Raw genomic sequence first — 144,179 nt, forward strand, 5'->3', positions numbered from 1 at the left:
TAAGTCCTTCAGCTTGCTTTTTGCCCTTAATTCATCTGGGAGATTTTTCTTGTCTTTTCAAACAACTCTATCTTTAAATTCGTAATGTCTCTGTAGTATGCAAAGGAACCCTACTTAAGCATAGCTGTTCAAAGGCGGAGGAGACTGCTTGGTGGGAGGGAGAGGAGGTAGGAGGCATCATTATGCTCTTAAATATGTATATATGAAATTTGCTCATCTTCTATAAATTCAAAAAACATGCTAACTTTGCTGTCCACGGAGGAAGCAAGTAGAACCAAGTTAGTTCTTGGAAAGGGGAGTTGAAATCAGAGGATTGGTTGGGCTGTGGGGGCCTTTGAAGACCACACCTACCCTGAGATCCTATGATTCACTGGCTGGGTGAGACGCTATCTCTTTTTCCTCTCTTTGATGTAAGGTTGCTTGGTTACTTAATGGTGGTTAACCAAGTTGTGTGGAAAAATCATGATTAGGCCAGTGATGCTATATTGATGACCAGTTTGATAATCTAATGGAAAATTAGCTCCGTATGATGCCACACAACTTTGTGAACTTCCATTCCACTTCCTGGATCATACTCTTGGATGCTTGTGGTCAGAGCAAGACACCCTCCTCCTAGGGACTGGGGGTTGGCTGATTCCTCAGCTGTTAGTGGAGCAGCGTCCATGGGATGGTAGGCAGAAGAATGACCTTCCAAAGATGTCCACATTCTAATTATCAGGACCTGTGAAAATGCTAGTATATTGCATGGCAAAGGAGAATTAAGGTAACAGTTGGAATTAAGCTTGCTAACTAGGTGACTTAAAGAGATTAGCTTGGGCTCCCCAGCTGGGCCCAACATAGCCACCTGGGTCTTTAAATATGGAAAATATGGAAGAGGAAGGAAGATGAAGCTGTTTCAGAGTAGTGCAGGATGATAAAGACTTGACCTGCCATTGTTGCCTTTGAAGATGGAAGGTATGGCTTCCGGCCATGGGAGCGGTCAGCCTCTAGAAGTGGGATAAGGCAAGCAAATGGACCTTCCTTTCAGTCTCCAGAAAGGAATGCAGTTCTACCGAGATCTTGGTTTTTACCCACTGAGACCCATTTAGAACAAATGGCCTTCAGAAGTGTAAGATTGCATTTACGTCATGGAGCCACTAAGTCTGAGGTCATTTGTCACAGCAGCAACCAGAATCTAATACAGCAGATAAAGAACTTGTGGATTCTAGCAACGATATACATTTTGTGGCAAAGAAAGAGGGTTTTTCAGTTTGCAAGATATACAAGAATAGTGGTGGAAAGCACAATTTACTAGGTGTGTGACCATGAGTAAGTCAATTCATTTCCGTAAGGCTCAGCTACCTTATAAGCAAAACAGGGCATCGGTTACACCTGGCTCAACGGTTTGTGACTTGGCTGCATGCTAGCATCACCTGGAGGCCTTTTCTATGCAGCAGTGGATGGGCCCCTTCAAAGACCAGCGAAAAATAAATCAATGGGGGTGGGTCCCACATCTGTGACCGGGAAAGAACCACCCCCCCCCCCCCCCCGATGATTCCAGGTGTTAGAGCCGAGAACCACTGAGCTGGCCTAGGTTGCAGGGAGGGGTTAAACCAATCACCATAATCACGCGAAGGAGCTTCTACAAATCCTGACGCCCAGGTCATATCTCAGACCAATGAAATGAGGCTTTCTGGGAACGAGACTCAGGCGTCAATATTTTCTGCAGCTCCTAGGTACTACTTGTCTTAGAAGTCTCTTATGAAATGAAGTGTGATAATGTGTAATCAAGGTTGACAATTTCTGGTGTAGACACAGTGAATAAGAAGCACTTGTCATAGAAGGGTTCGCTCACAATTATATTATTGCTTTTTTCATTCTTTTGTGGAGCAATATAGCAATTGTGGTGGATCGTAGGAGCTCTGAAATCAGCCAGCCCTGGCTGGGGTTGCTGAGTCACTCTGACACTTTGGTTGTAAGACCTGAGCAGGTATTTCTCTCTGAGCCTTAGCTTTATTGTCTATAAAGTGGAGATAAAAATATATTCCTTACAGTGATTGGACAAGAGAATATCTGTAACATTGTGTGTTGGGGCAGGAAAGCAGCAGGTACCGAAAGTGCTTCTGGCAGTAATTACTGTGTTTATGAGGGATCTGGAGTTGGGTGGCATCTTGGTTTCACTTCTTCAGCCAAGTCAGTTGACCTCTCTGTTAAAAGGAAATTCCTTAGACCAATTAAATTTAGTCAAGTTTATTTAAACAAAACAAAAACAATTCACGAATCAGGCAGCTTTCAGGACCAGAGCAGGTTCTGAGGACTTGGAACAATGTGATCCGACAGCATTTATAGAAAAGCACAGTGAAGTGTAGGAACAACTTAACTGATTGCAAACCAGGTAATCAACCAATTGGTTACAGCTTAACCAGCTAATTATTTACAGCATAATCCGTTAACTGGCCACAGTAAACCACAACCAGCCATACCTCAGCAATGACGATTAAACCTGATTCTGGCTTGGTCATTTGAGTACAATGAAGAACGCTCACCCCGGGGCCAGCGCTGTGGTGCAGCGGGTTAACACCCTGGCCTGAAGCGCCGGCATCCCATATGGGCTCTGGTTCAAGACCCGGCTGCTCCACTTCCATGGCCTGGGAAAGCAGTAGAAGATGGCCCAAGTCCTTGGGCCCCTGCACCCACGTGGGAGACCCAGAAGAAGCTCCTGGCTTCAGATCAGCATAGCTCTGGCCATTGCAGCCATCTGGGGAGTGAACCATCAGATGGAAGACCTCTCTCTCTCTCTGCCGCTCCTCTCTCTGTGTAACTCTTTCAAATAAATAAATAAATCTTTAAAAAAAAATGCTCAGTCCAAATCCATGGCCAAGATAAGCATCAGTTTCCTCCTCTGTGAGATGGGCACCCCTTGTGTGTGATAATGTGCACAAAACCCCACAGTGTATGCATTGAATAGACTGCAACTTGAATGACTGATGACACTGGAGAGGTTCATATACCTGCAGTGGTTTCTCTGTCAAACACACCTCAGATTAAAGCTGGCTTGAGAGCCCGGTCACATCTTGCTGAAGGATGTGACTGTTTGGTCTGAATGGTGTTTATGTGCATTTTAAACCTAGTCTCCATTTCTTTAAAATTGGAGACATGCACAGAAATACCTGGATGTCCAATTTCCCTTGAAATATGGGGAGATCAGGCAGTCCCTGTTCCCAAATCCACAGGGCCTATTTTGGAAAGCTCAATAGTAGCATTTAGATGACATCAGCCCTCCGTCAGACTCAATGTCCCTTTTTATCAGAGGAAAAATTTTACAACACCATCTTTACCATCTTGAAATGAATTTCACAGATAATATAATCTATATATATATACACATAACTTCAAAAAATCAATATAATGTCCTACCAGTATTGTAATAGAGAATAAAGTGAAAGTAGTCTATAATAAGATAGCATATATTTCAATATGCAAATGATTGTCTATGACTGTCCCATAAAACATAATGATATAGCCAGATAATTGCTTCTATATATAATCACTGTGACTGCCGTAGCTACGAAAGCAAATTTGTACAGATGTGTTGTGTCACCTACAAAAAATCCTATGCAGAGCGCTGCCATCAATGACCTGGTTTTCTGAAACAGTGCACAACTTTTACTAAAGTTCTTAACAAAGAAAAACCCTTGCTCAATGTACCAGTAGTTCCATTACTTTGAAATCCAATGTTTACTTAAACCATGGAAATCAAATTTTTCTTATATGTACAAATAGTGTTGGGTTCAGATGATTATAAGAAATTTATTTTTCATGGATACCAGTGTTTGGCAGGACATGCGTGTGAGTGCATTGGCCTAGGGACAATCGAAGCACCTCCCACAGTTTCCCAGATCTCCCCCTAGGGGCAGCACTGTCCCCATGGCAAGGGTTTTTATGGAACTTCCTTGTGGAAACTGTTTAACCAGATCTTATATTTCCACTTACCAGGTGCTTGTAGTAGGATGTTGCTTTTTTTTTTTTTTATGGTGTTTTGAATTATTTTTGTAATGGTGAAGGAATGTCTCTGGGTGAGAACTATTTCACTTAAGTAGTCAACTAAGGGAGTTCAGGTTTATCATCCCCAGCAAGTAAATCCATAAAAATATGGGATCTGGCAAAAATAATTATTTACTCAGAAATTATTTTACAGTCATGATAGCATTGACTGTTCTTATTGAGTACCTAGGATGTGCCAAGAATTGTGCCAATTGCTTTCTAAGTACGTTCTTAAAATCAACACATTTTCTTAGCTTAGGTACTGCAAGGATTAGTCACACACACACACACACACACACATACACACAGATGTGATTTGATACAGCTGTATAGGGAGTCCCATGCGGAGAACCAAGGCAGAGAAGGGAAAAGACACAAACATTAAATTTTTTAGATGCAGATGTGAAAGACAGATAGTAATTTATGAGGTACAATGTGAAAACTCAATGTTCCTATATGATGTGCAATGATCAGATCAGGAGAACTGGTGCACTTGTCACCTCAGACATACATCTTTCTTTTTTGGTGGGAACATTCAAAATCCTTCCTTCTAAGTATTTTGAAATACACAATTAACCATAGTTACCAAACTGCACTATAGAACATTAAAAGTTTTTCCTCCTATCCTGCTGCACTCTTGTACCATTAATTATCCTCTTCCTACACCCGCCCCTCACCCCTACACACCTTGCCACCCTCTAGTGACCACGACTCTGCTTCCTACTTCCATGAGATCAGCCTTCTCGCTTCCAAATATAACAGAGAACATGCAGTGCTTGTCTTTCTGTGCCTGACTTATCTTCTCTTCAAACCATATCCTCAGTGTCATACTTGTTGCTGCAAATGACAGAATTTCATTCTTTTTTTATAGCTGAATAATATTTTATCATGTGTATATACCACATTTTCTTTTTCCATTAAGATGTGAATGGGTACCTAGGTTGATTCCAAATTTTGGCTATTGTGAATAGTATTGCAATAAACATGTGAGTGCAGATGTCTCTTTAACATAATGATTTCAACTCCTTTGGATATATACCCAGTAGTAGGATTGCTGAGTCATATGGCAGTTTATATTTAGATTTTTGAGGCATCTCCCTACTATTTTCCATAATGGTTGTACTAATTTATATACCAACCAACAGTTTATAAAAATTCCCCTTTCCCTCCTTGCCGGCATTTGTTACTTTTTCTTCTTGATAATAGTGACTCTAACTGGGGTGAGATGGATCCCACTGTGGTTGTGATTTGCATTTCCCTGAGGATTAATGATGTTGGGCATTTATTCATATGCTTGTTGGCCGTTTGAGAAATGAATAATGAGGTCATTTAGGATTTTTTGACTTTACAGTGGTGCCAGAATGATGCACATTTAATAGAAACATACTTGGAATTTTGAACTGGGACCTATTCCCAGGCTAGCTATCTGCATTACAATGCCCTCTCGTGACGTTGGGCAGCAGCTGTAGCTTCCAGTCAGTCCCACCATCATGAGGGTGGACAACTGATGCTCTCCCGTGGGCTCTGTTGCCAGGCTGGGATGTTCCTCTCCACCCTTGCCCCGTAGCACGCTCCTCCTTACACTCTGTTCCAGCCACCGGAGAAGTCTCTCCAACCTCCCCACTGGATCAGTTCCTCCTAGTATTGGCCCTCTGAATACCAGTACCATACTCAGGCACATGTTACAACCAAGATTCAATGTGTGTAAGATTCTTAGACGAATACCCACATCTGATCTGTCTGGTCCATCACTTTATTCCCAGCACCTACTGCAGTGTCCAGCATAGTTACCATGTGATGAAGGTCTGCGTGGTAGAAACCTTGATTCTCGATTTCTCTGTGTCTGTAAGCACACATGTATGTGAGCATATGACATACAGGAGGTGGGACTCTTCCTACCTCCCCGGCAGCAAGAGCACAAAACCAGGTATCCCATGGTAACCTGAGCCCAGCACTGGGAAGTGAACGGTCTAGGTTCCAATTTTGTCTCTGCACTTAAGAGCCGTGTGGTATTGGAAAAGTCACTTCATACCCAGAGACTGCATTATCCTCATCTGCAGAATGGGTTGATGATGCCTCCTGCACAGTATCTTCGTGAGATGAAGACACACGAATGTTTATGGAGCATTAGCCAGGTGCTCATCTCACAATAAGCCTGTGAAGACAATAGAATTGACAATGTTGTCCTATTTGACAGATGATGAAATTGAGGCCCAAGGTTAGACAGTGAGGCATGGAGCCAGAATTTAAGGCTGTCTGGCTCCAGAGGCTGTGTATTTAATTGCTGTGGTAAATGGTCAGGTGGCATCGACATGTTTTGGCCTGGTTCAGGGAAGCACTTAGCACAGTGCCTGGCACGTAGAATACACACTAAATGGGGTGTAACCTTCTTATTATCTCTGTGGCCAAAACATGGGGCCAGTGAGGCCTTCTCTGGCACTGATTCATGGCCTGGCTCAATCAGGGAGAAGGAGAGGGACTCAGGAGTGAACCTCGGCCTTGGAGATGCTTGGCATACTTCTGGAAGCTTCTCAGTCCCATGCATTTCGACAGACATCTTTATCACCAACACAGAAAGGGGCCCCTTTGTGCCAGGGGATTAGAGCTCGGAGACTGACGTTCCAGCCATCTCCAGGGGTGACCTGAAGCAGGGAAATTTAACCCTTTCCCCAATGGCACTTCTGAAATGTTTTTTTCATTGTTCACCATTGCAGCAGACGCTTATTGTGCAGCCACTGCATGCGTAGCACAGTGCTAGGAAGGAACACTGCCCTGCCCTCCAGGAGAGTACAGTCATACAAGGCACGCTTGGGATCCCAGCAAACCTGGTTTGAGTCCCAGATCTATTACTTGCCAGCTAAACGCCTTCAGATGCATCATCACCTAACTTCAAAAAGCCTCGGCGTCCTCAGTTGTAAAGTAGAGATAATGCTAATCCCCCTTCAAAGGCTTGTTATGAGCTAATGAGTATAAAGTGCTCAATACGGAAAGAACGGGATTGTTAAATACTTGTTAGCAGTTAAAATAGTGGTGATGATGCTGACAAGTGGTGGTGATGGTGATGGTGATGGTGAGGATGTGGCAAATATACCATGTTAAGTCCCAGTTGCTGAATACCAGGTTTGTATATAGTTACGTGGATTCAGGAAGACGCAGGTTCAAAAGTGAGCAACGCCATGGTTTCACCTGATAGCTCTGGATCAGACCCTCAGCCTCTCTGAGTCTTTAGGTCTACCATGTGTTGGGGTTTCAAATGATGAGCCGAAACACAGACATCTTCGTCCAAAGAGGGCCGCTGCATAGCTCCAGCCGGTACTTTTAATTATTTAGCCTAGGGTCCAACTAGTAACATAAGAATTAGGAATGTACAGCTGGATGAATCATCGTGAGAAGAATAACAAACAGGCACAAGCAAGGGAGGTAAGCGTCATGTGACATATTTATGGTGGGAAGTGAAAGTTCAAGCTGCTACTGGCGGTCGTGTTGCTCCTGGCTCATCTTCTATGTCCTTGGAGTATGATGAGGAGTTTTCCTAAAAGCAATAGCTAATAATAACCCAAGCCTTCTGCCTCCTGCAGCTGCATCTCATTTAGGAAGATATACCTTCACAAGGCCTGCTTAGGCAGAAGCAGGACCACAGCCATGGCCAATAAATAGTAGGAGGCTGTGGCCTCACTGTGAACACTTAGGTGGTATCTGCTACCGCCACGTATAAATTGGTGATGATTGTCTACCCCACACTCACTGAGCTGTTTCACATCCAGTTGATGATGTGGGAGAGCCCTCGGTAGTAGGGCTGATACTCAGTAGACGTCTGCTTTGGTTTGAGTTTGATTTGTCTCCACCAAAGCTCATATCGAGGGGCTGTGATACTGTTGGGAGATGGGACCTGGTGAGAGGTGTTAGGGTTCTGGGAGCAGAAGCCTCATGGCTGGAGTGGAGTTTTTCTTGCAGGGTTGGCTCAGCGACTGGGAGAACTCAACCCCCTTTTTTTTCTTCTGTATTGAAGTGCCTGCTTGTCCCTTCACCTTCCGCCATGAGCTGAACAGTGCCTGGCCCTCACTAGAAACTCAGCAGATGCGCCTCCCACCTGGTCTTGAACTTCCCAGCCTGCAGAACCATGAGCTAAAGCTACCTCCTTGTTAGATAAATTTACCCAGCATCGGGTTCTCTGTTACAGCAGATGGCGCTCATTAAGTGTGGTGCTTTTCCTCCTCTCCCTTTCTTCCTTCTAGAACCCCTCATTACTCTAAGGGAGCAGCCCGCTCTCAGAACTGCGCCCTGAAATGTCACTGCCGTGGCCTCGGGGCTCTGTTATCCGCAGAAGGGAAACCCCCCCAGCCTCTGGGGAAAAGCCGTCTGGGGCAGCTCACAGCAGAGCACACGCGTCCAAGCCCTGGCTACAGAGCGCGGAGCCGGGAAAGGCCTGGACGAAGGCAGAGACTCAGCTCTCCCCCACCACTGGCGCCCAGGTAGCCCTTCAGACCTGGAGGGACCTCTTTCTCTGCAGCCTCTCTCTCTTCTTCATGGTTTCATGGTAGAAGATGGCATGAGCCTGGACATCTTCAACGTAGACAGCCAGCAAGGTGCGACGCGCTCCTCTAGATCTGTTTCGTGGGAGGGAGTGTCTGGTCCAGTTTGAGGGAGGTATCCTTCGCTGTCTGGTCACCATTGACCGGGGACATGGGATGGGGTGGGGTTCAGATAGTATGAAAATGACTGCCGGAGGTTTAACTGGGTTGTGGAGCCAGAGGTGTTCCTATGCAAGGAAGCTGTGCACCAGGCAAATTGCTTCCTATAGCTTGGCTAGGATTTCTTGCACACTTCTCCTGAGCCAGGCTCTGTGTGTGCTATTATTATGTAATCCTCTCATTGTCCTCTGGGTAAGGAAAAGACTGCAGATTGGTGCCTCCTCACGCGGGGCACAAAAATGTTAGGGAAAGCGGTGCAGAACAGAGAGGAAGCAGGGTACGAGTCTACAACCAGACCGAATTTATTCAGAGAGAATAAATCCGCAGAGGGGACCAGCTGCCAGTGTGAACACTGTTGGAACATGAGGCAGGAGGCCCCGATCCCAGGGCCCAGGCTTTCTTATATCTTACGTGGGCTCGGGGTGGGAGTGGAGGTGGGGGTAGGGAACAGCAGGCGAAGGTGAATTCTTTCATATGATTTTTCAAGTGGCCGCCAGGCCTCAGAACCTGGGGAACAATGTGAGGATGGAGTGTAAAGACAGTAGGGTGACGGTAGGGTGTGAGACCAAATTGAGATTCAGAGACAAGAGATAAATCGCGATATTATCTCTCTTTTGAGCAATGAGCAATGGCTTAGGCTTATGTCTTGGTTCCGTCACTCTGAACAAGGTTTTGCCTTTATCTGCAAACCAGGGCTCAGGGCAATAATGCAATGAGCCCCAATTTGCCCAAGTGGACGTGGCAGAGCCTTCACCCAGCCTCCCGTCTGGCTGTAGCTGCCCCATGGAGCTGCTTCCACATGAATGTGTTCTTGGTGTTTGAATCTTGGAGGACACGAGGCTCCAAGGCTTGGTGGAACTCCGATTGCCTGGTGATGACTGCTATAAAGTTAGGGCACCTGAGTTTTGAGCACTTAGCATTAGCTATGCTGGTCATACCCCACATTCCATAACTGTGTGGAGAAATGCAATTTGTAGCATCCCAGGTGGAAAATTTCTGATTCTCTCTGACTGTGGATGCCAAGGAGAATTGGTCTCTATCCTGGTGGAAACATAAACATCAATTCTGAGAATGGAGGGAGGAAAACGAGGCTGGCTGTTTGGCATCGTGAAATTAACCAGGACTCTCCCTGTTGCTGCCTTCTTGGGTTCTGTCCACAGGTTTCTGAGACACTTTTTTTTAATTCTCTTGTCATTTCATTTGACCTGGAAAAGAATATAGATTGCTAGGTGCTTGGGCTGTAGAATTTCCACACAGAGAGAACTGACCTGAAGGGAGATGATGTGGCTGTTTGCTCAGCGACCACTCAGTTCCATGGCAGTTGATGGACAGACCCAGGGCAGTGGCTGGCACACAGCAGGTGCTCCGTACCCATTCGTCTTCTTCCTTTCCGAGCCTGCTGAGTTTGGGAGGTTATTTGTTGCTACTGCCAGCCAGTAGAGGGCGCAACGAATGCTACGGCTGCTAACTGGTAAGAGGCCGTTCTAGGAAGAAGGAAGCAGTACAGTGTAATGAGATGTTATGCTGTGTAGTGTATTGATATTCATCCAGCAGTCATACAGCGCAAACCCGTTGGATATCTGATCCCGGGCTAGAAGCTAGTAGGGATGTGATGACTATGTTAGTCTCTAAACTCCGGGTATAGTAAAGCCGAATCTTCCGTTCGCAACGTTAAGGGGTTACAGATGCTCCAGAGGTATAGCTACCGCTTGTCAAGCGCTCAGTGTGTGCCAAGCATTGTGCTAAACCCTTTTCACCTGTTATCTCACTTAATCTGCTCAGCAGTCCCAGTAAGTAGGCAGGCATTTTACAGGAGAGGAAATCGAGGCTTAGAAATAGAGACGAAGTATATGCATTTTTGAATGGCACAACGGGGATTTAAACCCAGGTCTGAATGACTTCAAAGCACATGTGTTTCACTTCTGTCAACAAGCAGTCGGCAACAGGGGCGCTCAGGAGTGATCGAGTGACTCTTCCTTATCTCGATTCTTCAAGTACCTCTGGGTGTTGGGTATTTAACTAGGTGCCTCTCGGCAAGGACATTTAGGATGCTGTGAGTGACCTCAGGTTCCTAAGACCATATGTGAAGCAGAGCAACAGGGACGTTACCCTCTCCCCACACACACACCTACTTTAGGGTCCTTAGAGTAAAAGGAACAAGGATGGATGCTCCAGGTGGGAGAAATGCAGTCCTATACATTCCTCCCTAATGAACAAAATCTGCTGCACTCCCGTCCCTGACATTTGCACATGAATTAGATATTGAAGAGCTTGAATAATGCTTCACATTCATCAGGATATTAGTTATTTATCTGTTTATTTATGCCAACCTTATTTCTCAAAATATTCAAGGTGGCTTGCAAGGGTGCATGAAAAACAGCAGAATAGAGTAAATGAAAATTAAGATAAATACCATGGAGGAGGGAAGCAATCCAGAAAAATCAGATGGATTCAGGAAAGAGATGACACGAATTACAGGGAAATAGGACTGTTGCACCCTCTAAGCTTCCTGCAGCCGGTGCAAAGTGGGAAACATGTCATTGAAAGAATGCGTGGAATTCCTAAGTCACTCAGGAGACACATCTGCTGTTGATGTTTAAGATCAGAATGGTGATTTTTTTTCTCCTGGAACCTTTGAGAAGACACTGTATAAATTAGGAACATTATCCTCAATGATGTTGTAAATAGTAAGCGTGGATTTCATTTGCTGTTTCATTTGACTATCCAGCAAAGTGCAGCTCTGAAGAACAAGATGTCCTCAGGAGAAGACATGATATGATAGATAGGATAAGATGCAAATAATCTGTCCCGTGATGTTACAGGATGCTATTAAGATTACATCACTAGGCCGGCACTGTGGCTCACTAGGCTAATCCTCCGCCTTGCGGCGCTGGCACACCGGGTTCTAGTCCGGGTCGGGGCGCCGGATTCTGTCCCGGTTGCCCCTCTTCCAGGCCAGCTCTCTGCTGTGGCCAGGGAGGGCAGTGAAGGATGGCCCAAGTCCTTGGGCCCTGCACCCCATGGGAGACCAGGAGAAGCACCTGGCTCCTGCCATCGGATCAGCGCGGTGCGCTGGCCGCAGCGGCGGCGGCCATTGGAGGGTGAACCAACAGCAAAAGGAAGACCTTTCTCTCTGTCTCTCTCTCTCACTGTCCACTCTGCCTGTCAAAAAAAAAAAAAAAAAAAAGATTACATCACTAGAAATATAGAGAAGAGCTAAGGAGATTATTATAATGATGAAGCTTACACAAGTAGTAAACATCTAGGTTAAGTTTCAAAAGTGGGTTTAATCTTGAATAGCAGTCCCAATCAATTAGTAGCGACTTATTTCAATCAATGGGATGGGAAGAAACATTTGAGGTTGTGACTGGGGTGCAGGTGTGCTGTAATTGATTAGTTATGTCTACTCTGGGCAAGTAGTATTATTCATACTAAGTGTTTGCTGTCCCAGGATTGGACAGTTGTTAATGATACTAGCTTGGAAGATGGCCGTAGGTCACATTATTCACAGTAGCCCCTTGCTTTGTGAAGTGTTGTTCCCAATTGATCTCATGCAGATAGGTATGTCTTATTTTGGTGTATGTCCCAAAGTAGCCAAATGTAATGTTTCATTAAGTGCTAGAAGGGAGTCAATAAATCCATCCTTGTATCTGCATCTTATTTTGCCTTCAGCTGTCTGGGAACACCAGGAAATACCAGGCCACTGAACTTCTTTCTGTCACAACACAAAGCTGGGAGAAGGGTGATCAGCAGAGTGCTTTGGGCAAGGGAGGTGGCTTGGAAGAGAATGTGTTTTTGGAACTTTGATGCCTCCAAATTGGGAGGTATTCCTCATTCTCCAAGGTCTCCAGAGTTCTCCAACATTGCAGATGACCAGGATTGTGTGTTCAGCACCCTGGCTTTCTCAAATTGGCTCCCACATCAACAGCTAGGAGGCAAAACCACGGTACCCAAGTACCAAAGGCCATCCTAATGGGCTGTCATTTATTTTACACATTTATTCTATCATTAATTAGTTCAATGAACATTTCCTGAGCATCTGTCATGTGTCAGCATATTTACAGATATTGAAAATATGAACATAAATAACTTTTCTACTCTCAAGATTTTAGAGCCCAATGGAGCACGCACACACACACACACACAGAGAGAATTTCCAGTGTAGAATGGCAGGTTCTATAGTAAGGATATGTTTAAGATACAAATGAGATCATGATGAAAATAGTAACAGTTACTGAATAATGCTTATTGTATACCAGATACAGTATGTGGTGCTTCCATGCATTATCCTATTATAATAAAAAATAAGACTGAGAATAGGAGAGAGAGGCGGAAGAGGGGTGGGAATGTGGGTGGGAAGAATTACTATCTTCCTAAAATTGTAATTGTGAAATAGATGCAAATAAATAAATAAACAATCTATGGTAGGTAGTCACTATTATTGTCCTTATTCCCCAGACAAGACAATGGAAACTTATGAGTAGAGGTATGCAAGGTGTCAAGTAGAAGAGCCCAGAGTTGAAGACAGCCGTCTTTAGACACAGTGGTGGGACAAGCATGGGGTAACTGCTACAGGCGCTCCTGTTCACAAAGGGAGAATATGAGGCACACTGGTGCATAGCAATTCTGACATCCAGCTGTGCACAGAACGGCAGTTCCTTGGTTTAGTCCCAAGGAGGAGGAATAGTTCTCCATGGCTTTTGGCTCCACCTTCTCGAATCGTCTGAAGAGTTCTTCCTCTTCAGGAAAAGGTCACGTGTGTCCACATGTGTAGTTGTCTCAGCCTGCCTCCTGTGTTGTAGAGTGTGGTGGTCTCAGGGTCTCTTTTCATTTTGGACTCTCTCTGTCCCTTTCCATTGAAGATCTCAGTGTTTCTTCAAATACAGTTCTCCTAGAAACTTCACGTGTCTTCCAGGAACCTCATCCAGTTTAACCTGCTGGCCTATGTGCATTAACCACTATGCCACACTGAAAAGGGAACAAGTTCACTTGGAAGGATGAACGTGTTAGGCAGGAAGCCGCAGAGAAAAATGAGATGCAAGCTGTCTTTCTGAGCTGTCTGGAGTAGCTGCAGCCATTTTATAATCATGAGGGAGATAGAAAATTACAGAGGAGCTGGTTCAAAAATTCTTACGTGGTTATACCAGTGAAACAACCCTGAAGCCATCTCCTCTTGCACTTATTTTTCATGAAAGAAACCAGCCACCCAGTCAGCCAGCCAACCTGTTTTTTTTTTTTTTTTTTTTTAAGCCCAAACAGGATACAAGCTGAAAGTATATTGACTATTCATACTGTACTACTTTTTTGGTCTTGGCACGCCCTGGCTGCTTGGATGTCTCGTGCCCAGATAATATCTGTTTGCTCTCCAAGACTCAGATCTGTGGTGGAATGAGAAGGCCATGCCAAGATGGCTGCTGGCAAGTGAGCATCAGTTACTCACGAATGGCTTTGAATCCCACCTGGCAACGGAGCCTGCCTGGCAACAGGCTGTGATTGGATGGCTTTGGAAACTGCCTGGCAACAGGCTGTGATTGGTTGGGGCATAGACAGCCCCTTGACCGGATTGGCTGGTCTTGGCTATATAAGCTGTTGTACTAACAAATAAACAAGTCTGCGGGCTGCTTGCCTCAAGCCCGCTTTCACTTGACTCCTGGGGTCTGTGTGGTGACTCTGCGCCTCTTGCCCCCACCACGATCCTCCTCTCAGAAATGAATCCACTGCAACATTGTTGAGAAATCAACTGCAACATCGATCCACCTTCTTTATGACCCGTCTGTCTTTTCTAACCCTGAGCAGGCCAGGGGCACTTTCTGTGGTCTTCCACTGCTCTTTCGCTCACCTGACTTACAGTACTTAACATTTAGCACCTCAGATCCTTTCTGTAGACAGCCAGGGAGCGGAGTCCTTGTAGAGCATTATAATAGGGATGGCCCATCTGTGGCATCTCCTCTGAGCTGTAGACAGGGCCATGTACTTTTCACTTCTGTTCCCAAGTCCATCGTGCGGCACACGAGAGAATCTTAGTGTGTTCACCATCAGAACCAAGACATAAGCATTCTCTCTCGTGGCCCAGGACACCTGGACAAAAAGCAGGATCTGGGCCCCCGGTGGCTGAACCAATGTCACTGTCTACTCCTGGGCTCGTAATGTGGTAAGAACACTCATTTGCCTGCCGTTTCTCACAGTCGGGAATATTCCAGAAATATGTTGTTTTACTTTCTTATACGTGATTAATAAATATGCAATATAAAAACAATTTAAAAAACTAGAAGTGTGCAGAAGGGCAACTAGATGAAATGTGACTGAAGCTGAGACAAAGACCTGGTCTCGCCAGCTGTAGCCGTCCAGCCATAACTCACGGCAGGAGCTGTGGGCGTACGCTCAACGGTCAGAAGGAGGACCCTGGGGACAGATGGATGGGGTCCACACCTGGGAAGTGGCTTCTGTTTTCTCTTCTCTGCTATTTCCTCCCCTCAGATGGGGACTCTGGCAGTACTCAACTCATAGGATTGTGCGAAATAATTATATCTTATTTATCTGAAAGGCAAGGGGAGACAGAGGGAGAAGGAGAGAAAGTTCATTTACTGGTTCATTTCCCAAATTCCTGTAACAGATGGGGCTGGGCCAGAGCAAAGTTGGAAACTGAGTCCTGGCCTCCCACATGGGTGGCAGGGACCCAACTACTTGATCCATCACCAGCTGCCTCCCAGGGTGTGCGTTAGCAGGAAGCTGGGGTCAGGTTTAGAGGCAGGATTCAAGCCCAGGCACTCTGATATAGGATGTGGGCATCTCAAGTGGTATCTTTACCTACCCCAGGGTAGAAGAATTAAATGAGTTGATTCATATGATATCCCTGGCCTATAGGCTGGGTGCAGTGAATATTGGCTCTGAATTGTTGTCTGTCTAATAGTGAGATCAGTGCTCTAGGGCAATCCTTTAAAAAATTAATTATATAAAGGGAACAAATTTCATGTATTTCATATGTACAGTTTTAAGAGCATAGTGATACCTTCCACCCTACTCTCCCTCCTTCTCTCCCTCCCTTCCACCCTCCCTCTTTCTTCCTTTCTTATTTTTCTTTTATTTAGGAAAGTCTCTTAATTGAAGCTTTCTTTTGGGAGATGCTGTGTACCATGGTCCTCTCTCAGGGATTCACAGCATTCATAAAGGCTCTAGGAAATCCTGGAGTAAACTTTTCCCTTATATTTAAAAAAAAAAAAAAAAGAGAGAGAGAAAGAGAGGCAGAGAGAGAGAAAGAGAGAGGTCTTCCATCTGCGGGTTCACTCCCTAATTGGCCACAATGGTCAGAGCTGCGCCAATCCAAAGCCAGGAGCCAGGAGCTTCCTCCAGGTCTCCAGCGCATGTGTAGGGGCCTAAGGACTTGGGCCATCTTCCACTGCTTTCCCAGGCCATAGCAGAGAGCTGGATCAGAAGTGGAGCATCCAGGTCTTGAACAGACACCCTTATGGGATGCCGACACTGCAGGCAGCGGCTTTACCTGCTATGCCACAGTGCCAGCCCCTCTCCTATCTTTTTTTTTTTTTTTGACAGGCAGAGTGGACAGTGAGAGAGAGAGACAGAGAGAAAGGTCTTCCTTTTGCTGTTGGTTCACCCTCCAGTGGCCACCGCGGCTGGCGTGCTGCGGCCGGCGCACTGTGCTGATCCGATGGCAGGAGCCAGGTGCTTCTCCTGGTCTCCCATGGGGTGCAGGGCCCAAGTACTCAGGCCATCCTCCACTGCCTTCCCTGGCCACAGCAGAGAGCTGGCCTGGAAGAGGGGCAACCGGGACAGAATTGGGCACCCCGACCGGGACTAGAACCCAGTGTGCCAGCGCCGCTAGGTGGAGGATTAGCCTCGTGAGCCGCGGCGCCGGCCTTCCCCTATCTTTTTAAACACATAACCCATTAGAAGCTCGAAGGAACAGTGCTTTGGAAGATGCTCTAGATCCTTGCTACTCAAAATAGGATCAGCACAACCTCGGCGCTTGCTAGGAGTCTCAGCCCTATCCAGTACCTACAGAATCAGAATTTATCTGATTCTGATCAGACTCTCCAGAGGATGTGTGTGCATATAACAGTCTGACAACCACTGGACGAGGAAACACTGGTAAGTGGGGGATTCATGAGTCATGTGAGCCAGAGACTCAATTCTCAAGGGGCTCTGAGATCTCACACACCTGAAACCAGTAGGGCAGAATGGTAAAAAGTAGGGAGGGTGTGCCAGATTGTTCTAGTGCAATCTGTGAACACGGCTATGGGAGAAAGCTTGCAAGAGCCAAGGAAGGCTTTCTTGGGGAGGTAAGGCTGAAGCCGAGAGTCAGGAGGGGTTGGTGCGAAAGGACAGGGCAGGCACTGTGAGTATGAACAGGAGCACAAGGAAAGACCCTTCTGGTACAGTCAGACCCACAGGCCTTGAGACACCCACACTGACATCACCTCCTTTGAGACAAGGCCTCTGCTCAGGTCTTTCAACCAGTCAGCTAACCCAGGATCATCCTAGGTAAACTCTTTGGGTCTGGGAGGCCCTTCAACCAGGTCCAAGAGTTCCCGAGCCGCCATTTTGGCCGTGTGCAGTAAACCTTTTGGTGCCAAGACACCAAAGCCACTCTCTGTAAGACTCTGCCTGTTGGCCGGCGCCGTGGCTCACTAGGCTAATCCTCCGCCTTGCGGCGCCGGCACACCGCGTTCTAGTCCCGGTTGGGGCGCTGGATTCTGTCCCGGTTGCCCCTCTTCCAGGCCAGCTCTCTGCTGTGGCCAGGGAAGGCAGTGGAGGATGGCCCAGGTGCTTGGGCCCTGCACCCCATGGGAGACCAGGAGAAGCACCTGGCTCTTGGCATCTGATCAGCATGGTGCACCGGCCACGGTGGCCATTGGAGTGTGAACCAACGGCAAAGGAAGACCTTTCTCTCTGTCTCTTCTCTCTCACTATCCACTCTGCCTGTCCAAAAAAAAAAAAAAAAAAAAAAAAGACTCTGCCTGTTATAAGTACTAATGTATGGGTTGCATTATAATAACGCTTACCATTTATTGAGACCTACTATGTGCTGGCATTTTGTATGTATTTTCTCTTATATCCACAACAGCTTTGCTGATTGTCTTCATTCATGAGTGTAGTTGACCCCAGGGACACCCTTCAAATCTGTCAGATCCCCTGGCCAATGCTGAAGAAGACAAGACCAAGTCCCTGCCTTTGGGGCATCCCTAGCTGTTTCTATTGGCAACACGGAGGTCTTCAAGAGTCTCCAGGGCACTGTCCCCTTATGAAACTTGAATCCCCTGAAGGGACTGATTTTTTTTCCCAGTGCCTCTTATAGTTTATGATTTCATCCCTACTCTATTCTAGGCAAAATAAATACATACTTAAATAAATAAAATCAGAATGCCAGGGACATTGTGTGAAGCTGCCTAAAGGTCATTAATTTGCATCAGTTTGTTAGGAACTGGAATCCCTTTAAAAGGATTATTTGCAAGAGCTGTTTTCATTAGCATGCTGGGTTTAGGTTTCTGTTATAGTACGCCCTGGTGGGTGAGTTAGAAGGAGAGGTTATTGTCTTTGGGAGAATGCATTAAGCAGGGTACTGGTGCAGACAAAGTTGGATTAATATGCAGGTAATCAGGGCAGTGGTGCAGTTTCCAGAAAGGCTGAAACATCTCTGGAAGTAAAGTGAGATGGAAAATTGTGCTGGTCAGATTGTCTCTTAGGAAGATTCTAGGACGTGGTTGGATGATTGTTTGGTTAAGCTGATGAGGATTGCCACAACAACAATTATCTGCTAAGTACGTGGCGTCCTGTTATTCTGCTGGACCTGGCCTGGTAGGCTGGGAGAGCTGGGGCTGGAACTGAGTTCCCTGGGCAATTGAGGAGAGGCTCTAGTGATTTAGACAGGACATCCCATAAGCCTGTTGGGTTAGCTCATTCACTTATATATTCATAGTGTTCATCAATCTCTCAGTAATGGGCTCAACACGTGTTTACCCAGCTCCTCCCTGGTGCCATGTACTAGTCCAGATGACTGGGACACAGCAGTGACCAAAGACACAAGCTTGTGTCCCTCATGATCATTCTGGTTGGGGTCGGGTAGGCAATAAACAAATTAACAGGACGGTCGCAGGGATGCCCAGTGGTCTAGTAGTTGGTCTTTCATGGAGACTGTTCAAACAGGGATGGAGGTAAGTCCCTGGGCCAATTAAGCCTTCTCTCTTAGGAATGTAAACTAGAGAATGGGCAAAGTCAGTCAGTTTATAGCTGTGGGAGAAAATAAATCTGTCTTTCTCATGCCTAGTCTACCATGACCCACTAAAATAATGACTTCTACTCTATTGGAAATACTGGGGAAGGCGTTGGGCTGCCCCTTCCTCTCTCTCTTACTATACTCAATGGCGGTAAACAGTTGATCTATTTATTGGTGAAGCTGGGGTCAAACCCTGAGCATGGGGGCGCTCAGTGTATTCGGGTTCTGGTTTCCAAGTTGTCTACTATAAGGAACATCCCTCCTGGGCCATAAGGTAACCTACTGTCTACCTCCTGTCCAGGTCTGTCCTTGCTCAGCAGGTGGGGGCAAGCTGTCACGGGAGTCTCCCATACTCTGCCCAACTAAGTGCCAAGATCTAGACTTGGAGGGAGGGAGTGGAGTTCTTGCCAGTTGCCACCACGTCTATATTGTGTTCTCCAGCCCATCTTTGCCTTCTCTGAAGCTGATGTCTACATCCCGATTTGACTCTTAGGACTATTTCTTAATCAGTTCAGAGTGCCCAAGGGGAAGGGTTTCAATGATTGAAGGCCCAGAGACCTCAATGAAACCAGCAGTTCTAAGGGGCGAGGGTAGGGGTGGGGGAACGAGGAGAGAGACAGTGAGCAGATGAGTTGTGCTAGCATATACCCTCAGAGGGAAAGAACACAGACATTCTGTAACTCAAGGGGTGACAAGAAAACCCACCCACAAGAGCCTGCTCTCCGATTCTGAGTCACCTGCATGTCTCCCTTAAGTTCCTGTGTTGGTGAGGTCTGGCTGTTCTTCAGGAACTTGGAGAGCCTGTCCCTAATCCACTGTCACAGCCTTGCAACAAGCGTCCTTGCTCAATTTATCTTATGTAAGTTCTCGGCAACTCCAAGACCCTAATGAACATGGAATGAAAAAGCTTTCCTTCATTCCCAGGGATTCAGTATCCTTCAACCAGCAAGCATTTTTTTTTTTTTGGAAGTCCTAATATGCTGGGTCCCTTTTTAGGCCTTGGGAATAATCACTAATATTTTAGTGTTTTATTTATACCAGGCACGTTTCCAAGCTCATTTTAGCTAATCTCATCCTCCTAGCACAATTCCCTAAGTAAAATTATTCCTGTTTACAGAGTAGGAAGCTGAGGCACAGAGCACTTCAGTAACAGGCTCAAGCTCTCACAGCTTTTGGGGGTTGTGGCTCTAAATTTGGGTTCCTCTAGAAGCAGCAGCTGAGACACAGGTTTGAGTCCAAGCAGGGGAGGGAGGTAAGAAAGGGAAGGCAGCTATTCCATGGGCACCTGGAGCTTAATCTCACTGGGAGAAATTCTACAATCCAAGTAGAACACATGCTTCGGAAATATCCTACCTGAGAGATGGGGGAATTGGGGATTTAGCCAGTCACTTCCATCAGATGTTGGTTAGCACGGCTTCTGGTTGGGGGGCCAGGTGTTGGCCATATGGGTAGCAAAGCAGGCTCCATCGTAAGGTAAAGAATTACAGGTGCCGACTGTTGAAAGAGGTAAAGGTGTGTGGGGGGTGATTATGGATGGTGCCCTGGGAGCAAATGCTACAGATGAATCTAGAATTTTAAACCCAGGTAGCCTGGCAGCAGCTACTCTGCCACATGGATAATGTCCTGTGCCTTCTTCAAGGAGCTCACCACGGGCAGGGCAGGCAGGGAGGGAGGGAGGGACCCCATCCCCTTCCTAGAAGATGGTGTGTGTAGACCATGGGGTGGAAAGAGCTGGATTCTGCTAGGGCTGGGGCTCTAGGATGCTTCTCTGAGAAGGTGATTGTGAGTCTGGGTTTTGAAGGATGAGTAGGGCAGGTTGGGAAGTGGGGAAGGTGTAGGGCGACAGACTCCAGCGCAGCAGGGAGGTGTGGAGAGTGTGGCGATGTCTGGGGAGCAGGGATGGATGGAGTTGGGGAGAACAGAGAATGAGGGTGAAGGGCAGGTTAACCCGGGCTGGAGGCAGCAGCAGCAGCAGGAGCACTAGGTGGATTACTGGTAATTCTCTGTGTCAGGATTTCCAATGGTTGAGGGTACTTCACAAAGCTCACGGAAAATTGAAGTTAAAAGATAAGTTTATTTTGGTGCAAAAAAATTTTGAAATCCATGTAACTTTTTTTTTTTTTTAACAGGCAGAGTTAGACAGTGAGAGAGACAGAGAGAAAGGTCTTCCTTTTGCTGTTTGTTCACCCCCCAAATGGCCACCACGGCCGGCGCACTGCACCAATTCAAAGCCAGGAGCCAGGTGCTTCTCCTGGTCTCCCATGGGGTGCAGGGCCCAAGCACTAGGGCCATCCTCCACTGCACTCCCTGGCCACAGCAGAGAGCTGGACTGGAAGAGGGGCAACCGGGACTAGAACCCAGGGTGCTGGCGCCGCAGGCGGAGGGCCGCAGGCGGAGGATTAACCTAGTGAGCCACGCGCCGGCCCATGTAGCTTTTTCATAAAGCACATTTTCCATGAACTTTTGGAAGACCCCTTGTGTACAACATCTCTTAGTCCTCCCAGCAATGCCCAGCCACAGGTTATCCTTTAGTTCCCATTCTGCAGGTGAGGGAGTCGAGGCTCTGCAGGTCATGTGATGTTCTGACGTCACGCAGCTAGCAAGCGACGCTGCCACAACTTGAACCTAGACAGGCTGCCTCTGAGCTCGTGTTCTTGCACCTAACCAACGTGATGCTCTCTTGAAGGGCCTTGCAGTTCATGGCAAAGATCTGAGCTTGAGTTTTCAGAGCAGGGGATTGTTGCAAGTGACTATCCAGAGTTGGAGTTGGCAGGACGTCATGACCAAGGGAACGTGCCCGGAGGACGGTCGAGCCTAAGGTTTGCAGACATTTGCAGCACGGGGGAAGGAAAGGGGTGTGAGGTTTAGAATAAAACTGGCTTTTTATTTATCTATTTACTTTTTATTTATTTATTTATTTTACAGGCAGAGTGGACAGTGAGAGAGAGAGAGAGACAGAGAGAAAGGTCTTCCTTTGCCATTGGTTCACCCTCCAATGGCTGCCGCGGCCGGCGCACCGCGCTGATCCAATGGCAGGAGCCAGGTACTTATCCTGGTCTCCCATGGGGTGCAGGGCCCAAGCACTTGGGCCATCCTCCACTGCACTCCCTGGCCACAGCAGAGGGCTGGCCTGGAAGAGGGGCAACCGGGACAGAATCCAGCGCCTCAACCGGGACTGGAACCTGGTGTGCTGGCGCCGCAGGCGGAGGATTAGCCTAGTGAGCCGCGGCGCCGGCCCATGTAGCTTTTTCATAAAGCACATTTTCCATGAACTTTTGGAAGACCCCTTGTGTACAACATCTCTTAATCCTCCCAGCAACGCCCAGCTGCAGGTTATCCTTTAGTTCCCATTCTGCAGGTGAGGGAGTCGAGGCTCTGCAGGTCATGTGATGTTCTGACGTCACGCAGCTAGCAAGCGACGCTGCCACAACTTGAACCTAGACAGGCTGCCTCTGAGCTCGTGTTCTTGCACCTAACCAACGTGATGCTCTCTTGAAGGGCCTTGCAGTTCATGGCAAAGATCTGAGCTTGAGTTTTCAGAGCAGGGGATTGTTGCAAGTGACTATCCAGAGTTGGAGTTGGCAGGACGTCATGACCAAGGGAACGTGCCCGGAGGACGGTCGAGCCTAAGGTTTGCAGACATTTGCAGCACGGGGGAAGGAAAGGGGTGTGAGGTTTAGAATAAAACTGGCTTTTTATTTATCTATTTACTTTTTATTTATTTATTTATTTTACAGGCAGAGTGGACAGTGAGAGAGAGAGAGAGACAGAGAGAAAGGTCTTCCTTTGCCATTGGTTCACCCTCCAATGGCTGCCGCGGCCGGCGCACCGCGCTGATCCAATGGCAGGAGCCAGGTACTTATCCTGGTCTCCCATGGGGTGCAGGGCCCAAGCACTTGGGCCATCCTCCACTGCACTCCCTGGCCACAGCAGAGGGCTGGCCTGGAAGAGGGGCAACCGGGACAGAATCCAGCGCCTCAACCGGGACTGGAACCTGGTGTGCTGGCGCCGCAGGCGGAGGATTAGCCTAGTGAGCCGCGGCGCCGGCCCATGTAGCTTTTTCATAAAGCACATTTTCCATGAACTTTTGGAAGACCCCTTGTGTACAACATCTCTTAATCCTCCCAGCAACGCCCAGCTGCAGGTTATCCTTTAGTTCCCATTCTGCAGGTGAGGGAGTCGAGGCTCTGCAGGTCATGTGATGTTCTGACGTCACGCAGCTAGCAAGCGACGCTGCCACAACTTGAACCTAGACAGGCTGCCTCTGAGCTCGTGTTCTTGCACCTAACCAACGTGATGCTCTCTTGAAGGGCCTTGCAGTTCATGGCAAAGATCTGAGCTTGAGTTTTCAGAGCAGGGGATTGTTGCAAGTGACTATCCAGAGTTGGAGTTGGCAGGACGTCATGACCAAGGGAACGTGCCCGGAGGACGGTCGAGCCTAAGGTTTGCAGACATTTGCAGCACGGGGGAAGGAAAGGGGTGTGAGGTTTAGAATAAAACTGGCTTTTTATTTATTTATTTACTTTTTATTTATTTATTTATTTTACAGGCAGAGTGGACAGTGAGAGAGAGAGAGAGACAGAGAGAAAGGTCTTCCTTTGCCGTTGGTTCACCCTCCAATGGCTGCCGCGGCCGGCGCACCGCGCTGATCCAATGGCAGGAGCCAGGTACTTATCCTGGTCTCCCATGGGGTGCAGGGCCCAAGTACTTGGGCCATCCTCCACTGCACTCCCTGGCCACAGCAGAGAGCTGGCCTGGAAGAGGGGCAACTGGGACAGAATCCAGCGCCCCAACCGGGACTAGGATCCCGTGTGCCGGCGCTGCAAGGTGGAGGATTAGCCTAGTGAGCCGTGGCACCGGCCAAGACTGGCTTTTTAAGAGAAAGTACTGTCTCAGCCCATTTTTGAGGCCCTGGCTGGGGGCTAGTCGGGTCTCTTGACCAGCTGACTAAGACCCTACCCTAGGCAATTCACAAATCTTGCCGTCATATTCCGGGCCAGGCACCAGACAAGTAGGGACAGCTCTTGACCCTGGAGCCTGAGAATTTTTGCAGATTAGCTAAGCCACCGGGAGCGGATGAAATTCAGTTCATCCCCACCCCCCTGCCCGTACCCCCAGTGCCCTGCTGTCCTCTCCCCAGGTGCATCCCCTTATGTGGCCCTGCATGGCAGCCTTCTCCCTCCAGGAGTAAGAGTTGTGCCTCTCTGCTACCCAAGTATCTCTGTATTGTATGTTGCTACCAGAAGAACCTCTGAATCTTACACAATGCTACCTGGGCTTGAATCTGTGGGTGCACTGCCACTGAATCATTCATTGAATGAACCTGGGAAAGTTGTCACCCTCCCTGACCCCACCAGTCTCAGGTAGGTTCTTCCCCCAATTCATCCACGAAGAAGGGTCAGTCGTCCATGCAGATGGAATCTGTGGCCCGCACCCATCACGTCCTCCTCTAGTTTCCACAGGGTCCGTCTCTTTGGGCGTTAGAGTGCAGGGTGGAGGCAGAAAGGTTTGGGGCTTGATGAGGGTAAGCGAATCGCCCAGTGATTTGGAAATCTCAGATTAAAAATAGTAAATGTGGATGCACTAGGAACACCCAGGTCAGGTCCCTGCCCTTGTAAACATGAGCAAACGAGATCGTGGGGTGTGTGTGGTGAGGGGAGAGGTGTGTGAGTCCCAGGAGCTCAGGGACACCCTCGGATACACATGAGTCATTTGTGCCGCACCTCTCTGGCATCTGCCCAACCATTTCCTCTTGGTCTGCAAATTCCAGACCACCACCAAGCGAGCCTGTTCAACTCCAGGGATGTTTATGCTACAGGGCAGGGCTACAGTACCTCTAGATGACTGTTGGTGGGCTGGGGGAGCTGCCAATCACAGCATGGAGCCCCCTCCCACCCACCAGCTCAGTGTCCTTCCCCCACACAAGCTGTAGAGGAAGAGCCCCATGAGACCATCGGAATGAAAAACACCGGTCTGTTTCCCACAACGGGGGGGCGGACGTGGATGCGTCCGGAATCAACTGTTCCGCAACCTGTGTGTCCAGAATCTCGTATCTAAATGATGTTCCTCAAAATCTAATAAATGAGGTTTAATAGAATGCACTCAGGCGGCACTGATGAAATCTGTCGTGGAGAATATTAGGATTTCCTTGTGTCCCTGGAACCGCCTCAGAACCGGCTGCTTGTTTCTCTGCCTCCCTCTTTCTCTCCCATTTTTAGCTTCGCTTTAGAGTCCAGCAAAGCCCCTGGGGCCCCTCCCCTCCCCCTCCTCCATTTCCCACGGTGGGTGGGGAGGGGCTGGATGCCTTGCTCTACCCCTTACCAGGAGGAAGGTTTCAGATGGGAGATTGCCGTGTTCACTTGGTCCTGTGCACCTGGAACGCCACAGCAGCACTGCTTCCCCAGGGAAGGATGTTGGCCCTTCAGCTTCCGTGAACAACCCGTCGCTGGTGGTGGAAACCAGGGTCGCAGGAATTGCTAAAGTCATTTGAACCGCGGAGGGCCACCTGCTCTGTGCTAGGCCCTAGCAGCTAACAGCTGTTGCGGGGTGCTTACTCCTCGGGACAGCTCTATGGAGAGGCTTACTCACCATGATCAATCACTGAAAAGGAACTGGGGCTCAGGTTTAGTAGCTTGCTCAAGTCACATGGCATCAAGGGGGTGGAAATAGGATTTGAACTCATGTCTGTTTGGATTTAAGGGCCATAGCCATAGCTTCTTTATGACACTGCTTTCTGCTGTCTCATTTTGCAGGTAGGGAAAATGAGGCTCAGGAGAGTGAGCGATGAGTCGTGGTTAAGAGTCTGGGTTCTTGGGGCTGGCGTCGTGGCTCACTTGGTCAATTCTCCGCCTGCGGCACCGGCGTCCCATATGGGCGTCGGGTTCTAGTCCCAGTTGCTCCTCTTCCAGTCCAGCTCTCTGCTGTGGCCCGGGAGGGCAGTGGAGGATGGCCCAAGTGCTTGGGCCCTGCACCTGCATGGGAGACCAGGAGGAAGCACCTGGCTCCTGGCTTCGGATCGGCGCAGCGCTGACTGTGGCAGCCATTTGGGGAGTGAACCCGTGGAAGGAAGACCTTTCTCAATGTCTCTCTCTCTCTCTCTCTCTCACTGTCTGTAACTCTACCTGTCAAATAAAGAAATAAAAAAAATCTTTAAAAAAGTCTGGGTTCGGCCGGCGCCGCGGCTCACTAGGCTAATCCTCCGCCTGCAGCGCCGACACACCGGGTTCTAGTCCCAGTCGGGGCGCTGGATTCTGTCCCAGTTGCCCCTCTTCCAGGCCAGCTCTCTGCTGTGGCCAGGGAGTGCAGTGGAGGATGGCCCAAGTGCTTGGGCCCTGCACCCCATGGGAGACCAGGAGAAGTACCTGGCTCCTGCCATCAGATCAGCGTGGTGCGCCGGCCGCGGCGGCCACTGGAGGGTGAACCAACGGCAAAGGAAGACCTTTCTCTCTGTCTCTCTCTCTCTCACTGTCCACTCTGCCTGTCAAAAAAAAAAAAAAAAAAAAAAAAAAGAAAAAAAGAAAAAAAAAGAAAAAAAGAAAAATAAAGTCTGGGTTCTAGAGGTCAAATCCATTGGTTGTATCACTTTGGAAAATTGCTTGTCCTCTGGGGGCCTCAGTTTCTGCATGTATGAAAGGGGTGGGGCAGTAGAAGTAACGTACTTGGTGTTCGTGTGTCAAGAAGTGAGCGCTCACTAAATGTTAACTGAAAAAGAAACAGCTGGCTCAAGGTGAGTTAGAACTGCGGGTGGCCGCCAGTGGCTGGACACCTGACCGCCTTGGCAGTGGTTTCATTGGCCCTTGCGACAGGAGGCTTGCTGTCAGCTGCTCGAAATTTCGTCTGCAAGACGTCCCTAGCGACCCAGGCCCTTTCTTTCTGTTTTCCACGTCGTGGTCGCACGGTGGCTGTTTCTGCACCTGCAGCAACCCCCGTTTCCTCTTGAGGCCTTGTCTCTTCGTTTTTTTTGTTTTGTTTTTTGTTTGTGTGGTTTTTTTTGTTCGTTTTGACAGGCAGAGTGGATAGTGAGAGAGAGAGACAGAGAGAAAGGTCTTTCTTTTGCCGCTGGTTCACCCTCCAATGGCTGCCACGGCTGGCGTGCTGCGGCCGGCGCACCGCACTGATCCGAAGGCAGGAGCCAGGTGCTTCTCCTGGTCTTCCATGGGGTGCAGGGCCCAAGCACTTGGGCCATCCTCCACTGCCTTCCCGGGCCACAGCAGAGAGCTGGCCTGGAAGAGGGGCAACCGGGAAAGAATTTGGCGCCCTGACCCGGACTAGAACCCGGTGTGCCGGCGCCGCTAGGTGGAGGATTAGCTGCAGCGCTGGCCCGTCTCTTCTTTTGAAAGGTGCTCTCCCTTAGAGACCCGTGTGTCCTCACTACCTGCCAGAGCCTTCTGGTTTCTGTAGAGGAGGAAAGCAAGGGGAAGGCGGAGAAAGGCTGCGGGGCGTGCTTTTGCAGCGTCCGCAGGCGGGCTAAGTGTACGTCTGAATTGAGATGGAGCCCAGCTCCTACCATGGCCAGAATCTGGGGCTTTACCACATCTCCAGCCTTCCTGTTACTGTCTTTGATGTGAGTGAGTGCACACGGGGAAGAGGTGACTGTCCCATTGTCACTGGGACACCAGCTGGAGCTAGATCCGGTTTTCCCATTTCCAGTCCAGCCTTTCCATCGTGCCAAGTGATCTTGTCAATAAGGATTTTATGTTTACATAAATTGAAAGCCTGTGGTTCTAAACCCCAGACCTTATCATCAAAGAAATAGGCCAGAGGATGTGACAGGGGCTGGAGGACAAAGTCATCTCAGGGGCAGAACCAGCCTCGGGCAAAAACATTCGGTACCTCTGCTCTGCCTTCCTGTTTTCCACACCCAGGGCCCTTTGATGACTCCTTAATGCTTTGAGCTATCCCTCACCTCCAGCCCCCAACCCTAGGGCCCCAGTGACCAGATCAAGGTCATCCCGTGTCTTCATTCTGTGGACACTGCCTGCTGCTCTTAAAGAAATACTGTCACAGGTGATCCCCACGCTGACACCCCCCCCTGCGGGCATCAGTGCCATCGAGTGGATCAATCGATGAGCTCATTTAATGAGTGAACTTTGGAAATACAGATGATGGGTGCTCCTCTGAACAAGCATTTAACAGGAGCCTTCCCAAGATAATTCTTCCACCCAAGGATGAGTCTACTTGGAGGTGGGAGTGGGTTCTGACTCAATGACAGGTGCCTGAGTGGGGGTATTTTTTCCTAAGGCTTCTCAGGTCCTACTGTCTCTTAGTTGTCTCTGCTGCTTTGCTATTTTTATGGGTGAGAGACTGGGACAGGATGTGTAGGGCCTGCACCCAAGGGCACATGATCTAAAACATAGGGATAGAGCTAGAGATCATGCCTGGGATAATGTCCAAGGCTGTGTGGTGGAACCTGGGAGATACTCATGGAGGCAGCCAGACTTAGTGCATAGGTGGGCTTAAGGGTTGAGGTGTAGATTGATGAGGGTGTATATCCCAGAATAGCAGTATAGCTTTTCCTCTCTCTCTCTCTCTAACTCTGCCTTTCAGATAAATAAAATAAAATCTTTAAAAAAAAGAAAAAGGGTTCCTGACTATGCTGTAGTGGAGATTGGGTATCTGGCAGAGACTGAGCAGATAGATCAACAGGTCTACGTCCTTGTCTTGGTTATGCAGGAAGGTCAGATGTCCCAACTTCCTTTGCAATGAAGCTGACGCGTGTGACTGGATGTTAGCCAATGAAACCTCTTTGAAAGTTCCTCATGTTCTTCCTCTCCTCTTCTCTGCAGTCGCTGTGGGAGTCGTACACTGAAGATGACAGCATCACATGATGCAAGCAGCCTGGATCCCCGGGTCATCCCCTGGAGGAGAGCCAAGGAAGAGAGAGAGCAGGAGACCTTGGAGGAGACCAAGGAGAGACCAGGAAGGCCTCCTGGTCTGCATCCCATCGTGAGGTCAGTGAGAAATGAAACTGATTGAGGCCTCTGAGATTGGGGGTTGGTTTGCCACTGCAGCTACCAACGCCTTCCTGTGTCACACAGGATCTGTGACTCCAGAAACCTCACTTCCTTGTATCCAGTTTTATCTGCCAGTTTGTACTGGAGCCTTTAGTGGGAGAAAGCCTGCCAGCAGCCCGAGTGACTGCTATTCAGACATAACTGGCATGCGCTGGAGTTAGATGGGTAATGATAAGACTGTAGAGTGACCAAGGGATTTAGTCAAATGAGTTTGCTGGTCGGGGGCAGGGGGAATCAGTAATCACAGGGACTCAGTCCAGGATCAAGTCCTGGAGGTTGGAAGAAAAGAGAATGTTCTGGAAAAACTGTGTGTCTCTTCCTTTTATTATCCTGAACTTAGTACTGGTGGAAAACGAGGATGTGGCAACAGTATGGTCCGGAGCACCAGTGTTGCTTCTTCTGAGGCGCGTGGTGGTGGAAGATTGTGCACAGCCGTGGAGCGGGCAGTGGCAACTGGGGGAGCTCTGCGTTCCACAGCTGGAACGCAGAGCTGTGTCGTAAACACAACAGCTTCCAGGACTGCCCAATATGTCATTCCCTAGGCACTCTGCAGCTCCTGGATTGAGACGAGAGCCTTGAAAGAGATCAGGTTCTGCCAGTGATGCAAATAGGAAGGGGCTGTGGAGATAGAGAGTGGGGTCTGCCCCCGTCTTGGGATTGCATTTGTGCACGCCAGCTGCAGAGCGCTGGCAGCGCTCAGGGTACCGTCCACACCAGGCAGCATATCCGAAAATGCAAAGTTAACACAGAGCAGCCTGGGCAGAGTAACGCCAGGGGGATTTATAGCAAAGGAAACATCAGGACACTCGCAGACTCATCCTTGTTGCCTGAGGACACAGTGAGATGGATGGTGGCTCTAAAATGTTGCAACAATGCCCAGCTGGTAGGGGCCTCAACTCTTCTTTCTTGCTCCAAACCGTTTGTCTTGGCAGACCTGGCTGTCAGCTCCCTTCCCCTGCCATCTCTCGGTAGGAAATCACAACCCGCATCCAGCACAGGCCTTCTTCCTCGCACCAATGTTTTAGCTGCTCAGAATGAGAACACAAAAGGGGGAAATGTAATTTAAAAAAAAACGCATGGCTGTAACTGATTTATTAATAGTCCATAATGCTGGTAATGGGCAATCTATAAGTCTGTTCTTAAGAATTTATAGGGCAAATATTCTAGAACCATATTAAAGACACCACTCATAAATGCCTGCAAGCCTCAATCTATTAACTGAGGTTGTGGGAGAGTATTATCATCTGTAGGAAAACAAACAGAGATCCAGCCCCCAGCTCTGAATCCCTCAGATGCTCCTGAAAGTGCACAGTAAGTAAGCAAATGGGATGACACGCCGGAGGCAGCCGTGTCCTGTGCATAGCAAGCAGCCTTGGCTTTGTTAATCCATGTGCGTGCGTTTCAGAAAGTGCCTGAGCTTGAAGTAACACAAGGGGGTGGGGTGGGGTGGGGGAGCAGGGTCAGAAGTCTTGTCTGGGTGTGGGCAGAGGCTGTGAGTTAGGCAAGGCATTAGGGACTTCTTGGTTCTTGGTTTGTTAATGCTTAAAATAATTCTGACTATAAAAGTAAAATATGTTCCCTATGGGATATTTGACAAATATGGGTAAATGTTTAAAAATAGGACATATACAACCCATCATTCAAATTGCCATAGGCAACCTCTTTTTTTTTTTTTAAGATTTTATGTATTTATTTGAGAGGTTGAGTTACAGAGAAAGGCAGAGAGAGAGAGAGAAGTCTTCCATCTGGTGGTTCATTCACCAGATGGCCGCAATGTCCAGAGCTGAGCCAATCTGAAGTCAGGAACCAGGAGCTTCCTCCAGGTCTCCCACCCAGGGGCAGGAGCCCAAGGACTTGGGCCTTTTTCCACTGCTTTCCCAGGCTATAGCAGAGAGCTGGATTGGAAGAGGAGCAGCCAGGACATGAACCAGCACCCTCATGGGATTCAAGCACCCCAGGCCAAGGCTTAGCCCACTACACCACAGCACTGGCCCCTGGCAACCTCCTTTAAGTCACTGATTCTTTCAGTGTGATGGGTGGGCCAGTCTACCAGAGTTCCATTAGGGATAAGAGCTGGGAACCTCATTAAAAAGAGGAGTCCCATGGGCCGGTGCTGTGGTGTAGTGGGTAAAGCCACTGCCTGCAGTGCCAGCATCCCATATGAGCGCTGGTTTGAGTCCCGGCCACTCCACTTCCGATCCAGCTCTCTGCCATGGCCTGGGAAAGCAGTGGAAGATGGGTCAAGTGCTTGGGCCCTGCACCCATGTGGGAGACCCAGAAGCTCCTGGCTTTGGAACAGCTCAGCTCCTGCTGTTGTGGCCATCTGGGGAGTGAACCAGCTGATGGAAGACCCCCCCTGTCTCCCCCCTTCCCCTCCCTCTCCCTTTCTCTCTCCCCCTCCCTCTCCTTCCCTTTCTGTGTAACTCTGACTTTCAAATAAATAAATAAATCTTTAAAAATAAATAAATAAAAACAAGAGTCTCATGCCGTGCCCAGATCCACTGAATCAGAACATCTGGAAGTGGGGCTCTGGTGTCCATATTTCCAGCCAACTCTGTCATCCTGAGTGAGCCACTCTGAAGCTCCAGAACTGTGTGTGTTTAAAGTCGTCGTAACCTCAGTACTGGTTCCCAAACGCCAGTTCTCAAAATCCCTTGGGTGTGACTTTGTACCCATCAGCCAGTCTCTCCCTGTGTGCCTTTCTCCCCGCCATGGTCCCTCATCTGGTAACCCCCATTCTGCTCGCCACTGACACGGGCTCAGCATTTTCAGATTCAGTCTATGAGTGAAATCCTGCAGGATTTGTCTCTCTGGACTTGGCTTATTTCACTTAACATTATGAACTCCGGGTCTATCTGTTGCTGTCACAGCCAGACAGGAGGACTAAGTCCAGGTGTGCTATTACTACACAGAAGCGTGATGGTCGTTAACGTTTTACATCATTCAAAAGAGCTAGAAGAGATGCTGAGTGCTCTCATCACAAAGAAACGATAGTGTTTGAGATGATAGCTAAGCTACGTTGATCGTTGCATGATGTATACATGTGATATAAATGTGATATAAATCACACTACCCCTCTGAAGATGTGTAATTATTATCCATCGGTTGACAGCAACAACAAACACCAGAAAACCAAACTAGCTGGGGACAGCCTTACTCACAATAGCCAAAGGGAGAAAATGGCCCAGATATCCATCACGGGATGCATGGGTTGACGATTGCAGGACATTTATACAACACAGTATTGCCCAGTCTTCACGCATGCTACAACATGGAGGGATCCTGAAAACATGAAGTGAAAGAAGACAGATACGTTATATTATACGATTCAATTTATATGAAATAATCAGAATAGGCAAATCCATAGAGACAGAAAGCAGATTAGTGCTTGCTGGGGCCTCGAGGGAGAGGAGAGTGAGGTACAGATGATGAAAGCAGGAGGTAGACGAAGTCGGTGGCACACAATACTGTGGATGTACCAACTGCCATTGAATTGTATTGCCTTGAAGTGGTCGATTTTATAGTGTGCAAATTTTATCTCGGTAAAATTAAATATTTAAAATATTAATTAAAAAATCACTTGGAGAAACTAAAAATTAAAAAAAAAAATACAACTTCCGATTTCCTGGCTGTCTCCTAGAAGACTCTGCTTCAGTGTCTCTGAGGCAGAGCCTGGTACACATTGTAGCACAAATCCTACGCAGCTACTTAGGCCAGGCCAGGCTTGGTGCCTGTCTCTGAGCTGGAATTGAAGCCGCAAGGTCCTGGGAGGAAGACAGGACTTGTCAGAAATTCACACCTTCATGCAAAATCATAGGCTCCCTTTTTGCTGCCCATACCTGGCACCCAGGTCTCTGCTACCTGTGCTGTTGTCCTCCTCATGATGAAACCTTAACTCCCATGCGACGTATTTGGAGGTGGGGTTGCTGGGGAGGTAATTAGGTGTAGATGGGGACCCTTGCTGAGATTAGTGTCCTTGGAAGAAGAGGGAGAGACCAGAAACCTCCCTCCACCATGCAGAAATACCGTGAGAAGGAAGCCAGGGAGAGAGCCCTTCCTAAGAACCAGGCCTTGGCCTTGAGCTGGGACTTCCAGTCTGCAGCACTGCGCAAAACGAATGGGACTGAAGCAGACTGAGCCTCCTATGGGTTGAGATCCTCGTAGACAGAGAGATGAGAACTGTGCTAGCTCCCTCAGCCTCTAAGTGCTGAGATCCTAGTAGATAGAGATGAGAACTGTGCTAGTTCCCTCAGCCTCTAAGTGCTGAGATCCTCATAGACAGAGAGATGAGAACTGTGCTAGTTCCCTCAGCCTCCAGAGCTGAATTTCACGTCGGGGGTTACTATCCAGCGCCCAGAGAGCACCAGCGTAGCAACCGTGCTGGTCCTCAGGCCCTGTCCCTCCTGGGCAGTGACCTTTCTGCTCCTGTGAGTCCCACCTCTGGCAACTCTGGGAACTCCTCAGTCTGCACTCACATGTGTGTGCACAGCCGATGGCTGAGTCATTCCTGCTTCCCTCTCAGAGACCCCCTCCTTTGTTGATTTCCTCGGGACTCCGAGCAGCAGAGGCCGGGGCAGGCCCTTGTCCATCTGTTGCCTTTGCAGAGCTGAGCACAGCCTCGGCCATGGCTTGGAGGAGCAGGGGTTCAGGAGGGCATCAGGCCTCTGGGGGAGTCAGGGGCTGCCAAGGGCAGGACCGGGAGAGGGAAGGGGCCTTCCTGGGCCGTGTGTGTGTGTGTGTGTGTTCATGTGTGCGTGTGCTTGTGAGTATACATATGTGTGTGCATGTGAGTATCTATGTGTGCAGGTGTAAGAGGGACAGAGACTGGATTCCCACAGCCCAAACTGATTCTTCCTCTTCCTAGCTCCTTGCTTTCTTACTCACCTGATTTATTCATTTATTTGCCTCCTTTCAAACATTACAGCTCTTTCTAAAGAAAAATTCAGTTACAAAAAGATGGAACCCAAGTTCATTAACCTAAACCAAATTGGTAACAACTTGTGAGCTTTCACTTTTGTGCTCTTTTTGTTGTCTGCCTCTTAAAAGATCAACCAGACATTGTTACATCAAATTTTTTTCTAGCAGGAACACTCACTGACTCCTGGTGCTTATTTTCTTACAGCTGTTTACTGAGTGCCTACCAGGTGCCAGTGTTGGGGTGTAGCTGGGAGCAAAGAGGCAGACGTCCCCGCCCTCCTGGTAGAGGCCAGAGTCCTTGCTGTGACTCACAGGAGATGTGACTCACAGGTGGTGTTCACCGCGCCCCCCACCACGTTGCTTCCCTGCCACCATTTCCTACTGTGTCCCCTTACGCACTCTCTGTTGTTCTCTGAACAGTGTTCTCTGAACAAGGCAATGAGGCAAAGTTCTGCCCCCTCTGCCCGCCCTGGGCTGAAGGCATTTATCAGTCCCTGCACCTCAAATGCTCTTCCCTTAGACATCACAGAGTCGCCCCCGTTCCTTTCCATTCTTTTCTCTGTAGCAGGGCCTTCCCTGGCCACCCAAATTCCTCCATCCATCCAAATATTTCCTGTTTTCTCCTGCTTGAAAGTGTTCCCCTCAGCAGGTATCACGAGCAATCTAAATGTCTTACGTCTTTTTCTTTTGAAGGACAAAAGAGAGGGAGTTGTTGGGGGTGATATCTCCCATCCACTGGCTGACTCTCCTCAAACAGCTGGGCCTAGACCAGGCTGGAGCCAGGAGCCAGGAGCCAGGAGCCAGGAGCCAGGAGCCAGGAGCTCAGTCAGGGCCTCCCATGTGGGTGGCAGAGAACCAAGCACGTGGGTGAAATGCTGCCTCCCGGAGCGTGCGCTTGGAGGAAGCGAGACCCAGGACTGTAACTCAGTCCAATATGGAGCGGGCATCCTAACCAATGCACCAAATGTCTGCTCCTGTTTTTCTTTCTTGCTATGTTCAGTAGACTATAAGCTCCATGGAGGTTTTTATCTGTTTTGCTTATTGCTGTACCTCCTGTGTTCAGAACTAGGGCATACTAGTTGCTCAAAAAGATTTGTTAATCTAATTGAATAAAAAAAATTAAAATGTTATGTTTCCTAAACGGATGGGCATTAAATATTATCTTGTTTTAATTTTCATTTCCTTGACTGTAGGTAAAGCTAAGCATCTTATCCTAAAGTTACTAGCCTTCTGTGTTTTCCCTCTTGTGAAATACCGATTTTCCTCATGAACGGCTTTTGCTTTATTTTTATAATTCATAGAAATTGTTTATATACTCCTGCTTTTAACCCTTTATGGGTTCTGTGCATTGCAAGTCATTTTTCTGATCCGTGCCTTGTTTTTTAAATTTATGGTTTACTTTTATTTATTTATTTATTTATTTATTTAAATTTGACAGATAGAGTTAGACAGTAAGAGAGACAGAGAGAAAGGTCTTCCTTCTGTTGGTTCACTTCCCAAATGGCCGCCACGGCCGGTGCTGCGCCGATCTGAAGCCAGGAGCCAGGTACTTCCTCCTGGTCTCCCATGCGGGTGCAGGTACCCAAGCACCTGGGCCATCCTCCTGGGCCACAGCAGAGAGCTAGACTGGAAGAGGAGCAACTGGGACTAGAACCTGGTGCCTATATGGGATGCCGGCACCGGAGGCAGAGGATTAACCAATGGAGCCACAGTGCCGGCCCCTTCACCAAGTGAGTCATGGTGCCGGGCCCTTCGGTTTACTTTTATTTAATGGCTTATGTTGCTATGTGGAAATTTAAAATATGTGCCATGGAGCTTACAAGCAGAAAAAAAGTTGTGTATAACAAATGTGCATTACGATGCATATTTATGCATAGTTATAGGAGGACATTCATGCTATGAAGAAAAATAGAGGGAAGAGGTTGGGGAGGATATAATTTCAAAGAGTGAGCAGGGAAGGACTTGCTGAGAGTGACATTTGGGCAGACATAAGGTACACATATTTGTTAGCATTGCTTCAGTTGCAAGTTGCACAAATCCTCCTGATCCTGTTAGTTTGAAAGGGCATTTACTGGCAGCAGGATGTTGGAGGGTCCATGGACTCCCAGGGTGGGAGTTTGAGACTTGAAAAGGTTGAAAGGAAAAACTGGAAAGCTACCTGGGACCCCGGCAGTCTTTGCCTCTCCACATTTCTGCGCACCTGCTTTATCTTTCTTGACAAATGCAATTTCTCTGCAGCTTAGTCCATGTGGAGTACCAAAGATGGTGGCCATTCGTGTCCATGCATGACAGCTCTCATGACACAAGGAGACAGATTTTCATGGTTCCAAGTCTATGTTCCCAGCGAATGGGATCTAATTGGCTCAGCTTGGATGAGGTGTTCATCCCTGGTCCAATCAGAAGCAGGAATGGTTGCTTTACACAAACATGGCTGCCTGCTGTAGTGGATTATGGGTAGGGTGGTTACAAGACCCTTTTTAAACATAGAGCATGTGTGTATACATGGGCAAAACTCACACATATGTATACACACAGTGAGCTTCTCGTTTGCTATTCTAAATGCTTGATCTGGGGTTTCCACCTTGGCTTCATAATCAGTGAAATCATTTTGCTTTTATTAAAGAGGTAATTGGAAATGCTTTAGCAAAATTGAAAAGAAAGGAATATTCCCATATCCCCTTGAAACACACTCATTCTTTTTTTTATTTTAATAGATTTTTCCATCTGCTGGCTTATTCCCCATGAGCCAGTTCCAAAAGCCTGGGACTTCAGCCGGGTTTCCCATGTGGGTGGCAGGGACCTAAGTATTTGGGCCATCTTCCGCTGCCTTCCCAGGTGCATTAGCAGGAAATGGAGATCAGCACTCAAACTCCTGCTCCGACATGGGATGCCAGCGTTGCAGATGGTGCCTTAACCTGCAGCACCACTATGAACGCTGGCCCCCAAACACACCGCTTTTCAGTCGTCTTTTTCATTATTCTAAGATTTTTTTTTATTTGAAAGACAAAGATGAAATCCTGCATTTTATAACTTTTCATGATGCCAGTTGGAGCAGCCAGTCTTAGATTTTCCTGCTGCCTGAAAGTTATCCAGTGTCTGTTTTTACTTCTCAGCTCTGCTGGCAGCCCTGGGGGGAAGGATTCCATGCACATCTATTTGGAATGGCCAGTCAGGGTCCAGGAGCCATCGCCATCCTCTCTCTCCTCTTCAGTTCTGGCTCACAAAGAAACTAGAGACACAAAGTGGGGAACTGAAGAATGCACTCAGTTCCTGTGCCCGGGCAGCTGGGAGTTTTAGGTGAGAGACTAATCACGCCACCGAGTCTGTGATTGTAAGTGGAGATAATGTTGTGATAGAAAGAAGCACCCAGCCGGGAAAATGCGCAGTAGGGACTTGGGACGAGATGGGGGAGCTAAACAGGCAGTGACATCAGAGCTGACGGATAGAGGTAGAGAATTCACTGGGTGAGGGAGGGACCGAGGGTGTGAGGACAGCGGCTATGTCGGGGGCCTGTGGCAGGAAGTCAGAGGCACTGGGAGGAAGGGCCTGTGGCAGGAAGTCAGAGGCACTGGGAGGAAGTCCGCGTGGCTGGTGGGCAAGGCGTGACGGGGCAGGTGGTACAGGAAGGCAGGCCAGGAGGAGCCCACGCGTGACCTTCTGAGCCATGAAGATGTTGGTCTTTATCTGACAAACAACCTAAGGCCAGATAGGACTTCGGGTTGGGGGTGTGGGGCGGCCACATGATCCTGTGTGTGATGTGAAAATGTTCTCTGCTAAGGGTGGGAGTGGAAGCAGAGTGAATTTAGCTTTGCTGCTTTCTCTGGCCCTAGTCCTGAAGTCCCGAAGGTTCTTGAGCAGAGAATCCCACCTCTCTGAGAGCCTCCAAGCCCCCTCTGTGAGACGGCAATGATGTCGTTTTCAGGATGATTTCCTGGAGAGGGTGGATTTTCCCCTCGGATGACCGCTCCTCAAGCCTGAGGACTCCACGCCTTGCCCCACCACGTGGTGGAACTGGTTACCACTGCCGAGCCAGGCCTGTCCCAGGCCCTCCATCCTGAGTCCTGCGAGGGGGTCATCTGCCTCCATTTAAAGATGTAGAATACAGACTCCAGCGAGTTCCAGTCATTCCTGCAAGGTCACACAGCAAAGCGAGAATGCCCACCTGGGTCTGATGAGGATGAAGCAGGGGGCTTTCTTTTTCTCCAGACTGGAATAACCCGTTCCTTTTATTCACTACCTCTCAAGATGAAGCGCAATCTCTTCAGAGAAAGCTTAGCGTTGCAAAACCGAGTGTCCCGGAACGAAACAGTAGAAAATACATTTCAAAAGAACATAACAAGGTTTTTAAAAAATGTGTCTCTCTTCATTGTTTTTCTTTCTTCCTCATTATGAAAGCAATTCATGTTCACTGTGGAAATTTGAAAAATACAGAAAAGGATAAAGAAGAAAATAAAAATCACCCTAATCTTATTACACAAAGAAAATTGCTGTTAACATTTGTTTTATATCTTTCCAGTCTTTCTCATATGCCTAAATGTACTCACACACACACACACACACGCACCACACGTTTTAACATCAGTGGGATTGTCCTGCTAAATTGCTTCTCAGAAAGGTTGAATTAATTTAAATCTCCCACAATAGTGTTTGAGAGTGCTTCCCTCATCCTACCCAGTGTAGTTCCCAGCATAGTTTGGTTTGTTGTTGAGTTGTCTTGTGGTTTTTTTTTTTTTTTTTTTTTTTTTAATTTATTTGACAGAGTTAGAGAAAGAGAGACAGAGAGAAAGGTCTTCCTTCTGTTGGTTCACCCCCCAAATGGCCGCTATGGTCAGAGCTACACCGATCTGAAGCCAGGAGCCAGGTGCTTCCTCCTGGTCTCCCATGCAGATACAGGGCCCAAGAACTTTGGGCCATCCTCCACTGCCTTCCCGGGCCACAGCAGAGAGCTGGACTGGAAGAGGAGCAACCGGGACAGAATCCGGCGCCCCAACCGGGACTAGAACCCGGGCACCACAGGTGGAGGATTAGCCTATTGAGCCGTGGCGCCAGTGTCTTCCATATCTATTACAATTTCTTTTTAAGAAGTTGATTCTCTGACTTTCTAATTTAATTTATCATTTAGGGAAGAGCAAAATAGATTTTTTCCTTGGCCAATTATCATATTTTTAATGATAAAAAGCATAGATCTAAGGCTTAATCCTGTCACTCTAGAGTATTCACAAACTGAATAATATGTTGTCTCTAACATAGTGTCTGTCCCTCAAATGAAATTGCCCATTAGAGCCACCTATGTTTTCTTTTATAAAAACCAATGCCTGGGCTCAGCAATTCACCAATTAAACTGGATTTTTCTTTGGTCTGCTGGGGTTTGAATCTAAGCCATCAGCATTTTTTAATGTCCCTGAGTGAGCGTGAGGGGCAGAAAGGGCCCAGGATGCTACACTGGCTCCATTCTTTCCATAAGGATCTTCATAGGGATTGTAGTCAACAGGACTCAGTAGCAATAATGCCAACCCCAACCACCACTCTTTCTACTGAACACACTAAGTAGGTATCCATTCTTGGAGCAGAAGATAGGGTGTGGTAGAGCCAGGCAGATTTGGAGGATGGGGATGGGGCATAGGCATGGTTTTCAGAAAGGAAGAGAGCGGAGGATGTAGAAGGAAGAGGAAGCAGAGTTTGACCAGTTGCCCAAGGTCACTCAGCAGCTTGTAGACGGAGCCACACATCCTGATTTTAAGGAATAGGGAGAAAGATTTCCTGGGCATCATGTCATCTGTCCTCAAAGGGTGCTCGAGGGGCATCCTTCCTCCCAGGATCTCGTTTACATTCTAAGCAACTGACAATGTTGGACAAGTGAGAGGTCCTTTCTCATTTTTCTTCTATACTGGGGAATCTCATGCAAACAGATAAAACCAAATATGTTGTTTTAGGTTACTTGTGTTTAGGACTGCCCAAGGCATCATTGCTTTCTGATGAGACGGGTACTTGAAGGTTAATTATAAACTATCCTGTTACAATTTTTAAAAAATTTTTATTTGTTTATATCTTTACTTATTTGGAAGGCAGAGAGAGAAAGAGGGAGAAGGAGCACCCATTTGCTGATTCACTCCCTAATACCTACAATAGCCAGGGTTGAGTCAGGCCAAAGCCAGGAGCCTGGAACTCGATCTATGTGGGTTGCAGAGACCCAAATTCTTGGGCCATCACCGGCTGCCTCCCAGGGTGCACGTCAGCGGGAAGTGGATGTGGAGTTGAGCTGCACTATAAACCCATGCTCTCTAATGGGATGTGGGCATCCCAAGTGGTGACTTAACCCACTGCCTCCAAATGCCTGCTCCTATTCTGTTAGATGTTTAAAGGATCTAAAAGCCACAGCCACGTTGGCAGCAACCGTGGTGGACTTCCTGAGGTCCTGTAGAGTCCCACGCACAGTGTCCTGGCACTTGGGTACGGAGTTAGAACTTGTTTGGGTGCACGCAACTGTGATGAGACAATTCAGCCTTCCCAACAGCTCCACGAAGAAAAGTACCAGCCTTATTCCCATTTTACAGAGAAAGAACCTGAAGCACACCGTCTCCATGCTGAGAAATGGTGACGTGGAAATGGTGACAAAGGATGGAACGACTGCCTGTCTCTCTCCCGGCCCAGCCGGCAGCAGGTCCTCCAGTTGCATATCCATTGCCACCTTGCTCCCTCCCCCCTCACCTTCCTCCCCTACCCCACCCTCTACTCGTCAAAACATCTTCCTCATCAGAGAGTGACACTGTTTTCAGTGAGGCTCTCGGCGTGTAATTACTAATCAGATGTAGGCAATCAAGCTGCATTTCCACCCCCCCATCTTCCTCCCCTCCTTCCCTCAAGGGACACCTTTCTGGGGGGAAGGTGACTCTTTAAGGAATTCAGATTAACATCAACAACAGGGGTGGGCAGGGGGAGAGGATGAAGAAAGGCATCAAACTCGTCCGCAAATTGCAAATGACAAGGCATCTTCTGCTGCTGGTTTGCTCTCTGCTATTTTAAGGGGCCTCATTTAGCATAATATTTGCATCGTTTGTGTCTTACCCGGTAATTAGGAGCAGAGACAAATTCTTCTTGTTCCCAGACTGAGGGCACTGGGGTGGAGAAGAAAGGAAGCTTGGGAGCCGGCGCCCAGGCAGGAAAGCGCCCTGCAGCCCCCGCCCCGCCCCTTGTGAGGCGTCCCCCGAGCACCAGACATTCTGGACTGGGGTCACTGCTCAGTGTTCAGGCTTTGGGGAGCCTGTTACCCTTGGAAACTCTCAGCAGAGCGCTGCGTTTACGGAACCGATGGCAACTTGAAGTCTGCACCATTGGCATCGCTTTTTTTTATTATTTTATTTTATTATTTTTTTTGACAGGCAGAGTGGACAGTGAGAGAGAGACAGAGAGAAAGGTCTTCCTTTTGCCGTTGGTTCACCCTCCAATGGCCGCCGTGGCTGGCACACTGTGCTGATCCGATGGCAGGAGCCAGGTACTTATGCTGGTCTCCCATGGGGTGCAGGGCCCAAGCACCTGGGCCATCCTCCACTGCACTCCCTGGCCACAGCAGAGAGCTGGCCTGGAAGAGGGGCAACCGGGACTAGAACCCGAGGTGCTGGCACCGCAGGCGGAGGATTAGCCTAGTGAGCCACGGCGCCAGCCTCATTGGCATCGCTTTTGCTTCCCCAACATGCATTCAGCCTTCTCGAGGTCCCCAGAATCTTAGTCACCTTTGGAGGAAACCAACGGTTCTTCGCTCTCTTCCCATTTTAGGGCTGTCCAAGGGATGTTTCTGTGTTGATGGGAAGGTTGTTCAATCCAAAGAAGGCTAAGAGCTGCCTGAACGAAGCACCCACCAGGTCTGGGGTGGTCCACCTCCTCCTCCCCGCCCCCAGTTCCTCCACCAGCCTGACAGAGCCCCCTCCCCTCCTTCCTTCACTTATCTTTGCCTCCTGCAGTACTGGGTCACAGGATGCATATATTTAGTAAAAGGCCATTAATTATCCTTCATTCAAAGGCCCCTCGCCCCTGGCCTCCCTGCTAAGAGCCCCCTTGACACATGGCCCGGGGATGACCAGGCCTTCTCAGCTCCCTCCCCAGAGGACGACTTCTGACTCAGCAGCTTACGCTGATGAAAGCAAGGCACAGCCCTGTGAAGCCGACTCGGGGCCAAGGGCTTAGGACACGGCTGCCTCTTCCGTGACATCCTCGCAGGTGTCCAGGCAGAATCCCGGGGTCTGTCAGAGGCTCACCACGTGTCTCTGACCACCAGGTTCTCACACCTGACTTGAAATTCTTGTGCTCACTCAGTATCCTTTGAGAAAACGTGACTCCCTTTGAATGGTCCGCCGTTCGATGTTTAAAGTTCTAACAAAGCGTAGGCTTTGGAGTTGGGCAAAAGTGTTGTGCAAGACCTTGGACGAGCCGTTCCACCTTTTTATGCCTCTGTTTTCTCCATTTCACGTGGGAGTAGCGTGGCAGACACTGTTGGCATAGGTCCCCATCTAACAGCCCTGCTTCACTGCTTTTCCCCATGCCCACCTCTCACCACAGAGGTTGGAAACCCAGTCATGTTCCCAGCTCCTTACAGTCAAGGGTCATCAAACGATGACATTTTGCCCAAAGAGAGGAAAGTGAAGTTATCTTAGAGGATTCTGGAACTATTTTTCTCCAATATAGAAGAGAGAAATACCTAGGAGAAAACTCTTGCTACCTTTCCTTTATTCTGTAGGCTTGTGATGTCTGGACTCATGGTAGCTTTCATGTCATCTTGAGGCAAAACACCTGTGAATGAAAGACTATTACTGTGAGGATGATGGAACAGAAGGATATAAGAACCTGGATTCCTTTTTTTTTTAAATTTATTTTTTATTTTTATTTTTATTTGACAGAGTTAGTGAGAGAGAGAAACAGAAAGGTCTTCCTTCCATTGGTTCACTCCCCAAATGGCCACTACAGCTGGTGCTGCACCGATCTGAAGCCAGGAGCTAGGAACTTCCTCCTGGTCTCTCAAGAGGGAGCAGGGGCCCAAACACTTGAGCCATCCTCCACTGCCCTCCTGGGCCACAGCAGAGAGCTGGACTGGAAGAGGGGCAACCGGGACTAGAACTGGCACCCATATGGGATGCCGATGCCGCAGGCGGAGGATTAACCAAGTGAGCCACGGCACCTGCCCCCCTGGATTCCTTTTTAAAAAACTTATTTCAGGCCGGCACCACAGCTCACTAGGCTAATCCTCCGCCTGTGGCGCCGGTACCCCTGGGTTCTAGTCCTGGTTGCTCCTCTTCCAGTCTAGCTCTCTGCTGTGGCCTGGGAGGGCAGTGGAGGATGGCCCAAGTGCTTGGGCCCTGCACCCCATGGGAGACCAGGAGAAGCACCTGGCTTCTGGCTTCAGATCGGCGCAGTGCACCTGCCATAGCAGCCATTTGGGGGGAGGGGGGTGTGAACCAATGGAAGGAAGACCTTTCTCTTTGTCTCTCTCTCTTTCTCTCTCACTGTCTAACTCTGCCTGTCAAAAATAAAAAATAAAAAAAAGATACTTATTGCACAGTCAGGGTTGTTGAGGAAGGAATAGAGCTGAGAGAGAGAGCTTCCATCTGCTGGTTCATTCCCCAGATGAATGCAACAGCCAAGGCTGGGCTAGGCCTAAGCCAGGAGCCGGGATCTTTATCTGGATCTCCCATGTAGGTGACAGGGGCCCAAACACTTGGACCATCCTCTGCTTTTGTTGGGCTATTAGCAGGGAGCTGGATGAGAAGTGGAGCAGGTGGGACATGAACAGGTGCCCATGTGGAGTGCCAGTGTACCCACTAGGCTACAGTGTAAGCCCTAAGAACCTGGATTTTTGATGTAATCATTGAAGTTCTTAACTAATAGTGGAGTACCCAATTTCCTTGCTAATATTTTCGTTATAGCTTAAGCCATTGATGAAGTTTCTTGTTATTGGCAGCTGCAAACATTTTTAAATGCTCTGTTAAACCCAGGCTCACAGGTTATTACAAGGAATAAGATAATGCATGAGGAATTGTCTGCATAGTCCTAAGAACATAATGAGCATGCAATAGAAGCAGCATTTATTATTGGCATGAATAGTTTTGCCCAGACATTATCCACAGGTTGAGATTTGAGGAAGCATTGGAAAATTTATGTGTAAAATTTGACCCTAGCCAAGACACTCTGTCAAAAAAAAAAATGACCTAAATGAAAGATCTCCGTGAGTGAGATCCCAGTGGAAAGAACAGGTCTTCAAAGAAGGAGGTACCTTTCTCTGAAGGGAGGAGAGAACTTCCACTTTGACTATGACCTTGTCTAAACAAGATAAGAGTCGGAGAACTCAGAGGGCTTCCATAGCCTTGGAAACTCATGACTGGAACATAGGGAGATTACTGATGCCATAAACAGGAGTGTCAATTTGTAAAGTCAACAACAGGAGTCACTGTGCACTTACTCCTCATGTAGGATCTCTGTCCTTAATGTGCTGTACATTAAGATTTAAGGCTATAACTAGTACTCAAACAGTATTTTTCACTTTGTGTTTCTATGTGGCTGCAAACTGTTGAAATCTTTACTTAATATATACTAAACGGATCTTCTGTATATAAACAGAATTGAAAATGAATCTTGATGTGAATGGAAGGGGAGAGGGAGTGGGAAAGGGGAGGGTTGCGGGTGGGAGGGACGTTATGGGGGGGAAGCCATTGTAATCCATAAGCTGTACTTTGGAAATTTATATTCATTAAATAAAAGTTAAAAAAAAATTGGCCCTATTCTGCCCTCCCTCCCTACCTGAATAGCTGTTGGAATGCCATACTGTTAGCACCAGGAGGGAATCTTTGATCTTAGAGTCAGCTTAAACCCTCCCGTTTTATAGACCAGGAAATTGGCCCTCAGAGTGGGGAAGAGACTCTTCAAAGTTAGAGTAACAGGTTAGTGTCAAAGCCAGGCCCAGAGCTTACCATCTTGGATTTAGAAGCCAGAGTTCTTCGTGGAGCACTCAGTTGCCTTCCACTCCCATTCCAACAACTCAAAGTTAGGGTAGTTCACCCTCTCTGTGCTTCAGACGTCTGAAAAAATGTTGCAGAGATTAAACTGGATACTGTGTTTAGAGTTCTTTCTATAGTAGTTGTGACGATTGGAGCACAGTGTTTTACTGGAGAGATGATCCCAAGAACTACAAAGGAAAGGATAAAGGCCAATAAAGGGTCATTATTGAATAAGTGGCCACTGCAGGTGGCTCCAGCTCTGTGTCCCTGGGGGCTTCTGGGAGGTACTGTAGGATTACCCTCAGGATTATCTTGCCCAAGGGGGAAAGAAGCTGGAGTATTTAACCTCCAACTCCAATGCATTGTTGGCTAAGTGCTGCCACTGGGCACCAACTCCCCAGACTTCCAGTATGTCCTGAGTGAGCAGGGGAAGCCCACAGGTGGACATTTGCATGCCTATGATAGAATGATCTCATTCCTGGAGCACTGAGTACCAAGGAGACACAGATAGACTGGTCTGAGTTCAAAGCCATGTTATTTATTTTAATTTTTTTTTGACAGGCAGAGTGGACAGTGAGAGAGAGAGACAGAGAGAAAGGTCTTCCTTTTCTGTTGGTTCACCCCACAATGGCCACTGTGGCCGGTGCACTGCGCTAATCCAAAGCCAGGAGCCAGGTGCTTCTCCTGGTCTCCCATGGGGTGCAGGGCCCAAGCACTTGGGCCATCCTCCCCTGCCTTCCCGAGCCACAGCAGAGAGCTGGCCTGGAAGAGGGGCAACCAGGACAGAATCCGGCACCCTGACCGGGACTAGAACCTGGGGTGCTGCTGCCACAGGCAGAGGATTAGCCTAGTGAGCTGCGGCACCAGCCTAAAGCCATGTTATTACCAGTTACATTTTTTTTTTTTTAGAGCAAATCATGTGCCCTGGCTACTCAGTGTTGACAGTGGGCTCATGGATATCACCAGGGAGCTTTTAGAAATGCACATTTTTAGGCCTCATCTCAGGTTTTTGGGCCCCATCCAAGATGCATGGATTATCTGTTGCTATGTAACAAATTACCCTGAACCTTGGCATCTAACCAACATCTACTGTCTTGGCCACAGTCAGCTTTCTTTCATTGACAGGCATGGGAACTGCTGATTCGTAGTTAAAGAGAAGGCAGATTTGGAGCCTGGCAGACTGGGAAGAAGGCACAGAGATAAAGAAGTGAGTATCTGTTCCTCCCCTGACCAATGCCCGCCTCCACGTGTAGTCTAATTGTTCAATGAAGAAAGCATTCAAGATCAAAAGTCAATGCTGTGTAGTTCAAGCAAGTGGTTTTGGAGGTTTTGGACTCAAGTAGGACTTCATGGAGATGAAGTAGGAGCTTGATTAGTCTCTCCACTCTGTCAGAGGCTTCAGTACCCAAGGTTCTGGTCTGGTGGATCCAACCAAGGGGCAAGGGTGATAGAGCTATGGGCAACTATGAGGCCCATCTTTCTTCTCTCCGCACTTTGTCCAGTCAGTGGCACAGCACCTGTTCAGCACATTGAGACTCCAAGTGCTCACTATACTTACAGGACTGTTTTAAGTTCACTAAGTATATTAAGTCAATTAGTTCCCACAGTAACTACATGCAGTAGGAATCTATTATTATCCCTATATTGTATTTGAGGAAACCATAGCACAGAGTGGTAAAGTAAGTTGCCCAAGGTCACGCAACTAGGAAGTAGTAGAGTCAGGAAGTGAGTGGGACCTTGGATGTACTTACAGGGTGCCAGGACTGACAGTCAGGCTTCCTACCTGTAGACTGTCAAGAATCTGAGTTTCTGCTACAGGCATGTTTATCTTACAGTGATTTTCATACCTTTACTCCTTCCAGCTATCTTTATTTAGTAAAACACATTTTTGGACTCTGCTGATTTATCATTCATTTATTTAGCAAATATTTATTTATTCACTCTTACTATATGCCAGACACCATTTAAGAGGTGAGGGACACAGCAGGGAATGGAATAGATGAAAATATCTTTTTGTGGTACTTGCATACTTGTGAGGATGGAGAGATAATAGAAGACAAGTGTTACAGCAACAATTCAGTCAAGATCATGGTGATTGACAGTACGTGTTGCAACTTTAAATAAGGATGTCAGAAGGTGAGGGGATGAGACCTGTGGATTCCTGGGAAAAGAACACTCCAGTCACAGGGAACAGCCAGTGCAAAGCAAATGGTCAAAGCATGCTGTGTGTTTTGAAGGAGAAGCAAGCAAGGGAGTGTGTCTGGAATGGATTATGTAAGGAGGAGTAGGAAGTGATGTTATCAGAGAGATGGTTGTTTTATTTTTTATTTTTTTTATTTTTTACAGGCAGAGTGGACAGTGAGAGAGAGAGACAGAGAGAAAGGTCTTCCTTTGCCATTGGTTCACCCTCCAATGGCCGCTGCGGCCGGCGCACCACGCTGATCTGATGGCAGGAGCCAGGTACTTATCCTGGTCTCCCATGGGGTGCAGGGCCCAAGCACTTGGGCCATCCTCCACTGCACTCCCTGGCCAAAGCAGAGAGCTGGCCTTGAAGAGGGGCAACCGGGACAGAATCCGGCGCCCCGACCAGGACTAGAACCCGGTGTGCCGGCGCCGCAAGGCGGAGGATTAGCCTAGTGAGACGCGGCGCTGGCCTAGAGATGGTTGTGGCTAAACAGTGCCATTAGCTATTCCTCTGAGCGACATGGGAAACCTGCGGAGGGTTCTCAAGAGCGACCTGATTTGATCTCTATTTCTTTTTTTTCTTTTCAGCTTTTATTTAATAAATATAAATTTCCAAAGTACAACTTTTGAATTATAGCAGATTTTCCCCCCATAACCTCCCTCCCACCCGCAACCATCCCATCTCCCACTCCCTCTCCCATCCCGTTCTTCATCATGATTCATTTTCAATTTTCTTTATATACAGAAGATCAACTTAGTATATACTAAGTAAAGATTTCAACAGACTGCACGCACAAAGACACTCAAAGTATAGAGTACTGTTTGAGTAGTAGTTTTACCATTAATTCTCATAGTACAACATGTTAAGGGCAGAGGTCCTACATGGGGAGCAGGTGCACAGTGACTCCTGTTGTTTGTTTAACAATTGACACTCTTATTTATGATGTAAGTAATCACCCGAGGCTCTTGTCGTGAGCTGCCAAGGCTATGTAAGCCTCTTGAGTTCACCAACTCCAGTCTTATTTAGACAAGGCCATATTCAAAGTGGAAGTTCTCTCCTTCCTTCAGAGAAAGGTACTGCCTTCTTTGATGGCCTGTTCTTTCTGCTGGGATCTCACTCACCTCTGTGAGTGATATCTTTCATTTTGCTCCAGTGTTGTAATGAGAATGGGCTGTAGAAAGGCGAGTATAGAATCAGAGACCAGTGAGGAGGCTGCAGTAACATTGCAGGTAAAAGATGGCAGGAGTTTGGCCCAGGTGAGAGGTGGTGAGCAGAAGCCAGATTCTGGATGCAGACTAAGGATTTATTTAATCTGTCTTTTGCAGCTGTCCAGGTTGGGGTAGTTTTGTGGTTGGGATCCTTTGGCACTGAAGGCAGCTTCTAGGACCTCTGGCATCTCCACAGAGTGGCACACTTCAGACGTCGGCACCAGGAATTATGGCTGGCAATGTCTTTAGTCTCTCCGACAGGGATATCAATGGAAGCTTTTTATCTTAATTAAGTTACATAGGGCACCATCATCCATCCGTCTTCCTCGATTAACTTGGGGGAGAATATGAGGGTGATGGTGGAAAGGAAGATAGTCACAGCTGATAAATATGGATCAGAACAGACTGGTTGGAGTCTCTGAGGACTCATCAGGAAGGAGCAGGTGGGGGAGAGAGAATTTGTCAAAGATGTTTCAGTGAAGAGAGTTCAGGCTGTCTTGGGGTGGGGAATTGAATCATTGCAACAGGCTGAACTGTGCCTCCCGTTTCAGTGGGAGAATGCCACCTGCCTTCTGTAGACTTGGGGCATTGCTTGTGCTCCCACACTGGTCAGAGCGTGAAATCCTGGAAACTCTACGTATGTCTGCAGTTGAAGTGGCTTGTGTGGGCTGCACAGCTGGGTCTGAGGCAATAGTGTGTCATCTTGGTTATGTGTTAGATTCATCAGTGGAGAGACAGAAAGAAGGGAGGAAAGAATGAGGAAGGAAGGGAAGGAGAAAAGGAAGGTGAAGGGAGGAATGAATTAATTAATAATTTAGACTTTTATCTCAGATTTACAAAATTGCAATCTGTGGCCCAGCCTGGGAAAAGGGCAGTGGGGCTCTGTCCAAGGTGCTGAATCCTCCAGGCACTTTCTTCCTTTGATGCCTACATTCTTCTTCCTACATTCAAATTGCAACCAATATTTCTTGAACACCTCTCACGCCTTACCACACCTCACTCAGGCCCTGTTATGACTTCCAATTCAACATGAACAAAACAGACAAAAACATCTGCATCTTAAAAGCTTAATGAGTGGAGCTGGTGAGGGTGGGGGCACTGGTAAGTGATCCGTTGGAAGGGGAAAAGTACTTTGGGGAAAAGTAAAGCAGAGAAGTGGAACAGATAGGGGAGTTTCGTTGCAGCTATACATAGGGTGGTCAGCTAAGACGTTGGTGAGATGACTGCATCTGAATAAACATTTGAAAGAAGTGAGGGAGTGGGGCTGGTGCTGTGGCTCCCTTGGTTAATCCTCTGCCTGTGGCGCCAGCATCCCATATGGGCACCGGGTTCTAGGCCTGGTTGCTCCTCTTCCAGTCTAGTTCTCTGCTGTGGCCCGGAAAGGCAGTGGAGTATGGCCCAAGTGCTTGGGCGCCTGCACCCGCATGGGAGACCAGGAGGAAGCACCTGGCTCCTGGCTTCAGATCGGTGTAGCTCTGGCTATAGCGGACATTTGGGGGGTGAACCAACAGAAGGAAGACCTTTCTCTCTGTCTCTCTCTCTCTTTCACTGTCTAACTCTATATGTCAAAAAAAGGCGAGGGAGTGAGCTATTCAGGTTTGCTTATATTTTCATACAAGCCACAGGATGTTACTCACGTGTGTCATGAAATCTATGCTTTTTCCTATATCAGTGATTTTGCTCCTTCTGCAGTCCTCTTACCCCAGTTCCCATCACTACATGTTCAAACACTATGATTTTCTAAAAGACTCTCTGTAAATATCACCTTCCCCAGGAAGCCTACCTTGATTGCCCTTTGACAGGAAGCGATATACCTTCCCCATTAGCTTGCATAGCACTTGACTTTTTATTTTCTATTGTGTTATTATTGTGGTTTAGATCTCCAGCTTGGTTCCTCCATCAGTCTGGCATTCCACAAGAGTAGAAACTGCACTTCCATAGCTAAGATCATGGTGTCTGGAATCAGACACTGAAACCCCAGTTCCTGCACTTGCTAATTGTGAAACATTTCACAAGTCACTTTACTGCTGTGGATCTGTTATATGGAGGTAATAATACCACCCAGCTTCACAGGTTGTTGAGACAGCTAAACATGGGTGGAAGTAGGGCATTTAGCAAGGTTCCTGGGAAGTGGTCAGCATTCAGGAAGTGACAGCCACATTATACTTACTACTTCTCCCTGTGTCTATCCCAGGTTCTGCAGTGTAGTTTTAATCATGCAAATGGATGAATGATAGCATCTTTTTGTAAACTTTTCTTAAAAAGTGATTCTAAAGAAACAAGCAAGGGAGCTTATTAAGATGCAGGTTCTTGAACCCCCTGGTTCATCCCTCCTGGACTCAAAGGACGGGGACTCAGGAATCTGGATTTTCAGCAATCCCCAAGGTGATTGAGGTCCATGCTCCTGGTTGAGAACCACTGAATGTAAATTCAGTGTAGAGGTGGACAAGGCTGGAAATGGACTTCCTGGGCTTTCATCCTGTGTGGCCTTTGGTGGGCTACTTAACTGGACCCTGGTTTTCCTTTGAAAAATATGTCATGATAATAATAGTAGTTATGGCATAGAGATGTTTTAAGATATATCTGCATCTATGTCTTTGGGATTAAGTATATATGTATTTCTGTGATTTTATAAATATGTATGTAGATGCATGCATGAGGGCACTTAAAGTGTGTGGAAATGGAATTAGATGGTAAGTTTATTTTGGTGCAAAAGATTTTGAAATCCATGTGTGGGTCTTCAAAATGTGTATGGAAAATGCATGATAGAAAGTATGCATGGTTTTCAAAAACTTTTTGTACTTAAATAAATTTTTCTTTAAATTTTTTTATTGTCATTTTATTTGAAAGAGAGACAGCGATAGAGATACATAGGTCTTCCATCACTGGTTCACTCCCCCAAATGATCATGACAGTCAGGGATGAATGAGGCCGAAGCCAGGAGCCTGGAACTCCATTTGGATCTCCCACATGGGTGGCAAGTAGCGCGTCTTAGTTATCATTTTCTGTTTGTAAGCAACCTCTGTGAACAGTCTGTCTACATGAATTTGACCAGAGGGCTCCTGTGCTTGCCTCAGAGGCCTCCTTACTTTGCTGTGTGTGCACAGCTGTTCTGAAGACAGGAACCTCAGCCAGAAAGAGAATGAACCCCAGATGAGCCTCAAGCACTAGCCCTGCTGCTGCGACTGCTGGTAGGAAAATTGCGTCCTCTCTGCTCTTTAAAGAATTCCTCTGGCAGCTGCATACCCAGCTGTTCCACCTCCTCCCTGCAGGCTGAGAGCAGGCGGGTGCTACCAAGAGTTCAGGAAACTGTGCTGTCACCGACTCATGCAACTGAGTCTCCCCTTACCTTAGTATCTCTTTCTCCTTCTAGTGTCTTCCTTTCTCCCCAAGGAAGTTTGGGGTGAGAGGCGTGTCTTAGTTCTAGCTACCTCTAGAGGAAGCACTTGATTGGGAGAATCGCCAGAAAGGTAGAAGGGAATAGAAAGGAAAGAATCTGAGTGGCTGCTGGGGGGCAGCAAGGTGACCCCAGAAATGTGCTCTTGTTGCATGACTTTGGGAAAGTCGGATGACTTCTCAGATCTTTACCTCAAGAACATCGAAGTGCAGTAGAGTTAGCCCCATCTATGTAGGCTGGAATCCTGGCTCCACCCACACCAGCAGTGTGGCCCTGGACAAGTCTCGTTTCTTCTTTCCATCTTTATTTTTCTCTAAAGAAAGTGGTGTATGGGAATTTTCGTCATCTGTGCTCAGCAGGTTTATTTCAATGGATGTCAAAACATAGGCTAAGATGTGAAATGCAGAGATGAGTGAAGTCTCATCCATTCCCTCTCATCTTTCTCAACTCAGGGCAGCTCCATGTGGGAGCAGAGAATGTGAGAAGACTCCCCAGAGAGGGGTGTCTCTGCTGTGGGGGCTGCTTGCAGAATGATGAGGTTTTAACGTGCAGTTCACTCCATGAATTAACAGCTCTGGGCGCTGGCAGAAGAGAAGAGCCTGCCTTTCATTCATCAATGTAATGCTCCCATTTTGGAGGGTGTTGGCAGCAGTTTAATGCAGTGGTTGAGCACAGAAAGTCTGATTCCCAATCCTCACTCTGTGACTTGGTGACCTGAGCTCCAGCTTTTTAATACCTTAAAATGGGTACAGATCCTCTTGACCTCTCAGCATTGTGAAGGATTAGAGAGGATAAAGTGTTCACGGGGTATTTTGCCCAGTGCCTGGTCCCTAATCAGTGCTCATTGGACGAAGGCTTGTTCTGATTTGTTTCCTTGTTTTTCCAGGGTGAGGGGAGGGCAGCCTTCTCAGGTTTGCTGAGGGATCCTGCGGCCACTGAGGCGCAAGGTGCACCAGCATCACTGTGTTGGGAGAGCCTCGGATTTGGGAGTCACCATGGGTAGGGCCAGTGCTGTGTGAGTTCAGATGTGCACCTTCCCTCTCTGAAGGTTCATTTTCTCATCTGTGAATTGGGAATAAGTGACTTTAATCTGTCTGCCTCACAAGATCGTCATGGGCTCAGCTGTGAATTCATGAGAAAATTTGAAATTGTCATATATGAAGGCCCTTTTGAAAGTTTGTGGAAAATGGAATTGAAAGTAGGTTTTTGTGTGCAGGATTTTTTTTAAAAAATCATGCCGTTTTTATAATATGCATCTTCTATAAACTCTTTTTTTTAATTAATTTATTTATTTGAAAGGCAGAGTTAGGGAGAGAGAGAGAGACAAGGGAAGAGGGGGTGGGGAGGGAGGGAGGGAGAGAGAATCCTCTATCCACTGGTTCATTCCCCAGTTGGCTGCAACAGCCAGAAATGGGCCAGTTTGAAACCAGGAGAAGGAGCTTCTTCCAGGTCTGCCAAGTGGGTGCAGGGGCTAAACACTTGGGCCATCCTCCACTGCTTTCCCAGGCACATTAGCAGGGAGCTGGATCAGAAGTGGAGCAGCCAGGACTTGAACTGGCACCCATATGGGATGCTGATGTCACATGCGGTGGCTTTACCCGCTAGACCGCAACACTAGCCCTCTCCATAAACTTTTTAAAGAGCCTTCTATACATGGATTTCAAAAATATTTTGCACCAAAATACATTTATATTTTAATTCTATTTTCCACGAACTTTTTTGGCGTGCCCTCGTAGCTAATAGGATGGAGCAGCTGTGTGTGGGAGTACACAGCATCTCCCTGCCATAAGCTTTCTACTCTTCACCATTCTAAAGCTCATTGTGCACCAGGCAGACCAAGCCTGATGGAACTTGGCTTTCAAACCATGAACGTGGGTAGGGGACTGCTGTGGCCACCAAGCTCCATTCCCTCTGATGACATCACTCAGCAGAGCCAAACACTGAAAGTTCCTTAAGGCTCCTCCCGCTGGTCGTCTACCTGAGTAGTTGAGCCAAGACAGTCCAGCTTCTTGAGGATGTATTAAACTGCCCCAACTCCCCATTCCACCTCCCATGCTCAGGGCTCCATGAGGAAAGAGAAAGCTGGGAACTTGAAGAAAATGTACCAAAGGGCAAGGAAGTTTGGGAGCACTGATGAGGAGTGTTGAGGCACCCAGAGACTAGCAGTGGTTGGGAGCTGTTACCACCCCTAGGCATGAATATGCAAGGAGAGGAATGGGCTATCCAGGACCAGGTGAGGGGCCGTGCCCAGAAAGGTGACTGCAGGAGCTGTCATCTTAGAAGGACTTAGCCACAGATAGAACTGCAACAGTGAGGCAAGGGAGATTAGTGGGGAGTGGGTAGAATCCCTTTGAACTCTTTCTTCCAAGGTTTCAGTCACTCCTGGTGACTCCCACTGGACAGACCCACAGAGAAGTTGAGGGACCAGGGACCTGCTGATGCCACTCACACAGCTCAGCCTCCAAGAGCCTCAGGCAGTGCTATAAACAGCACAGGTGGATCTCGTTGAGTGAGGAGCACAAGCCCACTCCCAAACACCCCTTCTCACTTGCCCTGTTGGGCCTCCAGACTCTCACTCTGGTGAAAGGCATGTTTTCCTCTTTTCTGGAGTCATTTTCAGAGCAGTGTTGTCTCCCTCAGGGACTCCCTTTCGGTACCAGGATTTCCACCAAGATCCCCTGAGAAAGACCAGAATGTCAAAGGCAAAATGCAAGCTACAGGCCGGCGCCGTGGCTCAATAGGCTAATCTACCGCCTTGCGGCGACGGCACACCGGGTTCTAGTCCCGGTCGGGGCACTGGATTCTGTCCCGGTTGCTCCTCTTCCAGGCCAGCTCTCTGCTGTGGCCAGGGAGTGCAGTGGAGGATGGCCCAAGTCCTTGGGCCCTGCACCCCATGGGAGACCAGGAGAAGCACCTGGCTCCTGGCTTCGGATCAGCGCGATGCGCTGGCCGCAGCGTGCCGGCCGCAGTGGCCATTGGAGGGTGAACCAACGGCAAAAGGAAGACCTTTCTCTCGGTCTCTCTCTCTCACTGTCCACTCTGCCTGTCAAAAAAAAAAAAAAAAAATGCAGGCTACAGCCTGCATCACCAGCTGTAGGCTGGGCAGTGGGCACCAGGAAGGCAAGCCGGTCAACAAACACGTTAAGTCCAGCTCTTCCAGAACTGACCTTGCCTTCTTCCCATTGTAGCTTGAGGGGCATTAAATATTCTTGGCTATAGCCTCGTGGTTCAGAACAAGGCTTTGGTACTGACAAGACCTGGCCCTTCCAAACCCTGACTGTGTAAACATGGGCATGGTGCTGGCCTGCCTGAGCTCCGGTTCTCTCAGCCATAGAAGAGGAATAAATCTACCTCGTAGAGTTGTTACCAGGATTCAGTGAGACGCTGAAATCAGAGAATCTGGTCACCCAGCAGACTGTCGGGAAGTGAGAGCTGGAATACTGCACTCTTGCTGGCGTATGACCTTGTCTCACGGGGCTCACGTGGCTGGGGCACAGCCCCTTCTCGGCTCCCACTTCAGCACCCTTGCTTCCACTGGATGCACGTGGCTGGCCCAGTGCCCCCTGGGAAGGGCTGCTTGTCTGGCTTTGCCTGCAGAGCTCTGGGCAGGAGAGGCTGGGAGAATGCAAATGTGGCCTTATCTGAGTGTTTGCAGCTGCTCCCTTCCTTGAGTCCATCCCCGTGAACGAGGGCGAGCTCTGGGCCCCCAGGATGCCGCCGGCTTTTTCTGGCCCTGCTGAGTCTATTCTTTGAGCAACAGCAGTAATATCCAGCCATATGCTGGGCTTTTCCATTTACACACTGCTTTGATTTTCCTCCCCTCATTGTAGCCTCACAATGACCCTGAATGCTGACTGCAGACCGCACGGTGCAGAGAAGGAAAGCCAAGGTCAGAAAGGTCAAGAGGCTTGCCCAAGGTCATGTGGCTAATTTTTGGAGTGGGGATTAGAACCCATACAGTTTAACAGCAGGATTTAAAGTTCACTGTGTTAGGGAGGCTGCTTCTGGCCGCAAGTAATAGAAACCCATGATTTAATGCACTAAAGAAAGACATTCACAAAGTGAGAGGCCGTCTGCAGGTCCTTTGGTTCTGTGGCGAGTTAATCAGCATTTCAGCGATGTCATCTGGGCTCACATTCTTTCTGGCTGTGAGCTTGTGGCAATTGTCCTCCATCTGGCTCCTCTCAAGGTCACAAAATGACTGCTGTGGTTCCAGGTGTCACATGGGTATGCAATAGCCAGGGAGGGTGAGAGGCCGCCTCCTGACCATGTCTCTTTAAGAGGAAGGAAACATTTCTCAGAAGCCATTGTTCAGGGGCTTGTGTTGCGGCACACAGGTTTAAACTGCTGCTTGTAGTGCTGGCATCCCAGTGTTGGAGTGCCAGTTCGAGTCCCAGCTGCTCTGCGTCCAATCCAGCTTCGTGCTTATGTACCAGGGAAGGCAGCAGATGGTGGCCCAGGTACTTGGCCCCCTGTATCCCATATGGGAGACTAGAATTGAGTTTCTGGCTGCTGGCCTCAGACTGACCTAGACCTGGCTATTACAGGCATTTGGGGGATAGAAGTGGAGAGAAGATCTCTCTTTCCTGTCCCTCTCATTTCTCTTCCTTCTCCACCCGCCCCATGTTTGCTCTTTCAAATAAATAAATCTTGAAAAAATAACCATTTGTCATTTCCCATTCTGGATCCAACACTGCCTGAGACCATTGGATCTTTTTTTTTAAAAAGATTTATTTTATCTATTTGAAATACAGAGTTACAGAGAGAAGTAGAGACAGAGAGAGAGAGAGGTCTTCCATCCGCTGGTTTCCTCCCCAGATGGCTGCAACGGTTGGAGCTGCGCCGATCTGAAGCCAGGAGCCTGGAGCTTCTTCCAGGTCTCCCACATGGGTGCAAGGGCCCAAAGACTTGAGCCATCTTCCACTGCTGTCCCAGGCCATAGCAGAGAGCTGGATTGAAACAGGAGCAGCCGGGACTAGAACCGGCGCCCATATGGGATGCCGGTGCTTCAGGCCAGGGCTTTAACCCACTGGGCCACAGCGCCAATCCCGAGACCATTGGATCTTACCTCTGAGTCAAGAAGGAGAAGGAGAAGTGACCATGACAGGCAACAAACTACCCTCTACTTCCCCCTCCATACGTGTGATGCGTGTTAATCCTGAGCCTGTGACACCCTCTGTCTGTGCCCATTTTAGTTGCAAAGAAGGTTTCATGTTGTTTAGGATTCTTCTGGGTGTCAGGATGCAGGCATTGTGGTCTTAGATGTCTTTCCCGGGAGTGTAACCGGGGTGAGAAACGCCCCCTCTCTGGAGGGTGCATACTGGCGTGGGTGGGCTCTCTCCCTCTGGGTCAGACAGCGCTGGTTCCCAGTGTCAGCTGTGTGGCTCTGAGCAGCCCTTCATGCATCCTCACTGCAGGGGGTCTGACGATGCCCCATGTCCCTAGACTGCAGAGAAAGCAGCACAAGGACACCCTGCCCAGTACCCAGTGCCTGATGGGTACTTAACGGAGACCAGCAAGGATTGCTCCAGGTGTTAAGTTTCCTCATGCTGAGAATTAGGGAGTTTGTACAATGTCCCTTTGAGTCCACTGACCTATGAGTCCTATCTGGACTGAGGAGCCCTCAGGTGTCTGTGTCCATCCCTGTGGCCAGCCTAGACCTCATGGGCCCCTCTGGAGGAGAGAAGGCTGCTGCTGTCTCCTTTGGCTGCAGAGGGAAGCTTCCCAGGCAGCCATAATGTTCAGCCCCGTTTCTCTGCTTAGCTCCTCCAAAGTCAATGTGCCGTAGCTGACATTTCCTTAGGCCTTGTCAGTGCTGTCTGAAGCTGACCCTGGAGAGGCCCAGAGACGGCAGTGTTCCCTGGGGAGCATGAGGAGGCTGGTGGCATTTCCCTTCCCCTCAGGAGGTTGGGGACAACAAGTAACACCTCCAGGGGCAGGGCCTCCCTGGAGAGCGGCTCACGCAGCTGTCATCCTGTGGCTGATACAGGAGCGGCAGAGTGGGGAGAGCTGGTTGTCAGAAGATTTCGGCATCTCTGATCCAGGCTGCGAGTGTCCCTGGCACGTCAGCGCCATGCGGTCAGGAGGCAGAGGTCTGGTTGGGTCCAGCTCTGCCCTCTGGCCCGGGGTGATCCCAGGTGAATCTCATCATTGCTCAGCCTCCGTGTTCCCAGCTGATGAAAGTCGCACTGTGTAGGTGCTGTCTGGGTTCAGATCACAGCCTCACCACAAACGTGTGACCTTTGACCTTCGACTTGAGCAATCTGGGCTGCTTCTTTAAAGCTGAGCTCTGAACCCAGGGCCCTTTCCCAACTTCCCATTCTTTAGATTCTATACATCTACAAAGCCTCCTTTTGCCATGCATGGCGACGTGTGCAGAGATTCTGGGTGTTAGTACGTGGACTCTTTGCGGTGGGGGTCTTTACTGTTCCTATCACAATAGTGCTTGGTTCCATTTACATAGAGCTCAAAACAGGCCTAACTGTTGGATCATGGGAGGGACTGACCTTGGCGGGTTTTGTGGTAGGGGCGGATCTGATGCTGATCTGAAACGGGCACTGGTTACGCTGGTGTGTGTTCATTTAACTTTTGTGACCTTTTCTCGGTAATGTGTGTTAAATGGTCGCTACCTAGTCAGGAGGTTATGAGGAGTTAAATATGGCGTGATGTGTTACACGCTCATTATTATAACAAGGAACCGAATTACCAACTGCACAGCTTATTCTTTCGGCAAACACTTCATCGTGACAAAAATATTCCACAAACAAATGGGGTTCATTTTTCTCAATCTGAGGTTTTCATGAATTCATCATTAAGGAAACTTTAAGGGAAACAAAGAAATTCTCTTTCCATTAAAATTGTTTTGTTTGTTGTGTGTTTATATAGGAACAAAACAAGGCTGATGAGAAACAGCTGATGAGCATGTGTTTTTTTTTTTTTAAAAAAAAGGTTATGTAATAGGGGTGGGCATTAGAACAACGGTGGAGACACTGCTTAGGAAGCCTGCATCCCCCGTGGGAGTGCCGAGTTCAAGTCCTGACCCAGCTTCTGGTTCCAGCTCCCTGCTCATGTGCATCCCGGGAGACAGCAGGCGATGGTTCAAGTGCTTGGGTCCCTGCCCCCCATGTTGGTGACTCAGATTGAGTTCTGGGCTCCCTCCTGGCCTTGCCTGACACAGCCCTGGCTTTTGGGGCCATTTGGGGGAGTGAATCAGTATATGGAAGATCTCTCTCTCTGACTCTCTGAAATAGTTTTTTTTTTTTTAATTTTAAAAGTTACATGATAAAAGAGAAAAGGAGAAAAAATTAAATAGGATGATGCATGTGACAGTGAAATAGTCCAGGTCCTTCAGGTATTTAGCAAAAATCTATAAATGTTGACACTTGAGCAGTGAAGAATTAGGGCCCATTTGCAAGTACTTCCGTGTGACAAGCACTTCACCAAATCACCTATGACATTTTTAATCTTCAGAACAACCCTCCAGGGGAGGTATTTGCGTATGCTGATTCTACAGGGGGTGCTGGGGCTTTGAAGAGGTGGTGAGACTTACTCAGGATCTTTCAGCCAGAAGCTACAGTACTGTCTGAACTTTGGTCTCATTTCAAAGCCACATGTGGCCGGCGCCGCGGCTCAATAGGCTAATCCTCCACCTAGTGGCGCCGGCACACCGGGTTCTAGTCCTGGTCAGGGTGCCGGATTCTGTCCCGGTTGCCCCTCTTCCAGGCCAGCTCTCTGCTGTGGCCAGGGAGGGCAGTGGAGAATGGCCCAGGTCCTTGGGCCCTGCACCCCATGGGAGACCAGGATAAGTACCTGGCTCCTGCCATCGGATCAGCGTGGTGCGCCGGCTGCGGCAGCCATTGGAGGGTGAACCAACGGCAAAGGAAGACCTTTCTTTCTGTCTCTCTCCTCTCTCTCTCTCGCTGTCCACTCTGCCTGTAAAAAAAAAACAAAAAAAAAACACACACACACAAAAACAAACAAACAAACAAAAAAAAAAAACAAGAAGCCTCACAGCTGGTGCAGCCTGCAGGACTCCTGCCCTGCATCTCCTACACCAGGCCTCCACTGCAAAGTAGAAGCGTTGGTCATTGACCTAGAATACACATTCCTCCCTTCGAAGCCCAGGCAAGCCCTCTCCTTCCTCAGTCTCTCTGGTTTGTCAAGATTGGGGGCCTCTCTGGCTGTCTAGGTAGTAAATTCCGAGTCTTGCAGGAGCTTTTTGCGCGGGGCATCCATATTCCTTCTGGGGCTCAGCTGACTGTTCTGTATCTGTGAAAAATCTGATGTTTGGCTTCTTGTTTGTGCTTGACAAGCAGCGCTGACTCTGGTACTGAAGTCAGTGTGGGCTCCTGAGGGGTAGGGGTCAGGTGCGGGGAAGAAACTTCCTCTGACTACAGCTTTTGGAAAGGAGACAATAGCACTTGTTCCTACAGTGAGAGCTGAGCCTTCCCGAAATGCCAGGGACTGTGAGTGTAGCTTGAACATCAGATTCTTTTTTTTTTTAATATTTATTTACTTATTTGAAAGTCAGAGTTACACAAGGAGAAGGAGAGGCAGAGAGAGAGAGAGAGAGAGAGAGAGGTCTTCCATCTGCTGGCTAACCACCCAACTGGCCACAATGGCCAGAGCTGTGCCAATCTGAAGCCAGGAGCTTCTTCTGGGTCTCCTACATGGGTGCAGGAGCCCAAGGACTTGGGCCATCCTCTACTGCTTTCCCGGGTACATCAATGGGGAGCTGGATCAGGAGTGGAGCAGCTGGGACTCGAACCAGCGCCCCTATGGGATTCCAGGACTGGAGGCAGCGGCCTTACCTGCTGTGCCACAGCGCCGGCCCCGAACATCAGATTTTTAAAAGCTTCCCGAGAGATTCTAATGCAAGGGCAGGATTGAGAACTGTGGGTCTGGGAGAATGGCACAGACTGGGGAAATGAGGTCACAGGTGGGTGGTGCCATGGAATAATGTCTGAGGACGGTAATGTTCTAACTGACCCAACTTTTCATCCTTCCCCTACTCCCATCTCTCCTTTGTTCATCACCATCACCATCACCATCATAGGTATCTTCAATGCCACTTTTATAGCAACAGCCATCTACTTAGCACATACTATGTCCCCTGTACCTTGTAGAGCTTATCTTATGTTTTCAAATTTTATTTATTTGAGAGTCACACTCATAAGAGAGAGACACTGGACAGAACTGGTCTGGGCTGGAGCTAGGAGACAGGAACTCAATCCAGCTCTCCCATGTGACTGACAGAAATCCAATTACTTTCGCTGGCTTCCAGGGGCTGCAGTAGCAGGAAGCTGGAGTCAGCAGTCAGAGCCAAGTCTCAAACCCAGGTGCTCTGATGTGAGACGTGAGTGTTCTAACTGGCATTTTAACCATTAAGTTAAATGCTTGCCTCCATGTCTATTTTATCTTTAAAAAAACTGAAGGCTTAGCAGCTATTAGCATTCCTATTTTGCAGAAGAAAATAATGAGACCTCAGGGAGATTTAGGAACATGTCCAAGATCACACAGCTTGTGGAGACAGGTTGGGGATTCAGACTTAGTCTTTCCTTACTGCTTCTCTTCTTCCCTGCCTTCCTGCCCGCCCCACCCACTTCTCCCCTTTCTCTTTCTCCCTCTTTGCCCCTCCTCTTCTTGTTCTCTTTTTTCTTTCACATTTCCTTCCTTCCAATTTCCTTTCCTCTTGCCACTTCTCTTTCCTCTTGTCCTTTCTTGCCATCTCTCTTTCCTGCGTTCCTGTGAACTAGGAAAGTTCACGGGAAATGCAATGCTATAGGAGAACAGGCTCATACTTCAGCCTCCACCTCTGTGGCAGGAGCACACATTGGTTTATTCATTCATTGACTCAAGTTTTTTTTTTTTTTTTAATTAAACCATTTAGTCTTTTCCAGACACTATTCTGCATGCTAGGGCTGTGGCAATGAAGAAAACAGACAAAATCTCTGCTCTCATGGACCTTATTTTCCAGTGAACCTGCTCATGGGAATGATGTGTATCATATTTCAAGAGCTGCCATGGCCGGCGCCGCGGCTCACTAGGCTAATCCTCCGCCTGCAGCACTGGCACACCGGGTTCTAGTCCCGGTCGGGGCGCCGGATTCTGTCCCGGTTGCCCCTCTTCCAGGCCAGCTCTCTGCTGTGGCCAGGGAGTGCAGTGGAGGATGGCCCAAGTGTTTGGGCCCTGCACCGCATGGGAGACCAGGAGAAGCACCTGGCTCCTGCCATCGGATCAGCACGGTGCGCCGGCTGCGGCAGCCATTGGAGGGTGAACCAACGGCAAAGGAAGACCTTTCTCTCAGTCTCTCTCTCTCACTGTCCACTCTGCCTGTCAAAAAAAAAAAAAAAAAAAAAAAAAGCTGCCACAAGGCTGTGTGGCAGTGAAGACGAGGCATGCAGAGTAAACTAAAGATGCTCGGAGGAAGAAAACCTGGGGGCAGGATTGTTGGGGCAGGGGGCGGGGTCAGGCTGTGGAACGATCTCTGTGTGTGCTGTGTGGCCACACATTCTTTTCTGTTCTCAACATCGTGAACTGGAGTCACGACTGCCACTGGGGAGGCCTGCGGCTGTCACACTCGAGGTTTCTAATTCTTTGAGGCCCAGTCTTTCAGGAACGCTTTCTGGTAGCCCAGAGAATTTTTATGGAAGACCCTGGACTTATCGGATTACTTGAGCTTTCATCACACTTGCAGGTGGAAGCACCGAGGGAGACCCAGAAAGCATGCACCTGTGCCTGTTTGTGCAGTTCATAGGCATGAGTGTTAGGTGTGTAGTATGACAACGTGAGACACATGTGTGTGACTATGTGAGTGGTCCTATACTGTGTGTGTCTCTGCATGGGAACACATTAGATGTGTAGGTGTGTATGTATGTGGTTATGTGTGTGTACTTTATGTCTATATTGCTGATCTGTATATGAGAGTATCTGTGGGTACTTGATGTAATTGAAGATGATGTGTGTGTCTGGGTGTTTATATGGATCTGTTGTGGGTGTCGTTGGGTAAGTTTATGGGATGGAGCATGTGTACCTATAGGTGCATGGGAACAAAAATATACATGCATGTGAGAAAGTTTCTCCTTTTCGTATGTGTACATGTGAGTTAGCTTCTGCCACAGTGATGCTGTGAAACCAGCCACCCCAGAACCCAGTGCTTCATAACACCTGGCTTCTATTCCTGGGATTGGAAATGTTTTCTGTACAGGGTCAAATGGTATATGCTTTAGGCTTTGTTGGCCATACCATACCTCATGCAACAGCTCTGTTTTACCTTGGTAGGGTGAAAGCACTGTAGATACTCATGAATGATGGCCATGACTGTATTCAATTAAACCTCTATTTATAAAAATAGGCATAGGTCATAGGTCAACCTGCATGCTCATAGGTCAACCATGGTATGGCTGATATGGGCTGGGCTCAGCTGGGTGGCTTTACCATGGGCTGTGGTCCAGCTGGGCTGAGCTACAGGCTGAATGTGAAGTTTGTATCTGCTCCGTGATCATCCCTGGTGGATCCCTGACTGAAGAAGCATGTGTCCTCAGGGCAGATCACTCTTGATCACTCTCAGAGAGAACAGTCCAAAGCAAACAAGCACATCGAAGCCCTCCTTGTCTCAGATCCCACTAGTCAAAGCTCGTCATGTGGCCAAGTCCACCATCAGTGGGTGGGGAAGTAAGTAAAGTCCGTGCTGAGAATACAAGGGGTGGGGATGTGGGGGTTCCATAGGAGCAGCACAAGCAGCTGTGGAGTTTGTGGTTCCAGATCCTGCCACCTGTGTGAGACTATGTGTGCACAACAGAGTTGTGTACAAGAGGGTGCTCTGTGCATTTGCTGTTCTCAAAGGATGCATTTGTGGCTACACTGGGAGAGGGGATCTGAAGAGGACATTTAAGATATGGCATAGGCATGACAGAGTGTGAATGATGTGGACAAATGCATGTCTGGGTGTTTATCTGGGTGCATATGCATGGCTGTGAATATCTCTGGGTGCCTTTTGGCAGGTGTGTGTTTTGGTCTGTGAGCCCCAGAGACGCATCTGGGCCTAGATCCATGGCTTCCATTGTGTCTCTGTGTTCATAGAGCCATATGTATGTTGGGGTGTGTAGAGGGCAGGGGTACATACAGGAGCACCCGCATGCTGCTCGGGAGTGGGCCTACCCATGTTGGTTGAGGGAGTCCAGAGAGAGGGGGTGGGAGTGAGGGATGGCACACGCTCCCTTTCCTCTGGCACAGTCTCAAAACCACTCCAGTCTCCCTGCATGAGTTCTTTGTAGCTGAGATTAATTTTCTTATTTAGCATTTATGTGGCACTTTGGATCTGCAAAGTGCTTTACAATCAATTTCATTAGTTGTGCTTGTGCATTATATATAGCAGCAACCTCAGCTGTACCCAGAGGCTCTCCCCAGAGATGTGAACCAAACAAGGCAGCCTTTACTCTCTTCTCAGGGTCTGCTCTTTTGTGCAGGGAGAAGTGTTGAAGTAACTGGTGGTGTTAGGGATGCTTGGAGGCACCCGTGTGTACCTGTCCCCAAAGACTTTGCCTTGTTCAGTGAGAAACTGAACAGGCCAGACCATTACATGCCTGACCTGGTGGGTGAGGAGACAGGTTAAAAAATGTCTTCCAGTCTTAGGCACTTGTTTCTTGTATTTGTCCTGTCTTAAATGCTTGTAATGTGGTCAATATTATGTGTTAGTATGTCTTCTTCCCAAAGCAGACCATGGGATAAAGACTTAGGTGCAAATAATTTATTAGGGAGACTTCAGGAAGCATATGTGAAGGAGTGGAAAAGTGAGTTGAAGAAGGAAGAAACCCTGATTAATACATGTTTGAGTGGATACAGCTGTGGGCAACTGGAGCCGAATTCTGCTGAGAGCCATGCTTCAGAACCCTCTCCCTAAAGAATGGAGCAACTGGCTGCTATGGTTTGAACATGATTGGGCTCCTGAAATCATGGAGGACTTTAAACCCCAGCCTCATGGTACTGAGAGGGTAGAAAAATCACCCAGTGCTGGTCTTTGTGATGTGGACCTATTGGGTGGTCCTCAGGCCCCTGGAGGCCTGCCCTTGGAAGGTGGTTGTTGTGAGTGGATTGGTTATAGAAGCTGAGTTGGGTCTGGCCACTGCTTCCTGGCTCACCCTGTGAACCTTTCTCTGCCCATTTCCATCATTGCCCTCTGCCACCCTCATCAAATGTCAAACCAATGGGGCCACCCAATCACGGACTTGAATGTCCAAAAACTGTGACCTTTTCTCTTTGTGAAGTTAGTGTGCTCAGGTATTTCATGGTAGCAGAGAAAAGCTAACACCCTAATTATTTACCTGTCCACTCTCATGTCAGATTGGTTGGGATTTCTCCCCCATGATGTGAACTCACCAACACATTGGATTAAGACTTTCTGAAGCCAAGCAAGGTCTTATGGAGTTGGAGAAAGTCCTCAGGTCAAGAGGCCCGACAGACACAGGTGTTTAGAGAGGGGAGCTTCCTCATGGAGGAACTGCGTGACACACCTGCAGGTGTGTGCATGTGGGACAAAACCTATGGGGCCGGGATCAGCGATGTGTGCTACACAGCCTTGCACTCCAGTAAAACCGTTTCCCAAGCTTACCACTAAGCTTCAAGATCATACATTCCATCAGCAAGTTCACGTCCTTTGCAGTAGTTACTGTCCTGTGATTCTCCACCGTCTAGTTTCTCTCCATCCACTCCTTCTGTGTTTCTTTTTCCTTCCCCCAAATTCCCCACATATTTGTTTCTTCCTTGTCCATATACAAGCTCACCCACGTCCTATATGATGTGTCACATCAGAAGCTGTGGTCCCCACCCCTCCCTCCAAGTCCTAGCCTTGTGTTACAAGTGACTCATTGAAATATTGATTGGAGAATCACTTCAGCAACTCAAACTCAGCATTTCCAAATCTAGCTCATCATCTTTGACCTCGTGCTCAAATCAGCTGCAACCTCGAGTGTCGCGTGTGCTCCAGGGTCAGCTGCATCAGCATAACCTGGGAGCTTGTAGATGCTGATTTCAGGCCCTGCTGCAGACCAGTTGAATCAGAATGTGCGTTTTTAATAATGCCCTGGGTGACTCACGTGCGCATTAGTGTTTGGTAAGCACTGGTCTGTCTGTATACTCTTGAATTCTATTAATGGCACTGGGGTTTTGTCACTCAGTCTTGAAATTTGACAAGTATTTGAATCTTTGAAGTATCCACCAACTTCCTCTAAACCAGAATTTCTGTGGAACCTACATCTCAAGGAAATAATAATTATAGTTTGTATACATGTGATTGAGTTGAATAAATCCATGGCAATGCCATCATCCATGTAATTTCATTTCAATAAATCTGTATGGAGCTCTTGCTCTGTAATTAGCTCCACACTAAGTGGCAATGATGTAAAGTTGAACGAGAGTCAGGCCTCGCCCTCCAGGAGTTCACAGTTCACGGAAAGAGACACAGACAGTGAAAAATAAAGGAAGCCTTGGAGACCAGAGAAGGAGGTCCTGAAGAGGGGTCGTCCAGCTTAGAAAAGGAACTTAAAGGATGACTGGGCCTGGCCAGTCAAGGCAGGAGGAATAAGGGTCTTCAGGGAGGAGAACGGCTCGTGGACACGCTGTTTTGGAGTGGGGAGCATGTGCATTTGAGAACTCAACCCTGCTCCCGGGCTTGTGACTTCAGGGAAAATCACCTTACCTCTCTTATCTCATTTGCCTCAACTCTAAAATAGAAATGATAATAAATACTTTTTCAGGGTCATTGTGAAAGTTAAATAAAAATCACTAAGTTTTAGAACTGCAGCTACCTGATGCTCATAAATATTGATTGAACATAAATTGTCAGCAACCACAGCTTGTGCCTTAATTATAGAAAGAGCAATCATGGTTGTAGGTTGAAATGGTGGTCCCCCAAATGATATGTCTATGTCAGATCCTTGAAACTAGTCGATTTGGAATGCAGGTGTGATTAAGGATTTCAGGATGAGACGAGGGGCAGGTGCTGTGGCACAGGGGGTTAGGTTGCTGCTTGAGAATACTGCTTCCCTTCTCAGAGTGCCTGCGATTGATTCCTGTCCCTGCTTTGAATCAGCTTCCTGCTAATGTGCACCCCGGGAGACAGCAAGTGGTGGCTCGAGTATTGGGTTCCTGCCACACACATGGGAGAGCCAAATGGAGTTACTGGCTGTTGGCTCCTGGCTTTGGCCTGGGTTGCCATTGGGCTGTTGTGGACATTTGGAGAGTGAACCACTGGATGGGAAATTTTCATTCATATTCTCTCTCCCCCCTCTCTCTCTCTTGCCCTCTCTCTCTCCCTCTCTCTTTTCCTCCCCCCTCCCTTTCTTTTTCCCTCTCTTCAAATAAAGCAAAAATAAACTTTAAAACATATACAGTTAAAAATAATGTGAGCTGAGAGCATTCTGTATTACCCAGGTGGTCCCCAGCTCTAATGACCAGTGTCCGTGTGAGAAGAGGGGATGGCTCAGAGCAGGGGAGGCCATGTGAAGATGGAGACAGAGATGGAGGGAGCCAGCTGCAGGGCAAGGCATGCCTGGAGCTGCCAGATACTACATGGATCCTTTCTCAGAGCCTTGGGAGGGAGCCCAGCCCTATTTTCATATTGGTTTTGGATGTCTGGCCTCCAGCACTGTGGGAGAATAAATCTCCAGGACTTTAAGAGATATGTGTTAATTAGCTACAGCAGTTACAGGAGCCAGATGTCCATGTTTATGGATGTTTGCAGGTTTCCTGGGTCCCAGGTGTGGATGCCTCCTCAGCGGTTTTTGAAAGTAGTGCTAGTACTCTCACTTTATGGATGAGGACGACTAGGGCTCATGGAAGGGATGTCACTGTGCCTTGTTCACTCACTACCTATTGAATGGCCTCTTAAGTGATTGGGCCCTGAGCAGATAATTTGTGGAGGTTGCAGAGTATACAGGTCTAGATCTAGGGAGGAAGGACCACACTTGCTGGTTTGAGTGGTGCTCCCTCCTCCTGGATTCATGTCCACCTGGGACCTCAAATGTGGCCTTATTTGGAAAGAGTCACTGCAGACAGACTCAAGAATAGATCATCATCCTCAGAATCAGCCCTTAAGGCATTCTGGTCTAAAAGCCCATGAGAGCATTTCAGGCATGGAAAACCAAGATATTGTGGCAAAAAAATGTCCTACATGAAGAATCTCTGTGGGTAAGACCCCAGTGGAAAGAAGTGGCCAAAGAAGGATGTACTTTCGGGGCCAGCGCCGTGGCTCACTTGGTTAATCATTGTCCTGTGGCGCTGGCATTTCATATGGGCACTGGGTTCTAGTCCCAGTTGCTCCTCTTTCAGTCCAGCTCTCTGCTGTGGCCCAGGAGGGCAGTGGAGGATGGCCCAAGTGCTTGGGCCCTGTACCCACATGGGAGACCAGGAGGAAGCACCTGGCTCTTGGCTTCGGATTGGCGCAGCGCCAGCCATGGTGGCCATTTAGGGGGTGAACCAGCAGAATGAAGACCTTTCTCTCTATCTCTCTCTCTAACTCTGCCTGTCAAAAAAAAAAAAAAAAAAAAAAAAAGATGTACTTTTCTCTGAAGGGAGGAGAGAACTGCCACTTTGCTTATGGCCTTGTCTAAATATTGATGGAGATTGTGGATTCAAAAGGCTTCCATAGCCTTGGCAGCTCATGTCAAGAGCCTGGGGTGATCACTGACATCATACAAAAGTGTTAATTGTTAAACTAACAGCAGGAGTCCGTGTGTGCTTATTTCCCCATGCAGGACCTCTGTCCTCAATGAGTTGTATTATGAGAATTAACTGTAAAACTTGTTATCAAACAGGAGTGTGTGTGTGTGTGTGTTTGTGTGCGTGTGTGTGTGTAAAAATTGTTGAAGTCTTTACTTAGTATGGGGTTGGTCTTCTGTGTATAAAGTTAATTGAAACTGAATCTTGGCCGGCGCCGTGGCTCACTAGGCTAATCTTCCACCTTGCGGCGCCAGCACACCGGGTTCTAGTCCGGGTCGGGGCGCCGGATTCTGTCCCGGTTGCCCCTCTTCCAGGCCAGCTCTCTGCTGTGGCCAAGGAAGTGCAGTGGAGGATGGCCCAAGTGCTTGGGCCCTGCACCCCATGGGAGACCAGGAGAAGTACCTGGCTCCTGCCATCGGATCAGAGCAGTGCGCCAGCCACAGCGCACCGGCCGCGGCGGCCATTGGAGGGTGAACCAACAGCAAAGGAAGACCTTTCTCTCTGTCTCTCTCTCTCACTGTCCACCCTGCCTGTCAAAAAAAAAAAAAAAAGAAACTGAATCTTAATGGAGAATGGGACTGGGAATGGGAGAGGGAGGAGGAGGAGGAGGAGTAGTGGGGGTGGGAGGGTGGGTATGGTGGGAAGATTCACTATATTCCTAAGGTTGTATTTATGAAATTTGTACTAATTAAATAAAAGGCTTATTTGGGGAAAAAAAGAACAGGTCATCTTGGATAGGGTGGGTCCTAATCCAATATATAAGGAGGGGGAAATTTGGACAGACAGGCAAGGAGAGAAAGCCATGTGCCCATGGGGCAGAGACTAGAGTGATGTGTCTACAAGCCAAAGGTTGCCAGTAGCTTCCAGAAGCTGGGAGGAGGCAAGAAACGATCCTCCCAGGGAACCTGAAGCAAGGTCATGGCCCTGCTTACACCTTGATTTCTAACTTCTAGCCTCTGGAACTGTGAGACAAGCAATGTCTGCTCTTTCAAGTTGCCTGGTTTTCTGTGGTGATCTGTTGCAGCAGCCCTTGGAAACAGAGCATTCAGACAGTGGAGAGCACAACGCGTGGCCTCTGGGAATCAGAGAAAAGGGTGCGGGAGGGGGCCAGGAAGGCTTCACTCAGAAGCGCACTGGAGCTGGGACGTGAAGGCAGGTGGGAGAGGAAGGTGGCAAAGAGGAGCAGGAACACCTGGTGCAGAGGGAGCAGCATGTGCAAAGCCTCTGTGACTTGAGAAGGACCCACCCTGTGCAGAAGTAGACTTAACTGCCAGGGTCCAGGGTGCTTAGCCAGTCCTGGTGGAGCCAGAGCGACTGCGCTAACCACTACAGCTCCTCATCCTCTGTTCTACTGGCCTTGGCTTCTCCCTTGGGGGCTGTTGGGGAAGAGAATCTGTCCATCTACCAGGCACTCCCTCCACCCCTGACAGGCAGGGTGTCTGAGCAGGAGGTAGGAGATTCTGTTGTCCTTGAACACTGCGGGGGGTGCGCCAGGAAGAGGCACAAAGTGTGTGACTCCCCCAATAGCTGCTCCACCCAGGAGCCCACTGTGTGCAGCGAATGGGCTGCAGACAAAAGCATCCTGGTCTGAGTATCGGTAATTGGAGCGTCCACGTGCACAGGCGGGCACTGCGGCTGCCGAAATGCAGAGGACAAAAGGGAGATGAATGGTTGCGTCTTCCGGCTGCCCGTTGCTATGGATTCCGAGGAGCTGATGGGGAGGGCGGTTACCAGGCAACAAGAGAGGTATCAAGACAAAGGCAGCCTGTCTGGGGCAGGTATGAGTGTTTGTGAGGTGAGGTGAGGAAGACACAGGATGAGGGCGAGACAGAGGACTGAGGGAGACAGAGAGGGGAGAAACCCAACACAGAGAAAGGAGAGAGAGGCAGAAACACTGACATAAAGAGACAGGGAGATGTCAGAGGCGCGCAGAGACAGACCTAGAGGAATGCAGAGACATTTATTCAGCCGTGGGCATTTACTGTGTGCCAGGCATGCATAGCCTCTGGAGACAGGACTGTTAACGAGACAGACATCCTCCCTGCCTTTGGAGAGAGAAGCTGATGCTAAAGACGGAGCCAGAGGGAGAAGGCTGCCCACGTCCCGTGAAGCCGATGTCTCCCGGGAGCTGAGCAAGCTGAAGGCCGCTGCACTCTTGTGTCTCTGAGCAGCATACACCGGCAGGTCCACTCCTAGGCACGTGTACCAAGTGTCTACTGGTTGAACGATACTTGATCTCTCCCTAGAAGCTCTGTCATTGGTTGCGTTCTGCGATGCTTGAATGTCACACCATTGTGATGAACTTGGACAAGTTACTTCACTTAGTAATTATATAGTTACAGGAAGCTTCTACATAGGTTACTCAGTTGATTCTGCCACTGTATCCCCACTTTACAGAAGTAGAGACAGAGGTCCTGACCAGTGAAATGCTTTGTCACATAGGTACTTAGTTAAAGCCACTAAGAGCTTCTCATCTCTAGCCCAGTGTTTTCCCTTCCCTTTACATCCCCAAGTGGGCCAAGTCCTGTTTGTTCACAAGGAACAGAACCTACACAAGTTAGCTCTAGAAATGGAGGGTGCCTTGGGAAGAAGAGAAGGGACTCCCGAGACTCCAGGACAGGGCACAGGGCTGCTCTCACAGGAGACTCTGCTGAGGCCATGGACCATGATCAGATTGCAAAGACTACTCTGTCTTTCTCTGTGAAGCCATCCAGTGGCTCCTCTGCTTTTCTCTGCACACTGGGTCAGCTCACAGGACCCAGGAGTGAGCATCAAGGAAGTCTCCTTTCTTTTCTGGTTCAAATTCCCAAGAGAGAACTTGATTGGCTCAAGTGTTCAGCCCTGGTCCAGTGAACTGTGGCTAAGAGTGAGGCTCTAGGTATATGTCACGAGTGACTTTCAGTGGTTGGGTGTATGGGGCAGGCACCTGAGTGTTTTACATACACAGTCGTCCACCCTTGGGATACCAAGAATAGTCTTGCCTGCTTTTCAAGACTGCCATAAGGAACTATGATTATTGAAGGAGTTTGCAAACTGTTAAGTGGTGCAGAAGAGCAAGTCACTGTTTAGGCCAATGGGAATATCTGGCAGACAGAACACATTGCCCCCACCTCCTTTGCCAAGATCACAGCCCTGAGACATGGGACAGTATGCAAGGAAATTGATACTGATGAGAGAGCCTAGGAAGGAAGAGTCAGAGGATGGGGGTGGCTAAGGTGTGTACCATCACGGATTGAAGATGATAAAGAGAATGTCTTTGCTTCCCTCCTTCACTCATTTAAGAAGCCCCTTGAGCCTATAATGGGCTAGGAACTGTACCAGGTGATGGAGGGTACAATAGGAAAAAAATGCATGATTTCTTTTTTCTCAAGACTCACAGGGGCTAAGGTGACAAGCACATAACCTGTCAGTTACTATGAAAAAAATGTAATAAGATCATAGGAGCTGGCCTAACTCACCAAGGGGCACCAAGGAAGGCCAAGGGGAGGTGACTGTAGAAGGGTGTTGGGAGGAAGAGTAGGAGAGGCAGACCATGGTAGGGTTAGAGAGAGAGATGGGCAAGGTATCCTGCAGGAGTTACCCAGGCAGGAGCAAACATGAAGAAGGCTACGAGTTCCCCACGGTGGGGATGCAGGGAGTATGACAGTGGTAGTGGGAGCAGTGGCAGCAGTGGGAAGCCATTGAACGTTTTCCTATGGGTATTGTTTCAGATCTGTCTTCTGGAAGGATCCTTCTGGGTATAATACAGAGTAGGTGGAATAGGGGAGACAGAGGAGTGAGGGTAGTGTTTTCTGATGAGAGTGGAGGAATGTTGCTTCTCAAATATCCCTTGCAGGGAATTTGACTATGAATACTGATTATAGGGCCCTGCCTTCCAGAGATTAACATTGTACGTCTGAGATGAAACTCATAAACCTTCATTTCTTAAAAAAAGTTATTTATTTTTGTTTGAAAGTCAGAGATACACAGAAAGAGGGAGAGAGAGAGAGATATCGTCCATCCACTGATTCACTCCCCAGATGGCTGCAACAGCCAGGACTGGGCCAGGCTGAAGCCAGGAGCCAGGACCTTCTTCTGGGTCCCCCACATGTGTAGTAGGGGCCCAAGAACTCAGGGCATTAGCAGGGAGCCAGATTGGAAGGTATTTTTTGGGGGGAGAAAATACATCATGAGGATATAGTGTTTTAACTTTGATTTTATATTTGTAACATTTTAAAGCTGAAACCTTGACTGCTAATAATAAGAAAGTAAGTACTTGTTTGATTTGTTTTATAATAAAACATGTCATGTTTTAGAACCACGGTAACAATATAATTGCTGACAATATGATTCCTGAAAGAGAATTTTTTAAAAAGGATACCAGCTTATTCAGGTTCTCGCTCAGGTGCCAGGCATGGTCCATTCATCCTATCACTTCATCAGAAACCAATCCAGGAAGGGAGGGGATGCGATTATTATCCCTGTTTCGCTGATGAGAAAATTGAGGGCCTAGAGGTCAAGTGTTGACAAGTCAGCAAGTGACAAGAGTGGCGTTTGAACCCCCAACCCTCTTTCTTTCTCTCTGCTGCTCAGCTTTCGTCACTGATCCCTTTGCCTTTTGGAATTCACAGCGAGTGCCTGCTCTCCAGGTGCGTGGCCCACTTGGGTATTCAGTGCTCCCAAAGATGACTTGACATTTATTATTTGGAAATGCTCAGAGGAGAGAGCGAGTGAGCTCTAGTTAGCTGGTTTACCATCCTGGTGCTATTTGCTCAAGAAAGGTTCTCAAGAAAAGTGTTGGCTCAGACTTTCCAAGTGATGGATTATTGCTTTCAGTTTTATTAGCTAATGGGTTCCGTCGAAAGGTGTGGAGTATTCCTTCTCTACTGCAGACTCTCTTCAGTGTGGGGAAGTTAAGGGGGGGGGCGTAAGGACCTGAAGAAATTGTCAGGCACAATCTTGAAGCTATAGGGGCCACTGGCTTCTTACCGTTGAGTGCTTGCTCAAGTAGTTTTCTCCAAATGCATTATCTTTTCTTTTTATTTTGTCTGTTCAAGCCAAAATCAATCTCAGAAACTCGGTTTCTCTTTGGCTCTTCTTTGAGCATCCCAGCCTGCAATCCTGTTCCCATCGGTAAACTGGGCTGGGTTGAGGAGTGTCTCCCCCTTCCTCCAAATTCAGACTCACCCGGAAACCTCAAACAGTGACCTTATTTGGAACTACGTCTTTGTGGATTTAATCAAGAGGTTGTCCTTGATTTGGGTGAGCCCTCAGTCCAATGGCTGCTGTCCTTATTAAAAAGGCTGTATGAAGATATGGAGGCTATAGAAGGGACATGTCATGAGAAGATGGGCAGAGATGAGACCAATGTGAAGACAGAGGCAGCGATTGGGATAATGCAGTTACAATTCAAGGAATGCCAAGGATTGAGAGCGACTGTCAGAAACTAGCGGAACAGGACAAAGCCCCACTGACACCCTGATTTCATTCTGGCTCAACTACTGTGAGAGTTCACTTCCTATGGTTTTAAGTAACCAGTTTGTGGTAATTTGTTACAGTAGCCCTGGGAGACCAAGATGTTGCCTAAGCCAGCACTGGAGGAAAAGGGCAAGAATGAGAAGTCAAGGGAGAAACTTAAAGGATGAGGAGGGTCCTCGTGGAGAAAGTGGGTGATGAGAGAGGACAGGAAAGGAACATTCCAAGGATGGGGACAGACGGCACTGAGTCCAGGAGTGGAGGAACAGCTGGAGCCAGCAGGGAGCTGGACACATGGGCAGCTTCTCTAGAATCCACAGGACAGGTGTGAGGTAGGGTTGGGAAGGTAGGCAGGGGCTAGGCGGCTCAGGGAACCTCTAGCTTGCATGCTGGTACACGTGAAGTGCCCAAACAGGAAACGCAGCCATAACCAGTTGGCATCTTGGACATGTCTGGAGGGTGAGCTCCCCGCAGGACTGACTGCTTCCTGCATTGGATTCAGTCCAGCACCTGCAGGAGATGTGAAACTTCCCTCTTGAGTGGCACCCTGCCTCTGGGCCACCCTCAGGCGACTTTGCATGGGGCCAGTGTGGCGTTAATAGAAACAGGTGTTCCTCCGGCTCCTGGCTTGACTCTATTAGACTCTGCCTGGAAGTCTCTCCAGCCAGCAGCCTCCGACCTTTATTTTGTCATTTTGGAAAGTTTTGCTTTAATAAATCTTTCTAGCCAAGAAAGCCAAGGGAGGGCCTCCCTCTCTGTCCTGCCATTCTCCAGCCTAGGTCCCCACTGACGGGGAAAGGAGGCAGGCGTGGAGAGCAGGGAGATTCGCTCTGTCTCCAAGGAGATGGAGGGATCTGTTTTTCCCTTCTACGTTCCCTTTAATTGTCAGTTCCCTGGCCTCCAGGACGCAGGTGGGATGGGCCTGGGTTCCTTCTGGTGGGGGTAGGGGAGGGAGGAACACCAAGGAGTGGGGCGAGCCAGCCCAGCCTCTAACTCTTGGTCTTGCTTTCTGTCCATCACATTTAGTCCCAGTATAGCCCCCTCCCCAGCTATCTTCTCTCTCCAGCTCTTGGGTACCCTACCCCTAGCTCTCAGCAAGTCTACTCAGGTGTTGGGCAAAAGGAAGAAGAGGACCTGGGATTTTCATGCTAGGTCAAAAGATGTTTGTTGAGTAAATTCTGTAGTTCAACAGAATACATCCCAGTGGTCAAGCGAGGCGGCTCTGGACAGAGCAGCTGCTTCCCTAGCCTCTCTCTGCCTCAGCTTCCTCCTGCACCTGTTGTAATAGGTCAACAGGTGGATGCCCACGACATGCTTAGCTTAGTGTCTTGAATATCTCCAGGGCCAAATAGGCATTAATTAGGCTTAAGAAGAATGGCTGCTTCATTATTGGGAAGGAGGAGTGGTTGAACGCATGAAAGTAACACCAGGAGACCGACAAACCCAGGCCTGAATTCCCACTTTGCTGCTTTCTCGTTTGTCTTGAGGTTTGCTAACTTAACTCTCTGAGCTTCAGTCTCTTCATCTTTAAAATGGAAACAAGAATCTCTGACTCTCGGTGTTACATCGGTAAGGATGAGATAACATTTAAAAACTGAGTAGCACTAAGCAGGGACTCAGTAACTGGTTGACTCATCCACTTACTATGACTTTGGGCAAATGACATTTTCCTTTCCTGCTTCAGTTTGCTCATCTAGAAAGTGAGGACAATACTAGTACCTGCTTCCTAAGCTTGCTCTGAGGGTTAAAGGCTTATTTTAAGCCTGGCTCTCAGAATGTGTTTGGCACTGTTAGCCACTGCCTGTTAAACACCTGTTATGTTTCAGGCACTGTACGTTCTTTTTTTTATTTAAGAAAGTATTCATTTATTTAATTGAAATCCAGAGTGATGGAGCAAGAGACAAATCTTCCATCCACTGGGTCACTCTGCAAAAAAGCTGCAGCAGTCATGGCTGATCCAGGCCAAAATCTGGAATCTGGAGTTCTTCTGGGTCTCCCATGTGGGTGCAGGGGCCAAGTACTTGGGTCACATTCTCTGCTGCTTTCACAGGCACATTTGCAGGGAACTGGATTGGAAGCAGAACAGCGGGGACTTGAACTGAGCTCTATGATGGATGCCAGTGTTGTAGGCGGTGGCTTAGCCTACTGTGCACAACACCAGTCCCCAGGGCACTGTGCATTCAGTCCTATGAGTGATGAGTTCATATCAGATCCACTTTACAGAAGACCAAACGGAGGCCTGAAGAGGTAAGGCCACTTGCTCAAGACTGCCTGCTTGTAAATGGCAGAATGACTCTCCCTATCTTCCCAGCAATGGATACAGAAGTCTGGCTATGTGGGAACACAACATGTACACGAGCCATCTTTGTAGTGCTGGCTGCAAACCAGCCCCACCCCCAACCCAACCCAGGGGACTCTGGACTGTGGGCGAAGCCTGCTTGGGGTGATGGATAAGCGGTGACAGCTCCTGCTGCAGTGTAAACACACGGAAATATAGGTCAGTTCCAGCAACCGCTTGTTTTACCCCAAAGCCAATCTTGTCAACTTGATCTTCTGCCCTGAACTCCAGCTGTCCTCCGGATGTTCTCGTGTTTCATGAATTATGCAAACTTAACAAAATGTGTGCTTCGAAGATTAAAGACTCTCTTCTCCTTCTTGAAAAGCCTTTCTTTCCTTTACGGATTTTTTTTTCTTCCTCTTGCTCCTGCAGCCTATTTTTGAGCCACCCTGCAGAGCATCTTCTATCTTCTTGTTTTTAACAATTTACCTGGAGAGTCCAGTGCTTGGTGCTAGTTTTTTTTTTTCTTTTAAGATGTATTGATTTATAGGCTAATCCTCCACCTAGCGGCGCCGGCACACCGGGTTCTAGTCCCGGTCGGGGCGCCGGATTCTGTCCCGGTTGCCCCTCTTCCAGGCCAGCCCTCTGCTGTGGCCAGGGAGTGCAGTGGAGGATGGCCCAGGTGCTTGGGCCCTGCACCGCATGGGAGACCAGGAAAAGCACCTGGCTCCTGGCTCCTGCCATCGGATCAGCGCGGTGCGCCGGCTGCAGCGCGCCGGCCGCGGCGGCCATTGGAGGGTGAACCAACGGCAAAGGAAGACCTTTCTCTCTCTCTCTCTCTCACTGTCCACTCTGCCTGTCAAAAAAAAAAAAATGTATTGATTTATTTGAAAGTCAGAGTTACAAGAGAGAGAAGGTGAGGCATAGAGAGAGAGGTGGGGGGGGTCTTCCATCCATTGGTTCACTCCTCAATTGGCCGCAATGACTGCAGCTACTGAGCCGAAGCCAAGAGCCAGGAGCTTCATCTTGGTCTCCCACGTGGGTGCAGGGGCCTGAGGACTTAGGCCATCTTCCACTGGTTTCCCAGGTCACAGCAGGGAGCTGGATTGGAAGTGGAGCAGCCAGGACTCAAATCGGCGCCCACATGGGATGCTGGCACTACATTTGGTGGCCCCACCCACTGTGCCACAGCGCCGGCCCCAATCTGGTACCAGTTTTACCATAGATTCGTTCCCCACATTAGAGACTTGCTAGGCATCGTGCCCTTCACTCCTGGAAATTTCCCTAAGTGGTAGATCAGAGCTCAATTTGACTGACTCTGATAATGTGGTCCAATGGGGGCTAAAGTGGCAAACTAAGTCCAATTTAAAAATCCCAACGTCGTAGCAAATATATCCCATGATATAAATACTCCCACCATGCTTGATTTCAAGATACCAGCATGGCATCACAGACCATGAACTTGAGAAGCGAAGACCAGATCTGCTCTCGTGAGTTGGCTCCAGCACACTACTGAGTTCAGTTCCCATTAGAAGAGGCACTTACTATCCTACCACTTGTTGGCTGTGTGAACTTGAGCAGTTAACTGCTTACAGCCCCAGTTTCCTTACCGGTAGATGGATGTGCAGATAGGATTTCTGTCTAGGGATGTGGGCAGGGTGAAATGAGTTGACATACAAGTGTGTAAGTGACCAGCACTTAGTCTGATAGTAAATGGCAACTGTACTACATCAGACTAGAAAGAGCCTATTCTGGTCAAGGTAGGCTAGGTGTTGCTATAGCAACAGATAACCCCAAATCTGAGCCTTAATATAACAAACTTTGATTTATCATTCATGAAGTGTGACAAGGGCATATTGGGCAGGGGTGGGGCATGTCTTTGCTCATGAAAGCACTTCAGGAGAGCAGGCTAATGGAGGCTCCGTGATGACATGTTTTTATGATCCCCACAGCAGACAGAAAAGAAAGAAATATGCTAAACTGTAGGCTGTTTTAAAGCTTATTCCCACAAGTAGCACACATCATTTGTACTTTTTTAGCTAAAGCAAGCAAAGAGGCATGCCTACAAGGATAAAGAAGAGTAACTCCTCTGTGTGTCCAGAAAGAAAACCAGAATTTCTGGATCAGAAGTCTGGAAGATGACCATGATCTCCTAGATATCGTTTCTTCAGTGGCATTTTTATAAAGTGGCTTGTATTGACACTGAACAGGAAGAATGGGTGGGGATTATTCTAGTCAATCCCACTGCTTCTGCTGAGGCCCATGATAGACACTTAGAGCTATGGGATCTCAAGGAACTTACTAAAACCACCCCCCCCCCAAATCTGATTCCACTTCTCCTATGAGAACACTGACAAAGTATCTAGTTCACTTCCCTAAATGGCCACAACAGCTTGGGTTGGGCCAGCCCAGTGCCAGGAGCCCAGAGCGCAGTCTGGGTTTTTCATGTAGGTGGCATCCCAGGGTGTGCATTAGCAGGGAGCCGGAACTGGAAGTGGAACTGAGGCAGGAACCCAGGCACTCTGATACGGGATGCAGGTGTCCCAAGTGGCATGAAACCGTCATTCTTAGAGTAATTGAAATTTCAGTGGTGCACCAGGATGTAGGCTGGTTTTATTCTAGCAGCGAATGGATATCACCCAGGGATCCCAGGACTTCATGTCTCCTTGGGCTCTGGGATCACATTTGGGATGGTTGCTATAGTTTTGCACACCATATTGTCTGAGAAGTGAGGGGACAGTTCCTGGTAGCCCTCACATAAAAGAGGTTTTCTTTCCAAAGACTCTCTGAAAACATGACCCAGTGCCTCGTAGATCTCTGTCGGTTACATGTTCCCATCCTTGAACCAGTCCTTGTGTCCAGGGGACAGGATATGCTGATTGGCTCAAATCAATCTACCCACACCACATGATTGAGAAGGGGGAGTGCTGGCTCCTGAAAGGACATTTGGGATAGTGTGAAGGAAAGGGAACGTGGATGGTAGGAGACCCCCACATGTAAGTGTGGCCAGCGCAGCTGTGTTGCCAGAGAAGCTGGACACTGAGTGTGTGTGTAAGGGGGAGGGGAGGGCTGCTTAATAACAGTGGGTGTGTCCATCAGAACTCCCAGCAGGACTGCTGAGTCCTGGACACATCTCTATGTATGCCACTGCTTCCTTCTGGCAAATCTAGATCCCCCATTTGGAGTGCAGGAGGCTTTGAAAGATCATCTTGGAGTATATCAACCATGCTTCCTCTTTTCTGTGTTTTGATGCTAACCCTTAAGGAACTGCTCCTCCCAGGGTTAGCCAATTCTGAATGGGAGTCAACAACTAGCCTAGGGACCAGCACTGTGGCACAGTAGGCCCCCAGTAGGAAATAGACGGTGCACTCAGAAGGGTGAATTGAGAAAAGTTTACTGAACTCTTCACAGGGCAGGGGCGTGTTTAGGGAGGCCGCTGAGAAATGGTGAAGCTCCAAGGGGCTGGCAGCAGAGGGGGCCTGGACACTGGGTGGACACGGGAGGGAGCGATGTTTCTGGAATCCTGCATGGCCTGTGCTTGTTGAACAGGGTGCAGCTAACAGGAGTTGTAGTCACAGGTAGGCACACAACAGTGGCCAAAACCACAGCTTGGCAGAGAGAGGGCAGGGCAAACGAGTAAGTCCTCCCTCCTCCTCATCTACCCCTTGGTGCTGCCTCCCATTGATCAAACACAAGTGCCAGCTACAGGACAAGTAGTCGCTTCATGTAATTCATAGAAATGAGCGTGCTAGGGACGAAGTAGGGTAGATCAGGGGAGGAAATAGTTCTGGAAGGGCAACTAACCAGGAGAAGGTCGAGTTCTATATTAGTTAGTGCAGGCAGAACTAAAGAGGGCTTCGGCCCATGAGGGCAAAGAAGCAAGGAATTTGAGGTGAGGGTGTGTGAAATCCTTTACCCTGTCCAGTTGCTCCTTCCTTGGCCACTTTGGGGTGGTTAATAAGAGGAAACATGGTTATCACAAAGAAAGTCAGGATTGGCATCATGAGAAGAACACAGGATGTAATTTATACTACAGTGTTCACGACTGATAATGCACCCTCAAACCATATCCACAGCCTAGCATTAGCAAAGTGCTTTTTTGAAATAGTTTATTTTTTAGAAAGTTGAGATTTACAGAAAAATTGTGAAGACAGTACAGAGTTCCCATATCTCTCACTTGCTATATCTCTTTAGGTGCCTCCTTGCTGGGACGGTTTTCTCTTAACCTTGCCTTGTTTCTGATGACCTTGATGGTTTTGGGGACTATTGGTCAAATATTTTTAGACTGCTCCTTTCTTGAGTCTTGTCTGATGTTTCTGTCATGATTAGGTTAGGGTAATGGGCTGTGAGGAGGAAGACCCCAGAGATATGGTGCCATTTCTGTCACACCACATATACAGTACATGCTACCAGGATGACTGATGGCATGATCACCCGGCTAAGGTACAATCTGTCAGCTTTCTCCATAGCATAGTTACTCTGCCCCTATTTCCACACTGTTTTTTTGGAAGGAACTCCCATTGGGTAGCCTACCCTCACTGATGGTGAACAGTCTACATACAAGATCAATCTTTAAAAAAAAAAAAAGATCTTATTATTTGAGAGGTAGAGTTACAGGCATTGTGAGGAAGAGACAGACAGAAAGGTCTTCCATCCACTGGTTCACTCCCCAAATGGCCATAATGGCCAGAGCTGTGCCCATCAGGAGCCAGGAGCTTCTTCCAGGTCTCCCACATGGGTGCAGGGCCCCAAGTGCTTGGGCCATCTGCTACTGCTTTCTCAGGCCATAGCAGAGCTGGATCGGAAGAGGAGCAGCCGGGACTAGAACTGGCACACATATGGGATGCCAGCACTGCAGGCAGAGGATTAACTGACTGTGCCACAGCGCCAGCCCCCATGATCAGTCTTAACCTGATTTTCTCGTGGTGGAATCCCCTCCTCCTCTATCTTTGTGAGGCTGAGAAGCAGGCTCTGAGACCGGTTAGACCCACATGGTGGAGCATAGAGACCTGAGGCTCCAAGCAGCACTCCCTGGTTTGGGAAAATGTGTGGAAAGGGTGGGGGATTTAGAGGGGGAATCATAACAAATTAGTGCATCCGCTGGGCTGGTTCATGTCCACAGTTAATTATGCTGGAGGCTGCCATTCACTCCTGGTAACAGGGTAATGGGGGCAGGCCTGGGAGTCCAAGGCAAGCTCACAGGAGGCGGCTTCTGTGTTGTGGAAGATGAACGCCTTCTCACCCCTTAGAACCAAACCCTCCAGTGGAGTGACAGGTGCAGCAAAATAGGAAATATGAATCGCTCATACACGTGTGAATTACAAATGCAAACAGGTATTCATTTCTGCTCACCAAAGTGGCAAAGGTCAAAAACTAGATAATTCCTAGTGCTTGTGTGGGTGTAAAATATATATATATATATATATATACACACACACACACACATATACATATATACATATATATATATATATATACTCTTCTGTACTGCTGATGAAAGGGCTGTTTATAATAAGGGAAACATTAAAATATTCACACTATTTAAAATAGAAATTCTAAAACTTAATTCTTTGAAAGGCAGAGAGGGGCCAGGGAGACAGAGACAGACAGAAATGTCCCACCTACCAATTCATTCCGCAAATGCCTGCACCAGCCAGGGCTGGGTCAGCACTGGGTCACACGGAAGCTAGAAACCGGGAACTCAGTCCTGGTCTCTCACATGGGTAGTGGGCACCCAACTACTTGAGCCGCTGCCTGCTGCCTCCCAGGGTGGACTTCAGCAGGAAGCTACAATTGGAAGCAGAGCTGCGACATTGGATATAGGATGTGGACATTTGAAGCACCAGTGCCCAGCCCTAGAAATGCAACTTTTATGATTTTGTCATGGGTTGTCATTGATATAGGCAAAAGCAAAACTATAAAGATAATCATTATTATTTATAATATTGAAAAACTAGAAGTACCCGGAATATGTAGTGACAAATGAGCAGTTAACTGCATTTTATTTTGTCCATTGGACCAAGGTTTATGAAGTTACTCAAGTGGCCCCATGGAAGAGGGTTTCCCAAACTGTGTTGGGAAAGAGGACATGGTCAGTGCCTCTCCCATATACTCTGCCTTATCACTTCATGCACTTTCACTTTTGTTTTTAAATTTTTTTGGACAGGCAGAGTTAGACAGTGAGAGAGAAAAAGAGAGAGAAAGAGAGAGAAAGGTCTTCCTTTTTCCGTTGGTTCACCCCCAAGTGGCCGCTACAGCCAGTGCATTGCAGCCAGCGTGCTGCGCCGATCCAAAGCCGGGAGCCAGGTGCTTCCTCCTGGTCTCCCATGTGGGTGCAGGATCTGGGCCATCCACCACTGCCTTCCCAGGCCACAGCAGAGAGCTGGACTAGAAGAGGAGCAACCAGGACAGAATCCAGTGCCCCGACCGGGACTAGAACCCGGGGTGCCGGCAGCACAGGTGGAGGATTAGCCTAGTGAGCCACGGCGCCAGCCACTTCATGCACTTTCAACTGACAGTACCTGATTCCTTGCCTGAAGCCTTTCTCTAACCATTAAGCTTTTGTTTTCTTCCGTAATAATGTCCAGTATACCTCTCAGCTAATGACTTGGTTTCCATCTAAGGGTGAAAGTTTGTAAATGTCTGCACAAAGTTTTAGTTGTTGTGACTAGGGAGGGACTGGGGATACTGCTGGCATCTAGTGGGTAGGGGCTAAGGATGCTGCTAAGTCCCACAAAGGGACAGGCTTGGGCATAGCGGTTAAGACACCACTTGGGATGCCTGCATCCCTTATTGGAGTTCTTGGATTTGAATCCTGGCTCTGCTTCCGATTCCAGCTTCCTGCTGATGGGTACCCTGGAAGGCAGTAGGGAATAGCTCAAGTGATTTGAGTCCCTTCCACCTACCTGGGAGACCTTGATGGAGTTCTAGGTTCATGGCTTAGGTTAGCATTTAGGAGGTGGACCAGCACATGGAAGATCCCTCTGTCTCACAAATAAGTAAAAATTAAAGCAATTAAAGCAATAAGTGCACAGGACAGCCTGCTCTGTAACAAAGAATCGTGCAACTCCAGAGGTCCATAGCACTGGGGTTGGAGAACTCCATTCTACAATGTCCCAGCTCAGTCCCACCCAGAGGGGATCATTTGACTTGTGCATCTTCCCCTAATTCTCCTGGATTAATCTGCCATTGCTCACAACAGTAGCCGACTTGATAATGCACCCTCCCCTCATCCCTGTCCCCACACTGCTGTTCCTTTTACCTCTCAAACGACTTCATCTTCCATGCCTGTCTTGGGATTTATTTTTGGGAGAATGCAGGCTTAGCCAGTAGGCTGCCAGAGGATATTTTTTTAAACTTTTATTTAATGAATATAGATTTCCAAAGTACAGCTTATGGACTACATTGGCTCCCCCCTCCCCTGATGACTTCCCTCCCACAAAACCCTCCCCTTTCCCGCTCTCTCTCCCCTTCCATTCATATCAAGATTCATTTTCAATTTTCTATATATACAGAAGATCAGTTTAGTATACATTAAGTAAAGATTTCAACAGTTTGCACCCACATAGAAACACAAAGTGAAAAATACTGTTTGAGTACTCATTATAGCATTAAATCTCAATGTACAGCACATTAAGGACAGAGATCCTACATGAGGAGTAAGTGCACAGTGACTCCTGTTGTTGACTTTACAAATTGACACTCCTGTTTATGGCATCTGTGGGGAGCAACTCGGACTAGACTAAGTTACTGGAATTAAGACTTATTCTATGCATCTGCTCTCCCACAATATGGCGCTGAAAGGGAGTAAACAACTTCTACGCAGCTGCCTCTTGCCAACTTGACTGATAAGCTGCAGGAGCTGATCCTGCTCCTGATTGGAGGAGAGCAGCGTGCTCGGTGTGTGGGTAGCAGAGTTGGGATTGGTGGAAGAGGACTATAAAGGAGGAGAGAGACAACATGCACCGGGAACATCCGGATAACATCTGAGCAGCCCCTGAGAGAGCCGGCCGGCGGTGTGCCGCTCCTCCGCGGAAGTGGGGAAAGTGGCAGGGGGAGCCGCCCCTCCACGGAGGTGGAGGGGTTGGCAGCCAACCCGGGAAGGACCAGCAGCAAACCCGGGAAGGGCTGAGCAGACGAAAGAACAGCGCAGGGTCCTGTGTCGTTCCTCCGCGAATGGGGGAGCGACAGGCATCAGTAATCTCCCTATGCTCCAGTCATGAGTTTCTAAGGCTATGGAAGCCTTTTGAGTTCTCCGACTCTTATCTTATTTAGACAAGGTCATAGTCAAAGTGGAAGTTCTCTCCTCCCTTTAGAGAAAGGTACTTCCTTCTTTGAAGACCTGTTATTTCCACTGGGATCTCACAGAGATCTTTCATTTAGGTGTTTGTTGTTGTTGTTGTTGTTTTTTGCCAGAGTGTCTTGGCTTTCCATGCCTGAAATACTTTCATGGGCTTTTCAGCCGGATCTGAATGCCTTTAGGGCTGATTGTGAGGCCAGAGTGCTGTTTAGGACATCTGCCATTCTATGAGTCTGCTGTGTATCTTGCTTCCCATGTTGGATCGCTCTCCCCTTTATTTATTCTATTGGTTAGTATTAGCAGGCACTAGACTTGTTTATGTGATCCCTTTGACTCTTAGTCCTTTCATTATGATCAATTGTGAACTGAAATTGATCACTTGGACTAGTGAGATGGCATTGGTACATGCCTCCTTGATGGGATTGAATTGGAATCCCCTGGTATGTTTCTAACTCTACTGTTTGGGGCAAGTCAGCTTGAGCATGTCCCAAATTGTACATCTCTTCCCTCTCTTATTCCCACTCTTATATTTAACAGGGATCATATTTCAGTTAAATTTTAACACTTAAGACTAACTGTGTATTAATTACAGAATTAAACCAGTAGTATTAAGTAGGACAAAAAAAAATACTAAGAGGGATAATGTATTAAGTTGTTAATGAACAACTGTGTTGTGGAACAACTTAATACATTATCCTTCTTAGTATTTTTTTTTTTTGTCTGCCAGAGGATTTGATGATACCTTCCTTTGTCAACGAAATTTGAAGATTGCCTCATGTACACCGTTTTCTATTTTTCTTCTTGGAAATTCACACTGTACGTTTGCTGTGTTGAAGGCCCCTAGAATTTCCATAGCAGAAGCAAACAAACCTTTCTCCTCATTCTCATCCCTCTCTCCTTCTCTTCCCTCCCTTTCTTCTTGTTTCTTTCAATTTGAAGGAATTTGTCAACTCTTATCTACTGAGTCTCATGGAACTAGTGGTCAATTCACCGACTATATCTACTATAAAAGATTAATTAATAACATAGAATGTTGTTTGTGCCTCTTCCTCCGATCTTAGTCTTACTCACTAACAGACATTTTGATCTGGTCAGCTGCTGCCTCAGCACAGCCCTGCTTAGAGCTGGCTGGCACACGGTCGATGAACGCACGAAGGAGTGAATGAAGAAGCATCAGACCCCCGTTCCTCTGTTCTCCTCCACTTTGGCCCCTCAGTGTCCCTCCCAGCTCTTCCCCGATCCCGGGACATCCTCTCTCCTGGATTCTAGGACCCCGCAGTCCAGTTGTGGGAGAGGAATGAGTGGAGTTCTCACTGCCCAGCTGTGCCTGATCACAGTTATTCAACATTGCAGCCCTGTGTCACATCACTGCATTTACTGCTCATATCCTGGCACTATGGTTGTTATCCCAGTTTGGGGGGGGGTGCTCCCCTGAGAGGAGAGGGCGCCTGCATAACGTCCCACGGCCATCAGCTGCACCAGCCTTGCTGATAGGAGGTCCATATCCTTAACCACTATTCTAAGCAAGGGTTTGGGCATAGGGTGAGGGCCTTGGAGAGTGGGGTGCAGCGTGCCCAGGGAAATGAGAGGCGGCAAAGTGGTTAGGCTTCCAGACTGCAGCCAGGCTGCCAGGGCTTCAATCCTAACTCTGCTTATACCATGTGAGCCTGTGCAAGTTACCGAACCTCTCTGTGTCTTGGCTTTCTAATCTATACAATGGAGACAGTAGTGTCTCTTGCCTCGTAAGGTTGTGGTGAAGACTAAGTGGACACTATCTACAGATGAGTTAGTACTTTGTGAGCACTGCTTACCAAGTGCTATGTAAATGTTAAGGGAATGATGTATGCACCTCTGGATGTCAGACGTTGTCACCAATATTTTTTAAAGATTTTATTTATTTATTTGAGAGGTAGAATTACAGACAGTGAGAGGGAGAGACAGAGAGAAAGGTCTTCCTTCCGTTGGTTCACTCCCCAAATGGCCGCAACAGCCGGAGAAGCGCCAATCCAAAGCCAGGAGCCATGTGCTTCTCCTGGTCTCCCATAGGGTGCAGGGCCCAAGCACTTGGGCCATCCTCTACTGTACTCCCAGGCCACAGCAGAGAGCTGGACTGGAAGAGGAGCAGCTGGGACTAGAACCAGTGCCCATATGGGATGCCGGCACCGCAGGCGGAGGATTAACCTACTGCACCATGGCGCCGGCCCCACCAATATTGTCTCATGGAAGTAAACTGGATATAGAACCTGCACATGTGGGCTTTGCTATCAGACTGCCTCAGGTTCAGGCATGACTTACAAGCTGTGTGACCTTAGGCCACTTACTGAATCTCAGTTTCCTGTCTGCACATTGGGGATAAACATCCTCACCTCTCAGGGGCACAGTGAGGATTACCTGGGCTACAGTGAATAGTCAAGTGCTGTGTTCATTATCAGCTGTCATTCATACTTACAACAGTTCTGCAGAGTTGGCGCTGTCATTGATGTAGGCAGGGAGGTAGCCAGTGAAGAGGAGCTGGGGATTGCCAGTGCTACCACAGCCCATTTGTGTGCCAGCCCCACGTGCATTGCCCACACTCAATTCCCATAATGGACCTGATGCCATGACACTTCTGAGATTTCCAAGAATTGACACAGAAATGGGCTCTACTCAAACCCTGCCCCAAACTCTGACTCTTAAATCTTCAGTTAAGCCCTGCCCCAGCCCCCAGTCTCACGCCTCCCAGAGCATGAAGGGAGAGCTCTCGGAAACTTGTAGAAGGTGACAGCTTCCTTTCTCTCTCATGCTCTCTCTCTCTCTCTCTCTCTCTTTCTCCCTCTCGCTCTTGCTCTCACTCTCTTTCCTTTAGCCTATAAGTAAATAGTATTCCTTGCTCACCTCTGTCATTGTCTCTTCCTTGAATTCTTTCTGGAGACCAAAGCCTCACCAGAGGCACACCCACAACACCATCGCCCACATTTTAGGGAATAGGAAACCAGGCTCAAAGGAATGATGTTATTTGCTGGGGGTCACATGGCTGGGGTTGGAGTTCCTGCCTGGTTGAGCCACTCTGGAGAGGTCTGGCACTTGTTTTGAGAGGGTGCCACTAGCCCCTCCCCTGCTTGCTGTGTGTGGACTCAGCGGACTATCATTGGCTGGACCTAGGGCATTCTTCAACAGACCAGGGACTTCCTCACTAAACAAAGCAAAAAACAAACACTCATTAGAATGCAATTGCTGTCTTGCTTAAAGCAAACGTCTCAATTAACAGAGAGACCTTTTGGGTTCTTAGCTGCAGGCAAGTTCTTTTTGGATCAATTAAATTGTTGACAGCACAAGAGGCTACATACAAATCAACAGCCAAGGTGCCTTTCGGTTCAGGTGTGCATCTGAGTGAGCAATGGACTGGAGTCAGGTTCCAGTATTTTAGTGCAACCCTCAGTAAGAAACGTGTGTCATATCACAGCCAGTGTATACACATGCATCATGCATGTGTGTACACATGTATACACACACACATACACATAACTCTTACAGTGGGCAATCTTCTATTCCATTGGATTACAAACAATGGTACTTTCAATAACTAATTCCGTGGCATCATGAATCGCCCACAGTTTAGAATACTTTAGACAGGATTGTAGTTGCCCAACTATGAGCTGAGACATTCGAATAAACGAGGCAGGTGCCCTTGATGTGCTGCCATGGTTTTAAGGACAGTTTTGTGCCCTGGAGTGAGACAGACCCTTGAACTAAGTGTCTGCTGCCTCTTACAAGCTGCTGCCTTCCTGTCCGCCCACCTCCACCACCACACTCCTCCTCACTAGCTTCCTCCAGGTACCTGACCTCTTTGATCTTCCTAGGAGGCTAAGCATATTTGCACCTCAAAGACTTTGCACTCCACCACTCCTACTGCCTCCCAGGTCCCACTTCCCTCCCAGAGCCTCTGCCAAAAATGTCAGCTTATCAGCAACACTCTGCTGTGCACTTGCCTCTGCGCAATGGCAACCCCGCCATCATTTTTACCTTGCTTTAATTTGATTCTTAACAGTTATCATTATTTGTTGTTTATTATTCTCCACTCAAAACTAAGTTGCACAAAGGCAGGAAATTTGTTTCCTTCTTGAGGATGGCCATTCTATCAGGTGTGATATTTCATTGTTGCTTTAATTTGCATTTCCTTGATAATTAGTGATTTTAAGCATAAGCATTTTTTGCATACCTTTAACCATTTGCATGTTTTTTTTTTTTTTTTTTTTTTTTTTTTTACAGGCATTGGTTCACCCTCCAATGGCCACTGCCCCTGGCGCACCGCGCTGATCCGAAGCCAGGAGCCAGGTGCTTCCTCCTGGTCTCCCATGTGGGTGCAGGGCCCAAGCACTTGGGCCATCCTCCACTGCCTTCCCGGGCCATAGCAGAGAGCTGGACTGGAAGAGGAGCAACCAGAATCTGGAGCCCGACGGGGACTAGAACCCCGTGTGCCGGCGCCGTAGGCGGAGGATTAGCCTTTTGAGCTGCGGCGCCAGCCTGTGTGTTTTCTTTTGATAAATGTCTTCAAACCCCTTGTATGTTTTTAAATCAGGTGGTTTTCTTAGTGTTGAGTTCTTTGAGTTCCTGATATGTTTTAGACAGTTTCATTTCTTTCAGTATGTCTGTCCTTATGCTGGGACCCACATTGTCTGGATCACTGTTGCTTTGCAGTGAAATTTGAAATAGAAAAGTATAAGTCATCCAACTTTGTTCTTCTGTTTCAAAAATTGCCATATAGTTAGATACATATATTGTCTTCACTGAGTTATACCATCTACATAGCCTTCTTCCCTCACTTTAATGATCATTGCCATGAATCCCACATTATCTGAGACCAATATTCCTGTTTTAAAAAATAGTAATCATATAATGTCTGCATATGAAGAGGTTATGGAAAAATACTAAAAATTGTTAAATTTTAAAATGTTAAAAAACGGATTATTTTGGCTATTGTAGATCTTTTGAAATTCTATATGAATCTTAAAATCAAATTGCCAATTTTGACAAATCAGTTGAGATTCTGATAGGAATTGCATTAAAGGTAAAGATCAATTTGCAGAAATTATTGCAATACTAGTGATATTGTCATCCAATGAACCTGATATGCTTTTCCACTTATTTGCATCTTCTTTAATTTCTTCCAACAGTATTTTGTAGTTTCCAGAGTGTGTTTTATTCTTTTTATTAAATTTACTTCTGCATATTTTATTCTTTCTTGTGTTGTTAATATAAGTAGCAATTTCTGTATATTCATCCTGTTTCCTACAACCTTGCTGAACTCAGTTCTTATTTCTAGTAGTTTTTAAGTGGAGTGCCTAGAATGTTTTATATATAAGACCATGTTATCTGCAAAAAAGATAGTTTTACTTTCTTTCCATCTGAATGTGTTTAATTTCATTTTCTTGCCTAGCTGCCTTAGAATAGTCTCTAGTGTGATATTGAAAAGCAGTGGGAGAGGCCGACGCTGTAGCGCACTAGGTTAATTCTCCACCTGCAGTGCCAGCATCCCATATAGGCACTGGTTCTAGTCCTGGTTGCTCCTCTTCCAGTCCAGCTCTCTGCTGTGGCCTGGGAAGGCAGTGGAGGATGGCCCAAGTGCTTGGGCCCTGCACCCACATGGGAGACCAGGAGGAAGCACCTGGCTCCTGGCTTCGGATTGACGCAGCTCCGGCTGTGGCGGCCACTTGGGTAGTGAACCAATGGAAAAGGAAGACCTTTCTCTCTGTCTCTCTCACTCACACTGTCTGTAACTCTGCCTGTCAAATAAATAAATAAAAGCTTCAAAAGAAAAGAAAAAGAAAAAGAAAAGCAGTGGGAGCAGGCACCCTTGTCTTGTTCCTGATCTTAGGGGAGAACATTGTGCCTCTCACCATTAAGGATGACGTCAGCTGTGAGCTATTTGTGGATGCCCTTTATCAGGTTGAGGATGTCCCCTTCATTTCCTTGTTTATTGATTTTTTTTTAAATAATGAAAGAGTTTTGAATTTTTGTAGAATGCTTTTCCTGAATCTTCTGAGATTATCATATAGTGTTTTTTGTTTTTCATTCTGTTGATATGGTGTATTGTAATAATTGATTTTCAGATCTTAAACCAGCCTTGCATTCCTTGGATAAAATCCCTCTTAGGCATGTGGTATAACTTTTCTTACGTGTTACTAGATTTGGTTCACTAGTATTTTATTGAGAATTTTTGTACCCATATTAATAATAAACATTGGCCAATGATTTTCTTTGTTTAGTGTTGATATTACAGAATAAGTTGGGAAATATTCCTTTCTTTTCTATGTTCTTTACATGCTTGACAGAATTGACCCACAGGTCATTCAGTGCTTAGTTTTCTTAGAGATAGGTTTTATTATTATTATTATTCCTAAGTCTCATTACATATAAGTCTATTATATAGTCTATATAATATATATATAATTATATATATAATCTCACATATAAATCTATATAATATATATATAATTATATATATAGTCTCATTACATATAAGTCTATTATATAGTCTATATAATATATATATAATTATATCTATATATAGATAGATATAGATATATAGAAATAGATAGTCTATTTCTCCTTGAATCTGATTAGGTAGTTTGCATCTTCACAGAATTTTTCATCTTATTTATCTAATTTATTGGCATACAACTGTTCATGATACTCTTTTGATTCATTTTTATTTTTGAACTGTTGGTAGTGTTACCTCTTCTATTTCCAAGACCAGTAATTAGAACCTTCCCCTCTCTCTCTCCTTCTTTCCCCACCTCCACCACACGTGCACAGGCTCTCACATACACACACACACACACACACACACTCACTTTACCAAAAGTTCTTTCAATTTTGTTAATTTTATAAAGAACCATCTTTTGGAGCCGGCGCCGTGGCTCAATAGGCTAATCCTCCACCTTGCGGCGCCGGCACACCGGGTTCTAGTCCCGGTTGGGGCGCCGGATTCTGTCCCGGTTGCCCCTCTTCCAGGCCAGCTCTCTGCTATGGCCAGGGAGTGCAGTGGAGGATGGCCCAGGTGCTTGGGCCCTGCACCCCATGGGAGACCAGGAAAAGCACCTGGCTCCTGGCTCCTGCCAGGATCAGCGCGGTGCGCCGGCTGCAGCGGCGGCCATTGGAGGGTGAACCAACGGCAAAAGGAAGACCTTTCTCTCTGTCTCTCTCTCTCACTGTCCACTCTGCCTGTCAAAAAAAAAAAAAAAAAGAAAAAAAAAAAAAAAAAAAAAGAACCATCTTTTGGTAGGATTTTTCCTTGATTCTTTTCCAATTCTCTCATTAATCTTCATTTTAATCTTTATTATTTTTCTTGTTTGTCTTTGGCTTACTTTTTTTTTTTCCGGTTTTGTAAGGTAGAAGTTTAGGTCGTTGATGAGGTCTTTCTTCTGTTTTAGTGTAGGCATTCGCAGCTATGAATTTGCCTCTAAACACTGTTTTAACAGCATCTCATAAAGGGGTTTTGTTTTGTCATGTCTACATTTTCAGTGATTTCAAAGTATTTCCTATTTTTCCTTTGGATACTTTCTTGGAACTGTTGGTTGTTTGGAAGTGGCTTATTTAGCTTTGATGTACTTGTGAATTCCCCGCATTTCTTTTCTTTGGTTGATTCCTAATTTCATTTCATGTTGGCTGGATAACATACTTTGTAGTATCCTTTTAACTTTTATCCTTTTAACTATCCTTTTAACTTTGTTGAGGTTTGTAAGTTTTAAATTTTGTTGAGGTTTGTAAGTTTTATCTTTGAGTTTTATACATTTTAACTTTGTTGAGGTTTGTAAGTTTTAACTTTGTTGAGGTTTGTAAGTTTTAACTTTGAGTTTTATACATTTTTAACTTTGCTGAGTTTTGTAAGTTTTAACTTTGTTGAGGTTTGTAAGTTTTACTTTGCTGAGGTTTGTATGGTCTATTCTTCACATGCACTAGAGAAGAATGTACTTTCTGTTCTTTGGGGGTGGAGTACTCCACAGTGCCGGTTAGTTCTAGTTTATTTATGATGTTGGTCAGGTCTCCCGTTTTTTTTACTTTCTTCTGCCTAGTTTTTCTATGCATTATTGTGAGTGAACTGTCAGTGTATTGAACTGCTGCTGTTGAATTGTCTATTTATTCCTTCCTTTCTGTCATTTTGGCTTCAGGTACTGTGGTACTCCATTATTGTTAGATACATATATGGTTGTTATATCTTTCTCTATATATACACAACATATTTTGTTTTAAAGTCTAGTTTTTTTATATTTGTATAGTTGATTCCAATTTTTTTGTAGTTTCTGTTTGCATGATATATTTCCCTGTCCTTTTCCTTTCAATCAATTTGTATCTTTGAATCTAAAGATGTTTCCTGTAGACAACATATTGACGGATCTTGTTTTCTTATCCAGTGAGTCCCTCTGCCTGTTGATTGGGTTGTTTAACGCATTTACAATTATTGTGGTCATTGATAGGGTTAAACTTATGTCTGCCATTTTACTTTTTGTTTTCTACACATTTCCTCTGTTTTGTTTCTCTCTCTTTTACTGCTTCCCTTTGCATTAAGTGAATATTTTCTAATATAGCACTTAAATTTCTATATTAATGTTCTTATTTATCCTCATGGTTCTCTTCATTTATTCCTGCAGATTCAAGTTGCCATCTGGAGTCTTTTTCTTAGCAAAATACAGCTTTGCCTCCACCCACCTCCTTTATACTTTAGTGGCAAAGATGTTACATTTTTTTATAGAATAAGCCCAATAATACATTCTTACATATACAATTCCATTGATTTATACAATTGATTCTATAACTAAGAATAATGGTGAAGAAATATCTATTATAATTACATAATTGCCTTTATGATCTTTCTTTCATGTAGATTCAGATTATCATCTGGGATCAATTGCTTTTAGCCTGGAGATCTTCCTTTAGTATTTCTTACAAGGATGGTCTACTGACAACAAATTCTCGATTTTTTTTTTTTTTTGAGAGGCAGAATGGACAGTGAGAGAGAGACAGAGAGAAAGGTCTTCCTTTTCCATTGGTTCACCCCCCAATGGCCACTGCGGCCGGCGTACCGCGCTGATCCGGAGCCAGTAGCCAGGTGCTTCTCCAGGTCTCTGATGTGGGTGCAGGGCCCAAGCACTTGGGCCATCCTCCACTGCCTTCCCGGGCCACAGCAGAGAGCGGGACTGGAAGAGGAGCAACCGGGACAGAATCCGGCACCCTGACTGGGACTAGAACCCAGTGTGCTGGCACTGCAGGCAAAGGATTAACCTATTGAGCCACGGCACCAGTTCAAATTTAGATTTTTGTTATCATTTTTGTTATCTGAGGATGTCTTTATTTCACTTTCACTTTTCAAAATTAGCTTTGCTGGATAGAGAACTCTCAGCAAGCAGGGAAGTCCCTGCCCTCCTTTGAGTACTTTAAATGTGATCTCATTGCCTTCTGGCCTCCAGTGTTTCTTACAAGAAGTCATCTGTTAATCTTACTGAGCGTCACTGGTAAGGATGAGTTGTTTTTCTCTTGCTGCTTTCATGATTTTTCTCCTTGGGTTTCAGCACTTTAATTATGACACATTTGTGGCTAACTTTGAATTTAACCTATTTGGGGTTTTTTGATCTTTGATGTGTAGATTCATGTTTTTAATGAATTTAAAGTTTAAACCATTATTTCTTTGAACATCTTTTTTCTACTCCTTTTTCTCTCTCCATTCTGTCTAAATCCCCCATTATTTTTTTTTTTTTTTTGGTACAATTAATGGTGATCCACGTTTCCCTGAACCTTTTTTCATTTTTCTTCATTCTGTTCTTCAGCTTGCATAATTTCTGTTAATCTTCAATTTGATGTTCTCTCTTCCACCATTAAATCTATTGAGCCCCTCTGAGGTTTTTCATTTCAATTATTGTATTTTTCAACTCTGTAATTTCCATTTAGTTTCTTTTTATAACTTTAATCTCTTTTATTGTTTATTTGATGTGACATTGTCATCACATCTCCCTTTGCTTCTTCATTATGGTTTTCTTGGTTCTTTGAACATATTTACAATACTCCTTTGAAGTCTTTGCCTGTTAAATCTGACAGCTGATCTCTTGTATGGGCAGTATCTATTGTCATCTTTTTCCTCTCTGATATATATGGATCATTCTTTCCTGTTTCTTTATCTCCCCCCCCCTTTTTTTGAAAATTGGACATTTAAAATAATATATGCAGTAACTTTTGGTATTGTTTCCCTCTATAGGGCTCATTATAGTTATTTGCTTGTTTACTTCTTCAGTGCTTTGATGGATTATTATTTTTTTTTTGACAGGCAGAGTGGACAGTGAGAGAGAAAGACAGAGAGAAAGGTCTTCCTTTTTCCGTTGGTTCACCCCTCAATGGCTGCTGCAGCTGGCGCACCGCACTGATCCAAAGCCAGGAGCCAGGTGCTTCTCCTGGTCTCCCATGGGGTGCAGGGCCCAAGCACTTGGGCCATCCTCCACTGCACTCCCGGGCCACAGCAGAGAGCTGGCCTGGAAGAGGAGCAACCGGGACAGAATCTGGCACCCTGACCAGGACTAGAACCTGGGGTGTGGGTGCCGCAGGCGGAGGATTAGCCTATTGAGCCGCAGCGCCTGCCTGATGGATTATTTTAATAAAGTTTATTACCTGCCTGCATTTCAGGGAAGCCTATGATGTTGCTCCTCGGGGAGCATAGCTTGAGCTGTGTCCACAGTCATCCTCAGATGGTTTGTCAAGGCTCTTTTTGGCTGTTTCTTTTCCTGAGCACACCCAATATCCAGCTCCATGTATTGTCCTATTGTCTTTGAAAATGCTCTGCAGTGTAAATTGCCCCCATAAACTTATTCAATCAGATTTGGGTTCATTTTTTTTTTTTTTGACAGGCAGAGTGGACAGTGAGAGAGAAAGACAGAGAGAAAGGTCTTCCTTTTGACGTTGGTTAACCCTCCAATGGCCGCCACGGCCGGCGCACCACGCTGATCTGATGGCAGGAGCCAGGAGCCAGGTGCTTTTCCTGGTCTCCCATGGGGTGCAGGGCCCAAGCACCTGGGCCATCCTCCACTGCACTCCCTGGCCACAGCAGAGAGCTGGCCTGGAAGAGGGGCAACCGGGACAGAATCCGGTGCCCTGACCGGGACTAGAAACCAGTGTGCTGGTGCCGCTAGGCGGAGGATTAGCCTAGTGAGCCGCGGCGCCGGCCCAGATTTGGGTTCATTTTAAGGGATACTTTCCCAAAGTCAGTGTTAGAGATTTGTTATGAAAAATAAAGGTCCTCCCAGGATTTTATTTCCTCTTCTCTGTGGCAGACTATCTGGCTTACCGTCTTGCCTTTCTCTACAGTGAATGTATCAGTTCCCTCTCCGCTGACCTCCACCACCATCAGCACTGTGTGTTAAAGCAGGCTTTGACCTGAAATTCCTTCACATCCTATTGCAAAGACTCTTTGTTCCTTTGAGCAGAGATTAGGAGCCCTGTGTTCTTTGGTTTGCTTCTTCCTCTGGGCAAGACCTCTGAGCCACCACTCTAGCACAGGAGGTGGATGGTGGCACATTTCTCTCTGAATGACACTCGCACCGTGGAACCCCCACATCCCATGCACCAGGGGGAGGGCACTTAGTGCTGCAGTATTCTCAGCAGTGCCATGTCCCAGGTGAAGCCCCTGTCTCAGCAGTGGGGCTGGGCAGAAGAAGGGAGTCCCTGCCTCCAAGCTGCACTTGCCCAGAACTTAGCTTCAGCAGCAGGCGCCTGGATTTCCCATCTTGCCAAGCTGGGATGGTGAAGGGAAGGTGCAAGATACCATCTAACTGTGAAGACTCACTTTTCTTTCCATATTTTAATAGAATTTCTTAAGTAAACCTTTTTTTCTTTCTTTCTTTCTTCTTCTTTTTTTTTTTTTTTTGACAGGCAGAGTGGACAGTGAGAGAGAGAGACAGAGAGAAAGGTCTTCCTTTGCCGTTGGTTCACCCTCCAATGGCTGCCGCGGCTGGCATGCTGTGACCGGCGCACCACGCTGATGCGATGGCAGGAGCCAGGTGCTTCTCCTGGTCTCCCATGGGGTGCAGGGCCCAAGCACTTGGGCCATCCTCCACTGCACTCCCGGGCCACAGCAGAGAGCTGGCCTGGAAGAGGGGCAACCGGGACAGAATCCGGCGCCCTGATCGAGACTAGAAAGTGGTGTGCCGGCGCCGCTAGGCGGAGGATTAGCCTAGTGAGCCGCGGCGCCGGCTTTAAGTAAACCATTTTTAAAAGATGTATTTATTTATTTAAAAGGCAGACTTGTTACAGGCTAACTTAAGCCAAAATTTAATATTTTGGATTCTGCTGTTTACTTAGATAAGAATTCTAAGCACTGGCTCAAAGAAGACATGCAACACGGTAAGGTTTTGGGTTTATTTAGAGAGTGAGAGAAATACACGGGAACATGAGGTCTTTATTAAGGGAGAGTGGGTCTGAAAGAGCAAGCAGGGTTTTTATGTCAGTCTTTCAGGGGTCTACCTGGGAGCAAGCCATGGAGCACCAGGGGGCAAATGAGAGTGCAGGTGAACTGTGGAAACCAAGCAGGCTCAGCACTCTCCAGGCCTCTTATTCACGTCCAAAAGGAGAGTGGCTACATAGTCTGATTGACAGGTGGGTGGATACAAGTGAGATCCCATGAGGGCAAGTGGGTGTGGCCTCCAGTTTATGAACCTAATCCTGTCTTCCTTTTTTTTTTTTTTTTTGACAGGCAGAGTGGACAGTGAGAGAGACAGAGAGAAAGGTCTTCCTTTTGACGTTGGTTCACCCTCCAATGGCCGCTGCAGCCAGTGCACTGCGGCCAGCGCACCGCGCTGATCCGATGGCAGGAGCCAGGTGCTTCTCTCCTGGCCTCCCATGCGGGTGCAGGGGCCCAAGCACTTGGGCCATCTTCTACTGCACTCCCTGGCCACAGCAGAGAGCTGGCCTGGAAGAGGGGCAACCGGGACAGAACCCGGCGCTCCAACCGGGACTAGAACCCGGTGTGCCAGCGCCACAAGGTGGAGGATTACCCTAGTGAGCCGCAGCGCCAGCCTAATCCTGTCTTCTTGACTAGTCCCATATCAGAGTGACAGAGTGAGGGAGCAGGGAAACAGAGAAGGAGAGATCTTGCATGGATTGATTCAGCTCCCCAAATGGTTGCAATAGCCAGGGCTGGGCCAGGCTGCAAACAGGAGCCAGGAACTCCACCCTGGTCTCCTACATGGGTGGCAGAGGCCCACAGACTCGGGCCATCTTCCACTGCTTTACCAGGAGCGATAGCAGAGAGCAGGACTTGAACCACTGGCATCACAAACAGCAGCTTTACCCATTGCACCACAGCACTGGCCCCAGGAAGCATTTCTTTCCTTTGGTATATGTATGTAGGAACATTTCTTTTTTTTTTTTTTTTTAATCTTTTATTTAATGAATATAAATTTCCAAAGTACGACTCATGTGTTACAATGGCTTCCCCCCCATACCGTCCCTCCCACCCACAACCCTCCCCTTTCCCACTCCCTCTCCCCTTCCATTCACATCAAGATTCATTTTAGATTATCTTAATATACAGAAGATCAGCTTAGTATACCTTAAGTAAGTATTTCAACAGTTTGCTCCCACACAAAAACATAAAGTGAAAAATAATAGATGATTTTTTTTAAATGATGATGAAATCAGATCAGACCTATTGTCATGTTTAATCCCAGTGAGAGTCAAGTTGGGAATTGATAATTTCTTTCTTTTTTTTTTTTTTTTTTTTTTTTTTTTACAGAAGATCAGTTTAGTGTACATTAAGTAAAGATTTCAGTCGTTTGCACCCCCATAGAAACACAAAGTGAAATATACTGTTTGAGTACTCGTTATAGCATTAAGCCTCAGTGTACAGCACGTTAAGGACAGAGATCCTACATGAGGAGTAAGTGCACAGTGACTCCTGTTGTTGACTTTACCAATTGACACTCCTGTTTATGGCATCAGTAATCTCCCTATGCACCAGTTATGAGTTTCCAAGGCTATGGAAGCCCCTTGAGTTCTCCGACTCTTATCTTGTTTAGACACGGTCATAGTCAAAGTGGAGGTTCTCTCCTCCCTTCAGAGAAAGGCACCTCCCTCTTTGAAGACCTGTTCTTTCCACTGGGATCTCACTCACAGAGATCTTTTTGCCAGAGTGTCTTGGCTTTCCATGCCTGAAATACTCTCATGGGCTTTTCAGCCAGATCCGAGTGCCTTTAGGGCTGATTCTGAGGCCAGAGTGCTATTTAGGACATCCGCCATTCTATGAGTCTGCTGAGTATCTCACTTCCTATGTTGGATCACTCTCCCCTTTATTTATTCTATCGGTTGGTGTTAGCAGATACTAGACTTGTTTATGTGCTCCCTTTGACTCTTAGTCCTTTCATTATGATCAATTGTGAACTGAAATTGATCACTTGGACCAGTGAGATGGCATTGGCACATGCCACCTTGATGGGATTGAATTGGAATCCCCTGGTATGTTTCCAACTCTACCAATTGGGGCAAGTCAGCCCGAGCATGCCCCAAATTATACATCTCTTCCCTCTCTTATTCCCACTCTTATGTTTAACAGGGATCACATTTCAGTTAATTTTCAACACTTAAGAATAACTGTGTGATAATTACAGAATTAAACCAGTCATATTAAGTAGAACAGACAAAAAAAAATACTATGAGGGATAATGTATTAAGTTGTCCATTAGCAGTCAGGGCTATGCTGATCAAGTCACCATTTCTCATAGTGTCCATTTCACTTCAGGAGGTTTCCTTTTTGGTGTTCAGTCAGTTGTCACCGATCAGGGAGAACATATGGTATTTGTCCCTTTGGGACTGGCTTACTTCACTCAGCATGATGTGTTCCAGATTCCTCCATTTTGTTGCAAATGACTGGATTTCGTTGTTTCTTACTGCGGTATAGTACTCTAAAGAATACATATCCCATAATTTCTTTATCCAGTCTACCGTTGATGGGCATTTAGGTTGGTTCCAGGTCTTGGCTATTGTGAATTGTGCTGCAATAAACATTAGGGTGCAGACCGCTTTTTTGTTTATCAATTTAAACTCCTTTGGGTAAATTCCAAGGAGTGGGATGGCTGGGTCGAACGGTAGGGTTATATTCAGGTTTCTGAGGAATCTCCAGACTGATTTCCATAGTGGCTTGACCAGTTTGCATTCCCACCAACAGTGGGTTAGTGTCCCTTTTTCCCCACATCCTCGCCAGCATCTGTTGTTGGTAGATTTCTGTATGTGAGCCATTCTAACCGGGGTGAGGTGAAACCTCATTGTGGTTTTGATTTGCATTTCCCTGATTGCTAGTGACCTTGAACATTTTTTCATGTGCCTGTTGGCCATTTGGATTTCCTCTTTTGAAAAATGTCTATTGAAGTCCTTGGCCCATCTCTTAAGTGGGTTGTTTGTTTTGTTTTTGTGGAGTTTCTTGATCTCTTTGTAGATTCTGGTTATTAACCCTTTATCTGTTGCATAGTTTGCAAATATTTTTTCCCATTCTGTCGGTTGTCTCTTCACTCTCCTGACTGTTTCTTTTGCAGTACAGAAACTTCTCAATTTGATGCAATCCCAATAGTTGATTTTGGCTTTGACTGTCTGTGCCTCCCGGGTCTTTTCCAGAAATTCTTTGCCTGTGCCAATATCTTGAAGGGTTTCTCCAATGTTCTCTAATAACTTAATGGTGTCAGGACGTAGATTTAGGTCTTTAATCCACGTTGAGTGGATTTTTGTGTAAGGTGTAAGGTAGGGGTCTTGCTTCATGCTTCTGCACGTGGAAATCCAGTTTTCCCAGCACCATTTATTGAATAGACTGTCCTTGCTCCAGGAATTAGTTTTAGATCCTTGATCAAATATAAGTTGGCTGTAGATGTTTGGGTTGATTTCTGGTGTTTCAATTCTGTTCCATTGGTCTATCCATCTGTTTCTGTACCAGTACCATGCTGTTTTGATTACAACTGCCCTGTAGTATGTCCTGAAGTCTGGTATTGTGATGCCTCCGGCTTTGTTTTTGTTGTACAAGATTGCTTTAGCTATTCGAGGTCTCTTGTGCCTCCATATGAATTTCAGCATCATTTTTTCTAGATCTGCGAAGAATGTCTTTGGTATCTTGATTGGGATTGCATTGAATCTATAAATTGCTTTTGGGAGAATGGACATTTTGATGATGTTGATTCTTCCAATCCATGAGCATGGAAGATTTTTCCATTTTTTGGTATCCTCTTCTATTTCTTTCTTTAAGGTTTTGTAGTTTTCATCGTAGAGATCTTTAATGTCCTTGGTTAAGTTTATTCCAAGGTATCTGATTGTTTTTGTAGCTATTGTGAATGGGATTGATCTTAGCAGCTCTTTCTCAGTCATGGCATTGCTTGTGTATACAAAGGCTGTTGATTTTTGTGCATTGATTTTATATCCTGCCACTTTGCCAAACTCCTCTATGAGTTCCAATAGTCTCTTAGTAGAGTTTTTTGGATCCTCTAAGTACAGAATCATATCGTCTGCAAAGAGGGATAGTTTGACTTCTTCCTTCTTGATTTGTATTCCTTTGATTTCTTTTTCTTGTCTGATGGCTCTGGCTAAAACTTCCAGAACTATGTTAAATAGCAGTGGTGAGAGTGGGCATCCCTGCCTGGTGCCAGATTTCAGTGGAAATGCTTCCAACTTTTCCCCATTCAATAGGATGCTGGCTGTGGGTTTTTTATAAATTGCTTTGATTATATTGAGGAATGTTCCTTCTATACCCAATTTGCTTAGAGTTTTCATCATGAAAGGGTGTTGAATTTTATCAAATGCTTTCTCTGCATCAATTGAGATAATCATATGGTTTTTCTTCTGCAGTCTGTTAATGTGGTGAATCACATTGATTGATTTGCGAATGTTGAACCATCCCTGCATACCAGGGATAAATCCCACTTGGTCTGGGTGGATGATTTTCCTGATGTGTTGTTGTATTCTATTGGCCAGAATTTTATTGAGGATTTTTGCGTCTATGTTCATCAGGGATATTGGTCTGTAATTTTCTTTCAGTGCTGCATCTTTCTCTGGCTTAGGGATTAAGGTGATGCTGGCTTCATAGAAAGAATTTGGGAGGATTCCCTCTTTTTTGATTGTTCTGAATAGTTTGAGAAGAAATGGGATTAGTTCTTCTTTAAATGTCTGGTAGAATTCAGCAGTGAATCCATCTGGTCCTGGGCTTTTCTTTGTTGGGAGGGCCTTTATTACTGTTTCAATTTCTGTTTCAGTTATGGGTCTATTTAGGTTTTCGATGTCTTCATGGTTCAATTTTGGTAGATTGCATGTGTCCAGGAATCTATCCATTTCTGATAGGTTTTCCTGTTTGCTGGCATACAGGTCCTTGTAGTAATTTCTGATGATTCTTTTTATTTCTGTGGTGTCTGTTGTTACGTTTCCTTTTTCATCTCTGATTTTATTGATTTGGGTCTTTTCTCTTCTTTTTTTAGTTAGTTGGGCCAATGGGGTGTCAATTTTGTTTATTTTTTCAAAAAACCAGCTTCTCGCTTGGCTGATTTTTTGTAATGTTTTTTTGGATTCAATCCTGTTAATTTCTTCTCTGGTTTTAATTATTTCTCTTCTCCTACTAGATTTGGGTTTGGTTTGCTGCAGTTTTTCTAGGTCCTTGAGGTGCGCTGAAAGCTCATTTATTTGGTACCTTTCCAATTTCTTGGTATAGGCACCTATTGCTATAAATTTGCCTCTCAATACTGCTTTTGCTGTATCCCATAAGTTTTGATATGTTGTGTTGTTGTCTTCATTTACTTCCAGAAAGTTTTTGATTTCTCTTTTGATTTCTTGAATGACCCAGTGTTCATTCAGGAGCATGTTGTTCAGTCTCCATGTGTTTGCATACTTTCTGGGGTTTCCTGAGTTGCTAATTTCCAACTTCATCCCGCTGTGGTCTGAGAAGCTGCATGGTATGATTCTAATTCTTTTAAATTTGCTGAGACTTGCTTTATGGCCTAGTATGTGGTCAATCCTAGAGAAGGTTCCATGCGCTGCTGAGAAAAATGTGAAGTCTGTAGATGTAGGGTTGAAAGTTCTGTAGATATCTGTTAGATCCATTTGGGCAATAGTGTCAATTAAATCTGCTGTTTCCTTGTTGATCTTCTGTCCGGATGATCTGTCTATTTCTGAGAGTGGAGTATTGAAGTCCCCCAGTACTATTGTATTGGAATCTAAATCTCCCTTTAAGTCCCTTAACATATCTTTTAAATAGACCGGTGCCCTGTAATTAGGTGCATATACATTTATAATAGTTACATCTTCCTGTTGAATTGAACCCTTAATCATTATATAGTGTCCCTCTTTGTCTCTCTTAACAGTTTTTGTATTAAAGTTTATTTTGTCTGATATTAATATGGCTACACCTGCTTTTTTTTGGTTTCTGTTGGCATGGAATATCTTTTTCCAACCTTTCACTTTCAGTCTGCATGCCTCTTTGTTAGAGAGATGTGTTTCTTGTAGGCAACAAATAGTTGGGTTGTGTTCTGTGAGCCAGTCAGCTAAACGGTGTCTTTTAACTGAAGAATTCAGACCATTAATGTTCAATGTGACAATTGATACGTAGTGACTTTGCCCTGCCATTTTCCCGGAAATATTTTCTAGTATATGCTTTGAGCTTCCCATGCTCTTTTACTGGTAGGTGTTCTTCCTTTCCCTTCTTTCATATTGATGGCCGTGTTTCTGTGTTTCTGAGTGTAGCACATCTTTAAGTATCTTTTGCAGGGCCGGACGAGTGGCCACAAAGTCTTTCAATTTCTGTTTGCTATGAAAGGTCTTTATTTCACCTTCATTCACAAATGAGAGCTTGGCAGGATATAATATTCTGGGCTGGCAATTTTTCTCTCTTAGCACCTGTGCTATGTCTCGCCATTCCCTCCTAGCTTGTAGGGTTTCTGATGAGAAGTCAGCTGTGAGTCTGATTGGAGATCCTCTGAGAGTAATCTGACGTTTCTCTCTTGCACATTTTAGGATCTTTTCTTTATGTTTCACTGTGGTAAGTTTAATTACCACGTGTCGTGGTGAGGATCTCTTTTGGTCATGTTTATTGGGGGTTCTATGAGCTTCCTGTACTAGGATATCTCTGTCCTTCTCCAAACCTGGAAAGTTCTCTGCTAGTATCTCACTAAAAAGGCCTTCCAATCCTTTCTCTCTCTCCATGCCTTCAGGAACTCCTAGAACTCGAATGTTGGTTTTTTTAATAGTATCCTGTAGATTCCCAACAATATTTTTTAGGTTTCTAATTTCCTCTTCTTTTCTTTGGTTTGACTGTATGTTTTCCTGTGCTCTATCTTCTAAGTCCGATATTCTCTCTTCTGCTTCACCCATTCTGTTTTTAAGGCTTTCTAATGTGTTTGTCATTTGATCTATTGAGCTCTTCATTTCATTTTGATTTCTCTTCACTATAACACTTTCCTGTTCTACTAGTTTCTGAGTTTCATTTTGACTCTTCCTTAAAATTTCGTTTTCACGAGAGAGATTTTCAATCTTGTCCATTAAGGATTTCTGTAGTTCAAGGATTTGCTTTTGAAAACTTCTAAATGTTCTTATCATAAATTTTTTGAAATCCGTATCTTGCATTTCTTCTATCTCATCATCTTCATACTCTTGGCTTGGGGTGTTTTGCTTATTTGGAGGCATCATAGTGTCATCGTTGATCTTGCTCCCTCTATTTCTGTGTTTGTTACTCGGCATAGTTAATTCTTCTTGCGTCACTGTGCGTTTTTTTTTTCTTTTTTTTTTTTTTTTGTACTGTGTCCGTGTTAAGTGGACTGCCTGCTGTTGGAGGAGCCTTGGAGGCTTGAGATGGGTGCGGCCTGAGAGCTCTGCCTGGTTCTTCCAGGTTAAGGGTGTGCAAAGGTGACACCCTCAGGTTATGCGTGGTAAATCTCTCTCTTTTTATTTATTTATTTATTTTATTTATTCAGGGGGTAAGTAACACCGCAGGGCACGGCTGTGCAGAATTGATGGTATTTAGCTTCCAGTCTTTGGCTCCTCTGGACTCCCACTGGGTTGCCTAGGCTACTGAATTGTAGTGACTCAGTTCCTTAGCTCTCCCCCATTGATATGTAAATCCAGAGAGCAGGCCTGCTCTTTGTCTCTTGGGAATTCTTCTAGCCTCACAGCCTTGTAACCTTTGCAAGGTTAGGGGGAAGAGAAACCCCGAAGCTTTTTTTTCCTTCTTTCCGGTAGTGAGTTTGCTGCACTTTCTGGCCCCCCTCTAGATTCTGACCCCCGTTTCCCCACCAATGTCTCGGGTTATTGAGCTCACCTCCCCTTCCAGCGCCGATGTGTGGACTCGGAGCCCTGAGCGTCCCAAGTCTCCCCGCTGTTGTCTGTGTGGCATGCACTCCCCTTGGAGCACTGGGGCTTCTGCGGCTGGGTCCCACGACTTGGCTTCCGCGCGGTGGGCGACCTTGTTCTCCCAGTAGGTCCTCCGATTCACGATTCCCGTGCAATTTTTTCCTGGTTCTTTTTTCTGCGGCTACCGTAACTCCCCTTTTATTAAACTAAATTTTCCCGGACTATCGGTGCGCGCCCTCACTATTCCGCCATCTTGGCTCCGCCTGTAGGAACATTTCTAAGGATTTTAAATGACAGGGTGTGCACGCACGTGTGTGAATGATTTTCTCCAGTTCTGCAGGGCAGTGGATCCGTGGAGCTCCTCACTGCCATACCAGTTTGGAACCCTCTAGGTTCACTTTAAACCTTGCATCATTCTGTAGGAAATCCCTTTTTCCCCAACCAACTAGAAAATGCTCCCAATTTTTTAAGACTTCCTTTTCTTTCCTACCCCCTTTCTCTTGTGTTGTTATTACACCTGTCTGCCATATTGCATTGTGATTGCTTGAATTGTCTTTTCTTCCCCAATAGATTCTTTGCTCCTCAAGAACTCATGCTATTCAAGTCTGCACACCATTCCCACCATGGAGCTTGGCCTGTATTAGATGCTCCAATAATGAATATCAAGAGCATTCCACATGACCTTTGTGGTGGCCATCCTTTCTCATCACTTTAGAGAGAGAGAGGGAGTGAGGGGGCACCATCTATGAGGGTAGAGTCACTAACAAAAGTAGCTGTAGTGTATATGGAGCAGTTGCTGTTATAAGCACTTTTTACCTATATTCATATTGTAATCTTCACATAACTATTAGCATCACTTAATATACTTAACCCTGTTGTTCCTCATTTACAATGATAAAACTGAGACAGAGGTTTTAAGTCATTTGCGCAAGGTTACATGCTAATAAGTTGTAGGGCCAGCATTTGAGTTCAGGCATCTGACTCCATCATTGCTCTGACAAACTGTCTAAATGGTGTACTAGGTGCTGAATATATAGCAAAGTAAATAAATGCTGGCATCAACAAACCCAGACTCCAATTAAATAAAGGTGTATCTGATCTTATGTCTGGATTTCTTTCTTATGAGCCATTCTGTCTCTGATCACCACCCTCCTTTTAAATGATGAGATTTGAGACAGTGCCTTACAGTGTCACCTGCTTGCCACCTGGCCAATCGCCTTGCCTCTGGGAAGGCGGGCACCAGGCTGCACGCCAGACCTTGGCAACCTCACCAGCAGCCAACCCCGAGTGTAGCTGCTTCCACAGCCAGTAATCACCCTGTTATTTTCTTGGCATGTGTGCTCTCTTACTTTCTAACAGAAGTTTCCGTTTTACTGTTCTGTGGGTGATAGGCGTTACTGTCGTCAGCGCTCAGTTACCTGGCAGATGGTCACTTTCATGAACAATGATTAAAATACTCACGAAAATAGCATCCCGGGATCTTGCTGTTTATTGTATATGAGACTGAAGTGCTCATATTTTATAATTAAAATAGTGAGATGGAGTTGCTGTTGTGATTTTAATAGAAAGATAGCGTATGTAATTAGACTGCTCGAGTCTTGAGCTGCCCTCCAGATGGGGAGGACAGAACATTTGCAGTACTCCCAGAGGCTCCTCCTGCTTCTTCCCAACAACACACCATCCCCAGAAGTGGTTCATTCTCCTGACTTCCGTCATTACAGGTTGACTTTTGCTCGTTTCAGAGCCTCCTATAAAACACGGAACCACACCGCGGCAGCGTGTCTGTCTGCTCTTACCCCGCATTTAGTCAGTAAACGTCCCTCTGTTCCGTTGCATGAAACAGCAGTTCATGCCTTTTTATTGCTGTATACTTTTCCATTGTAGACATGCACGAGTTTATCCACTTTTTGTTGTTGTTGATGATAAATAACTAGGTTGTCTCCAGGTTTGGGCTGTTTTTAAAAAATCATGATCAAGTCTTTGTGTAAGCCTAAGCTTCCATGTCTCTAGGGCAAATTCCTAAGGATGAGTTATTTTTGTGTTATAGGGTAGATATATGTGTTTAATTTTATGAGACACTTCCAGTTCTTTTCCGAAAGTGATTGTACACTTTAAATCCCCATTTGGAATGTTGGAGACTTTTGGTTGCTCTATAGCTGAGCCAACAATTGATTTGTCAGGTTTTTAATAAATCATTTTGATGGTCATGTAATGTTTTCTCATCATGATTTTAATTTGGTTTCCCTGATGATTAATGACACGGGATACATTTTTATGTGCTAATTTGTCATTTGTATATCTTTGTGGAGTGTCTGTTCAAGATTTTGACCATTTTTATTGGGTTATTTTTCTTTTTGTTATTGAGTCATAGGACTTTCTTTTATATTCTGGATAAAGTATTTTTCAGACACATGTGTGGTTACTATTTTCTTCCAGTTTGTAGTATCCCTATTAATTTCCATAGTGATGTCTTTTGAATGAACAGAAGCTTTAAATTTTTATGACATCCAATTTATGAATTAAAAAATTTTATGGTTAGTACTTTATGCGTTCTAGTAAATATTTGCCTTTTATAAGATATTCTTCCATGTTTTCTTGAAGCTTTATTTTTTTTAATTCTTATGTTTAGATATATGACTCAAATTAATTTCTGTATGGTGTGAAACAAGAAATAATATTTGCTTTTTTCATATAAATACCTAATTATTCCAGCAAATGTGTTCAAAATTCTGTCCCCATAGAACACCCTTGGTGCTTTTGTCAAAAGTCAATTGACTGGCTGGTGCCGCAGCTCAATAGGCTAATCCTCCGCCTGCGGCGTTGGCACACCGGGTTCTAGTCCAGGTCGGGGCGCCGGATTCTGTCCCAGTTGCTCCTCTTCCAGTCCAGCTCTCTGCTGTGGCCCGGAAATGCAGTGGAGGATGGCTCAAGTACTTGGGCCCTGCACCCGCATGGGAGACCAGGAGAAGCACCTGGCTCTTGGCTTTGGATCAGCACAGTGCGCTGGCTGCTGAGGCCATTGGGGGGTGAACCAACAGCAAAGGAAGACCTTTCTCTCGGTCTTTCTCTCTCACTGTCCATTCTGCAAGTCCAAAAAAATTTTTAAAAATTAAAAAAAAAAAGTCAATTGACTGCAACTTAGGGTCCTAGTTCCAGAATCTTTATCCTATTGCATGGATACGTTTGTCTCTCTCTATATCACCCTAGCATTCTACCCTGATTTCTATAATTTTATAGTAGTCAGTTGAGGTAAATTCTTTTTCGAGACTGTTCTAGCCTTCCTAGATGGTGATATGTCCTCCAGAAACTCATACATTGGTCACAGGATACAGGGGCTTCCTGGAGGTTATTAAGTTAAAGCAGGGTCCTTAGGGTGGGGCCAAATCCAATGTGAGTTATGGTCCTTTTACAAAGAGGTAACCAGGGCATGGGTGTGCATGCAGGGAGAGCTGTAAGAACAAGAAGACAGAGTTTGGGGTGCTGCCTTTGTAATTTGAGGGGTGCTATACCTTGCCAGCTCTAACCAGCAGAAAGTGGAAGGCAGGAAGCATTCCCTCTCGCATGGCCTTCAGGAGGTTCGAATCCTGCCAGCACCTTGACCATGGACTTGTAGCCTCCACAACTGGGTGACAATGAACTTTATAGTTCAAGTTGCCCAGAATGTGGCACTTGGTCATGGCAGCCCTAACAAATGAACATGTATGGAAGTCTCTTGGTTTTTCAAGAAATTTTAATATATCTTCAGTCTAGGTTTTCATTTTGATTTCATTCAATTGGGAAAGAATAATCCCAAGTGTCTTCACAATGCTGTCTTCTTTTTCTTGATTTATTTATTTATTTGAGAGGGGTGGCAGCGGGAAAGAGACTGAGAGAGCGTATAATTTGATTTATCCACTCCTTTAATTTCTCCCAGTATTCTCTTTAGGTTAGAGTATATAGGTCTTGCACATTTTTCATTATATTTATTATCATATACTATGTCTTCACTGATGCTTTTGTAAATTCTGCTTTCTAACTTTGCTTGTCAATTATTTACTTCTAATAGAAGTAAATTTTTTCATATTGACATGATACTGTGACCTTACTAAATTCACTTACTCTGATTTTTTTTTTTTTGATGAAGTCATTAGGATTTCTACACATGCAATCATGACGTTTGTCATGACTGTAATTTGTTTGAAATAGTTTGTGGTAGGATATTGCAGTGACTCTTGCCACAACCTAGCTCCGGTATCTAACCTCAGCTTTGCCAGCCCTCACATGGACTGGTCTTCGAGATTCCTTTCAGATACAAGAGGCCTGCCTCCACCATTTGCTTGCTCTGTGACCCTGAACGGAATACTGCAACTCTCTGAGCCTCAGCTTGCTCACTTGTCAAATGGTCATAATGGTAAAATACTCATTGTAAAGTAGTCAGTCACATCTTGTGCTTCCCTAAAGACAGGCTGAGCCAGGGGAGTTTTATAAAGGCCATGCGAAGCATCTAAGGACATGATCACCAAGCATACTCTGAGATCCAAGGCTGCTTCAAAAGTTCATGCGCATCAAATGAAAAGCTAACGCAGGACAGGCTTTGTGGTGCAGCAGGGTAAGCCACTGCTTGGAACACCCACATCTCATGGCAGTATTCCTGGTGTGAGTCCTGGCTATTCCAGGATTTTCATCCAGGTTCCTGATAATGAGCCTGGGAGGCAGCAAATGATGGCCCACGTAGTTGGGTCCCTGCCACCCATGTGGGAGACTTGAACAGAGTTCCTGCTCCTGGCTTCAGCCTGGCCCAGTCCTGGCTGTTGTGGGCCTTTGAGGAATGAACCAGCAGATGGAAGATTTCCTTCCTGCTTTCCGTCCTTATACTCCATCCCCTCGCACTCCTCCATCACTCTGCTTTTCAAATAAAGAAGACAATGCAGGGTGGGTATTCGACCTAGCAGTTGATGTACAGGATCCCTGCATCCCGTATTCGTATACTTGGGTTTCGGTTCTGGCTCTGCTTGCAGGTCCAGCTTCCTGCTGATGTGCACCCTGGACGGCAGCACTGATGGCTGAAGTTGCTGGGCCCCTGCCACCCACGAGAGAGACCTGGGTTGAGTTCCCAGCTCCTGGCTTTCCTGGCCCAGCCTGGCCATTGCAGGCATTTGGGGAATGAACCAGTGGATAAGAGTTCCCCTGTCTCTTTGCCTTTCAAATAACAATAATAAAAAAGGGTCATAGGCATTTTCCATAAGCCTTTTGAAGACCACGTATCTGTGTTTGTATGTGTTGTGTGTATGCGTGTGTGTGTGTGTGTGTGTGTGTGTTTTCCTAAACTCACAGTGGCCCTGAAACAAAGAGGCCTCAGAGTCCCCGGAAGAGCTTGTAAACATATAGTTGCTAGGGCCTCACACCTGTAGGTCTGATTCTTAGCCCTGGAAGGACCCAGGAAACTTCATTTTAAATCAATGCCCTGAAGTAGTTCTGACAAACTCTCCCATTGACTGAACACCTTGCAGCAATCCAGGCCGCCATTAAAAAATCACTCAGTGATACCTGGTAACACACAGTAAGGAAGACTTTATTCAGGGCCATCAGAAAGGCATGGCAACCACAATGGGGTTCTGCAGTGAGTGATTGAGATTGGGCTCAACTCCCAGTATGGGATGGACAAGTGGGAATTTGTAGTCAAGGAGCAGAGTGGGGTCACTGGATGGAAACTCAGGGGTCAGGGCGGACTCTGGCTGAACCGACCTAGCAGGAAACTTGCTGAAGACCCCTCCTTGGCCTCTGGGAGGATGAGGAATCTGGATGTAGAGGGGGAGATTGTTGCTAAACCACTTCAGCAGGTTCTTTGCTAAAACTGGGCATCACAAGGGAAGTACACAGATGGGCTTAGGAGAAGGTTCAGGAATCCAACTAAAGCTTGGCCAAGCAAAGCCATCTTTGTGGCCGCATCAGAATGACTGGATCAGAATCTCACCAAGTGTGGAGAGCTCTGCAGAAAAGACTGGCCTGCGGGTTCACCTGCTTGTCTGCAGCCTGCAGTCCTCACGCTAACCTCTCTGTCACTTGCATAGCTCTTGTTTTGTGTATTTATCTCTCTTACTCCCCTGTGTTTCTTTCTGTGTCTCTTCCTGTGTTGGTCCTTCTTAGGTTGGTCTGTCTCTGTCTCTCTCATGCATACATTCTCTCTCTCTCATCTCTATTTCTCTGCATTTTTGTGTTGTCTCTCTGGATGAATGTCTATGAATCTCTGCCTTTGTTTTCGTTTTCCTGAGTCAGCTTCTGGGTTCATCGTGATGAGTCTCTCAGTCTGACTTTGGGTCTCTTGTCCTGCCCACTCCACTTTCCCATCATGCGTCTCTCTCTGCACCTGAGCCTGTGTGTGCCGCGTGCATGTGTGTCTCCATTATTCCCTTTTTTCCCCTCGTGTGAGTCACCCCCTCCTCCTCCAGCCCTGCAGCTGTCCAGTTTGTCTGTGAAATCCAGAAGACTCTCCTGTGGGGAAGCCAGGACCCCTGGCCCCTGCAGAACTTGGAGTGTTCAGTTTTAACCAGGCTGAGCAGTGACCCTTTAATTTCTGATCCTACTTGTGGCAGAGCACACTTGGGCTTTATCCTATCCACACAGTCCTTAGGAAGAACAGATTAACTTCTTTCTTTGAGCTAATGTTAGTTCACTGTTAACTGAATAATTGATTCAATTACTATTTATTGAACAGCGCCATGTACCAGATTCTGATCTGAGAATAAAGCAGCAGAGATAAAAGATGCACTATTTTAAATCTTGGCACTCATAACAACTATTGTGCCATTAGTTGAGCATCTACTGTGTCCTAGGAGCTTAACTTACATAAGGAATTTTACACCAGAATTCCTTGCAGGGCGAGAACTGCCCCATTAGTGGAAAGAACTTTAATTAACTGCTTATAAGCATTATAGCTATTAATGATATCTACTAATATATAGCGTATTTAACACCTTATATTCATGGATGATATTTAAAATGCTTAACAAATAGTACCCTATTGCCATAAGTACATTTGTGTACTTAATAGAACCATGTCTTGGTTCTATTGGCAATTAATTGTATAAGCATTAAATCTTGTGTCATTCTTTCATTCAAGCAATAACTGATATTTTTTTCTTCCATCACATTGTTAAGGGACCACTAGATATCAGTCACTGTGTTAGGAACAGGGGATAAAATGAATAGGACATCATAAAAAAGCTGAGGAAGGGTGTAGAGAAACACACTGTCTGAGCTCATGGAACTCACTGTACATTAGAGTCCAACCTAGTTGGAGGGATCAGGGAAGCCTTCCGGGAGGAAGGAAAATTAATGCTGAGACCTCTAGATGGGGTTGTGCTTTGCCAGTTCTGTCCACGCCATAAGGTAAAGCATTGTACCCTGAACACAGTAGGGCTTCACCAAATCAGTAGGTCAAAACACGATGACTCTGAAAGCCCCACTGTGGCTGACTTGGGGAAGCAGTAATGGAGATGTTATCCTTCTAAGAATCATAGCTTTGGTCACTGCATGCACCTAGCACTTGGCCATGAACCCTAGGCAGTTTTCATACACAATTCCTGGTGACACAGAGCTTCCAACAAACTCCTTGCTCACTCCCCCAGACCAAGAAGACAGATCAGAACCCAGGACAGCAGGCCTAGGACTGGACAACAGTTGGTGAGAGAGAACCTTAGATCCTAAGTTCTCAACCCCACACCTGCAGGGGGCTGTGGTGATCTGTATCTTGAGTTTCTGTGTTTTTAGGAGAAACCACGAGTCAACTAATTATCATGTTGCAATTATTTTTTAAGCAAAAGGTTCATTGCATACAACAAATCGAATATGTATGGGCTCTGGTTGACAACCATTGCTGATTTAAAATTTGTTTCCAAAAAAAGGGAAGGGAATGACACTTAAATTTCCATGCAGCCACATTGTTCTGAACAACCCTGCTCTAGTGTTCTACAGACCTATGTTATGAATATTCATTGCATGAAGATCCCCATTATCTTATTTAATCTTTGCAACAGCCTCATGGGGCAGGCTTTATAATCTCTGCTGAGGAAGGTTGCCAAGTTGAGTCTGCACGGATTCAATATTAACCATAAGGAAGCTTAATAGTCATACAGAATTGGAGGTGAACAGAGGAGAGGAGAATGGCTTTGAATTAGAGACCTGGTTTTGTAAAACTCTCAGGTGTGTCAGAGCCTTGAATAGCCAGACACTTGTCCTGAAACTGTCCTTTTGTTGGCTGAGTGTCTTCACTAATTGCTTTAAATACCGTTTCCTGCAACTTTCTTGCCTAGAGAGTTTTAGCGTCCTGGGACAGGAAGGCAATTCCTGTGTTAGGTAAAATGCCTGTGACCCGTAAGGTGACTCTGTCAGTTACTCCTGGCTGTGGCACTGGAGATCCGTCCAGGGAAGGACACGACTGTGCCTGCAGTTTGTGAGCTGTGGATGCTTCTGAAACAGTTAACTCCTTCGATCTGATTGTCCTTAGGAATCGTTGGGGAGTAGAAAAGACAGAAAACGTTTCCCTTTACCGTGCGTGGCCTTTGGGAATTTTCGCCACGGAAGTGAACATCTTGTGCCTGTTGAGTACTGCGGGTTTCACTAAGTGAGCTCCAAGGCTCCTCCGAGAGTCTCCAGGTGGGATTTAGCGAAGTCGTGGGTCTCCAAACCATCCCTGTAGAGATGGTGTCTGTTTGGGGCTGGGAACCCTGCAGTCAATCAGATGAAAGGGCTTACCTCTCAGCGGCACTGGGGCGGTGAGGCTGCGGGGAGCAACTGTGTCGCTTGGCAGTGAGGGTCGCAATTCTGTTGTGCATGAAGCCATCAGGTTGCTTTTAAGAATACAGATTCCTGACCCCATGCCTAGAGTCCAATTCCTCAGGAGTATTTGTGTGATCAATGGCTACACTATTGCAGAAAAGGTTCAATAATAACACAACTTAGAGAACAAAGAACTTATTTTTCCCCATATGCAGCACGATCCAAACTGAGTGTTTTATAGGCGGACGTTACTGCGAAATGTGACGCGGCAGATTGAGGAGAGCCACGTATTATTTGACACTCATTAAGAAATGAAGTAGATAGGCCGGTGCCGCGGCTCACTAGGCTAATCCTCGGCCTTGCGGCGCCGGCACACCGGGTTCTAGTCCCGGTCAGGGCGCCGGATTCTGTCCCGGTTGCCCCTCTTCCAGGCCAACTCTCTGCTGTGGCCAGGGAGTGCAGTGGAGGATGGCCCAAGTTCTTGGGCCCTGCGCCTGCAGGGGAGACCAGGAGAAGCACCTGGCTCCTGGCTTCGGATCAACGCGGTGCGCCAGCCGCAGTGGCCATTGGGAGGTGAACCAACGGCAAAGGAAGACCTTTCTCTCTGTCTGTCTCTCTCACTGTCCACTCTGCCTGTCAAAAAAAAAAAAAAAAAAAAAAAAAAAAAAAAAAAAAAGTAGATGTCTCCTCCCCTTGGATCTGGGCCAACTGTGGCTGTTTTAACCAACTGAATGTTATGGAGGTGATACTGTGCCAGTGCCTGGGCCCAAGACTTGGGAGACTACATATAGGTGTCCACATGTTTTCTCCTGGAACACTGACTCTGACAACCCAGCAGCCATGCTGTGAGGAAGCACAGCACTTTGTGAAGAGGCACACGGGGTGCAGACAGGAGGTCCCGTCTGTGAACCTCAGTAGAATTCGCAGTTGAAAGCCAGCAGTGACTTACCAACAATGCACATGCCTGTTTGGGAAATGGATCCTCCTACTCCAGTTGAGTCCCCCCAGCTGGTGCCATCCCCATGAATCCCTGCCCTAGTTGATATGGGCTGGCCTTATTAATCATTTCAGTATTAATTATTCTGTAGGTTCTTGCCATCTATTCAGATAAGAATTCTTAATATCAGCTCAAAGTAAACCAGGCTACATGGGAAGTCATCAATGGATTCAGTGAGAGGAACGCACAGGAAAGTGAGGGCTTTAATTAGGGGAGAAGGAAGTCTAGGAGCGTAAGTTGGGTCCACAGCAGGCAGGGAGCAGACCAGGAGCCACGTGGAGCAAGGCGTTTGATTATGAGCAGCCACAGGTACCTTAGCATGGGCAGGAAAGCAGAGGCAGAGAGGTAGCCAAAAGGCCACGCGCCCGAAGGCTTGGGACAACAAGGGAGAGGCCCACCGGGCTCCAGGCCTTTTATTCACTCCCAAAGGGGAGTGGTTACGTAGTCTGATTAGCAGGGGGGTGCACAGGTGAGATCAGGCAGTGGCATGAGATCATACAGGGGGCGTGGTCTTGCAGCTCACAAACCTAAGGATTTAATCCTATCTGCCTGCCTTTATCAAGGTGATAGTCATTGCCTGCCTTTATCAAGGTGATAGTCACAGACTCAACCAATGACATTGATTTAAAGTGAATGAGATTTAGGGTGGTTTGTTGTGCAGCTCACATAGGCATTCAGACATTGAATTCCTTCCAACTCTTGGTCAGAGACACCAGCTTGAGGAAGCCCAGGGCTAGAAGCAGGCCAAACTAACTCTATCCCACAGCTCCTCGCCAGCATGTACACTCCAAACAAAACAGAGTGCAAGCACATTCTAACAAATATCTGCCAATGGACAAGAATCAGGTTTTGCCAAAAACAGGTTGGAAAGGGCTCCATTAACGCTGTCCCTGCTTCTCGATAGCTGATGTATAACCACTACATTTGCTCTTTGGAGATGATTTTTTTTTAAATTTTATTTGACAGGCAGAGTGGACAGTGAGAGAGAGACAGAGAGAAAGGTCTTCCTTTTGCCGTTGGTTTACCCTCCAATGGCCGCCGCGGCCAGCGCACCGTGCTGATCTGATGGCAAGAGCCAGGTACTTATCCTGGTCTCCCATGGGGTGCAGGGTCCAAGCACTTGGGCCATCCTCCACTGCACTCCCAGGCCACAGCAGAAAGCTGGCCTGGAAGAGGGGCAACCGGGACAGAATCCAGCGCCCTGACTGGGACTAGAACCCGGTGTGCTGGCGCCGCAAGGCGGAGGATTAGCCTAGTGAGCCGCGGCGCCGGCTGGAGATGATGTGTTAAAGACACACAATTACCCTTAGATTTTGGGACCTCAGCAGCTTGGTCTCTCTCCCCCTACCAGTCCCTGAGCTTCTCTGTCATCTTCTGTTTCCATTGTTGTGTCCAGTCTCGAAAATTCTCATCAACACCAGCACGCTGACCAGACTCAGCAGTTTCCCTTCAACAATCTGCTTACCTAAGGTTCTGTGATAGCCAAGACGGAGGGAGAGGGTAGAAAAGCATGCCCGTGCCTTCTCCACCTTGGCTCACAGCTGGTCCCGTTACTTCTGCTCACTTTCCATTGTTGAGAACGCCTCCATCACAGCCAACTGCACAGAGGGCAGAGAGACAGGATCTGCAGGTTCGCAGCCGCATCCCCCGCCCAGAACGAGGTGAGGGATTTTGCTGGAGGTCTGTCAGCCATTTCTGCCACTGAGTCAGGTCTGGGGTGCAAAGACCTGCAGTTTTGCAAGTCCCCTAGGAGACTTTAATGAAGGTGGTCCAAGTGTTAACAGGGAAAAATGTGAGTTTGGGAGTCAGCTGGATCTGAGTTTAAAACTAAATCCTATCATTACCAGCTGGGTGACACCTCTGAGTTTCCATTTCTTTGTGTATATAAAAATGCAGAAAATAGTAATTCCTGCCTCGGGGGGCTTGTGTGGTTTGGTGATGGCCTGCGTGAAAAGCGCTAGCACAGAACTTGGTATGAAATAGTGTGTTTTTAAAAAGGCAGTGTGTGTGTGTGTCGGGGGTGGGGGGACAGGCATTTGGTGCAGTGGTTAAGTGCCACTTGGACTCCCGTATCCCATGCTGGAGTGCCTGGGTTGAGTTCTGCCTCTCGTTTCCAGTCTAGCTTCCTGGGAAGCAGCAGGTGATGCTTCATGTACTTGGGTCCTTGCCACCCACTAGGGAGACCCATGTTGCTCCCCCTCTTCGTGGAGGAACGACACAGGACTCTGTACTGTTCTTTTGTCTGCTCGGCCCTCCCCGGGTTTGCTGCTGGTTCTTCCCGGGTTGGCTACCGGTTCCCCCTGCCACTTTCCCCACTTCCGCGGGGGAGCAGCACACCGCCGGCCGGCTCTCTCGGGGGCTGCACAGGTGTTCCTTCAGATAGATGTTCCCGGTGCATGTTGTCTCTCTCCTCCTTTATAGTCCTCTTCCACCAATCCCAACTCTGCTACCCACACGCCGAGTACGCTGCTCTCCTCCAATCAGGAGCAGGTCCTGCTGTTTATTGGTTGAACTGGAGGCAGCTGTGTAGAAGCTGTTTCCTCCTCTCCCAGCGCCATATTGTGGGAGAGCAGATGCATAGAATAAGTCTTAATTCCAGTAACTTAGTCTAGTCCGAGTTGCTCCCAGTTGCTCCCCACAGACCCAGATTGACTTGCTGGCTCCTGCCTTCAGCCTGGCCCAGCCCTGGCTCTTACAGAACCAGCAGATAGAAGATATCTTTCTCCTATCCTCATTCTCTCCCTCTCTCACTCTCGCTCTCTTTCGTTCTCGCGCTCTCTTTCCCTTCCTGCCTCCCTCCCTCCTTGTCTCTCTGCCTTTCAAGTAAAATGAAAATAAGCAAATTTTTTTAAAAAGGATAGAAGTAGGGGCCAGCGCCGTGGCTCACCTGGTTAATCCTCCTCCTACGGCACCGGCATCCCATATGGGCACCGGGTTCTAGTCCCGGTTGCTCCTCTTCCAGTCCAGCTCTCTGCTGTGGCCCGGGAGGGCAGTGGAAGATGGCCCAAGTGCTTGGGCCCCTGCACCCGCGTGGGAGACCGGGAGGAAGCACCTGGTTCCTGGCTTCGGATTGGTGCAGCACTGTCCGTAGCAGCCATTTGGGGAGTGAACCAACGGAAGGAAGACCTTTCTGTCTCTTTCTCTCTCACTGTCTATAACTCTGTCAAATAAATAAAAGAAAAAAAAAGGATAGAAGTAAAAATTAAGATGTTATTATTGATTGATACAATGGTCCCAGTCTATCTTTTAAAACAACTTATTGTACTTAAAGTATCTCACATCATGCTCAGAGTTATGCCCATTTCACAGATGAGAAAACTGATTCAGAGAGGTTAAGTAAGAGGACCAAACACTCCACTGTTAAGTGCTGGTGTCGAACTTTGAGCCACAGGGCTGGTGTTGTGGCTCAGTGGATTACTCTGTATCAGAGTGCTGGTTCTAGTCCTAGCTGTTCTGCTTCAGTTCCCACTCCCTGATAAAGCACCTGAGAAAGCAGAAGATGATGGCCCAAGTGCTTGGGCCCCTGCCACCCACATGGGAGACCTTGATAGAATTCCCAGCTCCTGGCTTTAGTCTGTCTCAGACCTGGCTGTTGTCGCCATTTGGGGAGTGAACTAGCAGATGGAAGACCTCTCTCTATCTCTCCCTTTCTTTCTCTCTGTCACTCTGCTTTATAAACAAACAATTTTTTTAAAAAAATTGATCCAGGATCTGTTTCTGCTGGTATTTTATTAGAAATGCTGCATTAAAATAATAAAGGAGGGGCTGTCTGTGGTTTTTGGGTAAGGAAGTACCCTCTGAGAACTTCTCTATAGAAGATGAACCTTGGAGCGCTGTTGTGAGAGGAGTCCAGCAGAGGGAACCTGGAGGCAGGCTGACCGGGTCAGGGATGGGACGAGAAGGCTCTGAACCAGGGTTGAGTGAAGTGAAGGTGGAGCCCAGGCTGGCTTCTTCCTTCGGAGTTGCTTCCCCAGAAGGAGGCAAACGTAGAAACAGAGAGCGGTCCTCTCTTCTCTCAAGGATACCCCTGCAAAGCTGCCCAGTCCACACTTCTGCTCAGGTTGGATGTGGCTTAAAATCTTCAACACTGGTTTCAGACCACAGAAAGCAGCTTTTCTGTGCTTCGGTGTACCCATTCGGAAACTGGGAACGGCAATGCCAGCTCTGGCTATCTCATAGAGGTTCAACAGGGAAAGACGTAGGAATATAATTCTCAAAGCTGTCATCATCGGCCCGATGTGAAGGTTTAACTGAGCAAAACAAGACAGCAGGAAGCACTCACTGAAACTTCAATTTCATGATTGATTCTTTGTGTCTTAATTTTGCAAATTAAAAATTTCAGATATTAAAGTATGGGGTGGCAGGGAGAGAGATTAAAAGATAGATTCTCTTGCGTTATTGTTTCCATGGTGACCGGCTTCCAGGCCTCAGCCCCTGGCTGACACACAGATAAATGAGAACAAGATGGCAAAGTGCTTTACACAGTGCCTTGCACGCAGAAAGCAGTGGCCAACGAGGAAGTCAGAGCCACTGGCCCCATCAGAGCAGAGTCTCGGGAGGAGCACCCTGGCTGATCCCCTTCTCCCCGGGAGTGCTCCAGTCAGCTCAGCTGTCTGAGATGCGGAGTGTTCCTAGGGCAGTATCACATGGCACCCCACACATGTCCATTTATAAGATGCACATTGCTCTGTGCTTGTTAAAAATAAAAGTCAAATATTTAAAAATGTTTGCCAGGCAGTGAAGCTGTGGGGGCTGGGATTAGATAAGGAGTTCAGTTGTGGACCTTCTTGTACTGAACCAACTTCACAGTGGGGCTTCACTGGGCCCAGAGCTTCTTTGTGTTAGATTTTTTTTAATGATATATATTTATTTAATTTATTTATTTTAAAGATTTATTTATTTACTTGAAAGTCAGAGTTACACAGAAATAAGGAGAGGCGGAGAGAGAGAGGGTCTTCCATCCGCTGGTTCACTTCCCAGATGGCCACAATGGCCAGAGCTTCGCCGATCCGAAGCCAGGAGCCATGAGCATCTTGTGGGTCTCCCATGCAGGTGCAGGGGCCCAAGCACTTGGACCATCTTCCACTGCTTTCCCAGGCCATAGCAGGGAGCTGGATTGGAAGTGGAGCGGCCGGGTCTCGAACCAGCACCCATATGGGTTGCCGGCGCTGCAGGTGGCGGCTTTACCTGCTACGCCACAGCGTTGGACCTCATATTTATTTATTTATTTTAAAGCATGCATGCAAGATCTTCCATCTGCTGGTTGACTCCCCAAATGGCTGTAACAGCCAGATCTGGATTAGGCCAAAGCCAGAAGCCAGGAACTCCATCCTGGTCTCCCAAATGGGGTGCAGGGGCCCAACCACTTGAGCTGTCTTCCACTGCCTTCCCAGGAGCATTAACAGGGAGCTGGATTGGAAGCAGAACAGCCAAGACTCAAACCAGCATTCCCATATGGGATGATGGCAATGCAAGTGGTGGCTTAGCCTGTTGAACCACAATGCTGGCCCCTGTGTCTGATTTGACACATCCTTGCCTGCTTTGAGCTCAGGATATCCTCCTCCGTGTTTCCTTTCATATTTAGATCTACAATCTGTCTGGAATTGATTGTTGTGTTTCATGTGAGGCAGAGTCCAACATCTCGATGGTTCCATGTGGATGGCTAGTCGGAAAAGTCATTGCTCCCCTTTGCTCTCTAGTGATGCCTGTGCTGTGGATCAGGCATCGTTATGCCCACGTGTGTGGGTTTGCCTCTGGGCTCCCTGTGGTGTCCCCGTGGCCTGTGTGTCTTTCCTGTATAAAGCATGCCCCCTTAATTACTCTGGCTTTGTGAATAACTCCTGATACCCAGTTGTGAAAAGTACCTGACTTTGTTCTCTTTGTGTTAGTCTTGGCTCTTTGGTTCTCCATGTTAGATATTTTAGATTTATCTTGTAAATTTCCACCGAAACAAAAACTTGATGGGACTTTGATTGTGATTACAATGCCTAGATCAGTTTTTGTTTTTGTTTGTTTCTTTTCCTGGGCAACAACCCTATGGAGTAGATTCCGTTGTTTACCTCTGTGACAGATGCACTTCTTTGTAGCTGGGACACAGGGAATGATGTAAGCAGCTTAATCTGTCACCCTCAATGCCAGCATCCCACATCAGTGATCCAGTTCGAGTTCCAGCCCCACCTACTTTGATTCTCCTAAGAAAGACTTCAGCTTGAGAGTGGGTGACGCAGGTAGGCAAGTACCGTGGCCTCTGTGTGTTGGCCCCAAAATGGCCCTCTTGTGTTGGCCCTCAGTGGTTTATTTCTTGGCTACAGACAAAGACCTGCTAGGTCAAAAGCCCAAGGAACCAAATTCACTTTTCCCCACTTCCAGTTGTTTAAAAAAATAACTGCCCAAACCAACAGATGTTTAGTCTCTTAGAGCCTATACTGGGAAAATTCAGCTACAACCTCCTGCTAGACAGGGCCTTGAGGTCTAAGGCTCCAAATCACTGCTGCCCATTGAACTTTCTCAGAGACCCCTGGTGTGCCTCTGTGCACCGTCATCTGGACTGCGGAGCCCCCCATGACTGATCCCACTCTCCCAGGAGTTCCCTCACCCTCTTTCCCTCTGGCTCACGGCCCCTGGGCAGTCAGCTGTGGATGGCCTCATGCTGGGAGGAGTTTCCTTCTTAGACAGTGCTCCCACCTCTGGTTCTATCTTTTCCTTTCATCAGCCCTGCAGGGTGGTGTCTGAAGCAGATAAATGGAGCTGTGACTTAGCTGCTGAAGTGCTGTACTTCAGGTTTCCTTCCTGACCTTGTCTTTGACCCTTCATGGAGATACTGGGAACTTCTTGCTACCATTTTTCAAATGTTCTTTTAAATTCAAACTTAGTAGAGGTGCTTTGATTATTGAAACAAAGGATACTCATACATAGTTGCTGTTATTATTAGCTTACACCTCCCCCGTTCTGTTTAGAGCTGTCCACCAGCCCAGACTTTCAGAAAACCAAATCTTGCCCATTCTACACCTGCAAGACACCTGCTCATCTGGAGCCAAGGATTAGACAAAGAGCAATTAGGACTTCATTGTGAAGCTGGATGGGAATGAATGGTGTCTCAGTAACCCCGAGTTAGGAATGACTCCCTGGGTCAGGAGCCCTCTGACTACCCTCTGTTAGGCGATTGTTTCCAGACACCATGCAGAAGGATCCAGCATGCTGCTTGTTAAAGGATCAATAAATCATGCTGTGGATGTGAGAAAATAGCAAGACCTTAGCCAAAATGGCATCCTAGTCTGAGGTACCATTAGTAATGCCGTAATTTGCAATCATAATAAAAATAAAAGTAATAGGAAAACCACGTAGAGGCAGTTCCACTGCCTACTGGATTTTTAATTTTCTTGAGGATGCCAGAGGCAATCTTGAGCCCATTATGTCTAAATGAGGCACATTATAAAAGGCTTGCAAAGTCCAGACTGCTTTTATAGCCATTAATTAGCCAGACTTCTAAATAGGCCCATAAGACTAAGCGTGGGTACGTCTCTGGACTCCATTGGGGGCTGGAGTGCTCAGAGAAGTCAAGTATCAGCTGTTTAGTTGTGATTGTTCCGCCCTTCTCTCTCATCCTGCTTCTAATCAGATGTCGCCTTTTTGAGGAGTGAACGAGGGAGGATGCTACCAGACCAAGCCCCTAATGAGAATGCTTCGAACGTCCCTCCAAGGGTGTGGGTGTGCATGCAAGCTGACCCTGTGCCCTAAGTGTCCTCTCATCAGGTATCGTGCATATTGTAAATTAATACACTAACAGTCTGTATTCATGAGCCTTGTAAACATGGCCAATGTACGTTCACAATTGAGGATTTGAATTCCGCATGGTCAAGTTCTGTCCCTGGACCATAAAGCACCTGCTGTGTATCCTGCATGGGTTGAAATGCTGGGTGTTGATATTTGAGCAGAGGCCTAAGGGGGTTATTCATGTGCCCAGGAGGAGCACAGCCCATCTGTTTTTAAAGCTTTATAGTAGCCCCACAGGTGTGTGTTCTATTATTATTCTTTAGACTTACACATGTTTTGTCAATATTCTTTTTCATCTCTTCAATATTTTTTAAAGATTTTATTTATTTGAGAGGTACAGTTACAGACAGTGAGAGGGAGAGACAGAGAGAAAGGTCTTCCATCTACTGGTTCACTCTCCAAATGGTTGCAATGGCCGGAGCTGGGCTGATCTGAAGCCAGGAGCCAGGAGCTTCTTCCAGGTCCCCCACGTGGGTTCAGGGGCCGAAGTGCTTGGGCCATCTTCTGCTTTCCCGGGCCATCTCAGAGAGCTGGATGGGAAGAGGAGCAGCTGGGACTAGAACCAGTGCCCATATGGGATGCTGACACCACAGGCAGAGGATTAACCTACTGCGCCAAAGCACCATCCCCCTCTCTTCAATATTTTAAAAATGATTTAAAGCAAACTATTGCAGTCAGGGTGAATATCAAGTGCAAAGATCTTGAAGCCAAACCTGGGTTGGCAGACTGGAGGATGACCAAGGAAGCCGTGTTGTAGGAAAGTTGAGAGACAGAGGTAGAAGAGGAGGTGAGAGAGGAGTGGTCAGCAGGGCCCAGGTCCTGTGGGACACCATAGGCTCGGGTGAGGATCTAGCTCTGGTATGGTGGGAGTCACCAGGGACTTCTGAGTGGAGGAGGGGCACGATCTGCAGATTTTTGAACAGGACCCCTCTGATGGCTGTGCAGAATAGACTGAGAAGCAGAGAGAGGCAGGGAGGCCGTGAGGAGGTCACTGCAGCAGCCTGGGTGGAGGTGATGGAGGAGCGGAACGGTGATCGCAGTGGTCGTGACGTGGTCAGATTCTAGCTCTCCTTTCTGAGTGGAGCTAGCGTGACACTCTGATGGCTTGGCCCTGGAGAGAGAGAAGAAGAGACCTGGCCAGCAGACTATTATAGGATGCATTGCGCTGAAGTGGTAGCCCTCAGCACCCCAGCATGTGACCTGTTTGGAAATAGGACCCTTTTCGAGGTCATTGGTTAAGGAGAGGTTGTGCACATGACTCTGTGAGCAGACAGCCAAGTGCAGACTCCTGATTACGGAGGAACAGCAGGTGAAGATGGAACAGGCTCTAGAGTGTTGCATCTGCAAACCAGAAACTCAGAAGGAACCAGTCCTGTGGACCTTGTGATTTCAGACAGCTGGGCCCCAGAACTGAGACAGTGTCTGCTATTTGCGGTACTTCACTATAGCAGCTTTAGGGAAGTAATAACTTGCTTTCAAGGTTTGGGCCTCAGCAGTTGGAAAAATATGGTTGTTGTTGAATGAAATGAGAAACGCTGGACGGGTTCTGTAGAGATGTTGAATGGGTGGGGTCTGGATTTAGCAGGCATATTGGGCTTATTTCTATAGAACAGCGTCTCCCAGGCTTGATATTACCTACAGGTGTGGGTAGATAACTCTTTGTCATGTGAGTCTGCGCTATACATTGCACCATGTGTAGCAGCATCCCTGGTCCCTATTAAGCAGATGCCAGTGACACCAGCACAACTAAATGACTCTATAAAATCATTCCAGTAGAAATCTCTTCAGCCAATGACCAATGTCCTTTAGCAGGTATCTGTCTGGGCCATTGTAACAGAATGCCTTAAACTGGGTAATTTTTTTTAAAGACAGAGATACAGAGAGAGGTAGAGACAGAGAGGAGAGAGAGAGAGAGAGATCTTCCATGCGCTGTTTCACTCCCAGATGGCTGCAACGGTCAGAGCTGCACTAATCTGAAACCAGGAGCCAGGAGCTTCTTCTGGGTCTCCCACATGGGTGCAGGGGCCCAAGGATTTGGCCATCTTCTACTGCTTTCCCAGGCCACAGCAGAAAGCTGGATTGGAAGAGGAGCAGCCGGGACTAGAACCGGCACCCATATGGATGCCAACGCTTCAGGCCAGGGCATTAACCCACTGCACCACAGCGCTGGCCCCTAGACTGGGTAATTTATAAATGGAAATTTATTCCCCAAAGTTCTGGATGCTAAGAAGTGCAAGATCAATACAGAGTTGGTGACTGGTGGCCATTAACAGACTGCTCCCCCCCATCCCCCACCCAGTGGTAGAGGAAAAGGAATCCTGGACTCTCAGGGTCAGCCAGGGGAGCCTTTGATCCACACTGCTTAGTGGTGAAATCTCAGACAGGTGGGTGACTTCCTCTGGTTTCTACGTCCTCACCTGTGCAGTGGAGATGAGGGTTGTGGGGAGCAACCAAGACTAGACTAAATTACTGGAACTGCTAGGACTAATTCTGTGCATCTGATCTCCCACCATATGGTGCTGAGAGAGAGTAAACAACTTCCACACAGCTGCCTCACCAATTCAACTAACAAGCTGCAGGAGCTGATCCTGCTCCTGATTGGAGGAGAGCAGTGTGCTCAGCGCGTGGGGAGAGAATGCCAGCAGAGTTGGGATTGGTGGAAGAGGACTATAAAGGAGGAGAGAGACAACATGCAGGAGAAACATCTGAGGAACCCCTGAGAGAGCTGGCCGGCGGTGTGCCGCTCCTCCGCGGAAGCGGAGAAAGCGGTGGGGGTGCTGCCCTTCTGCAGAGGCCGGAGGGCTGGCAGCAAACCCGGGAAGGGCCGGGGAAAGAGAACAGCGCAGGGTCCGGTGTCGTTCCTCCGCGAGTGGGGGAGCGACAAGGGTGAACCTCAGGTTGGTCATGAAGATTGAATGGGGGCCGGCGCCGCGGCTCACTAGGCTAATCCTCTGCCTTAAGGTGCCGGCACACCGGGTTCTAGTCCCGGTCAGGGTGCCGAATTCTGTCCTGGTTGCCCCTCTTCCAGGCCAGCTCTCTGCTGTGGCCCAGGAGTGCAGTGGAGGATGGCCCAAGTGCTTGGGCCCTGCACCCCATGGGAGACCAGGAGAAGCACCTGGCTCCTGCCATCGGATCAGCGTGGTGCGCCGGCCGCAACACACCAGCCGCGGTGGCCATTGGAGGGTGAACCAATGGCAAAGGAAGACCTTTCTCTCTGTCTCTCTCTCTCTCTCACTGTCCACTCTGCCTGTCAAAAAAAAAAAAAAAAAAAAAAGATTGAATGGGACAGTGTAAGCAGGTGTGGACTATAGATTGCTGCATACATGGAAACTACTGGACATTTCCTGCCTGGTTCATTTCATTTATCCCTGAAACTAATTTAGGGAGGCTCTTTTGAATAACTCAGTTTTTAAAAATTACTGTTTTTTATGTACATAAATAATATGTGACTATTTTCTCCTTTTAAGAAAGCATGACAGGGCCGGCATTGCGGTTCAGTAGGTGAAGCTGCATCCCGCGACAACTGTATCCCGTATTGGAGTGCCGGTGTGAGTCCCTGATGCTCCGTTTAAGGCCCAGCTTCCTGCCCTTATGCCTGGGAAAGCAGATGGCCAAAGTCCTTGGGCCCCTGCCACCCACATGGGAGACCCTGATGCAGCTCCAGACTCCTGGCTTCAAGCTGGCCCAGCACTGACTGTTGAGGCCATTTGGGGAGTGAATGAGAAAATAGAAGAGCTCTCTCTGTCTGTCCCCCTCTATCTGTCTCTTGTCTCTGTCTCTCTCTCTCTGTGTCTGTCTCTCTCTCTCTCTGTCTGTCTCTCTCTCTGTTTCTTTGCCTTCCAAATATTTTTTTTTCTTTTTTTGGACAGGCAGAGTGGATAGTGAGAAAGAGAGACAGAGAGAAAGGTCTTCCTTTGCCGTTGGTTCACCCTCCAATGGCTGCCACAGCCGGCACGCTGCAGCCGGCGCACCGCGCTGATCCGAAGGCAGGAGCCAGGTGCTTCTCCTGGTCTCCCATGGGGTGCAGGGCCCAAGCACTTGGGCCATCCTCCACTGCACTCCCTGGCCACAGCAGAGAGCTGGCCTGGAAGAGGGGCAACCAGGACAGAATCCGGTACCCCGACCGGGACTAGAACCCAGTGTGCCGGCGCTGCAAGGTGGAGGATTAGCCTAGTGAGCCGCGGCACCAGCCCCAAAGATTTTTTAAGTAAAAAGATTAAAAAAAAAAAAAAAACAGCAAGCACATTACAAACAAAGCTAGATTTTTCTTTGTATACCCTCTCAATCTCTTTCCTTTTCTTCCTTCCTTGCCCTGGAGTACATCCTTTTACGTCTTTCTCTGTGTTGTCAATAGAAAATGTGTAGTTTTATTTTGTAACTATGCATATATTCAAACATAAATCATCTCATATTGTATATGTTATCTTGAAACTTCTCTCTCTCTCTTTTTTGTTTTAATAAAAAGGGGGAACGTATACTGTTAAAAACCTTGAAGAGTAATATGGCTTTTAGAGCCACCCTAACCTTAGTTTGAATGCCCTGTAGTACTTGCATGATCCTGGGTGAGTTATTTAACATCTCGATGTCTCAGTTGCCTTGTCATATACTCAGAGAAGCTCTGGAAGAACTGTTTTAAGGATTAAACGGTTTAATGTATGTAGACAAGTGTCTAGAACATTCAGAGCCCTGAACAGGTGTGCATGGGTATTACTGTCCGTTCAGGGCTCTGACTGTACCTCCACAGTGGGATTAGATCATGCCCCACATTTTAGCTATTCTGAGCAGGTTAGTGTTGAAAATCGTCATGCGTCCCACACCGTCCACAGCCACCTGCATTTTTCTACAGGATGTGTGCCAGGGGAAGATGTCTCTGTATCCTAGGGCACATGCGTTTTTTTTTTAGTTCTAATAAATACTGCCAAACAGCTCTCCAAAGGGGCTGAGCCGAGCTGCACTCTTCTTGGAGAGCGTGATGATCAAATTCTTACCTGGTGGGATCTGCCTTTTTGGACAAACCCAGCCAGTCTGGCTCTCATTAAGTCACATCTATTTTCAGAGCCCAGCTGACACCTCCGGCTGCTCCCCTCTTCATTATTCCCTCTTTACATCCTCAAGCAGTTCCTCGCTATTGTTTTCTTCCCCGATTCTTATTTAACGTGGCCAAGTGCTTTTGGAATCCTGGGTAATAATGGCAGACAAAGCGCCGAATGGAATGTGGAACTGGAGGTGCTGAATGTGGCTTTTATAGAGTCCTTGGCATGATTTCAGCCTGAAATGGAGCACTTTGCACTCAGCCTAAATTGCCTCCATCGCACCTGGCATGCTGGGTGTGCGTGCAGCACGCAGACAGGCTGAATGCTCTCGGAAAGTGGACAGGCTGCCTTCCCTCAGCCCTGGAGGCAGAGAAAGGACTTAAACTCAGGTTTGGACTGGAAACCGCACCTGTGTTCCAAACCCTGCAGATGTCATCCTGAGGGGCTTTTCTGGGTAACCTCAGGGGGTGATAGTTCTTCAACATAAAGAAAAGGGGCATTTGGTCATTTAGAGCCCACATCGAGCATCATAAAATCCACTTCATTTATTTATTGTCATTAGTTATTATTATTTGGGGGTTATTGTAATATTTCCAAAACAGAATAAAAAGTTTCTCTAAAAATCTAAATGAACACCTTAGCAACTGCCTGGAGAAGAGGTGTTTAAAGCTGTCTTCTGTTTTCCTGCCCCTAGTTGGTTCCCTGCCCCTCCTCGTAATTATTGTGTTTAGTCAGACCTGGGGCTGGGGTGACTATTTTATTCTATTTGCTTTCTCTGCCCAGAAAAAAAGACTTTGAAATAGATTTCTGGGATGGTGCTTTGCATTCAAATGCTAATGAGGTGGTGAGGTAAAGTGTTGAACACTAAATGTTTACATTAAAATGGAAATATGTAATCGATTTTTCCAATAGGGTCTCCTAGTCACTTTGAAAATGCATTTCATGAGACTAAAACCAAAACAAAACAAAAAAAATCACTGTCTTTAAGTACTAGTGGCTGAGGCAGCATCTTCAGGTTCCTGGAACCAGGAACGGAGATCATTGTTTCCAGCAATGCATCAGTACACCATTGTCTTTATTACAATAAAAAAGAATTTATTTCTTAACGAGGCATGGGATCATTATTTTAGGTACTCTTTTCTAATCATGGTGATTTCTGAGTAAAATGATAGCTTCTCTTCAGGGGACAAATGAAAAACAAGTTGATATTTCCAAATGAATAAAGTGGAAGTTCGATTGATTAGTCTATTCACTGGTCCACTGCTAAATGAGTTTATAAAACGTGGAATAGCGTTGGTGTTTTGGAGTCAAGGAGCTGTGGCTTGGAACCCAGCTCTGCCATCTCCCAGCTGTGTGGCTTAGGGCGGCCTTGAGCCTCAGTTTCCATATCTAGAATGTGCTGCCCAGGCTGAAAGAGCTGGGTTACCAGAAAACATGGAGAAGAGAGCCCGCCTTAGATAACCATTCAAGGTCAGCGCCGCGGCTCACTAGGCTAATCCTCCGCCTTTTGCGGCGCCAGCACACCGGGTTCTAGTCCCGGTTGGGGCGCCGGATTCTGTCCCGGTTGCCCCTCTTCCAGACCAGCTTTCTGCTGTGGCCAGGGAGTGCAGTGGAAGATGGCCCAAGTGCTTGGGCCCTGCACCCCATGGGAGACCAGGAGAAGTACCTGGCTCCTGCCATCAGATCAGCACAGTGCGCCGGCCGCGGCGGCCATTGGAGGGTGAACCAACGGCAAAGGAAGACCTTTCTCTCTGTCTCTCTCTCTCACTGTCCACTCTGTTAAAAAATAAAAAATAAATAGATAACCATTCAAAATATCTTTCCAATATAGGCAAAGCATGATATTAGGGATAAGATCAATAATCATCTAGAGCTCATTATGCCAGGCACCATTTAATAGCTTTATTTGCATTAACTAATGTGGTTCTAATAACTTTTTAAAGTAGATACTATTGTTAGGTAGTTACTGATATTGTGTGGGTTTCAAAGATATTGGTTAAATTATTCACATGTATCTATTGCATGTGTCTGTATTTCTCAGTAGGATTGGATCAGTCAATTTATTAATTTAAAACATTTATTAAGTACCTACTGTGTACCAAGTGCTGTACCACATTCTGGAGCAACACTGATGTTAGACACAGATCTTGCTCATGTGGAAGTTAGAGTCTGGGTAGAAAGGCAAATATATTAATAAATTCCTTAAAAGAAAGTTTTCAAAAACCGAATTGTTTGTTACAAGTGGACCAAATGTGAAGTATGGGAATTTGCTGCTGTAAGAGAGTCTACCAATGACCGAGTCTACACTCGACCGGGGAGGTGACCAGGGTATTGAGAGCTCGGGGAGACGCTGGGATGGAACAGCGGAACACGGGGTGGATACGTTCCCAGGAGAGGGAACAGCCCTTGCAAAGTGCCCATGCTGGGCGAAGCAAGGCAGGAGAGAGAGCCCTCTCTTTAACCCGTTTTCATCTCTTTCTGGTCCTGGAAAGCGGTAAGGGCAGTAGTGTGCTTTGTGGCGATGATGAAAAGGTGTTATTACCGATGGAATCGTGATCATAAACCTCACTTTCCTTATAAAATCTTCCCCTGGAAACCCTGTCAGTCTCTCCAAGCTTCCTGAGAAACAACAAGACCAAGTTGAAGCGAAGAAGGAGCCACTTTGAACAAACCCTCTAAGACCAATATGGCAACCCAGTTGACCACTAGTGACTCGGAAAGCCTGGAGGGAACTTGTTTCCCAGCCTTGCAGTATGTGAATAGCTGAGATTGGACCACTTCATTGTCTAGGGATGTCCTGGGGTCTTCAGGCTTGGGCAGAAGCATCTCAGAGTTGCAATGCCTTTCCAGGGAGTGAGCGTGTAGGCACCCATCAAGGAAAGAAAGTCTGCCAAGTGTTTGAAACCTCCCGAAACAAAATGGAATAGAAGTGCCAGATTTTATAATTGTGTTTTTTATTGATACTCTGCTTCTCAACAGAGCCAGAAAATATTCTTGTTAAAATGCCTGGTGTTCTGTCAACAAGACCAGCAGTGTGTTTTGGGACTCTCTCGGCTCTGTGTGCACGTGGGTCTGTGTACGCATAAGGATAAATCTTAGATAAAGAGACAGGGAGAGTGTATCTGATTTGTAAAAGATTTCAAAACTTGTCACCAGGACCTTTGTAATTGAGAAATCTCGTCATTGAGGAATGAACATGAAGTTGTTTTATTTCTCTCAGTGACCGTCTCAAGGACAGTCTCTGATGCATTCCCTACTCTCCTCCTGCCTTTTTGCTACCTGATGAGTCAGTTGGGCTCATAACTTTGACTCTCCTTGGGATATTAAAGTAGCCTAGTCACCAGTCCTTTTATTCTATTTTAAAAAATGATTCCAAAATATTGATAACATACAATTTACCATCCTGTTTTAAGTGTACAGTTCAGTAGAATTAATTTCATTCATTTAAAAATATTTATTTATTTGAAAGGCAAAGTTACAGAGAGAGATAGAGAGATAGAGAGAAAGACCTTCCATCTATTGGTTCACTCTCCAAATGACTGCAATGGCTGGGACTGGACCAGGCCCAAGCCAGGAGCTTTATCTGGATTTCCCATGGGGATGGCAGGGGCCCAAAATGTGGGCCATCTTCTGCTGTTTTCCCAGGAATATTAGTGGGGAGCTGGATCAGAAGTAGAGCAGCTGGGACTTGAACTGGTATTCACACAGAATGCTGACATCAGAGATGGTGACTTAATCCACTGTTCTACAATGCTAGCCCCATATCAGTCAGTTTTTAAAATTTTTATTTGTTTTTAAAGATTTATTTATTTGAAAGAGTGACAGAGAGATGTAGAGCCAGAGCGAGAGTGAGAGAGAGAGAGAGAGAGAGAGAGGTCTTCCATCCACTGGCTCACTCTCCAAATGGCTGCAACGCCCAGAGCTGAGCTGATCAGAAGCCAGGAGCTTCCTCTAGGTCTCCAACACAGGTGCAGGGGCCCAAGGTCTTGGGCCATCTCCACTGCTTTCCCAGGCCACAGCAGAGAGCTGAATCAGAAGTGGAGCAGCTGGGACTAGAACCAGTGCCCATATGGGATGCTGGCACTGCAGGCGGCGGCTTCACCCGCTATGCCACAGCGCTAACCCCATATCACATCATTGATTTTTATGAAATCATCATGATCCCTCCCCAGAATACTTCTTATCTGCAAACTTGAATCTCTGTAGCCCATTGAGCAATAAACCTGCCTGCCTCTCTGCCCCCAGCTCCTGTAACCACCATTCTAATTTTAATCTCTCTGAACTTGACTACTCTGTGTACCTCACATGAGTGGAATCCTGCTGTATTTATCTTTTTGTGTCTCATTTGTTTCATTTAGCATAATGTGCTCAAGGTTCATCCCTATGATAACGTTATCAGAGTGTCCTTCCTTTTCAAGGTCGAACCATTGTATGAGTACACATGACGTTCTGTTTATGTATCCATCCATCAATGGATACTTGAGTTGCTTCCAGCTTTTAGCTGCTCTGAATAATGCCGCTTTGAGCATGGAACATGCAAAATATCTCAAGAACCTCCTTCAGTTCTCCTGGGAATATACCCAGATGTGGAATCGTGGATCATTTGGGAAGTCTAATTTTAAGCTTCTGAGGAACCACCATGCTGTTTCACATGGCAGCTGCACAATTTCATATTCCCATCAATAGTGCGTCACGCTTCCACTTTCCATTCTCAGTCCATCTTTAAACTTCTGTTTTATGTTTACTGTAAAGCTCCCCCTATTGCTTCCCCAGCGTTGTCTGGACTGATGCGTAGTCTGCTCTCCCCCTGCTCTGCCCACTTTCTTGTCCCCTTTCTGCTGCGTTAGGAGGGGAAAGAAAGACGAGAAGAGGACATTTCTTCATGACACTGTCCCTGGAGAGCGGTCATTGCCTTCCCCACTGCACCTATGTGGGATCGGGTTGTTTCTGCTGGTCTTGCTTAGTGTCTGCCGACTCTCTGGACGAGTGAAGCTGCCAACAGACCTTCCTGGCAATCAGGCCCATCTTCACACAGTATTATTACCTTTTTTTTCCTACTGGGACTCAAGGACTATACACTTGTTCATTTCTAGGCTGAGAATTTCTGTCTCCCCTGCCATGATGAGTGTATGCTTGGGTGCCAGTTTCTTGGGGAGACTCCCCCCCCCCCCCACTGCAGTGGCTGCCCCATCTTTCTGGACCACTGGAGTTCTTCTCCAGCTGCGGACGTTTCCTGCCATGTGACTGGCAGCTTCGCACCTCAAGTGTCTGTCTCTCTTCCTCTCCCTGGGAGCTTTCTCGGGCTTCTTGAGAACTTGTCTGGCTGAGCCCGGGTGCGGTCTGGAAGCCTGAGGGCAGCAAGCTCTTCAGAGCAGCTCTGCACCTGGGGATGGATATCCCACCCCCTGTGTGCTACAGGGGAATTCTTTTTATTTATTCATTGATTTTAAGATCCTTCCATCCATCTACCTAGACATCACAATGGGGAGAGGGAGAGACGGATCTTTTACCTGCTGGTTCACTCCTGACATGGCTACTCAGGCCAGAGCCAGGAGTCATGTACTCTATCCTGGTCTCCCACGTGAGAGGCAGGGGCACAAGGACTTGGGCCATTTGTTGCTGCCTTCCTAGGATATTAACAGGGAGCTGGATCAGCAGCAGAGCGGCAGGACCTGAACTGGCACTCCAGCCTGGTACGTGGTGTTGCAAGTGGCAACTTAACCCACTGCACAGCAACACTGGCCCCTCTGAGGGTGGTTCTCAATTGTGTCTACACAGTCTCTCAGAGGTCCCCAGCAGGACTAAGTCTCAGTTGAGCACACAATAACGTGCTTATGCTACACCCTTTACTGACCCTTCCTGCTTCCCCCACTCTCTCATTATGCTTTCTGGGATCACCTACCAAGTAAACTACTTGAACCCAAATCCCTATTTCAGGAGCTACTTTGGGGAACGCAGGCTAAGAGGTGCATAGAATGCACTTAGTCACGGCTCTCTCAGGCTCCTGGGAAAGTGTGCTGCTCACTTGGAGAGCTCCCGCCTTGTGCAAGTCTCACAGGCAGCGCCCCTTGCAGGGCAGCCAAGGCTATGCCTCCCCTTGTCCTGGTGACATTAGAACGCCAGCCCTTGGTCCCCCGGAGCCAGTGTTCCGCCTCTGAAAGTCTCCTGGCTTTCCCTGTTGTCTCCAGTTCATCTCCATCCTGTTTTTTTCTCTTACTTCTGACCCCTTGGAGTGTTCTCTTATTTATTTGGAGTCTGGGTCCATATGGCTTAATTTTTTTTCTTCTAATAACACGTTTGTGGCATAGAGATTATCTGCACGCAGTCAGTCCCTCACATTCCCAGGAGTACTGGCCTTTTTGTCAACAGTGTGGTCAGACACTTTGACTGTTTGGGGTGAGAGCAGTGTGAAAAGCAAATGTGCCTGCCCTCAGGGTACTTACCTTCTAGCCAGGGATGCAAATCATAATAAAGGGATGGGGCCCGGCGCCGTGGCTCACTAGGCTAATCCTCCGCCTGCGGCGCTGGCACACCGGGTTCTAGTCCCAGTTGGGGCGCCGGATTCTGTCCTGGTTGCCCCTCTTCCAGTCCAGCTCTCTGCTGTGGCCCGGGAGGGCAGTGGAAGATGGCCCAGGTTCTTGGGCCCTGCACCCGCATGGGAGACCAGGAGGAAGCACCTGGCTCCTGGCTTCGGATGGGCACAGCACTGGCCATAGCGGCCACTTGGGGGCTGAACCAATGGAAGGAAGACCTTTCTCTCTCTCTCTCACTGTCCACTCTGCCTGTCAAAAAAAAAAAAAAAATAATAAAGAGATAGATACGGAATGTATAGGCCAGGTGATGCTGTGTGTGATGGAGAAAGATAAAACAAAAAAAGAGTAGGAGGGGAATGAAGCATTGTCCTTCTTCATGGGGTAGCCCGGGGCGTTCTCATTTGCAAAGTGAGATTAGAGACCTCAAAGACGTGGGGGAAGGATGCTGTGGCTTCCCGAGAAGAGCATTCCAAGCAGGGAAGTAAGAGGTGCAAAGGCTGTGATGCAAGGCTGTGCTTAGCTTCTTCCAGGGACAGTCCAGAGGCTGGCATGGAGTTGAATGAGGGCTGGGAGGAGGTGAGCTGGGGGTTGGGAAATGTGACAGGAGTGATAGTTAAGAGGCAACCGGAAGATAAAGGAGAAGTTGAGTGAATATTAGAGAACGTCTTTTAGGTGAAGGGAGCAGCCTGTGTGCAGAGGCTTCCAAGGAGGGAAGAGCGTTTTTCCAGTTTGGAACTGAAATATTTGTCTTGCTCAAAGAAGACCATGGCGGGGGGAAAAGGGGGATGCTCAGACCTTGGGGTGGATGATTTTGTGAGTACACTAGGGGATCACTGAACAGGATTTTTTTTTTTTTTTTTAAGATTTGTTTGTTTATTTGAAAGGCAGAGTTTACAGAGAGGGAGGGAGAGAGAGAAGGAGAGGGGGAGGGGGAGGGGGAGGGGAAGAGATCGTCTTCCATGTGCTGGTTCGCTCTCCAAATGACTGCACTGACCAGAGCTGGGCCAGACAAAAGCCAGGAGCCTGGAGCTTGTTCCAGGTCTCCCACTTGGGTAGCAGGGGTCCAAGCACTTGTGCCAATCTTCTACTGCTTTCCCAGGTGCATTAGCAGGAATGCTGGATTGCAAGTGGAGCAGCTGGGACTTGAACCAGCGCCTGTATGGGATGCTGGGATCGCAGGTCACAGCTTTACCTGCTACACCACAGCACCGGCCCCATCATGAACAGTTTGAAGCAGAGAGCTGATGAGGTCAGTTTAGCAAATACTCCTCCTCTGAAAAGACTTTCTCCTAGGAGTGTTGGGAGCCAAGTCCTGTGAGCTCATCTCCCTTGGGCCTGCCTTCTGTCCACCCTCATTAACTCCACTCCCACCCTCATCAGGCAGGCCACATCTAAGTGGGTCAGGCCAGGCAGAGCGATCCCTGGGGAATGATCTTCCCATGGGCAAACCCAGACTCAGAGGGCGTAATGTGCATGGACAGTCTGGCTTCCTGTGCTGAATTAGGCCGGACATCAAGGAGAAAGGCAGCCTCGAGGGACTTCAGGGAAATTCAGAGTACGCTTCTCTTTCTTGCTATCCATGAGTTTTCTTGAAAAACCTCAGGCTTTGGCAGGTAAGATTGCCAAAATGTAAGCCTCCAATTGGGTGATCCTGCCCTGGGCAGTTTTTTTTTTTTTTTTTTTCTTCAGCAGATCAGGATGAATGCTGTAGCATGCAAGCATTTAAAAATGCATATTGTGGGGGCCAGCGCTGTGGCACAGTGGGTTAAAGCCCTGGCCGGCCGATCCAACATCCCATTTAGATAACAGTTTGAATCCATCCTGCTCCACTTCTGATCCAGCTCCCTCCTAATGTGCCTGGGAAAGCAGCGGAGGGTGACCCAAGTTTTTTTTTAGATTTATTTATTTATTTGAAAGTCAGAGTTACACAGAGAGAGGAGAGGCAGAGAGAGAGAGGTCTTCCATTTGATTATTCACTCCCCAGATGGCCACAACGGTCAGAACTGCGCTGATCCAAAGCCAGGAGCTAGGAGCTTCTTCTGGGTCTCCCAAGGGCTTGGACCATCTTCTACTGCTTTCCCAGGGCATAGCAGAGAGCTGGATTGGACATAGAACAGCTGGGACTCGAACTGGCGCCCATAAGGGATGTCGGCATTTCAGGCCAGGGTGTTAACCCACTGTGCCACAGCGCCGGCTCCAAGCCCAAGTTTTTGGATCCCTGCACCTATGTAGGAGATCCAGAAGAGGTTCCTGGCTCTTGGCTTCAGATGAGTTCAGCTCCAGGCACTGTGGCCATTTGGGGAATAAACCAGTGGATGAAAGATATCCGTCTCTCTCTCTTTCTCTGTGTCTCTGTCTCTATGTCTCTTTCTCTCTCTCTGTCTTTCTCTAACTCTTTCAAATAAATAAAATAAATCTTAAAAAAAAAATGCATGTGTGAGGCAGGTGTTTGATGCAGGAGTTAAGCCACTGCTTGGGATGCCCAGAGCCCATATTGGAGTGCCTGAATTCAAGTCCTGGCTCTGCTCTCCATTCCAGCTTCCTGCCAATGTGCACCCTGGGTGACAGAAGGTGAAGGCTCAAGTGATTGGATCCCTACGACCATGTGGGAGACTCAGATTGAGTTCCTGAATCCTAGCTATGGCCTGGTTCAGCCCTGGCTGCTGTAGGCGTTAGGGGAGTGAGCCAACAGATGAAGTTCTCTCTGACTCTCTGCCTCTGCTTTTCAAAAAACAAAAACAACAACAACAACAACAACAAAAAACTAAAAGAAATGCATGTGTATGTGCTTTCCATAAAGATTGTTAGAGGGTTTTCTTGAGGCTTTTGAAAATCGGTCAAAGCTGCCTGTGGCAGATAGGAGCAAGGGGCTGAACCCCTTGAAATCTGAGTTCTTGGACTTGATCTATGAGTTACTATGTCATGTCTAAGCTTTATTTCTTTACATTTTAAGGGGGTGGTCAAATTTGACAACTTAGATTAAATGCACAATTTTTAAAAAACAAACACAACTTAAAAATTAACAGAAGAAATAGAAAATCTAAATAGCCCTGTGTCTGTTTATGAGACTGAATTCACAATTCTAAGTTTCTTCCTACATCTTCCCCCTCACAATGTCAGGCCCATTTAATCAATTATGTAAGGACAAAATAATGCCAATACTACATAAACTCTTTCAGAAAACAAAGAATTGTCTTAAACTCATGTCATTAGGACAGTATAATTCCATTAGGAAATTTTGAAGAGGATATTCTATGAAAATAATAGGCCAATGTCTCACTAACATAAATGTAAAATTCTTTAAGAAAGCGTTATCAAGTAGAATGCAGTGACACATAAAAATGATAAATGAGTTGAGATAAGAACAATGGGTAATTGCCTTCTACTGTCCATGCCAGACCTTGACAGACATCACCAATCAATTGCATTGTTTTTTCCGGCTGAATCATTGTCAGCCTAACTCCCCAGACAACCACCACCAATCGATTACAGTTGGTATATGAGAGGAAATCTATTTGACATCATTGAACTCAACGGATCCCACCAATTTAAGGCTGAAATATCATAATTCTATTATCCTATTAAAATTTTGAGGTCATTTTTCAAGGAAGCATTTTCTTCACTGTAGGGTGATTTACTCCAGATGCGATTTGGAAGAGCAAGAATCAGTTATTTTGAGCAACCTGCTCAAAGAAGCCATCACACATTAAATGACAACAGAGCAAACATTGTTTCCATTTACTCTGCATCAGCAGCCCTCAAGGACGGAGTCTGGCACGCAAACGTCTACGACTGTTGAATGAATGAACCCTGAGGCAAACAAGTAAGTGGTCTGTCTTCATGGAGCGGTTACGGCTGCAGCCGTGAAGTCAGGGAAAACCAGCCGTGAGTGATGAGACCAAGGAATGGGGTCCAGCGCAAGGGCTTCTATGTGGGGTTCACGCGTCTGCAATCTGTTCTTTATTTGGGTAACTTCAGCTTCATCTGACTGCCTCAAACACTTCTTAGGCTCATATTCTGTTGCAGGTTACATAGTCTCCCTGCTTCCCTACCCCAAACCTGGTTCTTGCCCCCTCTTTTTTTTTTTAAAGAGTTTATTTATTTGAGAGTTAGAGTTATAGACAGAGAGAGAGACAGACAGAGAAAGAGAGAGAGGTCTTCTGTTAGTTCGCTCCTCAAATGTCTGCAATGGCCAGAGCTGGGCCGCTCTGAAGCCAGGAGACAGAACCTTCTTCTGGGTCTCCCACACAGGAGCAGGGGCCCAAGGACTTGGGCCATTTTCTGCTGCTTTCCCAGGCTATAGCAGAGAGCTGGATTGGAACAGGAGCAGCCGGGACTAGAACCAGCACCCACATGGCATACCCACACTGCAGGCAGAGGCTTAGCCCACTATGCCACAGAGCCAGCCCCTCTCCTTTTTTCTTATCTCATTGAAACTCACGGTCTTCCATCCAGTTGTCCAGGCCAGAAGTTTAGAAGACAGCTTGAACACCTCTCTCTTCCTCACACGTTTCATCCTAATTATATCTCAGATATATCCACTTTTCTGTCCCTCCCCCAACACCGTCCTGTTCAAAGTTCCCATCATCTCACACCTGTAAGGCTGCAAGAGTCCGCTGATAGGTCTCCCTCCATCCACTCACTCCTCTTCCACACCATCAGTGATCTGTTTGAAATGCAAAGTAGATTATCGGCTTCCAGCTCGAAACTTGCTGGTGGCCTCTCATTTCCCATTAGACAAAGACCTGTCTAAACTGGTTTACAAAATGTACCCTATGCGACTTGTTCCCTGTTGGATTCATAAGCTGCATCACACACCATATACCCCTTACTTTCTATGCCTCCCACTGATCTTTTAGACCTCCTGTCCTTACCTCTCTGCCTAGAGCTCTCTTCTGCCCTCTCTTTAACAAGGTAGCTCCTATACACCATTCAGAATTCTTTTTTTTTTTATTTGACAAGTAGAGTTATAGACAGTGAGAGAGAGACACAGAGAAAGGTCTTCCTTCTGTTGGTTCACTCTCCAGATGGCCGCCACGGCCGGTGCTGCACTGATCTGAAGCCAGGAGCCAGGCCCTTCTCCCTGGTCTCCCGTGTGGATGCAGGGGCCCAAGCACTTGGGCCATCCTCCACTGCCCTCCCAGGCCATAGCAGAGAGCCGGGCTGGAAGAGGAGCAACCGGGACTAGAACCCGGCACCCATATGGGATGCTGGCGCCGCAGGCAGAGGATTAACCAAGTGAGCCACGGCGCCGACCCCATTCAGAATTCTTGTCACTTCCTTGGGAAAGGCTTACGTAACCTTCCACCTCCACCCTTTTCTCAAAGGATTGTTGGAGACTTCCAGTTCTTTAGTTATCTTTAGTTCATAATGAAACACTCAGTATGATAATTTGGTTAATGTTTGACTTCCCAAGTAGACTATAAACTCCATTGGAACAGATGCCATGTTTTTTTCAGCTTTTGTTGCATCCCCAGGGCCTAGCACAGTGCCTAGCCATCAATAAATCATTGATTTAATGATGAGTTTGTGAGTGAATGGGGGAGCATAGTTGCCTCTTGTGGTAGATTAGGGTTCCACAGTCTCAGCACTATTGGCATTTTGGGTGAGATAATTCCTTGGTGCAAAGGACTGTCCTGTGCACTATAGGATGACTGACAGCATCTCTTAGTCCCTAACCTTTGGATGCCAGTGGTACCTCCATAGTTAAGACAACCAAAAAATGCCTCCAAGCGTTACCAGTTGTTCCCTGGAAAACCGAGACTCACTGTGGTAGACTGTATTAAGTATTTGAATATTTGCTTGACAGTTTTGGCTGTGCAGTTCTTTGTTGTTCTATGCATTGTAGGATGTTTAGCACCATCTCTGGTGTCTGCCTCCTTGAAGCTAGAATCCTAGCCTAGATGATCAACCATCCCTATGAGACCCCTTTCTGTTTCTGTTCTACCCTGTGTGGTGAGTGCTCTTCCTACCCTATTGATGTCATGATCGGCCCCATGACTTGCTTTGGCCACTGGAATTCAATACACAGGAACGTCATTCCTTAGCCGACAGCCAACAGTTATTCCAGCACTGCTGTTTGCTGACTGGCTCAAGACCAAGAATGGGGCTGCCTTTCAACTAGCCTTGAAATAAGTAATTGGCCAGCACCGCGGCTCACTAGGCTAATCCTCTGCCTGTGGCACTGGCACCCCGGGTTCTAGTCCCGGTCGGGGCGCTGGATTCTGTCCCGGTTGTTCCTCTTCCTGTCTAGCTCTCTGCTGTAGCCCGGGAAGGCAGTGGAGGATGGCCCAAGTCCTTGGGCCCTGCACCCGCATGGGAGACCAGGAGGAAGTGTTGTGTTTGAATTTCCCAATCAACGCACAGGGCACATCGCAGATGTGAAAAACAGAGGTTTATTTGTTACCAGCCGGCTGGGACCCCCTAAAGGCAGCACACAGCCATTTAGCAGTGCACAGACAAAAGGCCCTCTCGTTTGCGTAAGAGAGGTTTTATAGCCTCACACTTACAAAGGTCATCTCTTATGCAGGTTACCTTTTTACTCTCTATATGGCAAGGTATTGGGACCTAACACGTTCATTGGTTCATTTAAATGTAAAGGCTATATACAGTTATGTGGCGGAGGGCCACACAAAGGAGATGGCACGGGGAAGAACTGGCGGAAAGCATCAGGCCATAAATCCCAGGGGAGCTGGTGGGGGGAGCTGGTGGGGGGCAGGAGGTCAAAATTCAGGGGAGCACAGCAGGCAGGCCAGCAGCCAGAGTGCAGGAGACTCCAACTCCTACAAAAGCACCTGGCTCCTGGCTTCGGATCGGTGCAGCGCACTGGCCGTGGCCGCCATTGGAGGGTGAACCAATGGAAGGAAGACCTTTCTCTCTGTCTCTTTCTTTCTCACTAACTCTGCCTGCCAAAAAAAAAAAAAAAAAAAAAAAAAAAAAAGGAATGAAGCACAGCTGAAATAAACACGCAGTTGACGAATGCATGAACAATACCCGAACGCCTTCTGTTACCAGCCCCAGACATTGTGGAGCAGTGACCACAGCATAACTTAGTAGAAGCTGACTATTTAAAACTCTTCATCATTAGCTGGCGCCGCGGCTCACTAGGCTAATCCTCCGCCTTGCGGCACCGGCACACCGGGTTCTAGTCCCTGTCGGGGCGCTGGATTCTGTCCCGGTTGCCCCTCTTCCAGGCCAGCTCTCTGCTGTGGCCCGGGAGTGCAGTGGAGGATGGCCCAAGTGCCTGGGCCCTGCACCCCATGGGAGACCAGGAGAAGCACCTGGCTCCTGGTTTCGGATCAGCGCAATGCGTCGGTCGCGGCCATTGGAGGGTGAACCAACGGCAAAAGGAGGACCTGTCTCTCTCTCACTGTCCACTCTACCTGTCAAAAAAAAAATTAAAAAAAAGAAAACAGACTCATCATTGAAAGCAATTGATCCAATTGTGCGCCCTCCTTTAGGGCCTATGAATGGTAAAGGAACAAAGGAAAGAAAGATCTCACAGGTTCAGCCTTCAAGGCATTTGTTCCAGTTCTTAATGGGACTGCAGGAGTTTGGGGCCCAGCGTAATTGCCGACATAATTTTTGCTTGCTTTTCACTTCTCCATGTGTCCTTTTAATAACTCCATCTCCAGATCTGAGCATTTTTTTTTTTCCCAATCTCAAAGAGCACAACAGAGCAGGAATGTGAATACTTAGTGGGTGTGGGCAAAATTTGTCTTATTCACTGAGGTATCTCTCGTAACTGTGTACTGTGTACTGGTGATCAAAATAGCTACTCAGTAAATGTTTAGTGGGTAATTGAATAACTGGCAGGGACAGATCACCACGTATTTCTGGTGCTCTCCTCTCTTGTACATTAGGTTGTGGCCAGTGGCTGGTTACCACACCATCACAGGACACTTTTGCATATGCAGAGCAGGAGGCAAAGAACTTTGAGATGATAGAGTTGCAGACAGAATTGTCTTTGATTCCTGCTGCTCTGTGGCAAGAGGACTGGCAAGGAGAGTTGCTGATGAACTTCCAAGAATTTGGATGTGAGTCATCAGAAATCAAAATTTTATTGTTCCAACCCGGTCGTTCTGAACTGGGAGTGATTTTTATCCCCTAGCGTACATCTGGCGGTGTCTAGGGACACTTTGGTTGTCACAAACAGGGAGATGCTATTGGCATTCGATGGGTAAAGGTCAGAGGTACTGGTAAACATACCACAATGTGCAGTGTACAGATGACAAAGCATTATCTAATGCAACATGTCAATAATGCTGCAGCTGAGAAATTCTCTGCTAAGTCGATGAGATTCGGAGATTTTGTTGTTGTTGTTACTGTGACACAGCAAGCATTTTTTTTTTCTCTAATACAATGAATGGTTGAAATATGTTATGTGGCCTGTCTCTAGCAGGATCTGTGTTCTTCATAATGGTAGAGCCTTCCAAGAAAGCAATAAAGGAACTGCAGGTGCATTGAATAAACTGAATGACTCCAGTAGGCGCCAATGCATGTTCTATGTGAAAAGAGTTTAAGTGGAGGAAGATGCAAAGGTGGAGAGCATTAACTGTTAATGGTAGAGAAAATGTGGCCCCCTGTCTGTCTGTGTAAATAAAGTTTTATTGGCACACAGACGTGCTTATTTGTATACTGATTGTCTGTGGTTGCTTTTGCATTACAGGAATAGAGGTGAATAGTTGTGACAGAGTCTTGTATGGCTTACAAAGCCTAAAATATTTATTACCTGGCTCTTCACATAGTTTGCTGACTCCTGTTAAGAACATGTGTTGTGTTCCAGCTCCAACATTTATTGGTGCTGTGATCTTATGAGAGTCATGTCACTTCTCTGAGTTTTAATTTTCCCATCTATCAAATGGAGAGGCAGGATTTATATGATTATTTAAGAATTAAATGAACCCAGGTGCTTTGCACGTTGCCTGACACATGAATGTGTTTAATAAATAGTAATAGCTATTATTGCTCAATTACTATAAACAGTGAATAGTAACAATACGACCACTGTGTGCCTTACGTGGAAATAGATCCTTCCTGGGGGCTTGGCTGTGAGCGCTCTCCCTTCGTCACAGACACTCTGGCAGCCCATAAGGAAACGTGTTTATCTTGAAAGCACCTGGCACAGGCAGCGTGGATAGGGTTGAGCTGGTGGAAAGACCCCATTTCTCAAACCCAGCTTTCTACAGAGCATTATTCAAAGGGAAGCCTTATCAAGCAGCCTTCCGGCTTGGTGTCATCCATCTTCCAAAGGTAATTCCATAGCCCTTGGTAGCCGATGATTTATGGGGTGGGTGGCTGCGGGGAGGTTGCTCTTTGTATAACAGCCTGTTTTTTTTTTTTTTTTTTTTTTTTTTTTTTTTTTTTTTATCAATGACCAGCAACCCGCTGGCTAGGGCCAGAAGCAACAGGCTCTTCGTTAACCCAGTCCTTGGCTGCACCAGCTTCAGGCCAGCAGAGGGCTGCTGCGGCTGGCCGCTTGGGCAGATGCGAGCCTTTGATAGTTCTTAGAATTGAGAGCTCTGGTTGTTAAAGTGGGCTGCTACGTCTTCATGTCAGGGCAGTTCTGTCTTCTGTACAAAGCTGCCTTCAGCCTCCAAGTGTCATGTGAGCAGTGCTACAGTCCGGAAAGGGAGGAAGTGCCATCTTCCCTTTACAGATGGGAGGCTGAAGCTGAGCGGGTTCCTCCTCTCACGCTTACATTAAGTGTGCAAAGGCGAGAGTCTGTGTCCCTGGTGAGGAAGCCATGGGTGTGGGCGGTCTCTGGCATCCTGACCTTAGCTTTTTTCTCATTGCTGCCATGTTCTGAAAATGCCAAGGCAATCTTCACAAGACCAGGAACTTGCTCTCTCATTCACAGCTTTAACTGCAGCACCTAGCACTGGGCGTGGCACATAGTAGGTGCTTAATGAACATGTTTTAAGAATGAATGATTCCTGGGACTTTGTATAGATGAGAATACTTTTAAAAGTTTGTGGGAAAATTGGATAAAAAGATAAACTTATTTTAATGCTGTTTTTTAAAAATTTATGCACAATATTTTCATAATATGTGTTTTCTATGAACTTGAACTTTTTAAAGACCCCCTGAGTGCATGGATTTCAAAATTTTTTTTACACCCAAATCGACATCTTTTAATGCTACTTTCCACAAACTTTTTGAAGTACCCACATGTTGTTTTCTGTCCTGACACGCTGTTCACATCCCACTGCCTCACTACGTCCCAATTGTCCTCAGGGTCGTAGTTCATGCCAGTCAGTATCTAATCTGGAAAATGGAAGTTGTACCAGTTAATTATCAGAGAATTTAATGCAGGGAGTTGGTTAAGCACCTTCTGGAAGATGAAAAGGAAGAGAGGGAACATTGAGCCT

At 47.0% G+C, this 144,179-nt stretch overlaps 1 long non-coding RNA gene across 4 annotated transcripts; it reads left to right on the forward strand.

Moving 5' to 3' along the window:
* The first annotated feature begins 7,690 nt into the window (after positions 1–7,690).
* Positions 7,691–89,114, forward strand: LOC149119845 (uncharacterized). Of its 4 annotated transcripts, none has more exons than XR_016227051.1 (4): positions 7,691–8,609; positions 28,731–28,895; positions 36,989–37,172; positions 37,798–38,311. It is a non-coding gene; the product is annotated as an uncharacterized LOC149119845 (long non-coding RNA). The 4 variants fall into 4 exon arrangements; XR_016227054.1 differs by having other exon boundaries at positions 7,691–8,495; positions 37,798–38,310; XR_016227053.1 differs by lacking the exons at positions 36,989–37,172; positions 37,798–38,311 and adding an exon at positions 88,643–89,114 and having other exon boundaries at positions 7,692–8,609.
* Positions 89,115–144,179: the final 55,065 nt, after the last annotated feature.

This window comes from Oryctolagus cuniculus, chromosome 21 (assembly GCF_051225735.1).
Source record: "Oryctolagus cuniculus isolate XC-2025 breed Fujian yellow rabbit chromosome 21, ASM5122573v1, whole genome shotgun sequence".
NCBI classification, from domain to species: domain Eukaryota; kingdom Metazoa; phylum Chordata; class Mammalia; order Lagomorpha; family Leporidae; genus Oryctolagus; species Oryctolagus cuniculus.